The sequence below is a fragment of the Esox lucius genome, chromosome 5 (genome assembly GCF_011004845.1).
Source record: "Esox lucius isolate fEsoLuc1 chromosome 5, fEsoLuc1.pri, whole genome shotgun sequence".
Classification (NCBI taxonomy): Eukaryota; Metazoa; Chordata; class Actinopteri; order Esociformes; family Esocidae; genus Esox; species Esox lucius.
In genome coordinates, this window is record NC_047573.1 from 8,105,630 (window position 1) to 8,227,525 (window position 121,896).

A 121,896-nucleotide genomic window follows, 5' to 3' on the forward strand; every position below is an offset into this window, starting at 1 on the left:
CAGTCAGTATTTATCACAGTTGATTGGGGTGTGGTAAGATGCTGCCCAGCTGTCCTGTGTCAATAAAACACATTCCCTTTGTTCTATCACTACCTATGTTTTAACCAAAGGGCAGGCTGTCTTTCCCCACATGGGTAGCCTCTTCAACTCTGAAGAGGTCTTACATCATTTGAACAAACAATTTCCATAACAACTTCAAACAACAAGTATGTACGTTTAGGCTTCAAACTTTGAACAATCTAATTTATTCCTCTAGGGGAGGTAATTCCACAATAATGGGATTTGTACTGGAGAAAAGGTAAAGTATTTGATTTTTCAGAGTCAGATTCACCTCATACAGTGGGGAGAACAAATATTTGATACCCTGCCGATTTTTCAGATTTTTAAATAATTAATTTGCATTTTATTGCATGACATAAGTACCTACCAACCAGTAAGAATTCCGGCTCTCACAGACCTGTTAGTTTTTCTTTAAGAAGCCCTCCTGTTCTCCACTCATTACCTGTATTAACTGCACCTGTTTGAACTCGTTACCTGTATGAAAGACATCTGTCCACACACTCAATCAAACAGACTCCAACCTCTCCACAATGGCCAATACCAGAGAGCTGTGTAAGCACATCAGGGATACAATTGTAGACCTGCACAAGGCTGGGATGGGCTACAGGACAAGAAGGCAACAACTGTTGGCGCAATTATTAGAAAATGTAAGAAGTTCAAGATGACGGTCAATTTCCCTCGGTCTGGGGCTCCATGCAAGATCTTACCTCGTGGGGCATCAATGATCGGGAGGAAGGTGAGGGATCAGCCCAGAACTATACAGCAGGACCTGGTCAATGACCTGAAGAGAGCTGGGACCACAGTCTCAAAGAAAACCATTAGTAACACACAACGCCGTCATGGATTAAAATCCTGCAGCGCACGCAAGGTCCCCCTGCTCAAGCCAGCGCATGTCCAGGCCCGTCTGAGGAATGGGAGAAGGTCATGTGGTCTGATGAGACAAAAATAGAGCTTTTTGGTCTAAACTCCACTCGATGTGTTTGGAGGAAGAAGAAGGATGAGTACAACCCTAAGAACACCATCCCAACCGTGAAGCATGGAGGTGGAAACATCATTCTTTGGGGATGCTTTTCTGCAATGGGGACAGGACGAATGCACCGTATTGAGGGGAGGATGGTTGGGGCCATGTATCGTGAGATCTTGGCCAACAACCTCCATCCCTCAGTAAGAGCATTGAAGATGGGTCGTGGCTGGGTCTTCCAGCATGACAATAAAATACAAATGAATTATTTAAAAATCATACAATGTGATTTTCTGGATTCCGTCACTCACAGTTGAAGAGTACCTATGATAAAAATTATAGACTTCTACATGCTTTGTAAGTGGGAAAACCTGCAAAATCGGCGGTGTATCAAATACTTGATCTCCCCACTGTAAGTACATTCACTCATACTCAGATAATACTTGGTGTATAGATTCTGCCTGTTTTGGACAGAATACACAAAATGTACAAAAAGTTGATATACATTATTGTATATACAAAGGTGTTGAGCTTAATATGCTCTTCACCCACAATACAATGGATTATGAGCCATGAGTGTAGTTATACACTCATGTACACGTATACAGATTTACAGTTCCTGTATATATACATCTATTTCTCAAACAAAACACTGAGCATTTAACCCATCCCTTTAACTTTAAATGCAGTAATATTACATGAAAACAAGCTTTGCTTTGATTTATACTTCGTCTTGTTTGTGAGTTGTTGGTCTTGTAGTTATCTTCTACCTAAACGCAAGGCAGGTCTGGTCTGGAGCTATGGCTCTAACTCGGTCTTCAGAAGGCAAAATAAATAGACAGAAGAAAGTCATGACATTATATTAGTCTTCAACCAGAGCAACACCAGCCTGGTTTGACACGATACTGTACTAACCCAGGAAAGTATGTAATGTAGCTGAGGATTTAATAAAATTATGTTACCGTAGTTGGTTAACTGTAGGGTAGCTACACTTCATCAGTCAATCTCATTTATTTATAAAGCCCTTTTTACATCAACAGTTGTCACAAACTGCTTTTCCAAAACACCTGGCCTTAAACCCCAAGGAGCAAACAACAGTAGTGTTGAATTTCAGTGGCTAGGAAAAACTCCCTAAGGAGGCCAAAATTTAGGAAGAAACCTAGAGAGGACCCAGGCTCAGAGGGGTGACCAGTCCCCTTCTGGCTGTGCCGGGTGAACATATTAAAAGTACAATTTTAATAATTAATAAATGTATGTGGACTGAGTCCAGAGTCTATTTAAACTTAGTCCAGTTCGGAAGCATGACCAGATGGACAAGGAAAGGGACAACACAGGGGAGGGGGAGGTTGTCAGGTATCGTCTTGATCAGCAACACAACCAGGAGGACTTTGGACAGGGACAGCAACGGGCCCCCCAAACCAGGTACTCCGCAGGTGTGGGCCAGGACCTCATGTCCTCCTAAGTTAAAAATGGGAGGAGACTGGGAATATTCAGAAAATGCATTCATCATATCAACAAATATTTGTAGTGGAGAATAAGAACTTAGTGAAGAAGGAGAACTGACCCTACTCCCCCAGCACAATAATATAGCAGCGTAAGACCTTGGGACTGAGACAAAGGGGGGTCCGGCGACACTTTGGGGGATCTGGGGGAGGTCCCTGACAGGGCCCAACAGGCAGGAAATTAATCCACCCACATGGCCAAGCATCAACCAAAGGGACACACACCAACCGCAACCATCCTGAATGAGGGCCGAGTATTGCCAGCAGCGTACAGCCCAATTGCACCAGTGCACAACAGAGAGACAACAACAAGCCAGTGAGGGAGGGCATCCCAGTGGCGATGAGAGCCCATCTGGCAAGACAGCAAGGGTGTACAGTATCAAGCCTTTATAAGGGATATGTTCGTGTAAATCTGTAAATGTCAGATTAAATTAGTCAAGAAGTGAAAGAAAAAAAATGCTGGCAATTCAAAGTAAAAGGTTGATTTATAGTGGCTAACAGCCTCCCATTACACACCTGCACTCAGGAATATTATGCATCCAAAGGGTAGTTTAATCAAGCAAATGGTTCCTGCTCAATTAGATGTGGTGTATATATACAATTTTGAATTTAGGAATAAGCATCACTATTTAGGATGAATTAGGCAGCAAAGACTGGAAAAATTAACATTGTGATGTGTGTTTGAAAAATAATTGCATACTCAACATAATACCGAAACATTTTAAGAAGGTATAAAAACAGTATATTATAATATCTATGGACATTACTTGTGAGTCACAAAATGAAAAAAAAAAGAATTGGGGAGGGATTCTACATTTTTCCCCTGGAGTGTATATTAAAACAAATATTAATGAGATGTAGTGGTGCTAAAAAGCTGTCAGTTCCTGTTTAATATTTGAGGCAACGAAGAGGAGGTAGTAGGTCGTGACTCATTAGTGAATTGGATTAAAGCTTCATCTTAATTGTCTACCATAAAGTATTCCCTTTCTGCGTGTTTTGTGTGTGTATGTTGGAGGGGACATTTTAGATTTGAAGGCTTGAGAAGGCCAATGTTATTATTGCGAAAATCTTACCTGTCCCTATAAAAAGGGAATTTTGTGGGCGGCATTTCAATGATTGTTTAAAAACCAAAATCACGCTTTTTCTGAAACTACAGACAATGCAGAAATTGCTGGATTTTCACAATTGAAAATAACTCTAGAAGCTGTATTTTAACATTTCAGCTTTACAAAAATGATTTAACTGGAAAGACATTCATCTAGGAGATATACAGTGGCTAGGCCTATAGCTAATCCTTCCCACCACCAATGGGATAAGGGAAGAACTAAGATGGATTGTTCAATCTCTTTTCGCCTGATGCTAAAGCACCTTACTTATAATATTTTGACATCCAACGATGAGTGAATACATTCACATACACGTCCCTGACTGGTAAATAAGATGATCTAGAAGTGTGGACACAATTCCGCAATTGGACCAGAACACAACACATTGAAGTGGCCTCCACAGAGGTAAATGGTTTAATAATGTCAGTCCATAGATCCTAGAAGGAAGCGTGACCTCTGGGCATAACAGCGGCCCACAGACAGTCTTCAGGCCTATTGCCCAGGCGACTATGGCCAGTGTTGTAATGACAGCAGAGTGTGAAACAAGGTCATTGATATGTGGTTACCCTCCTAACGCTCTAGACCTCTTCGTGAACCCCACTGAGTGGGGTCAACAGGGAAAGGGATGTGATCAAATTAATCTCAAAAGACGATACATGGTGATCCTCCCAATGCTCTAGAACACTCCGGAACCCACTGAGCGGGCTCAACTGGAAATAAATGTAATAAAATCAGTCTCAAAAGACGATACATGGTGATCCTCCCAATGCTATAGAACACTCCGGAACCCACTGAGCGGGCTCAACTGGAAAGAAATTTTATAAAATCAGTCTCAAAAGACGATACATGGTGATCCTCCCAATGCTATAGAACCTTCCGGAACCCATTGAAAGGACTCAACTGGAAAGGAATGTGATAAAATGAGCCTCGAAAGACGAGGCTTCAGTGGGAATACTTTTGCCCCAATGGGCCCAAAAACAGGATCAGAAGTGACGTGAACAGGAGACAGAAATGGAGATGGATTGGACACACTTAGAAAATAGACTAAGCTAAACTAATGGACTATAACTCACATGAAGATAAAAAAAAAAAAAAACTACGCTAAATAAATAACAAATACAGAACTCGACACAAAGGCAACTAAGATCCTTACAAGAGGATACACTAAAAGATGGAAGACAAAGCACAATACTGTTGTTACTACATTACTACAGGTGTCCTTTGAAAGGTTATTTCAAGGCCTAAAATCCAAATACTCTTGCCCTAAGTTCCATTCGAGTTCAAGCATGTATGTATAGGATATACAAAGTATTACCCACCAAGGACATACTTACCTGCAACCTCCCTCCGACAATGCTGCAGAAAAGATAGTGATAACATGAAATAAATAAAAGTCTGTGTTCGTGAGCGTTGAGCAGAGTCATCACGTGTGCTTGAAAGCATTTAAGACTCTGAGCTGGCCACCACAGACACAGTCTGCATGTCTGTCTGTGATAGGCTGAGTTCAAGTGGACTGGGGTGTATTCCCAACTTCCTCAAGTCAATAAAACCTTTTTCTGTTGGCCTACCTGGTTCAGCTGACCTTGAGGGAGAGCTTGTTGTCCTGGCACCGCGATGCCTGTTCGATTTTCTCCTCCCCCCGTCGAGCAAACTTGACGCTGTTCATTCTAAGCCAATTTGATAATGGAGTTCAGGCCCACCCAGCTGTGGGTGAACAGAGAGTGCAGGCGGAGGGCCGAGAACGCACCCCTGGGGGGCCCCAGTGTTAAGAACCAGTCAGAAAGTGTTGTTGCCAGTTCCCCCAGCCTTGCGTCTGTCCCTAAGGAAGTCCAGTATCCAGTCCATTGGTGGTGTCCACACGCAGTGTTCTGTGCTTGGCTACATGTTTTGGTGGGAACAATGTGATACTGGAACAAGTGTAAAATGCTGGTGAAATTAACAGCAGTCCCACATACAGTAGACCTCACTCTTCTTTAGGTGTTAGGCCTGGAAATTGTCAATTCCATGGTCCTGTTAGACCGGTAGGCTAACGGAAGTGAGTCCAGTGATACTGGCATACTGGTCTTGACCTGGACCATGACAACCCCAATGATGCATTTCATGAAGACAGGAGTGGCTGTGACGGGTCAATAGTCATCTAGGCGTGTTACCTTGTTTTTTTTGGGGGGGGGCACTGGGATGATTTGTGGTCTCCTAGCAGGAAGACTGGGACTAGGACATATTGAAGATGTCAATGAAAAAGCCTGCCAGCTGGTTGGCACACATTCTGAAGACATGACCAGGCGTGCCATCTGGTCAGGTGGCTTTGTGAGAACTCAATCTGTTGAGATTCTCCCGAACATCCGCCTTGGACAGGGAAAGCACCTGGACACATGGAGCAGCAAAAGCCTCTTGGTTGGCTCAACCTCTCTCTTCCACTCTCTCTTTCACTCTCTCTCCCTCTCTCCCTCCCTCTCTCCCTCCCTCTCTCCATTCTCTTTTTGCCCTAAAGGGTCACTCTCCGGGTTGCAGTGCTTCAATCAGAATGTCTTCGCATGATAATAGTTCTTCTTGCTCTCTCCCTCACTATTCAATTTGCAATTTAAAGGCTTTATTTATTGGCACTGGAAACTTTGGTTTACACTGGAAAAGCAAATGGAAAATAATAATAATAAAAAGCCATGACAACATAAATTACATAAGTATACATAAAACACAAAAGTGAAGTCATTTTAGTAGACACCACTGGCCTTGACAGGAAAAGGGGCATTTCTCTCTCCACGTCTTTTTGTCTTTCCCTTTGGCTCTCTCCGTGTCCCTGCTTCTCTCAGTCTCTTTCGATCTTGCCCTCAACCTATTTCTCTGTCTCTTGCTCGCTCTCCCACTTTCATATTCTCACTCTCTCCCCCCTCTGCTCTCTCTCTCTCTCTCTTTTGCTTTCCCATTTTCTTTCATTAATGAGTGTGGACCTGACGATCAATACAGTGTTGTCTTGTCTCCTGATGGGTTTCACTACAGGTTCACGCGGGGTCAGAGGATGAGGTTCTTAACACTGACAGTCACTCACACACACACAAATTCGAACATACACACCATCCTTCGGCTCAAGGTTAGTAATTGACATTTGTCCATAACCATCTATAGGTGAGCTAAGAGTAAACTTGTAAAGGTGAAGTTGAAAAATCGAGGGTTAAAGTTGTCGTTAGGTATTTATTCCCAGTTGTTAAGGTAAGGGTTAAAGTAGGTGACAGGCTTATAACAAAGACTATATTAAATTTAGAAGTGACAGCACATTCTGTATACAGTGCCTTTGGAAAGCATTGTCTATATAAGGTCCCACATGTCAGAGCAAAAGTTGGTTTAATTCAAAAGTCCAAGGAACTCTCCATAGACCTCTGAGATTTAAGTCGAGGCATAGATCTGGGGATGGTTAGAAAGAATTGCTAAATCATAGAAAGTTCCCAGGAGCTGACAGTGGTCTCCATCATTGTGAATTGGAAGAAGTTTGGAACCAACAATACTCTTCATAGAGCTTCATAAAAATGGGTCAGTGAGGTGACTGAGAACTCAGCGGACACCAACACACCTTCAGCGTTCCTCTACACAGATGAACTTGACAGAAACCTGCCAGAAGGACAACCACAAGGTGTGTGACATGCCACATGAAGGACTGAGAGCACAACAAACAAATGTATCAGGTCGGGTAAAACCAGAATTATACGAGTTCACTGTTGCCCCTAGTGATAGAGCCACGAATCATACAAGTACACAGACAGACAGACAGACAGACACTAACAGAATCTTTGTTCTGATGGATGAACGGTTCCTTTCAACCAGTACATGGGTCATTCACTAGGGCTGAATCCTAAATGCCACCCTAATACCTGTGTAGTGCATTACTTTGGACCAGAGCTGTATAACAAGCAGTACACTCGGACAAAGGGCTCCATTAAGGACGTTCACTGAGTCATACCAACCCTATAGTCAAGAAGGAGCACAGAAAAAGTAGCACTTCCCACATTCCTCTCAAACACATCATGTCAGAGTCAAAGAAGAAAATGTCTGAAAGTCACCTCCAACCACAAACATTGCTAACGGAAGAATTGCTGGCCTTGGCAAAACAAACAGATGCCAATTCTTACATTTTAAATGGCACTAGATGTTGACTCTATGATGTTTCAAGTCACGTCCTCCTACTAGCTCTCTTAAATGGCGTTGGGTGTCTTGGGGTGTCTACGTAGCATCCAGTTCTCTGTCTCGACGGAGCCGACGCTGAAGGAATAATATGTGATGCCATTTCAGAGTCTTTGTGGGCGGATGTGACTTCAGACATCGTACTAAGACTTTAGGTGGTGTTCAGGAAAAACATCTGTGTTCAAAATAAAGAAACGCACACCTGTTTAAGGGGGTAGCTAGAACAAGTAGAAGAACAATTTGAAGAGGAAAGCAATGCTGCTCGCTCTAGGAGTTGTAACAAAGGAACACATTCTTTACCAACGTTTTGACAGACAAGCTCTCAGTGTGGCTTTTGCTTTACTTAAAAAAAGAAATCTAATCAATAAAACTAAAAGTGAACTCAAACAGAATTTGCAGAATTTACCATTAAGGATTGGTTGAGTCTTCCTACATAACAATATTTTTGAACCACATTTGCAAACACGTCCATAAAGATGCAAGGATCACTGTCAAATATGTTCTCGGGGGAAAAAAATCTCTTTCATCTATAAGGTGAATATGGTCAAAATAATTCTCAATATGATCCTCATTTCTTTTGAGTTTTTCAGTTTCACAAGAAACAAAATGTGATTTTATGGTGAAAGATTATAACACATTTATACACAATACACAAGTATTGCAATGAGCTGTGAATGGAATTACATCTTTCTCAGGCTGTTAAAAAGATCACATCATGTCAGGAATATATTGTACTTGGTTGTGGACAGAGAAAATGTCAACAAAGCCTACAAGAAGATAATCTGTTTTTAAATAAGACAAAAGAAAGTATAACTGACTTCCTACATAATATTGGTACAGCTGATTTCATTTTTGTAATGGGATCCTTTCAAATGCGCTTCAGAGGCCATACAACTCAATACTGATTAACTGTAGTTACATCTGAATTTACTTATCTACATAAGGAATAGGGTTGTTTTCTCTAGACTGCTAATTCTTAAAATTACATGAGCATTAACATTTTACTTAATTTGAAACAGTAAACTAAACAAAAGTAAACATCCGTACTTATGTAACATTTATATATTTGGTAATTAATATGAAAGCAGTACATTTCTCCCAAAAAATCTCAGTCGCACACATTTTTACATATCTGGTTACAGTTTTATTTTGTCCTCCTGAAAAAATTAAACAAATACAAATATTATTGTTAAACTCAAACATATTAAACAAAATAACAACAAATCTTATTTTTCTCCCCTCCATAACAGCAGTCTGTCAATTTCTGCTGACCATGTGCAAAACCTTTGCTAGTTGTTTTGTGTTGTTTTTAGACAGACATATCTGTAATCCAAAGGCCACATACTGTCAGCCTGGGGGTAGGGTTAGAACTAACAAACACCAGGCAAGTCTGCACCCATACCCAAGTTAATCTAGGCATGTCACAAGATGCGGGTATTTTAGGACCAAAGTCTACTCCAAACACACACACGCACACGCACGCGCACACTCCACAACAAGCATTCATCAATCGTTATTTAAATCGGCGGTTTGATGCTTCGAGTGTTTTAATTTTTTTGACAGTGATGATTGAATGACTGGTTCACCTCCGACAATTTCTTTTTCTCTCGTCTCCGAGCCCGCAATCTGCGGCCGGGCCCGAAAAAGAACACAGAGCAACCCGTGATGCCCGCACATCACCTCTGAGTTGCCATGGAAACGCCCTGGCTTTAAAAATAGAGGTGGAAGAATACTGCAGCCTAGGATGTTGCCTAATGGGTACGGCTGGCTGAGGGCCGGGAACGTGAAGGATAATCTCTTTATGCTTCCAGGGAGGAGTGGTGTCTGAGGGTGCATGATACTGCTGCAGGATCTGGGAAGGTTAGCACACGGCGACGGACGTTTCAGCATCCATGGCCTCCGTTTGGGAGGTATGACGGCGGGCTCAGTGGACGGCGTACCCCGTGACACACCGGAAACACGCTATACGGCAAAAGAAGGGAGAGCGCAGTTCCGCCTAACGTGAACCCGTCTGTGCTTGTCTGTTGCGTTCTTAGGCGTTTGGGTGCGTCTCACTTCAATATCCCACAGGATCTGTATTATTTGTTTTAGAAAACATTTGGCCATGTTTTGCTGCTCATCCAGTGTCAGGAGCAGAGCGTCGGGCTCAAGTAGGAAGGATGCCCAGAGGTTGTTTACCAGGTTCAGCGTATGAAATGAAGCTAAACACAGCGAGAAAGAGAGAGAGAGAGAGAGAGGGAGGGAGGGAGGGAGATGGGGAGATGGGGAGATGGGGAGATGGGGAGATGGGGAGATGGGGGTGCGGTAAGTTCCCTGTTAAGGGAGAGAGTGTGTACGGAAGTTGGATAGCAGACAACAGCCTGTAGTCATTTACATTTTACATGTAAGACATTTAGCCGATACTCTAAGCCAGAGCTTCATAAAGAACCTTTTTCTGACTTTTTCACACTGATTGGAGACAAGCCCACAACCGTGGCACTGCCAGCCAAGTGTGGTGACTGAATACATGCGTATACAACATGGATTATGTGATCCCATTGCACAGATACTGAAAGATAAAGTGCAATCAGGATCACAGTTCTGTTCTTAACAACAGCTGACTGCATGCAGGGTGACTATCCAGAGGAAAATGTTAAAAGCTGGTGGCATTCCTAACAAGCACGTCGTCACGGCCTTTCAGACACTCTCAGAGATTCTCTTGGCCTGGTTGACACCTTTGGCACCCAGGTTTTATTTCATTTTGAAACTGTTTTATGAATAGGCCTAGGTAGGCCGACTGGCCAAACATCTGGACTCTTATCAAGTCCTTTCCTGCTTCTTTGTAACTGGGTGATGCTTATTGATTTCTCAAAAATGCAATCACAGGAAATAGTTTTGAATATATTGAATGTTTTTAAATTGGTGGGACTGGAAGGAAACAAGATAATCCCTTTCATCCTAATGCATGTACTGCAGGCCTATCTATAGCCCAATCACATTTCTGGCAGGCAGAGAGATGTTAGAATTTCCACAGATGTGGAAAACACTTAGCAGGGTCCTACAATCACAGCAAACACACTGTCTTGAAAGTATCCACTGGGCACAGCCCCAAAACACCCCCACATAAATTCAATTACAAAAGCAATTCTACATCATTCGGTATTATTAGAATAGCTTTGACTACTTCACAAATGACCCAAAAAAAAAAACGGGAGCTTTTAAAAGCTTGAATGCAAACAACAGCCCGCACCAATCAAGAGACTCATAACTATACAACGTTGAGCAACAGCAGATTTCTACACCTTTCAGGGGCACGGAAAGTTGCCGTTTCGTCACTGAGCTCTAGCAACTCCTTGCGGTATCCGGCGCACCGGCGAGCTCGGTCACGGTTGTTGGCCGGAAATTGTCTTCCTCTAGCACGGGGGAGCTCACAGGAACTGTTCGCGGCAGTTCTTGGTTAAGCCAGCAGCGGCACCAAACGCAGAGCAGTATCGGATGTGTCCCAGCTTCGACTCTCTCTCCTCTGCTAGGCATTGCCGCCATGAAATGATTGTGTTTAGAAGTTTGGAAAATTCACAGCAGGCAACAATAGAAATATAATGCATAAGTATATAATCCATAGACTTCACGTCCCATTCAGATCGGGACTACCAGCCATTGCCAGTTTACCCATTAGGTCAACAGTGAAATTGTGAAACAGTGGAAGAGTTGTTTCCAAAATCCTTCTTTGGATTATGGCCACAATGCAACAAGCTGTTCTATATTTGGCATGTGCGACCCGATTGGCCCTTCCTGACTGTGTGAATGTGATAATGCATAATCCACAGATTATTTTTTTTTGTAGCTATTGATCTGTGTAGAAATTTTGCTCTCTGGTGTAACATTTTGAGTGATTATTTGTCTGTTCCGACAAGAGAAAATATTTCTGGGTTCTGGAAGTTAAAAAAAATTGCCATGGATTATGTTCTTATGCTATCTGAGTGACTGAAATATTATAACAACATTAATGGGGCCAATCCCATGACATTTTGAGAAGGTCTAGTTTTTATTTTGTAATAGAATGTGCTAAAAATGAAACAGGCAAACCACAGTGATCTATTAAATAAGAGATTCAGTGATGAGTAATGCATGGAAGGATCAATCTATGTAAACCCCCCCCCCCCCCAAAAAATGTAATCCAATTAATATTAAAAATAATAATAATAATAGTCCTAGTTCTATTTCAATATCTCAAATTAGATAATATACAATAATATGTACTGGTGCTCCCTTCTAAATAAATATATTCTTCATTGACCTGATCAATGACCAGACCAATTCAATTTAGAAAAACCAATCCTACCAAATCCTAACCCATCCTAATCCCTACTGCTATAAGGAGTATACCATCCCACAGTTCACATTGGCATGCAATTTAAAAAAAAATTCTCTCCTGAAAGTAAGCCAAAAATCCTAGTGCCTGCATCCTCAACCTGTAGGCTATACAACAGCTCTGCACCACTGCATTGTGGGAAGGAGACAGGAGGGGCGGAGGGCAAGCAAACAATGCTAGGAGCTTGTTAGACTCCCCTTCCTGCCCTGTGACATGTTGCGATTGTCCCTTTGATCTTGAAAGCGCATGAAAGGGTGAAAACTATGAAAGGGTAATGACGTTTTCTTGGACGAGCAACAATTTGTCAGTGGCAAGCCACTGCTACTGAGTGAACAAAGGGGAAACACTGAGGAGTGAGACAGGCAGCCTGGAAACCAAATGGGAGTCAGAGAACAAACCTGGATGTCAGGACCTCTCTGTGGTATTACTGCCCCAGGCCCAAACTGCCGTTCCCCAGGAGAGCTTAGAGGGAATCTAGTCTTGCTTGGTAACCACATTAGCAGACTGTGAAATATGGCTTGATATGGTCTGAGCTCGGCTGGCTACAGTAATTTTCCTCTGTACTGTAGAGTATAGTGCTTCTGTTTCCTTGGAGCATAATAAGATAATGTGTAATATTCTTAACATTGCTTAAAGGTGCGATCTGAGTCCCTTTGTTGTTGTTTGAATTCTTAACTGACCCTTTTAACAGTTTCTGTATTCTTGGTCCCAACCAGGACCATAGGGTTCTGCTCCACCCCGGCTGACAACACCACAGCCCTGCCAGAGCCACGGTCATCTCTGTAGCACTGAGAACACCACAGCCCTGCCAGAGCCACGGTCATCTCTGTAGCACTGAGAACACCACAGCCCTGCCAGAGCCACGGTCATCTCTGTAGCACTGAGAACACCACAGCTCTGCCAGAGCCACGGTCATCTCTGTAGCACTGAGAACACCACAGCCCTGCCAGAGCCACGGTCATCTCTGTAGCACTGAGAACACCACAGCCCTGCCAGAGCCACGGTCATCTCTGTAGCACTGAGAACACCACAGCCCTGCCAGAGCCACGGTCATCTCTGTAGCACTGAGAACACCACAGCCCTGCCAGAGCCACGGTCATCTCTGTAGCACTGAGAACACCACAGCCCTGCCAGAGCCACGGTCATCTCTGTAGCACTGAGAACACTGACCCAAACAGACATTTCCCCCATTCAAGCCTTGTCTCCCTAAACCAATACAATGGGATCTGACGAGTATACACGAGTTTCCCCGAATTCTGTGAATTCCTCACAAGCTATAGAAACAGTGAGTGTTGTGAATATGGTAAAACATTTACATTTTTCATTCATCTCTTTGCTTATAGCCTACAACCCAATTGATGCTGTGCTGGCGTGTGTGGTAAAGGTGTCCGACAGACACTGTAGTCATAGAAACGCTTTTGCGAAGAGATCCTTAGATGACATCTCTAGTAATGTAATGTTTTAAGTAGGCATGTGCGCTATAATACATGCCAGCTTGCATACCCATAGAGACTTACATTACAGTGAGTGAATACTGTATTAGTATGTGTGTGTGTATGTGTATGATCCCTGAGGGAACTGACCAGCGATTTTGGCGTAGCTCAACCATAACTGACTGACAGAGGATTTTGTGGTTAACCCAGAGTCACGGGTGGTAATCCGTGAAGGTCATCCATGGTGCTGTTAACGTAAACCACCATCGCATCATCTAGTTAGCATATACAGTAAATAAACGACTGACACACTGTAATGAAGCCATACTGTACAGGAGCAGGAAATTAGGATGCATGGCATATGATAATGTGAGTGCGTGTGTGTGTGTGTGTTTGTGTGTGTGTGTGTGTTTGTGTGTATGTTTGAGGGCGTGTGTGTGTGTGTTTTTGAGGGTGTGTGTGTATGTTTGACGGTGTGTGTGTGTTTGAGGGTGCGTGTGTGTGTGTATATGTTTGAGGGTGTGTGTTTGTGTGTGTGTGCGTGTGTGTGTGTGTGTGCATGTGTTTGTATGTTTGAGGGTGTTTGTGTGTGTATGTTTGAGGGTGTGTGTGTGCGTGTGTGTGTGTGTTTGTGTGTGTGCATGTGTATGTTTGAGTGTGTGTGTGTGTGCGTGTGTGTGTGTCTGTTTGAATGTTTGAGGGTGTGTGTGTGTGTGTGTGTTTGTGTGTGTGTGTGTTTGAGGGTGTGTGTGTGTGTGTGTGTGTTTGAGGGTGCGTGTGATTGATGCGAAGGAGATCAATGTAATGGTTGCTCAGGTAAATGATGTGGTCCCTCCGTCTCTGCCTCTGGTACTGTCATGATGAGCCTCCAGGAACACTCAGCGCACAGACTGAATAATTCTGTGGGGAACTGCTTGGTTTTTTATTCAGACGTCAAATTAATATGATGGACCAGTATGATGAGGACTGAGGTGGGTGATGTTTATTCTGGCAATGCAGCAGGGAGAACGTGTTTAAGAATATGTTAGCGAATGTGAAATAAAGCAGGAAAGGCTAATTGAACTGATAAGGATGTTTTCGTTTCATCAATACGCATTGATTCATTTGGTTGCCGTTCAACAGAAAGGTTGACAGTTAGTGTGTAATCACATAGAGTGACTGAAGCGCGCTGGCCTAAGTGAGGAGTCCCCAAATGAGAAGTCTGTAAACAAATGGAAAAAAAATAAGCAGGTAATTCTAATTGCACTGATAAAGAATGCATTTTGTTTAATCAATACGCATTAAGGCTAGCAATTACCATTATGTAGTTTCATAGTGCAGTGTTTGTTAGCACACAAGCAGGCAAAACTAAGTCGGAATATGTATGGCTGGTATTACATCTGATTGCATGTTGTAAAGCATGCTGCGTTCACAATCCTTATCAGATTGGTACACAGAGGTATGCGTTCCGCAATATTACCTATAACTCTGATTTGTCAGCGGTCCAGCTCTGTGACAGAATCCAAGTGAACAACAGGATATAATTGTTAACATGTTGTGGCCACCTGGCCTGGAAAACACGAAATAAAAGGAAGAAACAGAGTGCTAGATAGAGAGAGAATGAGAGAGAATGACAGAAAGAGAAATCAAGAGAGAGAAAGAGGGAAACTGCACAAGAGAACCAAGCACAGACAGACTGAGCGGCCTCCTTGTAATGTTGTTGATAAAGCTGGGAGGTGTAAATATCGACCGGAACGTTAGGCTCCTTCACAGTCCAGTGAGTTGGCCCTTCTGCTCCCCTCCGCTGCTCCCCTCCACTGCTCCCCTTCGTTCTGTCCCAGGGTCCCAGCCCGCCCTGACACCACCATCAAATCTATCAGCTTGGCTAATTAAGCGCATCCAAATGAGGCGTCCTCCTCGTCCCACTCTTCTCCTCCATTCTCTTTTTCCATGCCACCGTCTTCTCTCCTGTCCACTCACCTCCCCTCCTCTATCTGTCTACCCTTCCTTATCTTCCAGGCTATAGGGTTAGTCTTTTAGGCCGACCTGACCTCACTCAACCACATGAAATAATGGATGGCTGAAGGAGGCATAAGGTAAGAACCGCTACAGGTTATCTGGTCATGGTATGCACTGGCTTACTGCAGTTCCAGTGGACTACCCCTAACCCTAACCCCTAACCCTAACCCCTAACCTCTAACCCTAACCCTAACCCCTAACCCTAACCCCTAACCCCTAACCCCTAACCCCTAACCCTAACCCCTGCAAGACTAACCAACAACAGACAACAGGCGGACGACTCAGGCCCGTCAGTTCGATTGACCCATGTGGATGACAGAAGGCAGATAGATGACACACCCTGATGTGGTCACGTGACACCATAACTCCTCGTAGGCCACCAAAATGTGTGTTGGCTGTGGTGGACTCCGGTACGTCTGTGACTGGATGTACAATGTGGTGGATGGGGTTGTTTTATTCAGGACTATGATGATGTTGCATTATGATACACCAGTCTCTCCAGATAGGGTTCCAGGCCTCTCTCTCTCTCTCTCTCTACCTCGCTCTCTCACCACAGTGTCAACATCAGGCAATACTGTAGCTGACACATGTGTGTCTGTCTCCATAAGCAATTGTGCATGAAACATTTCTCTCTCTTTGAGAGCTGATAAAGCAGGGAGGCTCAGTAGTGTACAGCTGCTTATCCGTGCAAACGCCTCAACCACCCACCTCCCCCACTTTCTAGCCTCATCCCCCTTTTTCCTCCACTCCTCACTCTCAATATCCTCTAGTACTATCTCTGTTCGTCTGCTTCACACCTTTCTCTCCTTTTCTTCTTATTTTCTCTCTGTATCCTCCTCTCGGTAGGTTTCCCTCACCCAGTATTTTTTCTCTGTTCGTGTTCCTGCCCTCTCTGTATCTATTCCCTCTGTAACCTTTCTTTCTGTACACTTCTCTCTGCATCTTCCTCTCCGCGTATCTTTTCTCCCTCCGCATCTTTTGTGCTTTCCGTCCGTGGTTGGGGTTGAGGCGGCGAGGCGACAGCAGCTACACAGTTCTGCCCTCAGGGCACACGGAGAGGCACCAGATGTGCTTCTCTAGCTCTGACAGCCTCAGCCGGAGGAAGATAACACATCATCCGGCATTCATCCGCAGACGGGCCTGAGCTACACCTCTTCTTCACTTCTCTTTACTCCTCCTTCAGTCAGTTTTATCTGGGTGCAATCACATCCCATTGAGTACGGATGAGCGGTCGAATGGCCCGGGAAGACAGTGTCGTCGCTTAGCGTTCCGTCACAAACATGGCAGCCCAGTCACTCCCGTTCACACATTCACACGGAACTCCAGCCTTGTGCGAATACTTCAAGGATCTCAAATCACTGTGTCTATCGGGGGTGGTGGGGGCGGGTGGAGTGTTTGATCAGATATTAATTGAATGCAGATGAAAAGTGAAGCAGTGGAGATATGCTTGATGGCTCATATTAGCTTCTGGATCCCACTGAAAGTGGTAGATTGTGAGAGTTGAGATTCCGAAGAGGAGGGGTGCAGAACAGGATTGGGGGATTAAAGCAAAAAACGCTGAGATAGAGATAACAAACCTGATGAAGTATAGTACGCTGTGACAAAGGTCTCTTTGGACCGACATTGGAGGGTCCTTAGGTGTCTGTCGCTGGCAGCCGTGGTCTCATTTATAAATTATCACATCTTCAAGGAATATTCCGATGCATCTCCAGAGAAAATGCAGGTTATTCATTAGCAGTGTTGTGGTCTCTCTCACTGCCTCGACACGCACTTGTTAGGTTCCACTGTTCTGCCGGGGCCCCAAGCCATTACTCCAGTACCAAATTCTTGTTTCTTTAACACATAACCCCTTACCACTTTCCTCTGACCCCTAAACTGAGTTGTAACCATTACCCTAAATCTAACCCATAAGCTGGAAATAACTGTTTCCTAACACTCTGTGTTACTATCCTTGTGGGGATTTTTGATCCTCGCAGCTGTAGGAAAGGGACCCACACAGCATCTGGCTAAAAATATTCAGGACCATGCTGCCAGGCTTTTAACCCACAGCTCTCAGCTCCTACTGCGGGTTTCAGGAATCGGATGTCTACCAACATGTCTTTGTCCTTCTGGAAAATGATAATCCAGTTCAGGTCTAATAGCTACCTCTACTCAGTTGGCAACGGTCTCTTAGCTGATCAGTAAAGGCGCCTAAACACCATTTTACCTCTGCTTGGTCTGGCAACTATTTGCTTGAAGATGCATTGAAAGATCACATGTTGCTTTACTCACCAAAAACAACAATCATTGTTGTTTACCCACCGTTTTTCTTTAACACCACGTAGTTGGTACCTTGCTATTAAATGGAACACTGCTTTAATGCTGGAAAGAGGCCCTTTGGGTCATTCCAACTTTGTGGTGCCATTTCTGTCCACGGAAAATATCTTGTTGATTTAGTGGAAAATTGTGGAAATAAAAACTCTAAATTCCTTAAAAACTACTATCAGAAACTTAAGGCATAAAATTATAAAATATGAAAAATCTTTCTTCAATATTTTATGGTTCTAGTTAAAATCTCTACTGTTATTATCATATATTTAATACTCTGTCCTTGAAATTACTTTCTACACTGTTAAGTAGTAACAGGTTAATTTAAAAGCTCATTTCACAATACAAGTTTAACAGTCACACTTGATCTGATACCATAAGAAACACCATTGCAAAGACCCCACCACAGTTACAACGCCTAAAAATGGAAAAGACTCCACCACAGTTACAAGCCTAAAAATGGCAAAGACCCCACCACAGTTAAAACCGCTCAAAATGGCTGATTTGTTATTGACATTTTGTTTTATGTACAGTATGTGCCGCTTTAATTGGTTGGAAATGCGTGATGGTTCTGTATATTACCTTTTAGAGTCAACTGGGGGAGAACAGGAGCAAGTCCTGTACACACACACACACACACAGTGTGGCTAAGGGACATATCGACTGCATCCACCAGATGGTTAGGGCCGAAGAACAACCCAGTGGGAATGCGAAGGCGCTGGAAACACATGGACCACTCGACACGTATGCAGGGACTGCGGCGCCCACACTCCCACTGACAGGATCAGATCCATCTTGGGGTGACAGGTGCATCCCAAGATGCCCGGATCCTGAATTGAGGGTGATGACATCATTTACATGGCATGACCCAACATGTCCCTTCTCCACTGCCTGGGTGCTGTCTGGGAAGTCGAAGCTGTAAGGCATTAGGTTTTTCGACGAAAACTAGTGAGAGAAACATCATTTGATTCTGTGCTTGTGGTGACTTTAAACACACCAACACACACACACACGTGCATGCATGCCACAAGGTGTTCATTTTAGAAAATCGTAACTATCCTCAAGCAAAACAAAAAGTATTTCAAAACAAGGAATGTTTCAATGTGAAGGGACTTTTTATGGTCCCATGAAGAAAAGGCAATTTTAGGCTTGGGGTTATGTTATGGTTGGGGTTATGTTATGGTTGGGGTTATGTTATGGTTGGGTTTAGGGTTAGGGTTAGGAATACGGTTACGGTTAGGGTTTCTGGGGTTAGGATTAGGGTTAGGTTTAGGGTTTTACTGAAAATACGAAGAAACCAAATCAAATTATACACAGTTAGATGGATTTTTATATATTACTAGGCTATATCATTTAAAATGTTGACAGCTGATTACATCGTCTGAGATTCTTCTCCCGGAGCAACTGTGTCAGCCTGAAAGGTAAATGATTAACACTTTAACAAACTACAGCGCTCATGGATAAAGAACATCCGAGTAAACAATGACATGCATGAAAACTATGAATAACCAATGCACCCAGCAAATTCCCGCCTTGAAATCACAGATGGAGATGGTAAATGATGAGAGAGAAACACTCGCTGTTTCTGGAAAATGAAAGCGACATTTCACATTTTTATTTTCACATCAGCTGAAGTCTACAACATCAGCTGAAGTCTTTGTGCTGCATACGCCTCCTGATGAAACAGTGTGGCGAATGACTCCCAATGTACCTCTAACAACCCCTGTCTATGCTAGGTTGAACGCGGTGCGGTGGAAAGTCTCCAAGGTTTTCACTGCATGCATGTGAGTCACTCTCGTCCCTGTGATGTGACGCGCTGTAGCGTATCGGTACCACAAAACCTCTGCTTGCGAAAGACGAAGCTCTGCTATCCACCGACTCGGCTGTATCAAACAACCCTGTGCCCTAAACAACTCTTAACACGCCGTTGAATATTACAACAGGGAGATTTGTTCAATCTGCCCCGTAATACCTTGACACGTGTGTGCGGAGGACCGTGGGCCTCGCTCTCCACGGAATTAGATGCATTAGACTCAGCACCTATAACAAGGAATTGGTAACCTCTGCTGCCTTGATGAAACTCTCCCCACAGCGCTGCGTTCCTGAGTTGAATTCAGAAAGTGAGAGAAATTGGAAGGAGATTGAAAAGTGAGAGAGAAATAAAAGCAGAGTATAAAGCAGATGTTTTTTTTCTCCACGCGAGAGTGGCCATGTCCACACACCTCAAGGGAGACTCTTCAGGGAAATGGTTGGACGAGCATTTCATTGTATTGTGTATATGTTCCTGTATCATGTGGCATATAAACTTGGATGTGAATTGTGATTCACAGCCATTCAGGCATATTGTAAACAACATTTCTGTCATTTCTGAGCCCTCACCCACCAGATAAGAATGTTGCAGTGAATCTCTGACCTGTTACAAAGTCCCACCAGTAAATTGAATGTCCACTGGACACAAACTAATTAAATCAACTTCGTTTTTACATAATTTGACAAAGCACATATACATTAATTCTATGTCTGAAACATACACTGCTTCAAAAAATGTAATCAACCAGCGCGAACACTGACATTTCGATTTAAATTTGGACCAATGGAGGGGGGGAATGAGAATCAGAGGGGGAGGAAGTGTGAGAGGTAGAGGTAGAGCTGGTAGAGGAGTTCATGGCCAAAGAAGACAACAACTTTCAAATGAAATTAGAGCAACCTTAGTTGATCATGTCATCAACCATGGGCTGACATTGCGAGAGGCTGGACAGAGAGTGCAGCCCAACTTGAGCCGTTTTACTGTCGCCTGTGTCATCCGGACATTTAGACTGGAGTACAGGTATGTAACCAACATGTCTTTCACACTATGTAGTACACCCCATGTCATAGTGTATCAGTTGGGTGACACCTGTTTACTTCATGAATGGCTGATGTCATACACTAACTGTATACGTTTCCTGTACAATTTACTCTACTGTTGGGGAAATCTCTTTAGGCTGCATTGTCCAAGCCCTATATGTTTGTGTTTTTTGTTTTTCTAAAGGACTGAGAGATGCAACCATGGTGGAGGAAGGAGCCAAATGTTCACCGGGTACAGGAAGCTGCCATTGTAAACTTGGTTTTGGAATATAATGAAATCAGATTGAGAAATTCAAAGCCACATCATCCAAGACAACATCATATTCAACAACATTCAATGAGTCAGTCTGTCCACATTGGCTCGCATTCTCAAGCAAAACCTAATCAGAATGAAACAACTTCATAAGGTGCCGTATGAGAGAAACTCTCAAAGAAAAAAAGAGGTCAGATGAGCACATGTGGATGTAAGTACCATATTGACTGCAGTACATTACAAGCAACATTGTTTCCCAGTGTACCCCAGTGTATCTTTATAGATGAGGTTGGGTTCAACCTAGCAAAGACCAGAAGAAGGGAGAAACGTCATTGGCCACAGAGTCATTATAGATGTTCCTGGCCAACGTGGTGGGAACATCACAATGTGCGCTGCCTTCTCCAATACGTATGGTGTCCTCCACCGTCATGCCAACCTTGGACCCAGCCCATATTCACCATACAACACAGCCCATATTCCACAACATTCTCATACCACCAGAGCGTATGAATGATGCAGACCATCAAAGAAACTGGTACGTTGTAGTATGGGACAATGTGAGCTTTCATCGTGCAGCCCCAGTCCAAAACTGGTTTGCTGACCACCCACCATTTCTCATGCAATACCTTCCACCATATTCACCATTTCTGAACCCCATAGAAGAGTTATTTTCGGCATGGCGTGGAAGGTTTACGACCGGCAGTCCTTTGTGCACATGCTTCTTGGGCAGGCTATGGAATAGGCATGTGATGAGATTGATGTGGGTGCGATTCAGGGATGGATAAAGCACTCTAGGTGCTTCTTCCCTCGATGTCTGGCAAGGGAAGATATTGCCTGTGATGTGGACGAGGTGTTGTGGCCAGACCCAGCTGTGCGGCAAAATGCTGCCTAATTATTTTTCTCGCCTCTTTTTTTCTATATTTATTATTATGTTTCACAATTTCATTTTTCAGTTTACTGTCTTTTTAGCATATTTTTGTTCAGTCCAATGTAAATATATCTGCTGTGCATATGTTGCACTGACTTGTTTGGTGAAAAATAAAATGTTTCAACAGCATGTGTGTGTATCTGCAAATATTTCTGTGCAAGTGAACAATCTGACGAATTTTCTAAAATTTGAACTATTTTAGTATTATGGCAAAACATACTAAAGTCAGAGTGCTTTTCATGCCCAACAGTGTGTAGTTGGTTAGACAAAAATCTGGTAATATGAATGAAGTTTGATTTTGATAATGCTATATGTAGTTTTGGTTGCAGTGTTTCCTTTTGCAGGATATATGAGGTATTTTGCAGTTTGGGTGTGTGGTTTTGTGAATTGTGATTTAGCAATTGGAAAAAACTGTAATATGCCATCATTTTACAAACACTGCATGAAATGTGTTTAACTTGAAACTTTGACACACCTTCTATGTGGGACGCCAGCATGTCGGAGTCATTGTGGGGCGCCCAGTTCCCCTGGTGCTGTCTCATGCTTTAATGCTAATAAATCAGACTGTTGTAGCAATGATGGAATCCCTGAGTGATGAGGAGCTTGCTACAATAGTACATAAACTGGCCTTCTAGGCAGAGTGGCAAAGAAAAAGACATCTCAGACTGGCCAATAAAAAGGAAAGATTAAGATGGGCAAGAGAACACATACACTGGACTGAGGAAGATTGGGAAAAAGGGCCAGTATCCCAGAGTCAACCCCTTCACCGTTGATGTTGAGACTGGTGATAATGGGCCTAGACATTCCATTAAAAATAGTATAAATAGTCATTTACAACATTGACAATGTCTACACTGTATTTCTGATCAATCTGATGTCATTTTAATGGACAAAATGTGATTTTCTTCCAAGAACAAGGACTTCTCTAAGTGTCCATAAACTTTTGAATGGTAGTGTGTATACAGCACAATGGTGGCCTGTGTGAGGGGAGCTTTACAATGAATCAAGTGCACTGTGTGCATTTAATAGAAACCCAATAGCATTCCAGGTTATTTCATTGTGCTACCAGATAAAGCACAGTTATGAAAGTTGTTGCATTGTATTCCCACTGTAACTGTTTTTGTGCTCTTAAGTGCAGTGATGACAGATTTAATGACAACACACACACACACACATACACACAGGTGTATAATTGTTCTGATTGGCCGGCTCACACCTGTGCCTCTGCAACATCACCATCATCATCATCATCATTATCACACTGGATAATTAATCTATTAGGCCTCCCTGCAGGTGCAATTAGGCCAATAAGACTGAATCTGCTCTGCGGGAGAAATGGCACCTTCATCTCAGGGCTTCTGTTTGGCATCTGTCTGTCGAAGTGAAAACGGGGGGCGGGGCTATTTCATGAAACAGAATATACAGTGCCCATATTAGGACATCTGTGTGTGTGTGTAATATTGTGTGTACATATTGGGACATCTTCAGGCTCAAGGAGTGTGTGCGTTGCCTCAGAGGCTACATTGACGTAGACCGACCAATTCAGATATTGTTCAGTAATTGGCCGTTTGACCAATCAGATTGGCTCTGAAAAGATATCTTGTCGTAAGATCTGATGTGATTCTTCAAACACCAATTAGTATGAAATTTTGCAGAACTGGTCTGCCTTGGTGGAGACAGCCATGCAACTCTGAGGCTTTCCAAAATGGACACATGCGGGCAGTAGTTTTACTTGCACAAACATACTAGAGGAAGATCTGCCCTTAAGGCAGATATTAATGTGATTGCTTGTCTCTCTGGTGAAGGCAGACCTTGCATTTTAAATGGCCTGACTGCGTAGAGAGGACATTTAACCAAGGTTATTGATTGTACCCAACCTGAATCCTAATGTTAACCCCAACCCTAACCCTTTTCCTGACTAATCTAACCCGCCATCTACATTGTTTTAATGTGTGATATTTTTACTTTTACTAAAGTGATGTACATATTCAAAACTTAAGTCACTTTAGATTTGGGACTTAAGTTCCATCTTTTCTGCCAATCCGATCAATTTCTTCCTTCTGGGCAGAAGGAACATTTCTGGGTGGACTCTAAAATGCATATGGTGTATTGAAGAAGGAGCTGTGTGTGGTATGGAGAAGGAGCTGTGTGTGGTGTGGAGAAGGAGCTGTGTGGTGTGGATAAGCAGCTGTGTGTGGTGTGGAGAAGGAGCTGTGTGTGGTGTGGAGAAGGAGCTATGTGGTGTGGAGAAGGAGCTGTGTGTGGTGTGGATAAGGAGCTGTGTGTGGTGTGGATAAGGAGCTATGTGGTGTGGAGAAGGAGCTGTGTGTGGTGTGGAGAAGGAGCTGTGTGTGGTGTGGATAAGGAGCTGTGTGGATAAGGAGCTGTGTGTGGTGTGGATAAGGAGCTGTGTGGTGTGGAGAAGGAGCTATGTGGTGTGGAGAAGGAGCTGTGTGTGGTGTGGATAAGGAGCTGTGTGTGGTGTGGATAAGAAGCTGTGTGTGGTGTGAAGAAGGAGCTGTGTGTGGTGTGGAGAAGGAGCTGTGTGGTGTGGAGAAGGAGCTGTGTGTGGTGTGGAGAAGGAGCTGTGTGTGGTGTGGAGAAGGAGCTGTGTGTGGTGTGGATAAGGAGCTGTGTGTGGTGTGGAGGGTGGCTACAGACACAGTCGGTGGAGCAAGGAGAAAGGGAACACAATAAGGGAACACAATAAGGAAACACAATAAGGGAACACAATAAGGAAACCACCAGATTCGTTGACGAGTCAAGATAAATGACCTGGGTCACTTATTTGGCCAGTCAATTATATCAGACATTTCCATCTCACTCCAGCCTCCTCTGACATTCTCTCAATCCCTATTTCAACTTAAAGATCAGATCATTTGGAATTGCATTTATATGCCTTCATGAGTCAGCTATTGTATCCTGAAATAACTGTATATGGCTTCATTACATCAGTCTCTCCCCTTCTCTGTCTCATGAAATATAAAACAGCCTTTATCATGACCAGCTGCCAATGCCCTTGATGTCTTTTCAAATATGTATCAGCACTTATTGGTAAGACAACGCTTTAATTCTCTTTTCAGGAAACATGAATGGGAGCTGAGATCTCTCCAGCATGCCTGTGTCACAAATATAAACCTACTCTCAAGTGCACTACTTTCGAGCAGAGCAGATTGTGTAATTTAGAACACATCCATTGACATTTAGAACGCATCCATCGACACAAGGGGAGACAATGTATATTTCACGTTTGCCATAAATACAACAGGGAAAAAGCTGTGTGTGTATAATGAATAGCCCATTTAAACTTGAAAGTAGTCAGAAAACCCAGTGTTTAGCTAGCCCTTTTTGTAACGGCTGTAGTGCAAAATGGTAGTGGGGTGACCGTCGTGACAGTATAGTTAAGAAATTGTGTGAACATCCTGTTCATTTAAGTTTGCCTGGTACGAAAAGTCATGACAAAAGAAAAAAGTTAGATACCAGCAGGCTGTGGAATATGGCAGTTGTATTCTTTCAGTGTAACAGTATTATCCGAATATGTCTTTCTTTCAAGTTTGTTCATACATAAAATTATAGATTGAGCATCTTTGGTACAGTCACCTGGTCTTCTAAGTAACGTCTCATTTGCATTTTATCTCTGTGAGGGGTTTCTAGAAGAAGTTCCATCTGCATTCTGTCTCTGTGGGGGGTTTCTAGAAGAAGTTCCATCTGCATTCTGTCTCTGTGAGGGGTTTCTAGAAGAAGTTCCATCTTCATTCTATCTCTGTTAAGGGTTTCTAGAAGAAGTTCCATCTGCATTCTATCTCTGTGAGGGGTTTCTAGAAGACGATCCATCGGCATTCTGTCTGTCATGAGTTTCTAGAAGAAGTTCCATCGGCATTCTATCTCTGTGAGGGGTTTTCTGGAAGGGTTCCATCTGCATTCTGTCTCTGTGAGGGGTTTCTAGTAGAAGTTCCATCTGCATTCTGTCTCTGTGAGGGGTTTCTAGTAGAAGTTCCATCTGCATTCTGTCTCTGTGAGGGGTTTCTAGTAGAAATTCCATCTGAATTCTATTTCTGTGAGGGGTTTTTACGAAGAAGTTCCAACGGCATCCTGTCTCTGTCATGAGTGTCTAGAAGAAGTTCCATCTGCATTCAATCTCTGTGAGGGGATTCTATGGTTGACAGTAGATTTTTGTTAGTCCATTGCTTATCTGGACTAACGCTGTTAATATTGAAAATCTAATGCCACCCTAAAAGTAGAGTGTGTTCCAGTCATTCTGAACAGTGGTTAATGTCTGTGTAGTCTAAATGACTCTACAGCTCTAATATACCATGCATTAAGTTTCAATTTACATTGCATCCAATTAGTAGTATCTTCAGTTGGAAATCCAACTTCAATTTCTGGAATCTTTCATGTCACATGAAATGTAATGTATTTCTCTCAACTTTTGCGCACACATTTCTTTACATTCTGTTTTTGCCTAGATAATCCATCCACAAGACAGGTCTGTCATTTCAAGAAGCCGACAAAATAACATTACACAGGTGCACATTGTGCTGGGGACAATAAAAGGCAATAAAATGTGTGGTTTTGTCACAACACAATGCCACAGATGTGTTGAGAGAACACACAATTGTCATCCTGGCTGCAGGAATGTCCAAGAGAGCTGTTGCCAGGTAATTGAATGTTCACTTCTGTACTTTGTTCTGAAAATGTAGCAGCACCCAACCATGCTATGTTGAACCATATCAGTATAAGAATCTGGCTCCGCATCTGGCTCCTTAGTCTGTGGAACTGTCTGAGGTCACCAGCCACCCCAACAGCTGAAAGCAGAACAAAAGACTGACATGGTACCTCTTCTGGTTGCTCTTCATTTTCACCAGGGTCTTAACCAGACACCAGTTTGTTGTCGTAACCAACTTGGTAGTATACTCTTCACGTTGTCAAATGTACTGTACTGGGAATATGTCAGACAGCTTGTATGGCATCAGGAGGCCTAGAATATGTCCCTCCCAATGCTCGTAAATTTGTTTAGAGTAATAAAACTTTAACAAAGTTGACATTAAACACATTAAATGTATTTAAATAATTTCCAATTAAGCCCATTTTAGGACATGAATATTAAAATGCCTCTGCTTAGGAGCTTAGCCAGACATTATAATGTTTTGGCCGAAGGATAATGGAGTTGGCTGTATCAGTGTAGAGACTGTGAAGGCGATCCCTTGTGATGCATCATCTTCTGCAGATTAGCGACAGATGCTAGGTGGGTTTTAGGCTTCACAGCATCAGAGCTGTCAATTAGCACTACTGAACACAGCTCCATGCATTGGGCTTGATACAATAAAGGCGTAAACAGGAAAGAAGGAAGGAAGTTCTATGTGTATATGCTGTCGAACACAGGAATACAGAGGGTGAACCCTCTTCATACCGCCGAGACAGAGCGAACCGAATAATTAATGGGCAACACAAGTGAACAGGAGTAGGTGAAGCGCGGCAGGGGGGACAGCGATATGGGGGGGAGAAATGCGTTCTGCGCGACCCATGCGGTTCCGGTCGCACGCTGTATGCAGTACATCCCTCTCATCATGTCGTCACCATTCCACTGTTGAATGCTACAATGCGGCCTTCTCAGTGGGTGATTGAATGGCTTCTAATGGTCCGTGTTCGTGGCCAAAAACGCGCAGACACATTGGCGCTCCAGTGCCGGTGCGCTGCAACACCCATGCGACATACTTTCACGCGCAGCATGATGCTTATTCCGCACGTTCATACCTGCATCCCATTTGCCCTAAACGAGCCTCTGATGAAGAAAGAGAGCATGGCAGATTCAAGGCACAGCTAATTAAAACCCGGGCTGCACCTATTGGTTTAAAGCTAAATTGTAATTACTCAATTCAGGTCAGTTAATGTCCGAGGCCCAGGCACACTAAAGTTAATTTGTCTGGGCTGTTAATGTCTCGTTTGGGTGTAGGGGTACTGGTGTGCGCATGGGTGTGTGTGGGTGTGCATCTGAGCACAATAAATCTAGGTTTGTGCACATGTAATTTAGCATGTATCTGTATGTGTGTGTGTGTGTGTATGTCCGTGTGTGCTGGCGAGCGCTAGCTGGTGATTCTGTGACAATCAAGCAAGTAATTACTCGTGAGGAGCCAGCCAAGCGCAGACAGAGAGACCCAACATCATTAACACCCACGATCCACCTCAGCGAATATGGAGGTTGTCATTATTTTCTATTATTATGGGGGAAGAGCGGCGCATTTTGGGACACACCACACGCGCGCACGTGTCTACGGTCTGATGTCCAAACCGCCCACGGACACGGTTGCCGGAGCATGTAGAAGACAGCTAAACCTTGGTGTGGTAGAACCGGGCCAGGCCAAGAGGCTAATATGGCCTGAAGAATCACAGCTAAACCTTGTTGTGGTAGAAACGGCCCAGGCCATGAGGCAAAAATGGCCTAAAGAATCACAGTTAAACCTTGGTGAGGTAGAACTGGGCCAGGCCAAAAGGCTAATATGGCCTGAAGAATCACAGCTAAACCTAATATGGCCTGAAGAATCACACTAAATTCATTATAGCTGCTAATGCCTCCATGACATTAATGATAAATCCCCATTGGTTTGCTAAAGGGAAGGGGAGGCATTGAGGAGAGGAGTGCGTAAGAGGATTAAATGGCTGTGAATGGTTGACTGTAAAATGGGGTCAGTTGGTAGAAAATCACAACCGCAGTTTGATACGCCTGGAGTCGACAGACCAGCGTTTTACATGTCGTCGTCTTATTCCATAGCTTAATATTCAAAATGTTGTCTTTCGGGATTCTGGACGCTGACCTCGAACTATGATTATTTTCTAAGAAACAGTTCAGTGATTTCAGTCGTCCGTTGTTCGCTGACTGATCTCATGACAGATAAGTGTTCATTTAAAATGCTGGAGTGAGCACCCTCGGGGCATTGTGCTAAACAGCCCTGCTCCCTGTTTTGTTTCTGGTGCTTCACACAGGTGTCTGGTTCAGTGCCAGCAGGGGGGGCTTGGGCTGAAAACAATGTATTGTGGTAGGACATGGACCTGCTCTGAGTGTTGGCAATCCAAGCATACCTACATCAAGGAGAATCATATATTTGTACAGCAGTACTGAGAAATGGAGAAAGAAACAGATATAGAAACAGACCAGAGAGAGGAAGGGAAGAAGGGAGACAGAGGGAAAGAGAGAAAGGGAGAGAGATATGGGGTGTTACCAAACCAATAACTAGCCTACTTTCTGTTGCACTTGTTGTGTCTAGAGGTCAATGGCCCATCTAGATGCTCTGCAACGTGACTGAGTGTATCTATGTGAGAGATTGATTGCATTTTTTGCATTGATGGATTGCATTTTCCTCGGCAAGCAGGAACTTAGCGAATTCAGGGACAACTATGTCTGGAACTCTTGGTCGGCAATTTCAGACGGTGATAAAAACTGTTCAGATGGTGATAAAGACTGTTCAGATGGCAATAAAGACTGATCAATGGCGATAAAGACTGATCAGATGGGGACAAAGACTGATCAGATGGGGACAAAGACTGTTCAGATGGTGATAAAGACTGATCAGATGGGGACAAAGACTGTTCATATGGTGATAGAGACTGTTCAGATGGTGATAAAGACTGTTCAGATGGTGATAAGGACTGTTCACATGGTGATAAAGGCTGTTCAGATGGTGATAAAGACTGTTCAGATGGTAATAAAGACTGTTCAGATGGTGATAAAGGCTGTTCAGATGGTAATAAAGACTGTTCAGATGGTGATAAAGGCTGTTCAGATGGTGGTAAAGGCTGTTCAGATGGTAATAAAGATAAAGACTGTTTTCAATTGTGACAAAACATGAATATGTGAAACTACAGAGTGTTGCAATAAAGATTAGCTTGTAGACTAATGCCAGTGGAACTCTTTAAAACCCACCTGCACAGCTGATCGTCATTGGTCATTATGTTTAGTTCTGATGGCAACCAATACTTTTTAAGCTTGGTGGGTATTATGATCAAAACATTTTAGAATGAAAAATTGTATATATTTGAAAATAAGTATTATTTTTAAAAAGGGGGAGGGACATATTCTTAACTGTAGGGTATACTTTTGAAACTGAGTTGTTTTTGTGTTGTATTTCGAATGAAAGATGTAGCAATATTATAATGGTAATTACGTTATGCTTTGTAATACTTAGTAATTAAATATTTTGAACGTACAGTTCTGCAGCAATAAGGCCAGTAAACCTATTGTGGCATATTACTTTAGTTAAGAAATGTGGTGGGGTGAGAATCCTTGTATAATTTGGAAGTTGTTATCAAAGGAAACATTCACACTTCTTGGTTTGATGATTGTATTTAAATTGTGTATCACATGTGTTGTTGTAAAACTTTAATTGAATTCCTAAAAAGCTGAAATAATTGTATTTGCTTAGAAGAGTGTGCTTCAGTGTGAGCTTAATATGGCTCAGTATTTGCAATTAAAAGGTATCTAAATAATTGTATTCTTCAGACACCATCTCTTGTGGAATAATTTTGTATAATTTGTATCTTGTAATATTCATCCATTAATCTTTTTCGTACTTTGGTTTTCTTGTTGTTTCTGCTGAGATGTGTTTTCATTGAGGTGAGACTCTGTGACCTTTTCTTGTGTCATCTCAAAGAGGGGGTGCAGCTGGTCCACACAGTTATAACAGTTATTTGTTGTCGCAATTAAGATTATTTGATCTTTTAAGCTTTGTGTTCCGAAATCCACACTAACCTCCATATAATATTTCATATCTTTGATGCATTCCCCTAAAATAAACTACCCCCCCAAAAATACAAAGCCATTAAAACTGAAAAAGGGAGTCATGGACACCAACAGGACCCCAGCAACCCCACTGCTCTCCAACAGGCACTGGGGCGATCCATCCCCCTAATTGGCTTCTCCTAATGTGCTTTTCAAGTCATAACTGGACCCTGCTGCTGCCCCCTGGAGGATGGAGTGTGAAAGTATTTCTTAGATAACGTGTCCAGCTAGCCCTTACCTTCCTTGCCCAGCAGGAGAAAGACAGAGGGAAAGCTAAATGGCTTGCCAATGTAGTTTGAAAGGAAAAGTGTGGAGGATAATAGAGAGGAGGATGGAAAGAGTATGATAGGAAGACAGAGACAAAAATAGAGAAGAATGGGGAAAGGATAAAGAGAGCTGAAGAGAGAACGACAGAAGGAAAATAGAGAGGGAATTATATAGAGAAAAGAACGGAGAGGAAAAAGGAGGGAGTGAAAAGGGGAGAGACAAGGAGAGAAAGGCAAAGGTTTTATTAACAGTAAGAAACAACACCTACAATGATTCACTGACCAGGTTTCTCGCCAGGCCCAAATCTTCCCTCAAAGACCACCAGATTCTCCTTAACTTGATCAAATGTGGTGCACCGGATGGAGAATAGGGACTTATTTGAGTATGTGTCTGCACATGCACATGTGTGTGCGTGTTCAAGACCATTACACGGAGCAGAAATTAGCATATGCCAGTCTGGTCTTATCTACAGAACATTCTGCCTCCTTGTGACCAGACTGCTCCTGGGACTAACTTACCTCTGTGTTCCGGAGCCCAGCTTGTTGTCATGGTAACTGAGGACTGAGAAGGTGGGCATTGTTTCTAGCTTTAAAAAACATGGTATCCACTCAATGGTAGCAGAGCAGACATACACACACACACACACACACACACCCAGACAGACACACACACACACACACACAGAGACAAACTCAAAGCTTTTACCCTGTATGATTGTCCAACTGCCTAGCAGTAAGGCTGACTGCTTGGCTGGCTGAATGTTTATCTTTTTCCGCTACCTCTATGATGTCTGCGTCTTTCACAATTTAGTGGTTTACACATATTTTCTAAATTTATTTACAGTCTTTAGTTAATGTAGGCACAATTTAGCTAAACTCGTCACAAAAACCTGTCATCGCAATTTCAAGGTCATAAACCTTTGGTGAATTCTGCGTTTCACTCAAATGTTCTAAAAGTATTGTATTCACGTGTCAAGACATCTGGGTTGGTAAGGCAGCTAACTTAAATTATGTTACAAGAAGCACTTACAATACATTACTGAAAAACACCTACAAAAACTATCAATGAGCACATACCCAGAGTAGCGAGGGAGTGTTTATTTATATTTTTGGGTGAGGAGATCCTTCTGAATTTTCTTTGGTATTCAAGCCCCCCCAAAGCTAGTGAGTGGTTGGATACATCTTGACCAGTTTTAGCAGAGCATGGCTGACCCCTGCTGGTGGTTTTGGACACATTTGCTGGGGTTGCCTCAGAGAAGCCAAAATCTCCGTAATTGCGGGTAGCCAAGCAATGAAGCCTCAGTCCAGCGGTGTCAAACTCAATTCCTGGTGGTTTGCGTTTCTGCTGGTTCGCTTTATGTGTTTTTTCTATTCAATTCTAATTACCCAGGTAAAGGGAAATCCTAACTAATTAACTTTAAATCATTAATCAAGTCCAAGTGAGTGGACTTGCAAGAGCGCGCCAGAACAGGCTCAGAGGAGCAGGAGCCCACGTCCTGAGGCAGCTTGATGCAGCTTACAAATGCCCCCCTGGACAACACAATCTATTATCACCCCAGTCTCCTTAATACTGAGTGCTAAGCAGAGACTTGTCAGGTTCCATTATTACAGTGTTTGATATGACTCAGGGGGAGTTAACTTCCAGTCAGGCCAGACACCCCAATCACGGGGATACTGTGTAAAACCCTGTAGAGCCCTGCCGTAACTCAGCCAAACGCCACTGCGCATACAAAGCTGGAGAATCCTGTACGCCTCATGGTTGAAGCCACTTGGCCTCCGGCCTTGTGTCTCCTCACGCCCCTCAGGTGTGTGGTTATTCCCTGGCAACGCACGGACTGTCGTGTGTTAACGCCTACGTGATTGTGGACATTGTGATAAGCTTACAATGGTCTCCCGACACGAGGCACAAAGGATTGTAAAAATGTGAAGACGCTGGCAAAAGCATGAATATAAGCGCAAAGAAACAGTGAATGTCTTGTGTGGGTATTGGCAGGACTATGTGTGAAGTGAAAAACATGCCATCTAACATAAGAAAAAATAAAACTGCTGATACAATGCATTCCAGGGAGTAGAGAAATGTAATATCTGCTAGGCAAATTGGAGAAAATAAATATTGTATTCAACTGCTCTTGGAGTGCTACTTATAAATGTTTCACTTAATCATCTTTTTATATATACTTTGTTGATCAGCTTGCGCAACTTTTGCTGTCGTCTCTTGGTTTTCTCACTGTCTCTTTCTCCTTTTTCTTTTTCTATTATCCATCCATCGCTCCCTTATTTCTCTCTCACACACACTCAGCCAAACAAGCACAGGCTCAATCCTCTTAGTGAACTTAATCAGATCCATTGATAATTTGCACTTTAATTCGTTGAGGGAGGCCCAGAGTGATTAACTTGCAGAATGCACAGCACAGCCTATGCACGCACACGCATCCACGCAAACACACACACACACAACCGCACGCATGCACGCACCCACACGCCCACACCACCACCACCACCACACACCCACTTGTGCTCACTGCAAATATAGATCATTGCACACACACACACACAAAAGGAAAATCTTTTGACATCATTGGGATGTTGTCAGATTTACCTTAGGTGTAGCTTTAACATTAGCTAGGTAAAAGTGTGGGCAACATAGCAATTTCTTCCCAGGTTATGTTGCCATCTCTAGGTATTGTGTCACGTATGTTTCCATGGACAAGCTAAGGGCAACATTGCCATGTGTCTGAAGAAAACACGCCAACACAATAATGATGACAATTGCATGGGAATGTGAACGAGGTGGGACCCAAACTGGGAGAAGCTGAACTTTGGCAACATCGAGCTTTCAGAGTCACTACCACTAGTTATTCCACCTCATGTTTATTTAATCAGTAAAGGGTCAGCCTGAGCTGCCTCAATTAAAATATTGATCAGACTGATTATCAGAATGCATACAGCAGACCTGATAATGAATACATGTTTTTAAATACTTAATTCTCTGTATTATAGCTTTATTATTAATAATATTAAGTATTTCAATGTTTGGATGTTTAGGAAAGAGGTTGGATGGGACAAGAAATATAGACAAGGAACCTGGTCAGTTTGGTGTTACCTGTACAGGCGTATGCAAAATTTACCAATTAAGTGAGGAGATCTCAGAGGACATCAGGAAAAGAGTAGTGAAAACACATGAGTCTGGGAAAGGCTATACAACCATTTCAAAAAGATTCGATCTCCATCAGACTACTGTGAGGCAAATAGTTTACAAATGGAGAGTATTTTACATGACAGCAACTCCCCCTAGAAGTTGAAGAAAAATAACAAATCAGGTAAATGCCAACCCAAACATAAAATCCAGAGATTCCCCCACCTCCTTGTCTGCATCTCAGGTTATTGTGCACGCTACGACAAGAAGAACACTGAATCAAACTGGCATTCATGGGAAGGTTGCTAGGAAAAAGCCTCTGCTGTCACAAAAGAACCAAACTGCCTGTTTCAACTTTGTCAGAGAACACCTATGTTTACATATGCTTGGCGAAAACCCAACACTCCCAATCACATAAAAGAACATTAGTAACCGTCTAAGCGTGGTGGTGCGGGAATGTCAAGATCTGAAGCATATATTACTTATAAAGCACATCTAAATAGATTTCCAAATGTCTTGTAATTCACATGAATTTATGGGTGTTCCCATTTACTTATGTGTAGGTCTGGGCTCACCATCCAGAGGTTTATATATAATTATATACGTATATCATTGTGTCATCATGTTTATCACTAGTCTCAACTGGCGTGATTAAAAGGGAGCACTGTCTCCGGATAATCCATGATGAGTCTCCAGAGACCCAATTTGTTGTTTACGTATGAGACGTACCGTAGATGAGAAGGGAGGTGAGAACTAAGAATGAACAGAGGGAGACGCGCGCGTACACAAACACACCAAAGAAGGAGAAGACGGAGAGAAGAAACACCCGGGCCGAGTGGGAGAGCTGTGTCTCTCCCCTGCACATTTGGATAATCACATTGCACATCACGAAGAGTGGGCTGGATGACACGCAGCTGGGAGCTGGGTTCCCACCGACATCTCGATTCTGTGCTCAAACCGCAGACACAAAACGCGCACGCACGCGCGCGCTAAGGCTGTTGAATGGCACTCTAACTTGCAAGACTTTGACAAACTAGCCCAGAGACGCACGCGGTATTTCCAACTGTCTTCTCCTAACGTCCACAGATCAGACTCCGACTCGTAGTAGGAGCATGGACAACAAGCTTAACAAGACAGCACGGAGAAGCTGAGTTGACAGAGGAAAAGGGTACGTCAGCGAAGCTACAAACCATGAAAGGCCTGTATCAGAGAAGCTCAATTAAACCAACCCAAGAATTAAGTCGCACAAAAAGAGTGCAGATAGGCACTGTACGTGTGTATGTTGTCCGAGTGCCGAATTCATAATTAATTCACGCCAAGTCTATCTAATTCATGCATGGGTAGCATTCAAATGGTGGACAGGAAGGCTGTCCACCATTTGATTGTCCAGCCGACTGATCCAATCAATCACATTTCATTTAAGTGCATTTTTTACTCCAGCAGTCATTTTGAAGACTCATTAAGAGAGTCAGGGCATTTAGGTTTATGAGCGTTATAATGGCTTTTTCACTGCATCCCAGGTTTGCGGGGGAACTGCCCTTTAACTCGAAGCATCTCCCTTTCCCCGCCGCCCGGGTTGCCTCTCAAGCTAAACAGGTCCTGGTCCGTCCCTGGATGGCAAACCAGATGTAGACTGAATGTGCATTTAAGATAATGCTCTAATAACCGAGTTCCATGAGAGGCAATATCTCAAAACCGCTGGGGTAAAAGTAAAGTAGAGCAGGCACAACAAAGCGTTGGATATGCACGATAGCCTACAAATATACCTTCAATTGAAGAAAGCGCTAATCTAGACCTGTCGGAGAGCCGAGACGTTATTGACCCGGGCAGTAAAGGTGAAAGCTGGAGAGGGATGGAACCGCAAACGTGTTCTCAAAACATGCCCTGAAATGTGCCACTCCCCTGTGGAGTGTGCTCCAGATCAACATAGCCACGACGGAGACCGTGCTCTCCAGACCCGTCGGAGCTGATAATTAAAGACAACTAACTAATGACAGTGTCTGCCACTGGGTTGCTAGCAGTGCAATCGATCCTCGCCGGACGATATACGTGGGGAGGAGTGTGTGTGTGTGAGAGAGAGAGAGAGAGAGAGCGAGTGTGTTAGTGTGTATTCGGCACTCCGGATATTTAAAGGGGTCATAGGAACATTGATTGCCGGATGCTGTGGAGACGCTGCAACCAGCGGATCATTTATGAGATGGATTCAGACCTTATTTATGCAAGTCAGGAGACATGTTCCTCTTCGTCTTTCATAGTTATCTGATCAAATCCTGTCTCTTTCCACCTTCGGTCAAATCCACTGGCAGGTCTCTCTCCATCTTTGTAGCTAACAGTGCTTTGCTATATTGTACAATATAGTATTAGTATCATCAACTTCAACCCAGCAGTGTCAGATCATTACACAACATATATCTACTGATGGTACTAAATGTTTTATCCAGTGAGGGAGAGTGGGAACAACAAGGCCTTTAATAATTAATCGTGAAGAGAGTGTATGTGGAAATGTTTTGGTATAATTACCCTGACAGAGATTCTCAACAAAGACATTTCGTTTCCTAGAATCACATCAAAGTTAATTACATTATTTAAGATGTGTGTTTATATGTGTGCGCGTGTGTGTGTGTGTGTTTGCATGCATGTGTGCAATTGTTTGTGTGCGTTTTAATCCCGCAACATCTGGCCTGGAGAGAGAATCTGGTTTCTTTAGGATTTTTCCCCTGCATACAATACAAGCAATAAACAAACAAACAAACAAACAAACAAACAATCTCAACCACAGTTGTGTTGCTCAAAGTGACAAGCGTTGACTTGAAGGTGTAAGGGTGTGTTGTATGTCTTGTGGTAAAGGGTTAAGGGGTGAAACGTGTTATGAGAGTGAAGAGGAAAGGGGGGTGGGGGGGGGGGTAAATCAGTGAGACAGCTTGGGGAAGAGGGATGATTGACAGACATGAGATAAAGTTAATTGGATATGTGAGTTATGAGTTATGGAGAAATGTTTGGGCCATGGTTTAGTCGGAGTGGTGCATCAAGATTTAATCCTGCAAAGAAAAGGAGTAGTTTCTGAGCAATCTTATTATAGTTAGTATGTAATCTTATGGACAGCAACAGATTAGGCAGCATCAGATTTGGTTGCCCTATTTTCGGATTTTTTTATTTTTTATTGTTACAATAGGATTTTTCTAAAAATAGTTGCACACTTTCAGGCAAATCATCATTCAGTTAATTTCTGCTTTTGTTATATTAATATCTTAAGACCTTCTCGCTACACAGAAATCTACTACCTGTTCCCACTACACAAAAGTAGGAATCCTTGAATCATTCACTATATTCACAGTCCATTACAGCCTGCTTGATGGTAACACAAAGTGAGAGAACAGTATTGTATTGCACTTAATATAGGTAATGATGAGACAGAAATCAATATCCAGCGGGCCAACTATTCATTCTCCTATAGAGACCCCACTTAGCCTAAGTCCAAATAGATCTGTTTGTGTTGCCATGATGACCTCAGAGTTAGAGACACAGAACAAACAGATAAATGTCCACCAGCCCTCCATTTTTACACCTCACATCTTTGTATTTTCACTTTTACTACACGAAAAGGGCTGTGTTAAAATGCTGCCTCTCCGGTCGTTTCCCAATGGCTCTGTGACATCTGTGCACGTGATGCTAACTGAGCTAGATGAACAGTGCTGGCGAAACACAGGCACATGTCTCCCACCCTCCCTTCATTCCCTACAGCGCAATCAGCAGCAGAATTATGTTCCGCGTCGCGAAATTATTACTAAATACACTGTTTTAAAAAGGACTCCTATAGCAGCCGTCAGGGAATTTGGAGTTAACCCAGCAGCCTGCCCCCCCCCCCATATATTTTCTCTAGTCGGATTGTTGTTGAAGTAGCCCAGTTTTGGAGCAATGAAGCAACATAATAACGCTGTATCTCGGCCCTGTGCAACTGGACTGACAGCTCACATTTGAATTGCAAGTGTGCAATCGTGTGAAACTGCAGTCAAAACAGCTCTGTCAACATATGTTTACATGGAAAACAAGGACATTTCTAAGTGACCCCAAACTTTTGAAGGATAGTGTGTAAATACACTTATATATATATATATATATACACAGTATCTCATAAAAGTGAGTACAAACCTCACATCTTTTCAGCTAATGTACACTGTTATACAATCTGTACATTACATTGTAGCAAAGTGTCATTTCTTCAGTGTTGTCACGTGAAAAGATATACTCAAATATTTACAAAAATGTGAGGGGGGTACTCACTTTTGTGAGATACTGTATTATTAATATCACACATAGATGTGTAATTTTGTGGAGCTATTTTGTTTTCAAAGGCCCTGGGAACCTGGTGAGAACACAAAGCATCATGGAGTCTGTCAAGTGCAATGAGATTTTCTCTCTGCCAGAAGGATAAAACGGGCTTGTTGTTCAATTTTGAAGCAGGTCAATCAAATCAATCAATCAAATCTATTTATAATAATTTCACATTAGCAGTTGTCACAAAGTGCTTTTACAAAAAACCCAGCCTGAAACACCAAGGAACAAGCAACAAAACCAAAAAGATTCCTCCAGGTCCAAATAAAAATGTCTTTCTGACAACAGAAAGAAGATTTGCAAAGGCCATCCCAGTCCCCTTACCTCAACTCTACTGAAAACTGGTGCAGGAAGCTGGATAGGAGATTCCACAAGGGAGGACCAGTGACTCTGGAGGATCTATAGAGATTCTGCATGGATGAATAGTTGTAGATCCCTTGCCATGTACTACATCCATGGGTGCTGGCATGATTAACTAACGGGCAGAGCCTGGGACTAAAGTGATCTCCTCCAGCATGATGGTTGCAATGAGCTCCAATCCAATTTGTGACAGTGTCATTATTGAGGGGACAACCCTCCACTGCTGATCCTTGTGTGATGTCAATTTTGTCATTGGCTAGCAAATGTCAGCAAGAATAGATTGCAATGCAAATGTTGGCTAGTTAAAATTCAGTGGACTCGTCAAAATGACAATAAAAGGTTATCAAAAAGAAAGTGAGGACGTGTACTAAACCGCAGGAAAGCATGAGTCTTTACAGACGTCTTTGACCTCTCCCTGACCAAGTCCCTAACACCATATTAGCTTCAAGCGGACCACCAACGTCTCTGGGCACCAGAATGCAAAGGCAATCTGCCTAAATGACTAACCAAAGTAGCACTCATATCTCTGGATGTGAAATGCTTTGAAAGACTGTCCTGGCTCACATCAATAGCCTCATCTTGCACATTCTGGCCCCAGTCAAATTCACATAGCGCCCCACCCGATCCACACACAACTTCATCTTGATTGAACTCCACACTGCACTTGAAACTCCATTAATGGGATCTCTACGAGGAAGTTGGGCACTGAGTGTATGAATACAGTTTAATGTCCTGGTGGGGACCATAAACAGCAAGGAGAGTAAAAAAAAAGGAACACTTTTCGCCAGTCCCTTTGATGACAAGAAGCGATTTGGGGTTAAGATTAGGGTGAAAGTTAGGATTTAGGGATAGGGATGCATTTTTGGGGTTAACGTTTTGGGACAGGCACCCTAGGATAGTGAACATTTTAAAGTGACCAAGAAACTAGACATATGTTTTGAATGAGATGAGGTCAGCATTGGCATCCATCAATAGATGGAGGGATTGTACTGCCAGCAAGTTAGTAATGATCAAAATGTGATTGGTCTTTGTGTATGTGGATGGTTAGACAGATGTGATTGGTCTTTGTGTATGTGGATGGTTAGACAGATGTGATTGGTCTTTGTGTATGTGGATGTATAGACACATGTGATTGGTCTTTGTGTATGTGGATGGTTAGACACGTGATTGGTCTTTGTGGATGTGGATGTATAGACACATGTGATTGGTCTTTGTGTATGTGGATGGTTAGACACATGTGATTGGTCTTTGTGTATGTGGATGGTTAGACACGTGATTGGTCTTTGTGGATGTGGATGTATAGACACATGTGATTGGTCTTTGTGTATGTGGATGGTTAGACACATGTGATTGGTCTTTGTGTATGTGGATGGTTAGACACATGTGATTGGTCTTTGTGTATGTGGATGGTTAGACACATGTGATTGGTCTTTGTGTATGTGGCTGGTTAGACAATTTTGGGCAATTATTTGCCCTGATGAGAGGAATATTTTGGCATCCAAATAAATAAGTGGCTTAATGTCCCCTTCCTCCAAGTACTCCCCCTTTTTAGCTACATTAGGAGAGGAAAATGTTTCCTGATTGAATAAGCCTACAGTGGCTGGTCCAAGATCAGTTTGGGCTGTCTTGGCAAGTAAGCAAGAACCTGGGATCAGGCAAACCTACGGCACACATAATCTGAATCCGGTCATACCTCTACTCTGAGGACTGCAATCACACCTAGTTACCAAATAATATTTTTTCTTTCTTTCAAATATTTGCCTGGGTTCAGGGGAAGAGTGGGATTTGAGCATATGGGACAGTTGACGTCTCAGTTTAGAGTAGTGTGTGTGTGTGTGTGTGTGTGCGCGTGTGTGTTTTTGTCTGTGTTTGGAATACAAATTTCCCCAGACTGCATTTAAACCAGGAACATCTGATGAATGGAGACATTTTCTCTGTCCCCAATTTTTGGAGGACAGAGCTTGGTAGGGAAGATATCCAGCGTCAGTTGATGTCTATCGCAGACTTTATTATTGGATGCAAAGAATACATGACCAAGTATTACATATGACTTACATAATTACTCTCATCTAGACAAGACATGTCACCACAGAACCCAGGGGGAAACCCATGGGTTGTCTTCCAAGCAGGTTCATCACAGCTTCAGCTGACTTAAATCAGGCTTGTAGCCATTTTATTTTTAGATGTATCTATAGCCATTGACATGTGTATGAAGGTCAACAACCTTTGGTCTTATCTTTTATATTTATACCCCCAGTGAAAACATGGTCTTGGATGACCATCAGGGTTCATATTGTATATACAGCACATATCAAGGGGAAGATACAACTATTACTGTAGATTTTGTTCATGACTATTGGGGTGCCAGTAGTCATGACCTGTTTTTGAGTAGAAAAAACATTATTAATTAAGAACTGTGAATTAAATATTATATTTTTTCATTATATTTTTTCCTCATATTCACTAATAAAACTCTATAATTTGTATTACAATAATTTTCTTTCTCTTTTATGTTATTTATTTTGGTTTGGAAATAACCTTTTATTTTTTGTGTCAAGTTAGTCACTGAATATCTTTTAAAAATGTTTCATCCTCTTAGAATGTTTAAATATCACTTCTTTGACACCGACATTAAAGAAGGCATGTGGAACAAAATGGTGGAGGACGGTTGTTCAAACATTGACTCAGTTGTCATGTCTGTCAGTGCATCGGTAAGTGCGTCTGCAACCAAAGAGACATGCTAAACAGGAGATGTATAAAAAAAACAACTTTTTAAGCACACTCAATTTTATGTGCCTTGCTTTGTCTGTCAGCCAAGTTATTGATGATTTAACCACAATAATGCTCATTGAGTTCAAGTTGCTTGACAAAGGCATTTTGAAGAGATGTCAGTCAAGGAGAGCTTAAGTGTATACATATATATATATATATATATATATATATATATATATATATATTATATATGCTTGCCGTTCAATCAGCCTGACTTTTCAGAATTCCTGGAGGTTAACCATAACATATATTTCTAAATCTTTAAGTATTTGTATAAGAACAGCCTTTAGAAGTGTCATCGCTTAAGGACTAACTATAGTTAGCTAGCTAAGTAACCTAACTCTCTCCACTTTTGCAAATGGACAGGATCTACTGGATGTAACTATCTGCTTCGTGTCATAGCCTCGCCCAATGTTGTTCTAAGCAGCACAGCAAGACATATATAAAAAATAGATCAAACTACTGGATAATGGCTTGTGTCACTTTCAGTAGATAAAGAACTGTAGCCAGCTAGCTAGTTAATATTAGCTAGATTAGTTTAGACAACTTGTAATAATATTACATGAATTTGCTAACAAGAAAGATAGCCACTTACAAGACTGTGTACCCACCCAAAAGCTGTTGAACATATTCATCCTCTTCACTGTAGCTGCAGGAAGATGTTAAAATTATAATGCACCTGAAGCCCAATAAACTATCAATGTCCACAGGAGCAGATACTTTATCAGTTACAGAATCAGAATCAATAATCTTAATCTACAGTGACTTTTTCTGGCCACCCTAGGCACCCAGGACATCGAATTGAGTGCAGATGAACAAAATAATTTTTTTCCCTCACACAAGAGATACAGTGTCGTCCAGAATTATTGGACCACTTGGAAAGAATAAGCTAAGAAAGGCTATGAAAAATTTTCAGCTTGAACTTACATTCATAATGAGATCAATTTAACCTTTAAATGAGGTAAAATTGGTTAAAGAAAAACATTAATAAATGGGATAGAACTGTGATAGCATTTGCAACTCTCTTGGCCAGACGCATTGTTTTATTAAAATGGAAGGATAAGACTCCACCTGTATTTAAACACTGGATCAACAATGTTATGCACTATTTAACTCTTGAACAAATTAATTTTTGTTTACAAGGTAATACTATTAAATTCAATAATATCTGGCAACCTGTTCTTATATTGGTCGAACAGATGGACTCTAATGACATTGTATGATGTGAATGTTGTTGTCCGCCTTTTTTTTTTTTTCTTTTTTTCTTTATATTTTTTAACAGTCCTCTTTTCTTTGTAGCAGTGGTGCAATGTGGGTGGGTGGGATATGGGTTGTTATGTATCTGTTGTTTGTTGTATATGAAAATAAAATAAAAATACTTTGATAAAAAATATAAATATTATTATAGAATAAATACATATTATTCTAAAAGCGTGACACGCTTATTTTCAAACAGGATTTTTTATGAACCAAATTAAATAAAAGCATTTTCCCATTCATACACTGTGTATATACAGTTAGGCCCGGAAATATTTGGACACTCACATAGTTTTCATAATCTTGGCTCTGTATGCCACCACAATGGATTTGAAATTAAACAACCAAGACACAATTAAAGTGCAGACTTTCAGCTTAAATTCAAGGGGTTGAACAAAAATATCATATGAAACGTTGAGGAATTGCAACTATTTTCATACACAGTCCCCTTATTTTAGGGGCTCAAATGTAATTGGACAAATTAACACAATCATTTGTGCAGGCAATGACTTTGCAGGAAATTACTGCTTGAAGTCTGGAACACATGGACATCTCCAAACGCTGGGTTTCTTCCTTTGTGGTGCCTTTACTGCAGCTGCCTTCAGCTGTCGCATGGTGTTGAGATCAGTTGATTGACTCGGCCATTGCAGAATATTTCACTTCTTTGCCTTAAAAAACACATGGGTTGCTTTCGCAGTACGTTTTGGGGCATTTTGTGGTCCATCTGTAAAGTGAAGCGTCGCCCAATCGACTTTGCTGAATTCGGCTGAATCTGAGCAGACAATACAGCTGTGCTCATAAGTTTGCGTACTAGTGGCGTCGTTAGGCCTGGGCATATGGGGCTATAGCTGCGGTCTTTTATGAATAGCCCCGATTTCAAATTGACCAAAATGTATAAATAAAAATAGCCCCTGATCTATTCATCTATAATTCCAATCACGCATTATGACAGTGTAGAAGTGTCGGCCGCTAGCTTGTACATCGACAGTTTCCTTATGCACATTAAAAACCGGAAAAGTATCGTGATGCTAGCGACACCTCTGTTGCATACCCTGGCTGGATTTCTTAGAATTTGGCATTGTTTTTGAAAATATGATGGATTGTGCAAAAAAAAATATGTTTTACTTAAGGATAGTGATCATATGAAGCCATTTATTATCACATAGTTGTTTGTCTCCTTTTTTAATAAGAATGATCACAGAAAATACCCAAATGGCCCTGTTCAAAAGTTGACATACCCTTGTATGTTTGGCCTTGTTACAGACACACAGGTGAAAATAGCAATTAAAGGTGAATTTCCCACACCTGTGGCTTTTTAAATTGCAATTAGTATCTGTGTATAAATAGTCAATGAGTTTGTTAAGCACAAGGCCAAGTTGACCCTCCAGTGGTTACAGCAGAAAAAGGTGAAGGCTCTGGAGTGGCCATCACAGTCTCCTGACCTTAATATCATCGAGCCACTCTGGGGAGATCTCAAACATGTGGTTCATACAAGACGACCAAAGACTTTGCATGACCCGGAGGCATCTGGCCAAGACAAATGGACAGCTATACCACCTGCAAGAATTCAGGGCCTCATAGACAACTACTACAAATTTCTGCATGCTGTCATTGGTGCTAAAGAGGGCAATACACAGTATTAAGAACTAAGGGTATGCAGACTTTTGAACAGGGGTCAGTCCTTTTTTTTTCTTGACATGTTTTTTTTATGACTGTGCCATTCTGTTATGATCTACATTTGAATGTGAATTCCATAAGAAATAAAAGACGTGTTTTGCCTGCTCACTAATGTTTTCTTTACAAATGCCACATATATTACCAATTCTCCAAGGGTATGCAAGCTTTCGAGCACAACTGTATATCCCTATACACTTCAGAATTCATCTGGCTGCTGTCTTCTGTCACATCATCAATAAACACTAGTGACCCAGTGCCACTGGAAGCCATGCAAGACTATGGCATGGCACCATGTTTTACAGATGATGTGGTGTGCTTCAGATCATGAGCCTTTCCAAGCTTACTCCATACTTTTTTTCTTCCCATCATTTTGGTACCATTGATGAAGAAATAAAAAAGGAATAGCCCACAATTGTCCATGAACAAGCATTTGACTCAACTGACCAATTACTTTAGGTCCCTTGAAAAAGCGGGGCCTGCATATTAAAGAGCTGTTCTTCCTAAATCCTTCCTCCAATTTGGATATGAGAGGCTGCAATTTAAGCCCATATTCATTATTTAACTCTAACTTGAATATATTTTGGCTTAATTACCAAACTTGTGTCGGTGTCCATTAATTTCCAGACCTAACTGTATATTTCATTAGTAACTCTTAAGTTGTCATCATCACTGGGGTAAAAATATGAGGTGGCACAGTGCCAAACTCCCATCTATCAACATCGGGAAGCTCAGAGAAAACACAAATAAAATGAGAAAAATGTTATTAGGCAATGGCTATCAATAAAAAAAAAAAATTTTAGTTAGTTAGTTAGCTGTCTTTATTATCCCCAATGGGCAAATTGTTGCACAGACAGCAGTACATTCAATTATCAACACAATTAACACATTTCATTCCCCAAACACCACACAATTCACACACAAAAAAACAACAAGAACATAGAATTACTTTATGTAATTCAGAAGGCCAATAGCAGTGGGGACAAAATTATTCTTAAATCTGTTGGTCCTACATCTTGGTAGGATGTATCTGCTACCAGATGGAAGCAACCTGAACTCTCTGAACAAGGGGTGACTAAGGTGAGTATGGATTGACTGGGTCTTCTCGGTCACTCTGTCTTTATACAATCGGGAGAGGTCATTTAGATTTATGCCTGCAATTTTACTGCACAATCTAACAATTCCCTCCAACTTATTTATATTTTTCACAGACAATGACCCAAACCAGCAAGGAAAGGAGAAGGTTAAAATACACTCAAAAAAATATAAATAAAATAGCTACATGCTTAAATATAAATTAACTGAAGCTGCATTGAACCTGGAAGACAACCCAAAGTGTATTTTTCCGCTTGGCAGAGTGAGTAGGATGGTTAGAGACATAAAACATTATCCAGGAATCACAGTTGGAGAATTAAAGAATTTGGTTGAGTCTTAGGGTCACCAAGTCTTCCAAACTACAATTGGAGATCACCTTGATATCAACAAAGCCTTGACTCTCATCAAGACGTTGGCATCTGGAGTTGACTAAACGACATTGGAACGCTGATTGGAACTGGATTATATGGTCAAATAATACAAATATAGGCGAGACGTCTGGGATTCGGTTTAAAAAGAAGAATGGTCACGCAGAAAATACTGTGAAGTATGGCAGCCGATATGTGATGTTACTGGGCAATTTTGCTACCAAACGCTTAGTCTGGATTATGTAGGTGTTTGTTGTAGGCTAGACTGTGCTCACATCACCCACTGAAATTCCCACATGGGGCCGATGCTGTTATGTTTGCTGGAACAATGTCTGTTGACACCATCATTCTCCATCTGGGGGGTTTAGTAGAGTGGCATCCAGCTAGCAAAGAAAAACGTTAAACGAACCATACAATATGTTCCCTGGAGCTTGGTTATAATGTGCTTTCCATGTGTTTTCCTCCCACAACTTGGCAAAACTTTCCAGTCAGGAAAGACTTAAACCCCGAAAAATACTCCATTCTCGTAACTTCCAAGGAAGCAGATGTGATAGCTGGGCATGATGCAAGCTAAAACATCCACTGCTGTAATGGTGATGGAGTCCTGTGATGATGCTATTGATTGTAGGATAACAGGTAGTCAGTCTGCCTGAATACCCACTCAGGGAAAATCCACTTTGACACACGCACAAACAAACAAACAAACACACACACACACACACAATGATTCCCAGCACCGTCCATATCCACTTCGACAGATTGCTTTAAAGAGTCAATGGACCGTCCACTGAATTCCTCACTGTCAGAAGCACTTCAGTGAAAGAGCCTGTGTGAGTCCCAAATGGAACTATTCCCTATATAGAGTATTAGTTGGAGCTGAGCTCTAGGCGCAATTCAGGACAGTTACTGTCAATTGGCACCTCATTGACTGGGCCTGAAAGAGAGTGGCTGTATCAGACAAGCACAGACAATGTGAGGCGGGAGAAGAGAGTGACATTGGCTTTTGGAAGTCACTGTGTTTGGAAACTCCCACTCAATCTCCTGAAACATCCTCTTCAAGACTTAGTGTTTAGAAAATAGGGGAAACTCCATAATTCTGTCTTGGAGAGAAGTTAGATGTTCTGGGTCCCTGAACCAGATTTTTTTTCAAATCCAAAGCATACATTTGTATAACTTCTTCATACTGTTTGTGTATTTGTTCAGCTTTAGTCAAGAATTCACCTGACATGGGGACTTTTTGTAACATGGACGACTCATGCAAGGACATGTTACTTGTCTAGATTGCCTAGAAGAGGAATTTTTCTTGGGTAGTTTATCAGTTGATGCTTACCACACGGTAGACGTTCCACACCATGTTAACTGCTGTGTCAAACATAGCTCACTCTTCAATGTGTCCATCCAAATGATTCACGGCATAACATTCATTGAGTCAATGGAAATGATTCACAATGAGTCTTAGACACACCAGCTCAACAGCAAAGTGTGGCAAGGTGGCCTAGTGGTTCTGGGCGTCCGAAAGGTCCCTGGTTGTAATTCCCCTACAGCCAAGTTGAAAACTACGCCGTTCTGTGCCTCAGCAAGACAAGGAATTGATGCTTCTCCCCTTGTAACATTCCCCCTATTTTGTTGCAGTAAATACAAATTGGTTCTTAATAAACTTGCCTTGTTAAATATCAGTGAAAATGAAAACGTACAGTGAATCAATATGAATGATTCACAGCTCAATGTTCAGTCAGTCCATATGAATTACTCACAGTTCAACAATCAACAAATCTATACGTATGATTCACTTTCAAATTTCAGTGATTCTATACAGACACAGTTCAGTGTCTTGATTAGCGAAGGGGTGGGGAACAGAGTGGAGACGGGAATCTCCTCACATCATTCTGTAATTAGTCCGCTAGTGTCCTCAGACAGGGAGCAGTAAACAAGCTTGTGTCCCATTTCCACACCATTTATTATTCTCATAGCACAGGATTCACAATAATTAATAAGTTATCAAAAGACAGACCATCTGTTAGGCTGCTCTCTCCATGGGAATCCAACACCAGGACCCATATTTATAAAGTCTCTCACGGTGAGTGTTAATCTAGGATCAGTGTTGACATTCGGATCATGATGGCTAGTACTTAACGGACAGGGAGGACCTGAGCACTCCAGCAGTACACCAGAAGCTGGTGTGACCGTCACATTACAGAGTGTATACTGCCCTCTGTTGTCCAGATAGTGAAACTACAACACAGAAGAAACAAATAAGGCGTGTTTTCACATGAAGTCCAGTTGTGAAATACACCTCAGAAAGCTTGGATGAGGCCATCGTTGCAAACTCCATTCCAGTTCTAATGAATGACAAGGGACGTTTGCATTGCTACGTTCTCCATACTCACTTTTACTATACCTTTCAGAGAGTCGACTTGGTTGTACACTTGTCAAGCTGAAGCTGACCAAGTCCACCAGCTTCAGAGCTTTTGCCATGGCAACAATTCCTTGACAATATAAACGGGAAGAATTACAACATTTTAGTCTAGTTAGTAAACAGGGTTTTCATTAGACAGCCTCAATATGTCTGTAGTAATTTTAGTGATTTACTCATTAACTTTATAATACAACCCTGTTTGTATTAGGGACACTGTGATGCGGTGTAAAATGTAAAGGAAAAGCTGTGACATGGGCAACAAAAGACTGGAAAAGTTGTGTAATGCTAAAAACAAAACCTGGCGGAGCATCTCACAATCTCTAATTAGGTTAATTGGCCACAGGTCAGTAACATGATTCGGTATAAAAAGAGCATCCCAGAGAGGATGAGTCTTTCAGAAGTAAAGATGGGGAGGGGTTCACCACTCTGTGAAAGACTGCGCAGGCAAATATTGCAACAATATTAGAATGAAAGAATAAAGTTTCTCAAATTGCAAAACATTTGGGGGTCTCATCATCTAGAGTAGATAATATAATTAAAAGATTTGGAGAATCCAGAGGAATTTCTGTACACAAGGGACAAGGCCGAAAACCAATGTTGGATGGCTGTGATCTTTGGTTCCCTCAGGTGGAACTGCATTAAAAACAAACACGATTCTGTCGTGGAAATCACTGCATGGGCTCAGGAACACTTCCCGAAAACCATTGTCTGTGAACACACACAGTACGTCGCTGCATCCACAAATATAAGTTAAAACTCTACCTGCAAAGAAGAAACCAGATATAAAGAGGATCCAGAAATGACACTGCCTTCTCGGGGCCAAAGCATATTTAAGATGGACTGAGGCCAAGTGGAAAACTGTCCTGTGATTTGACAAATCAATATTTGAAATACTTTTTGTGAATCATGGATGCCGCGTCCTCCAGGCTAAAGAGGAGAGGGACCATCCGGCTTCTTATCAGCAAATACACAGTTCAAAAGCCAGCATCCATAATGGTATGGGGGTGCATTAGTGCACATGGCATGGGTGGCTTGCAATTCTGTGAAAGCACCAATAATGATGAACAATACATATTTTGGGTTTTGGAACAACAGATTTTGGACCAACATATGCTGCCATCCAGACAACATGTTTTTCAGGGAAGACCTTGCTTATTTCAGCAAGACAATGCCAAGCCACATTCTGCATGTATTACAGCATGGCTCCATAGTAAAAGAGTCTGAGTGCAAAACTGGCCTGCCTGTAATCCAGACCTGTCACCCATTGAAAACATTTGGCGCATTATGAAACAAAAAATATGACAAAAGAGACCACGAACGGCTGCGCAACTGAAATCATTTACAAATCAAGAATGGGGAAAAATTACACTTTCAAAACTACCGCAATTGGTTTCAACTTTGTTGAAATGCTTTGCTGGCAGCACATTGAAAATTTCTCAGTTTCAACATTTGATATGTTGTCTTTGTACTATTTTCAAATAAATATAGGGATGATTGATTCGCACATCATTGCATTCTGTTTTTATTTGCATTTGAAGAAACGTTTTTGGAAACAGGGTTGTATCTTAATTGAGAATTAATTAGTACGTTTTCAGTCAAATTAATATGTTCACATTGTACAGACTCTACCTTCTGTGTTTGATATTAAATGGGATAGTTCACACATAATATTACAAATTGGTGTATTGGTTTTGTTACATGTAATCAAATGCTTCTTTTTATGTGTGGCATTATTTTGTTGCATTATGGGTGGGAGATCCAAGGACTATTCTTGCGTTCCTAACGCGATAAGTTGTCGGCAGCTTTTCTCCCAACCTCTGAGCAGAGCACTGGAGCAAACATACAGTCATCCACTCACCAATCCATATACACACACACTCATTCACTCACCAATCTACCCACACACTCATCCCCTCACTGAAACACACACAATTAACCACTCACTAATTCACACACATACAATCATCCACTCTCCAATCCACACACACATTCAAACACACACACATAGTATGGAGATCTGAGACTTAATCCTAACCCAGAAAATCCATGTTTAAACCTAAACCTTACCCTTACCTTAACCCAACCACAAACCAAACCGACAATGTCGGAAGACAGATGAAGGGTGACAGAGAGGGAGACAGAAGACAAAGAGACAGAGAGAGGGAGACAGAAGACAGAGAGACAGAGAGAGGGAGACAGAAGACAAAGAGACAAAGAGAGGGAGACAGAAGACAAAGAGAGGGAGACAATATACAGACGAAGGGAGGCAGAAAGGGAGACAGAAGAGAGAGAGGGGGTGAAAGGGAATTATTAGAAGGCATATGTAGATGATGACAAACTGTCTGAATATGTTTGACAAGAGGGAGACTAAGAGTAAAAAGAGTAAAAATGTCTGTGTGTACATGCATTTGTTGACTGTGTGTGTGTGTGTGTGTGTGTGTGTGTACCATGTCTTTCCTATCTCGCCCATCTCTTGCCTTGAAACTTCCTTCCTTCCTGCATGGTCCTTGGAAGAGCACAGGCAGGATGCATCCAGCAATAGACAAACACATAGAAGTGGATAGAAGCCTTGAGTGGCTTCATCACCACTGAGGGCTTCCACCAACCAGGTGGGAATGCCACCGCCATTTTCAGTAGTATCGTGTGTCTGGGTTCTCGGGAACGAACGGCCGACGAATAAATTATAATTGTTTCCATACATAATAAATACTTTTCCTGATTTGCTCAAATCTTACCATCCATAAATGTTTTTTTTCTAAAATCAGGACATTGAGTTACAGAACTTCTAGGTTTTAATTGTAAGGTACTTTTTCCAAAACAACACAATTTCACTGAACAGATTTCAGTGTTTAAGTGGGACTACTTCTTTTATCAATGTTCTTAAAGTTGAGGTACACACACACACACTCAAGTAGACAGCCATTGTTAAAGCTTTAGGCGCTCTAAAACAAGTGGTCTCCCAACATCTAATTAAACGGGTTGACCATCATAGGCTCAATTTCCAATTCCACTGAAAAGGGGAAAATCCTTTCTCTGGGGACAGGTGGTTAAGAAAAGCCAACATCCTCCTCTACAGTTCTTGTGCCAGTGCCGAGCCTACAATGCTCCAAGGTCTGGGATATCCAAGACTATATTAATCTCCGCACTGATGAAAGTACGGATAACAATTGGCCACTGTCTCTATGTCCTCGGTCTTCAGATTACTGGCAGTATATTATACAGTGTGTTTTAGCATGCCCTGCTTATGTAACTCCCCTGTTCAGCTGTCCGTTTCCTGTGTTGGAGGGCTGCAAAATCCAATTATCACTGACATCTTGTTGGATTCACTGTTTCATTTTAAACCGTGGACTCATTCCCACTGAGAGAGTATATTATCAGGTGTGGCCCTTTGGTCGTGCTTGTTTTTCCCTGGGTGAAAGTTGATTGCATTCAGTTTGGATGTAAGCTTGCTTCCAGACGTGAGCCAGGGGCTCGTTTCAAATTGCCATATTTAAAACAACTCAGAACTAGAAACCGTCCAGCTTTTTATCTGGTAAATTGACATCTTTGCTCTTAAAACAATTGGAAACACAGGATAGTAAATAACTCCAACTGGGGAAAATATTTTCAGTGCTGACCCAAAACAAAAAAACACTGACAATGTTATTTGACCTCTTGTGATAATTTGATCAATGCATGATTGAGGCTTCTAGCTTGATAATCTACGCAAACAGAGCTGACGGAGCTGGTTGCAGTGTCGCTTTTCATCGTGAAATGGGTGGCTCCTGACGTGGTTGGTTCCAGACTGTTAGCTAATCAGCTTGAACATACTGCAGCCAAAACCTTATCTCCCTGCATCTAGACAGATGCATATAGTGAAGCTGCACATCTGTAAATATGTACATCAACTGTAGATGATTGTGTAAGATACAATGTGCGTTATTGGGTGGTTGAATTCAAACGAATGTCAACTCTAGGTCGATTTTGTGTTTTCTGCCCATATTCATGGATTAACTTCGTTACCATGGTCACTAACATTTTATAGATGCTGCAGTCATATTGATGACCAAAAGTTGAAAGGAAGCCAATAAACAGGGGATAATTACTGTTTCATCTAAGTTACTCTGTAGGGGCTTGGAAATATGACTGTGCTAAAGTAGGCTTATATTTAGTAGAAACCATCATTTCCATTATTATCATATTATTATAATCCTCTACTGTACTTTGACAGGTTGCAAAATTGTCATTAGCAAAGTGAACTAAGAAAAGCTAGTGATGCTAAAGTTAGCTAGCTAAAATTCAGCGGAACTCCCCTCAATATTAACTAGCAAGTTAATGTTAGGCCACATCTAAAATCTTAGATTCTGATAGGTGGACAAACCTTACTTACTGAAGACAGGTAATTTGCAGCTACTTATCCCTGGTATTGAGCGGTAGGCGATTGGGGTCAACTGCCCTGTGTCAATACACAACTTGAGCACACCCTCTCCAGCCTCCTCCAGCCTCCTTCACCTCCTTCACCTCCTTCCAAGTATTACCAACCACTTTTTTCTGGGTGCTTGTGACCTAGCGTTAACAAGTGAGCCACACAGGACCATGGAGTACTAAACACTAAAGGGGGCCTCCCTGGTCTCCAAGTGAGCAGGTCTCCTCAGCCTCCTTCACCCCACACACATATTTCTTTAACCCCACCGGTGTCATACTGACATGTCAACAGCCATCTAATCAGAGCCATGTCATGAGCTCTATAAAAAAGCATCCTGCATCGTCATGTTTCTTACGTGTAGTCCAGAAATAATAACAATAAAGTGATATACAGTACCAGTTAAATGTTTGGACCCACTCACTCATTCACTTAAGCTGGACATACATAGCATGTACAATGGGGAGAACAAGTATTTGATACACTGCTGATTTTGCAGGTTTTCCTACTTACAAAGCATGTAGAGTTCTGTCATTTTTATCATAGGTACTCTTCAACTGTGAGAGACGGAATCTAAAACAAAAATCCAGAAAATCTCATTGTATGATTTTTAAATAATTAATTTGCATTTTATTTCATGACATAAGTATTTGATCACCTACCAACCAGTAAGAATTCCGGCTCTCACAGACCTGTTAGTTTTTCTTTAAGAAGCCCTCCTGTTCTCCACTCATTACCTGTATTAACTGCACCTGTTCACACATTCAATCAAACAGACTCCAACCTCTCCACAATGGTCAAGACCAGAGAGCTGTGTAAGGACATCAGGGATACAATTGTAGACTTGCACAAGGCTCGGATGGGCTACAGGACAATAGGCAAGCAGCTTGGTGAGAAGGCAACAACTGTTGGCGCAATTATTAGAAAATGGAAGAAGTTCAAGATGACGGTCAATCTCCCTCGGTCATGGGCTCCATGCAAGATCTCACCTCGTGGGCCATCAATGATCATGAGGAAGATGAGGGATCAGCCCAGAAATACACGGCAGGACCTGCTCAATGACCTGAAGAGAGCTGGGACCACAGTCTCAAGGAAAACCATTAGTAACACACAACGCCGTCATGAATTAAAATCCTGCAGCGCACGCAAGGTCCCCCTGCTCAAGCCAGTGCATGTCCAGGCCCATCTGAAGTTTGCCAATGACCATCTGGATGATCCAGAGGAGGATTGGGAGAAAGTCATGTGGGTCATGTGAGCCTTTTGGTCTAAACTCCACTCGCCGTGTTTGGAGGAAGAAGTACAACCCCAAGATCACCATCCCAACCATGAAGCATGGAGGTGGAAACATCATTCTTTGGGGATGCTATTCTGCAAAGGGGACAGGATGACTGCACTGTATTGAGGGGAGGATGGACGGGGCAATGTATAGCGAGATCTCTTCCCTCAGTAAGAGCATTTAAGATGGGTCGTGGCTGGGTTTTCCAGGATGACAACAACCCGAAACACACAGCCAGGGCCACTAAGGAGTGACTCCGTAAGAAGCATCTCAAGGTCCTGGAGTGGCCTAGCCAGTCTCCAGACCTGAACCCAATAGAAAATCTTTGGAGGGAGCTGAAAGTCTGTATTGCCCAGCGACAGCCCCTAAACCTGAAGGATCTGGAGAAGGTCTGTATGGAGTGGGCCACAATCCCTACTGCAGTGTGTGCAAACCTGGTCAAGAACTACAGGAAATGTATGATCTCTGTAATTGCAAACAAAGGTTTCTGTACAAAATATTAGGTTCTGCTTTTCTGATGTATCAAATACTTATGTCATGCAATAAAATGCAAATTAATTACTTAAAGATCATACAATGTGATTTTCTGGGTTTTTGTTTTAGATTCAGTCACTCACAGTTGAAGAGTACCTATGATAAAAATTACAGACTTCTACACACTTTGTAAGTGGGGAAACCTGAAAAATCTGCAGTATATCAAATACTTGTTCTCCCCACTGTACATATTCTTTTTACTTTTTTGTTTTTACAAAAAGTTAACAGTATTAGCCATAATATTACATTACTTTGTTGCCTTGAAGGATATAGAATAATATTTGAGCTGGGGCTGCTCTGACGTCTTGCTGCCCTTTTGAGCCAGCTACTCACAAAGGCACTGAATTACACACTCAATAGCACATCACACGGAAAGGGAAGAGCAGTTGGATCCACAGCAGAAGACGGAGGAAATGCAGTCCAGACAACCAGCACAATGGCAACAGGAGGGCTACTCCTAAGTCTTTTTCTCTTCATTCCTTGTTTTCTCTCGGGCTCTCTTTGTCCGGCACAAAGTTGACTGTATACTCTCTGAACTAGACATAAGTCTGGGAACCATGGGGATCTTGAAAAAACCCACAGAGTCCCAAAAAGCAAACCATTGCTAGTCAGTAGTTCATATCCACCCCTTCTGCAAGTTGAGGGGGTTCTAGAAGGAACCATTCATGGTTAAACATAGCAAAAGCTCCCTGGAAGAACACTGGTGTATATGTGGGGTTAGGAGAGGCTATGCATGAAGATATACAAAAGTAAGTACACTACGTATTTGGACACAAACACTACATTAATTGATAAAGGTAAACCAATTTATTAAATCCCATGAAATGCAATTTCCTATTGAGGAAAAGGTTAGCACACCCCTACATTTACAATCACATAAAATGAACATGACATTACCTTTGAGCAGAAGATCCACATACCAACCAGAAAGCACTGAAGCAGTGGCATCATGGTTTTGGGCTAATTTACTCCCTCATTACTGAGTCAGACATGAGTTTCATATTGTATAAGAAAATTCCTGAGGAGAATGTGAGGCCACCTGTCAAAAAGCTGACATGAATTATGGTGGGTGCGTATCTGTGTGTGTGTGTGTGTGTCTGTGTGCGTGTCTGTGTGTGTGTGTGCGAAAGGGGGGGGGGGGGGTCCGAGTCATCATTAAGGAATCATTTCGCAGCAATTGCTAAAGACAAAATACCCTAAATTGTTTTTTTAACCCCAACCATGTAAGCTACAAAAAAGTGTTACACAGAATATGAAAGCAGGAACTAAACCTAGTTACTATCAGTGGATTGTTAGGAACATGGAGGTGTTGGGATATGCACAAGCTTCAGAAAAGCCATTTGAACATAGGCCTCTTTTTTCAAATAGAGGATTAAATTAATGGAAATAGAAATATTGTAAACATTTAAGTGCAGTGGATTATTACCTCACATAAACACTGTGATCAGTTTTTATAGATATTTCAATATTTGCCATTAATAAATGATATATAAAACCTGGTTTTATAGGAATGATCATTAATTTCCCATATCTATTTTCAATTGTTTGAGGGGATACTTACAGGTTTTTTTACAATTCCAAAGTAAGTTACATATATTAGGTTTGTACAAATTGGAAATTAACAGAATTGAGGGTTGTTGGTCAGTAATTTTGAATTCCAAAATACAGGTTTGGACTTCACATGAAAACACAATACAAGGTGTCAGGTTTATTGAGGTTAGGGTTTTAATAGTCCTTAAAATCTTTTAATAAACCTTGTGGTGGGGTTAATAATAAAAAGGGTAGTTCAGAAATAAAAAACACATTCAACATCTTCTTAGAGATAGAAAAGGTGTTATTAGACCTCAAAGGCCCTAAAGGGATTCCCTTTCCATTTTGAAGAAATAACTCCATGAACCTTTTCTGTGAGTGGCACTGTTTGTCAGAAATGAAGGCTAAATCAATTCAGCACTAAGGGTGATATAGCTACACAGCTGCCTCTCCAAGGTTTTCAAAAGCCCTCATAAAATGAAACTTCACATTTCTTAATTTAATGGACAAAACATTGAAACAGTGCCATGCTGAAAATCAAAGTACCTTTGGTGGAGAAATTAAGTAACTTGATTTGTATTAAGACAAGCCAAAACTCCACAAAGCAGTAACTCCACTGGAACTACTAAATTACGTTTGCCCATTGCATATTGTAGTTTTGTTTGGATTGAAGTCCATCTAGTCGTGGAGACTCAAAGGATTAGAGCGGTTGTTGTGACCCTGTCAGGCGTAGACGCCAAACTAGCACTTGGGGAAAGCTGAGTGAATGAGTGACGCACGGAAGGAAGATGCATGAGTACAGGGTAGGTGGAAATATAACCAACTAGCCCTCTCTTCAACTTCACTTCAGTTGGCTTTGTCAAGTAGGCTACACAGATTAATCTACCCGAGGATGATTTAATTGTTTTATCTCTTGAGAAACTGACAGTCCGGGAAAAGTATTCAACGAAGTAACGAGGAACACTGATGGCACCCGCGCTGCAGAAGGTGTCTTTTTTTCTCGGACTGTGTTGTGTCCTAAATGCGCGCTTCTCGTGGACTTTCACATGTCCGTCGATTTGCGAATGTTCTATGAAAATGGATACATGTTCCACAGAAACAGAACAGAAATTCAGCTGCACGAGGGAAACACAATTGAGGTCCCAAGAAACGAAAGTCTCAAAGCAGGTTCCAAGAAATTCCCAAGCCTTGATGTAAGCCGAATATTTCATTCCATTTTTAAAGGGAGACTTTGCAGATATTGTTAAATAATTGCCTAAATATCTATACATTGTTTATGATGGATTTTGGGGAGCTGATTATGTTTTATGTGTTTATTTAAATTTCTTTATCTTCATTTATTTCTAATTATTTCCTTTATTTCAAATTGTCAATGAACAATCATTGTTTACAATGACAGGTCGGTGTGTAGTAAAGTAAACCTACATGTAGTGTTGAATGAAACGCGCTGTTTCCTTGTATTCTTTTTTAGAAGACTGTTACATCTGCCGTTGAAAGACGTTCCAAGAAATGCTTTCAAAGGTCTGATCAACGTGTCCAGAATGTGAGTGTCAGTCCGTCGCTGTTGTATAATTAAGATAGCGCTAGACCAACATTGTCGTACCGGCAGCTCGGGTTCACCGATGTTCCTTTGCATGGCCGCGGGAAGATATTTTCAGTGGGGGGTGCTTTGGAACTGGACGGATATCGAACGCACAAAGTCGCGTGCCCGTCGGCCATAACGATACCGCGAAATGACGAGCGTCTATCCGAACGACTACCGGACCACCGGAAAAGCTGTGACATTTTGGAATAGTGACTTTAGAAGAGATCCCTAAGTATAGCGTTAATAGCCTAAATATTTCTGAAAGAATTTAATCAAACTGTTTGTTCAAATATTGTTGGTTAATATTAGGAAAATAACGATAAGCAAGGCAGATGTTGTCCCCTAGTCTTTTTCTAAATGCAAACAAAAAAAGCTTTGTGCTTAAACAGATCCTGATAATGGCAGTTGCTGCCTACAGAGTTAACGACAATAAGGTGCCACACTCACCATATCAAATTACTGTACTTTATCTAGTTAGAGGTATAAACCATTGTTATGTCACATTCAGCCATGACCCTCATTAGGTGTTAGTCCAGAATAAGGAACCATTTGGGATGATGCCATTGACGTCCATGAGCTACAGTTGAAAAGATATGTTACAAAATGTATTGCATACCTATTCACTGTACATGTGAACACAAAAACTGAGCGGTTTGTAGAGCAGAATGTTGGTATGGATATGAGTCGTAATGTGCACAAAAAAGAATCGGACAGCTATTTAGCATTTAGAATTAGACATTTTTCTTATGCAATTGAAGTTCTTAACCACTATGTTTGTAAATGATTAGGTACCAAACTGTCAATGAACAAGGCTGTGTTCCACACAAGGCTGTTTCTAAATCCCAAATGAAACCATTTCCCTTCCTCTCTGCCCTTGGCCCTCCATCTATGAGTTAACCCACGCCTCTGCATTTGCACAGCTGTCCCAAAGCTAAAACAGTGAAAATTATCACGGACGTACAGGCTAATTAGACTCACCAGTGGAGTCCTATAAAGGTACCAGGTTTTTGAGTTTTGCAGAATTTCACACAAGGGAATGGATAGGCGTGTCTGATTACAAGACACATGCATTTGTTCATGTGTGATTTCCAGACATCAGGTGCGTAAAATATGAAATGCCTGTTAAAATAAATGTTTAACAGTCACTCAGGATCATTTCTTCTAAAACAAAAGGATGGATTTGAACATAAATTGCAACATTCTGTCACATGTGTCCCGAAGTTGATGAGTTTATTGATCTCCTTGCAAGTCGCCCCTCTCTGGAAGTCAGCCTAGGAGTTTCGTCAACAAGTGACAATTCAGGGCCCTCAGATCTAGTGCAGATAGGGTTGAGGGTCTGGTTTGGGATTCATAGTGTGTTAGCACACGGGAACCAAACAATTCGCTGAACCACCTTTCTTACTTTAGCTAGGTGGAACCATGGAGGAAAGCAATGCTTATGGAATAGTAGTCATTGGGAGATACCAAAAAGATGCAAAGAGAACATTACTTTTACAGCAGCTAAGTCAGGACAGGGTAACCAGAGGGTAAACCTGTGAGTCAGACGTACTCACTGATCAGCGGCATGACGTTTTACTGCTGCTGTGACCTGGATTGGCGGTTTCGCTCAGGCAACAGTCTGTCAAGATACATTGATGGTTTGAGGAACAAGCCTGTTCTGTTTTGCATGTTGGAGGCATTCTCACATGCTTAAATCAGCAGCCTTTCAAGGATAAATACACTAATGTGGTGGCTGTTGAGAAACACTCTTAAAAAACATGGCCCTAATTTGTATGTTTCTGTTATAATGTGATGTGACTAATCTACTAATAATCTCGAGTGACAGTGACCCTCACTGACATGGTTCATAGGTAACCTATCAACCGATCAATAGCAAACCTCAAGTTTGTGATGAACCAGTAAGTGTTTCTTCCCTTTCACTAACTTATGCAATATATGTACAGTATACAGCACGCACCAGAATTAGTTGCCCTTTTGGTAAAGACGAGCAAAAAAGGCTAAAAAAACATAATATTGTTATTCGGCTTGATCTTTCATGAAATAAAAATGAAAGAAATATAACATTTAATTTCAGCTAAATTTTCAAACCCTTAATGACATTTTATTTTCTAATTGTTAAACTTAGTTTTACAAGTGTTACAATTAGTAGCACCCATAGAAATCCTTATTCTTCCCGAATGATCAATGAGTTTATCGGATCAACTCGTTAAAATGGACATTTGTTTGCAAAGGAAAGACTGGGATAAACCTCCTGCGCGTAGGCATGGTTCATTCGACTTGATCTACCAACCAATCGCCTCCCACAGCACGGCTACCGGACCACCTAACCCTCCCTTACACATTTTCCATGTGTGTCCTGCCTCTGAGTCACACCTCGCAGTTTGTTGAAACAAAATCATGAAATACTTTATCTCAAGCAACACAGCATGTGCCACGCTCAATAGACAGGGGTTGTTGTCTATGAGGTTGTGTCATGGATGACACACATTTCATGGAAATCATGGCTAAGTCTCTCCTCTGCGGAGGATGATGCTTCAAAATGAAATTGCTTTTTAATCGTTTCTCAAAAGTAATTAAGATGTCGTACAACAAATTAAGTGGACAGGTGCCAGACTCAAAACAAACACAATCGCGAAAAAAAACTATAAGCAGAGTCGGTCGCTAAGTTTAATTATTCTTCGGTTCAATTTGGAATCCAAATGTCTATCTAAAGAAAAGTGTTGGGTAATTACATACCAGGAGGAGCTACAGTAAAGAGTGAAATAGAGGGAGTCTAGAATGAAAGCATAATCACTAAAAAGAAGGGGGGTGAATGATTGGAGGATGGGACATTGGATCGGGATGGTTTGGAGGGTGGCAGGGCCATCATAAGGAAGACAGGAAATAGTCAAGGGTATGTCACTAGTGCTTCCCACACTGCGTCTGTTTGTTGTATAATGTTTTTCTTCCTCTCTTAGTCTACTCACATTGGTCTTATGTGAATTCTTCTCATTTAACTTTAGCAATACATTTTCAGTCTTCTCTGCACATATTATCTACATTCTACATGATTAAGAAGTTATTTGAAAAATGTTTTAGAATATGTATTGACATTGTGCCTTGTTTTTCTGTCACAGTGAGATCTCTCAGAGTGACTGCATCAAGAACATAAAAAGTTATGCATTCTTCTCCCTTCACAGCGTCGCCGAAATGTAAGTGTCCCACACACCCCCTATTACAGAACTGTCATCTCCAAGTTCTCAAGGTTTCTGTTGGTTGGAGAGATAACGCTGTGTCCCATTGGAGGCCATGGTTTTGACTATTTACATTTTCGTAGTGTTTGTCTCCTTCTGCCCAGATAGGTTCCGATAAGGAAGTGTACAGACAGGTTAATGTCAACATCTTGTTTTGGGTCACTGCAGTGTAAAAGATAGATGATCCAGAAGCATATATAGTTCCTGTGGGGCCCCCACAGTTAAGACTGACTTGAAAGGTTTCTGCCACAAATGAAGTTTAATATATTCAGTAGTTCAATAATTAAGTAGTTGAGTTTTCATAAAAAGTGTTCAAGAATGATGGAAATTGAGGAAAATATTTCAACAGACGAAATACATTCTTATTTCGTCTGTTGAACCATTAATTAAAATCATTAGCAATAAAAACATTTATACAGTGGATATAAAAAGTCTACACACCCCTTTTAAAATGCCAGGTTTTTGTGATGTGAAACAATGAGACAAAGATAAATCATGTCAGAACCTTTTCCACTTTTAATGTGACCTATAATGTGAACAATTCAATTGAAAAACAAACTGAAATCTTTGAGGGGGAAAAATGAAAAATAAAAACCTTACAATAACCTGGTTGCATAAGTTTGCACACCCTCTTATAACTGGGAATGTGGCTGTGTTCAGAATTAACCAATCACATTTAAACTCATGTTAAATTACAAGTAATTACACACCAGCCATCATATAAAGTGTCTCTGATTAATCACAAATAAAGTTCAGCTGTTCTTGTAGGATTTTCATGACATTGTCTTAGTTGCATCTCAAAGCAAAAGCCAGAGAGCTTCCAAAGCATCAGAGGGATCTCATTGTTGAAAGATATCAGTCAGGAGAAGGGTACAAAATCATTTACAAAGAATTAGATATACCATGGAACACAGTGAAGACAGTCATCATCAAGAGGAGAAAATATGGCACAACAGAGACATTACCAAGAACTGGACAATCTCTCCAAAAGTGATGAAAAGATGAGAAGAAAACTGGTCAGGGAGGCATCCAAGAGGCCTACAGCAACATTAAAGGATCTGCAGGAATTTCTGGCAAGTACTGGCTGTGTGCTACATGTGACAACAATCTCCCGTATTCTTCATGTGAATGGGGTAGGATGGCAAGACGGAATCCTTTTCCTAAAAAGAAAAACATCCAAGCCCAGCTGAAGTTTGCAAAAACAAACATCTCCCAAAAGCACATGGGAAAATGTGTTATGGTCTGATGAAACCAAGGTTTAACCTTTTGGCCATAATTCCAAAAGGTATGTTTGGCGCAAAAACTGCACTGCACATCACCCAAAGAACACCATACCCACAGTGAAGCATGGTGGTGGCAGCATCATGCTTTGGGGGTGTTTTTCTTCAGCTGGAATCAGGGCCTTAGTCAGGGTGAAGGGAATTATGAACAGTTCTAAATACCAGGCAATTTTGGCACAAAACCTTCAGGCGTCCGTTAGAAAGCTGAAGATGAAGAGGAACTTCACCTTTCAGCATGGCAACGACCCAAAGCACACATCCAAACCCACAAAAGCATTGCTTCACCAGAAGAAGATTAACGGTTTGGAATGGCCCAGCCAGAGCCCAGACCTGAATCCAATTGAACATCTGTGGGGTGATCTGTAGAGGGCTGTGCACAGGAGATGTCCTCGTAATCTGACAGATTTGGAGTGCTTTTGCAAAGAATGGGCAAATATTGCCATGCCAAGATGTTCCATGCTAATAGACTCCTACCAAAAAAGACTGAGTGCTGTAATAAAATCAAAAGGTGCTTCAACAAAGCATTAGTTTAAGGGTGTGCACACTTATGCAACCAGGTTGGGAGTTTTTATTAAAAAAAAATTCTCAAAATTTCAGTTTGCTTCTCAATTGAATTGTTCATGTTATAGGTTACATTAAAGGAGGACAAAGTTCTGACATTATTTATCTTTGTCAATTTTTTTTACATCACAAACATCTGGCATTTTAACAGGGGTGTGTTGACTTTTTATATCCATTGTATCTAGATAGGAAGCCAAGCCAGATTTAAGTCCTCCTGACTTCAAAGTCTGGAAAGGGTCCTGTAACCTTGTCTATGCTGCATCGAAAATGAAAATTATTTTCTAGGTTTTGACCCATAGTAACGTACAGTAATGACTGCATACAGTTTCATACCATTTTTGTAACAGCCCCATGGGAATCAAAATCACAACCCTGTTGCAAGCAAGCACCAAGCTGTCCAACTGCTCAGCCCCCCAGAAAAAAAACAAAAATGTGACAGAACCAATCCAAAGATCCTTGCCAACTTCAGAGTGGCCTAGTAATGTCTCGTGCATTAAGCACATGGGATGAGATTTGTCCTGTCCTGCTCTCTGTACTGCGTGAGTCACATGCGCTAGGCAGAATTTCCAACAGAAATATGAATGCTGAATGCTGAATTTTTGGATAAGTTGTACGATAACCACAATCTGTGTTCTTTACATGATACAAATCGTAATTTTAGAAGGGATGAATGATCACAGTCAGAGTTTGGTAAGAAATGTTTGTACTAAACAGTGTACTAAACGTTTTACAAATACATATATTTTTTTTATTGTGATGTTCTCTTGTGTTCCTTAGACAGATACAGAACATGAAAAATCTGCTGGTTATAGAAAAGGGGGCCTTTACTGATCTACCCAGGCTGAAGTACTTGTAAGCATTCACTTCACTGATATTGTCAGGTGGCCTACTACAGTAATTCCGTAACGTGCAACACAGTTTGTCAGTGTTCAGTGTTGGCATTTTATTTCATTGATGAAAAGCCTCTACAACCACTTTGTGGTTTACTGTACCTCATTTGTCCATCTCTTCACCTGCTCTTTGTTTTATCCTTCCCTTTACCACCCGTAATCCTCGTTCCAGGAGTATCTCTAACACAGGGATCACATGCTTTCCTGACTTCTCCACCATCTCATCTCTGGCGATACTAGAGTACTTCATTCTGTACGTATTAGTTTTTAATGTTAATGTAGGCCTGCTTTTTTAAAGATAATATACTGTCCAGGGATAAGACAGCTATACTGATGTTAAAAGAATAGCTACATAACCCACTAGACCTGTGTAGAGATAATAATACTACTGCGTAGATGTCGTGTCACAACAATTTAATTTAGAATGACGCTATGTTATTCAGTCCATAAAAGACTATATACTGCACTAGACCAATGTTAAGATTATAGGTATATACCACACTAGACCGATGTTAAGATTATAAGTATATACCACACTAGACCAATGTTAAGATTATAAGTATATACCACACTAGACCGATGTTAAGATTATAAGTATATACCACACTAGACCGATGTTAAGATTATAGGTATATACCACACTAGACCAATGTTGAGATAATAGGTATATACCACACTAGACCGATGTTGAGATAATAGGTATATACCACACTAGACCGATGTTAAGATTATAGGTATATACCACACTAGACCGATGTTAAGATTATAGGTATATACCACACTAGACCGATGTTGAGATAATAGGTACATTCTACACTAGACCGATGTTGAGATAATAGGTATATACCACACTAGATCGATGTTGAGATTATTGGTATATATACCACACTAGACCAATGTTGAGATAATAAGTATATACCACACTAGACCGATGTTGAGATAATAGGTATATACCACACTAGACCGATGTTGAGATTATTGGTATATATACCACACTAGACCAATGTTAAGATTATAAGTATATACCACACTAGACCAATGTTAAGATTATAAGTATATACCACACTAGACCGATGTTAAGATTATAGGTATATACCACACTAGACCAATGTTAAGATTATAAGTATATATACCACACTAGACCAATGTTAAGATTATAAGTATATACCACACTAGACCAATGTTAAGATTATAAGTATATACCACACTAGACCGATGTTGAGATAATAAGTATATACCACACTAGACCGATGTTGAGCCTGGCCTATGACACAACATTCTCAGCATCCAAGTATTGATATTTAGTATCTCTTTCATTCTCTTCACACTTCTTTTTTCCTATCCAATATCCTATATCTGTTCCTTTCATTTCCTAATTCTCTTCTGTCTTCCTCATATCTCTTCTCCTATTTTCTCCCCTCTCCTGGGGGCAGTGAGCTAGGAGACAACATGCAGCTTGACAGCATACCTGCCAACGCCTTCCAAGGCATCACAAAGGAGAATCTGTACATGTAAGTATTAGACCACTATCATTTGTTTTTTGGAGCCATTGTTCCTGCATCCAGAATACAGGATCCCCAGTCTTATCAAGCAAATTGCTCCTTTTGCAGGCTTTCATTTTGTCTCGGCACACTGATTCTAGAGAGTTCTCTCATCATGTAAAAAATAAAAACAACTAATCTCACTGCTGATTACATTAAATCTTATCTAACTGATTGTGAAAACCATTATAATTTTCATCTGATCCAGAGGTTAGATGCAAATGCAATTTGTAGCAAATGCAATTCTTTCATCAATTTCTTTTGTATGTAAAGCAATTGTGAATCAGTCAACCTGACACTGACAACAATTTAAAAACGTGTGCAAAATCTGTTTCTTACAGGAAAATTATAAAAAATGGATTCAAGGAAATCCAGTCGCATGCTTTCAATGGAACTAAGCTGGATAAACTGTATGTATTCCCCTGAAACAATCAACGTATTCCTTCACTGAGTTCACATTCTCAAAACAAAGTCCCTGAATAGTACACACACACACACACACATCAATATGTGCATGAGTTGCTTGTAGATTTTGTAAGAGTTTCTTGCTGTTATTGTGAGAAATGTATCGAAGGTTTGTAGTTAATCCAAAAATCTCAATGTACCATCGAATCAGTGTCTTGTGAGACAAAGCATTGATTGGGTTCCACATTGTTTACTTTACGTTGTTCTGCGTTCAGCCTGGGTGAGGCGGCTTCTTGGTCCCTTAAAAACCGCCCTCAATGAGTCTAAATAAACAAAGCCAACTCCGGCAGCTTCTCTGTCACTCTGTAGACTAAACCTGGGCCTTTTCTCATTCGGGGAAAAAGTCACTCATCCAAATTTCCTCCTCTGTCCCCTCTGTCCTCTATTGCCTGGAAATTGATAAATGATGTAGACCTTAGTGTTTCATCAATTTGTTTAGCTGTCTTCATTCCTCTCTCCTTCATGTTTCATCTGAGACCAAGTCTAAGCAGATCTAATGTCACATTCTTGACTTGTTCCTTTTCTGTAGGATTCTGAAAGACAACAGGTTTCTGAGGAACATCCATGACAATGCCTTTTTGGGAGCCTCAGGGCCAACAGTGCTGTAAGTACAGTAAATAAACATAAACTATAAACATCCTCGCCTGTCACACTGACCTCCACAGAACCCCCATATTTGCTGTTTCACAATCTATAACTAGGAACATCGAAGATACCCAATATGTTCACACATAAATATCACAGTGACAGTAGATCTGACTGGTTGTAACCTTATCAAGTTGACCTTTTGGATTGTGGCAGAGGAACTTCTTAGACACTGATAATTAATCCGTATTCAACAATACAAAATGGATGCATGTTGACACAGACATGATTTAATCTATATTTAATTTTGCGTCCAGGTCTACATCAATATTTGTCATAATTATGATCAAATGTACGGTATGTTGTGTAGTCTAGTTGCATTGTTTGTTTTTTTCATCCAGCTTGACCTTGTTAAAATTATAACAAAAGAAAGTGTTAAAGTTTGTAGGATGAAAAGTTAGTGTCCGAGCTTTATGTAGTTGGACCAGCTTTCACAACAGGCACCAGGTAAATTGTGTATATAAATAAAATAGCACATGCATTTTTACATGAGATATTTATTTTTTTCTATACAGAGCTGCATGAATTAGCAGTGCTATTTAGAAGACACTGTGGTCTCAAAGTGGAGGGCTTGCCAACATGGCACAAGAAGAATATGGAATTGTTGACAATCAGTTCTGACATGGTGTAAAATCTGTTGTTTTGTTTTGACCTTCCGCAACCCGAATGGCTTCTATTAGTATCTCTGGATCGATTGGATAAATGACTAAAATGTAATAATTCCTTTTTTGTGTTGTCCAGTGACGTCTCCTCCACAGCTCTCCGGACCCTCCCCCGTCACGGCTTACGACATTTGAAGGTCTTGATTGCCCGTTCTGCACCCTACCTAAAGACTCTACCCCCTCTGGAAAGCCTAATAGACTTGGAGGTGGCGCAGATCACCTACCCCAGCCTCTGCTGTGCCTTCCACACCTGGCGACGTAAACATAGGTAGGTGGTCATCTGACAAGCGGGTGGACACTTGGGTTGGCACCCAACAGTGGACTCCAACCTTACCGTGTCTTTTCCATTCAAAGGGAAAAGGTTGTCCTTGCCCTCTCCCCCAACCTCAGAAGGCTGTGCGACGGCAACTATGAAATCACGTAAGCGAGTTATTCCTCCACGCATCAAAGGAAAGTTCTGCTCACATCCAGCTTCCCGCACCTCGATTGTCCAGTTCCACCCTCTTGCTGGTCTCAACCGCTCCGCTTAACGCCCACGCGCGCGTCCGTGTCGTGTTCCACCCGTGTTCTACAGGGACACATCGGGAGAGAATCTAACGGACCTGTACGACATCAACCTGCAGTACCCGGACCTGCAGCTCAGCCTTTGTCCCGGACCCTTCCAGTGCAGCCCGGAACCTGACGCCTTCAACCCCTGTGAGGACATGCTTGGGTTCTCCGTGCTCCGCTCGATCACCTGGTTAATCACGGTGTTCTCGGTGGCCGGGAACGTGGCCGTGCTGGCCATACTGATCACCAGGTGAATACAAGTGTGTCATTCAGAACGCTGCTGCTAGAATGTTAACCAGGACCAAGAGAACGGAGCACATCACTCTGGTTCTTAAATCTTTGCATTGGCTTCCAGTCAGTTACAGAATAGATTTCAAAGTGGTGCTTTTAGTTTATAAATCTCTTTATAAACTAAATAAATGTATTCGGGTTTAGGACCCGAATACATTTCTGATATGTTTGAAGAATATTAACTGAGCAGGGCTCTTAGATCCATGAACACAGGTCAGCTAGTAGAGCCCAGATTCCAAACTAAACATGGAGAAGCTGCGTTTAGCACTTATGCTGTACACAACTGGAATAAACTACCAGAAGATCTTAGACGAGCCCCAAAATTATACATTTTGAAATCCAGGATAAAAACACTTCTCTTTTCACGTGCCTATGACTGAGCACTTAAACTTAATCGCCCTGTTTAGCCTTATAGCTTCCTATCTTTTCAGCCCATTTTTAATCTTTATATGTTTTCTTATTGTATTTTTTTATCATTATTATGTTTTCATTTGTTTTGATGTTTTCATTTGAGTATTTGTTTTTATGTTATTGTACTTTCATATATTTTTCTTTGTAAAGCACATTGAATTGCTTCGATGTATGAATTGTGCTATATAAATAAACCTGCTTGTTTGCTTGCTAATAATCGCGGCCCTCATGGCCGGGGGACGAATTCCAAAATACATGCCCTTATCACTCTTATATAAAGTTAAATAAAAAAAACACTTGATGAAAACGATGCTTTAGTGGGACATTGCACATGATACATTTATGTGTATTTTATTGTGTTTCTCCACACCAGACACAAGAAGCTCAGTGTGTCCTGCTTCCTGATGTGTAACCTGGCCTTCGCAGACCTCTGCATGGGCCTCTACTTGCTCCTCATTGCAGCAATGGACTACCACTCACGCAAGGTGTGTAAACCAGAGGCTCACCGTGAGCCTTAGACCAGCCCCACGACGATACGAAGTGGCTGGGAGTGCCCTCCATTGTCCCGAGCGCAGGACGAAACTCAGGTGGAGGCTTCTTGGGAGCGTTAAGGGGATTTAAAACCCGTCGACTTTGGCGCACAGTTTGACTTGTATACTTTTATGTACTGAAACAAGCACGAAATTCAAATCCCACCTGATATTGTAGAAGACATACACCTATTTTGCGCATCTCGCGGTTAGAAACAAACGAATGCAGGTGTCATATAATTACAGGCGCTTATCCGATATTGTGTGAAACTGTGCAAAGCTCCAAATGAACGTGCTGCCCTTAACCCACTCTGGCTTGTTGCGGTGCTGTTGTTGTTGTTAGCGATTGTTAGCTGTTGTTGTTGTTAGCAACAAAACACTGGGCGGAGTCTAGGAGGCCTGAGATGGTTTCAGGAGGGCTTCTTGTTTCCATTCAGCAAATCACTATGTTGGGACATTGCCCTTGGAGGAGGCACAACCAAACCCTCCCTAACTGTCCCTAAATAAGCATCTCACTGCTGAAGGCTAAAAGATGTGCTGGTATTCCAGGAGTACTATAACCACGCCACGGACTGGCAGACGGGGCCTGGCTGTGCCATGGCGGGCTTCCTGACCGTGTTCGCCAGCGAGCTGTCGGTCTACACGTTAACCGTGATAACACTGGAGAGGTGGCACACCATCACCAACGCCATGCATGTCGACCGGCGGCTGCGTCTGAGGCACGTGGTGGCCATGATGGCAGGGGGGTGGGGCTTCGCCCTGTTGGCCGCCCTGCTTCCTGTCCTTGGCATCAGCAGTTACAGTAAGGTCAGAAGAGTATGTTTTGATTCATTTCTGCTGATAAAACATAGTAATCGTATAAGGGACCATTTCCCGGGTGCAGATTAAGTCTAGTCCTGGACTATAAAGCACTTTAAGGACCAAGACTCCCCACAGAGCAATTATTTATTTGTCCTGGACTAGGCTTAATCTGTGTCTGCAAAACCACCACGGTCAATATTTAAACATACTTTTTAGTCCATGACTTTTTTTAAACAGGACATTCATTTTCACACACATCAGGGATGGTTTTTGTTCTACCATAGTACATGAACATTCACATATCTTCTGCTGTAAAGTGGGCTTAATTAGCAGTGTTTCGTCCTCAACTTTTGCCCTCCAGGTGTCAATCTGCCTACCGATGGACATAGAGTCCCTAGCCTCTCAGGTGTACGTCGTAACCATCCTTCTTCTCAACATCACTGCGTTCTTCGTTGTCTGCTATGGCTACGTCGGGATCTACCTGTCCGTCCGCAACCCCAACCTAGCAACACGCCACGGCGACACCAAGATCGCCAAGCGCATGGCCGTCCTCATCTTCACCGACTTCCTCTGCATGGCGCCCATCTCTTTCTTCGCCATCTCGGCGGCGCTCCGCGTGCCCCTCATCACTGTGTCCCACTCGAAGATCCTCCTCGTCCTGTTCTACCCAATCAACTCCCTCTGTAACCCTTTCCTCTACACCATCTTCACGCGGGCTTTTCGCAAAGATGTGTACCTGTTACTGAGTCGCTGCAGCTGTTCTCCAACAGAGTTCCACCGGGCGAAGGACGCGGCAGCGCACGCCGTGCCAACCGAGGGCAGGAAGTCATCCCCCGGAAAGCCTCGCTCCCTCAGGTTCTACGCGTTCCACATTAAGATGCAGGGATGCTTCCTCAGCAAGGGCGCTGGGACCACGTGACCAGTAGTCTCCATGAAGTCCTGATCGAACAAAAACAGTTAGGTCATACAGGAAACACAACATGTCTGGCTTTTGTATTGTGCATCTGAAAGAAGGTTAACAATGATGCACGTATACTTTCAGCGTTTTTTGAGTGTCTTCTCAAAGCCTTGCTTTAGATTAGCGTACTGTTCAGTTGGTTTATTTGTACCGTAAACTGTGTCACACTACAGAGACAGGAGATAGGCTCAAGCTCTCTATGAATCATTGGCAGATTAGCAGCTTGTTTAGCTTCCTCAGGTGCACTGTACGTCCGTGATGTTGACCTGTTGCTCCTTTAGTCTTCATCCCCTTTATATTTTACCGAAACTCTTAATAAAATATATTTTTGTAACTCCAGAGTTTGTGTTGTGTGTTACCTGGCTTTGTACCCGGCTGAAGTTTCCATTGCCTGATGCCCTTTTATTGGTCTTACATAATGGAAATTTCCTTTCCGCTATTAGCTCAATGTCCTGCTGATGTTTGGCTTTCAATGACGAAAGCGGAGCACACACTCAAGCTAATAAATGTTTGATGTCATGAACCGGTTTGCCAACACGTGCTACATTCCAAATGACAACACACTGTATTCCCTATAGGACTTGAAACTAATTCACTACATATACAAAGCAACAGACAAGTCTGGGGTACAGCTTTCTGCAAAGCATTGGTTAACCCAAATTGCACAACTTAACCTTTCCCTTCATTCCTACTAACTGGGAGTAATTGGACTCCCTAATTGGGCCCAATTACAACACCCACAATGCATGTGACCTTAACGCTAACACCACCACTTATTCATGGAGTTTGTCCTTAATGTCATTTTAATTACACTTTCTACAAAACACACAGGAAATTATACAATAATCAAAGGTGCACTTTTGTTTTCTTATATACAGCTTCGGAATTTTTTTTTCACCTTTTTCTTTCCTTTTGAGTGAGGAACAGAAGCGCTCAATTTGCAAAGGTCTCTTAATTTGAACCCTTCTGGACAATAAAGAGATGTCATCAGGACAAAACATTACAGGATGTTTGACTAGAAGTAAAATAACATTGGAGACCCAAACCTCCCTCCAGTTCAGGAGCACAGACAACTTTTTCCCTAGGCAACGTGTTTTATGGTGACCACTACATTAATTGATAACAGTTCAGTGGTTCATCCATAGGAATTCGTTATGAATATATAGGTGCTGGTCATATAATTAGAATATCATCAAAAAGTTGATTCATGTCAGTCCATTCAAAAAGTGAAACTTAGACTGTTATATTTCAAATGTTTATTTCTTTTAATTGTGATGATTATAACTGACAACTAATGAAAATCCCAAATTCAGTATCTCCGAAAATTAGAATATTACTTAAGACCAATACAAAAAAAAAGATTTTTAGAAATGTTGGCCAACTGAAAAGTATGAACATGAAAAGTATGAGCATGTACAGCACTCAATACTTAGTTGGGGCTCCTTTTGCCTGAATTACTGCAGCAATGTGGCGTGGCATGGAGTCGATCAGTCTGTGGCACTGCTCAGGTGTTATGAGAGCCCAGGTTGCTTTGATAGTGGCCTTCAGCTCTTATGCATTGTTGGGTCTGGCGTATCGCATCTTCCTCTTCACAATACCCCATAGATTTTCTATAGGGTTAAGGTCAGGCAAGTTTGTTGGCCAATTAAGTAAACCAGGAACTGGTAGCTTTGGCACTGTGTGCAGGTGGGAAATGAAATCTGCATCTCCATAAAGTTGGTCAGCAGCAGGAAGCATGAAGTGTTCTAAAACTTCCTGGTAGACGGCTGCGTTGACCTTGCACCTCAGAAAACACAGTGGACCAACACCAGCAGATGACATGGCACCCCAAACCATCACTGACTGTGGAAACTTTACACTGGACTTCAAGCAACGTGGATTCTGTGCCTCTCCTCTCTTCCTCCAGACTCTGGGACCTTCATTTCCAAAGGAAATGCAAAATTTACTTTCATCAGAGAACATAACTTTGGACCAATCAGCAGCAGTCCAGTCCTTTTTGTTCTTTAGCCCAGACGAGACGCTTCTGACGCTGTGTCTTGTTCAAGAGTGGCTTGACAAAAGGAATGCGACAGCTGAAACCCATGTCTTGCATACATCTGTTGGTGGTTCTTGAAGCACTGACTCCAGCTGCAGTCCACTCTTTGTGAATCTCCCCCACATTTTTGAATGGGTTTTGTTTCACAATCCTCTCCAGGGGGCAGTTATCCCTATTGCTTGTACACTTTTTCTACCACATCTTTTCCTTCCCTTAGCCTTTATATTAATGTGCTTGGACACAGAGCTCTGTGAACAGCCAGCCTCTTTAGCAATGACCTTTTGTGTCTTGCCCTCCTTGTGCAAGGTGTCAATGGTCGTCTTTTGGACAGCTGTCAAGTCAGCAGTCTTCCCCATGATTGTGTAGCTTACAGAACTAGACTGAGAGACCATTTAAAGGCATTTGTAGGTGTTTTGGGTTAATTAGCTGATTAGAGTGTGGCACCAGGTGTCTTCAAAATTGAACCTTTTCACAATATTCAAATTTTCTGAGATACTGAATTTGGGGTTTTCATTAGTTGTCAGTTATAATCATCAAAATTTAAATAAATAAACACTTGAAATATATCAGTCTGTGTGGAATTAATGTATACAGGTTTCACTTTTTGATTGGAATTACTGAAATAAATCAACTTTTTGATGATATTCTAATTATATGACCGGCACCTGTAGGGATATGCTGGAATAGGCAGATATTTTAAACATCAGTGCAGTTGTGTGTTTCACTAAAACTGTATTATTCTTTACATTTTGCAAAGTACAATTAGTGTCATGTTGCTCTTTGCTCTTCAAAAACAACAACAGCAGAATCTATATTGATGCTTATACAATATTTAATTGACAGTAGAAACTCCACATTTCTAAGGATTCAAACAAGGCCACCAAAAAAAAAAGAAAAACATTCTCTAACAGTCCTGAGACATTGTTAAAAAAATAAAATAAACATAATTAAAAAAGGTATAAGCTCTACTTTGGCCTCCTAAACAAATGCATTCTGGGTGCTTTCATGGAATTACATAAAATAATAGCTAAATAAATAAACTATAAAACATACTGCACATCGATGGTTTAATTGGATATTCTGTAGGTCCCACATGGCAGCTTATCTCCTACATAGTGTGCTACTTTTGACTAGGGCCCTAGGGAATAGGACACATTCTAGGCTTTAGGGAGTCATTTGGAAAGGACACATTGTCATCAATACATTTGTATTCACATTAGAAAGTCTTTATAGATTCTAACTGTCTTTTTCTAGCTCAATGGACACTTCTGTTTTTCCCATTAAATTCAAATGATATCATCCTCTCGATGTGACTGTTTCCCACCCTCCATTGGAGACGTTTATTACCACAAAACCAGGAAGTGTATTTATTATTCCGTCTCTCACTAGGACACTCAGTGTCGTCACGTTACAATATCACGCGCGCTACTTGGGAGGAAGCAATGTCAAATGCGTTTCAAAAACCCACTTATCCTCTCAACTAAACCAGTATGGACACGGGAACACAGGCTTGAACCCAGTCACCACTCTGCCTCTCCGACAGCCTTGGAGAAAACATAGTCCTTTCCCCCGTAACACATCACACCGTCTTTCAGATAGAACTTCCAGCGGTTCTTACTCCGGTGAATCTGCAAACATACACACGTCATTACACACAGTCCTTAGAAAACCCGCTGATCAATAAAACCAATCAATAATGGGAAAAAAAATGAAAAGCCCTGCACACACTGGCTACAAAGCACAACGGCCAATAACAGAATGGCCCGATGCCAATAAACATTGCTCATTGGAAAGGTGGCACCAGTTGAAGAGGCCTTTCTACCGAGGCTCCAGAATCACTGGGAACCGAGACAATGGGAACCGAATCACTGGGAACCGAATCACTGGGAACCGAATCACTGGGAACCGAGTCAATGGGAACGTGCACGACGCCAGGAAGCTGTAACTCACCTTATCATACTGGCACACTATCACATTGTTGGTGTCAAAGAGATCAGGGACGTCTTGCTCGCTCACGTCATCCCCAGAGTTCAAAGGGTCCTAAAGATGGTGGGACAGAGGAAGAGAGAGAGAAAAGGGAGAACGAATAAGAGAACGAGAGAGAACGAGAGCACGTGATGGGACACTTTATGCTCATTATTAGCGGCAAGGTTGTGGGTTCAAGTGCAGAGATCACATACTCAGAATCTAGACTTGTTAAAAATGTTGACACTTTTATCGCTTTTAATAAAAGCGTCAGTTTTGTTTTCTTGACTTATCTAAAAAGTAGAACTAACCTTGCCTTCCATGGCGTCACCCTCAATCCTGGGCCCAGACTAATTTAAAGTGATCTTTTTTTTGTTGTTTATAGCATTCAAATCCGGGCCACCCAAATGGCACAGTGGTCTTATGTGTCTTTTTATATTCTAGAATCTGGCCTTGACAGCGTGACCAGCAGACGAGTGGCTTGAATTCTGTCTTTGTGCTCTAATACTTTGGATTTTAAATTATAAAACGACCAGACTGTGAGCTTTGCGGCATTTTGATCCATATCAGAATAACCATTTAGAATGGTTAGATTTCTCACATATTTAGTGTCAAGCTGCTAAACAATAATTTAAATTTTCCATAGACCCTTTTGCTCATTGCAAATAATTCTGATGAGTCAGACTGGGGAATAAATACCACTATTGACAATGTTACTTTATATACAGAAGATCACACTAAACCTTACTACCTTCTGATTTAGATATTACAAACAAGCCTGTCTTTCATCCTACCCAATAGGACAAATCTAGATATTTTTCATTTAAAACAATATTTTTAAAACAGAAACATCCATATTAAGGGATAAATATGGAACCTTGCCTAGCTTTCTCTTCTCTGAAACCCTGAGGTGTGAACCTCTTTTCTACACCTGCCACATTAAGTTAGGGGGGCTATAATAAAAACAAGACAACAGCACCATCTACTGGTCGTTGTGCAAATTAATCAGTATGGAGACATCAATAGAAATTCTCCATTTAAAGTGGTTGTTCATGCAGAATTAGGCTTTGTGTGTAAGCAAACTCAATATGATTATATTCAAAAGGACAGAATGCACAAAGATGAGCGAATGCTCTTCTTTCCTCGCTATTCTCACCTCTTCCACTGTGACTTCATCCATCCCAACACTGTCATCACCGGAGCTGGACTTTCCATCATCACTGCTCTCCTCCGCCTCCTGTAGAGCCTGTAGAGCCTCCGCTGTCATCATGCCCAGGAAGTCATTCTCTCCTATCGCACCTGTACACACTTATTAATTAATAATCTATCACACCTGTGCACTTATTAATTCCATCTCTCCCATCACACCTGTAACCACACTTGTTAATTCTCTATCACAGCTGTAATAGACAGGCAATGGCTGTTTTATAATATGACTACTTGTGTCCTCTAGAGCAGTGGTTCCCAACCAAGGGTACTAGGACCCCTGGGAGTACTTGGCCTCTCCACAGGGGGTACTTGAAAACACTCATGACACCATAGACTTACTAGTGAAATTAACATGAGGGGGTACTTCAGGGGTACTGAAAGCAGTGCAAAAACATTTTGGGGGTACAGTAACTGAAAAAGGTTGGGAGACAGTGCTCTAGAGCATATAGCAAGTATGGAGGTCCACTGTAATTTTTGTAAGAGCAAACCTATGAATGTGACACCGGCTGCACCCAGATGTGCCGAAGCTTTTCCTGTCCATGCAAAACCGTTTAAAGTGTAACCATCAGAATGTCTGCATGCTTATGCACTCTTGGAAACTCGCCTAGGTACAATCTGAGAACGCTTGTATGCATTTTGAAATATATAGTCCCATTGTTAGAATAAAAGTGGACTTTACATTTTTTGTTGGTGTGACAAAGCTGTAGTGCAAGGCAGACCACTCAGGGTCCACACAGCTACATATTGTTGAAACAATGCTATTCACCACCCATCTCCTCCTCGAATTCCTCCACGTCAGAGCTGCTGTCTGAAGGCCCATCCAGCTGGATGATGTCGGCCAGAGCATCATTGTAGTTGTAGTCTTTCAGCAGGGCCATCTCCAGCTGGGAAAGGAGGAACAGGGAATGTAGTGTACAACACATTTCAACCCACCATACACTTCTTTATACAATCTGAGAAAGGTTGCCGTTTAATAGCTTCAGTGACAGCTTCACCATAGTGCATACCAGTATGAAACCCGCTCATCTCTCCAGAGTACATAAGATCTAATGTAGGATTTTGGACTGAGTCCCGGTTGCCTTCTCCCTTCTTACCTTGGAAGCATCCAAAGGAAGACCCTCCAGGTGTGTCGACATATCAGCTGTTCCACCGTGACCCTCCTGTCTGACCGTCTCCTCAGCCGCTACCTTAGAGGCTCCAAATGCTGACCCATCAGGCAGGACCGTCTCCATCTTCACCTAGGTTAGTTCATATGATTCTCAATCCTGGTGTCACGGCCAAGTTTTCAATCTGTTCTCAATACAGCAGCAGGGCTACCACATCCCCAGCCACTCATTGTAACTACTGTCCAAGCTGTTGCTGTAAATGAGAATCTGTGCCATTGCTATCTTCCCATTGCAATCAAAGCAATGGTAAGATAGTTAAATTCTCCAATTGCACGCCGTTTAGTACACTATGTTTTGAGTCGAGCCATTTGGGATAAAGGCATTAAAAGTATTATGTCACTGATAACACTGAAAACTCATTTTGAATCATTAAGAAAGAGGCAATAAGTCACCACCAGGACAATGCAAAGATCAAGACGTCCCTACCAAAACTGATGACTGGACAAGAACCAAGCTTATCAGGGAGGCACTCAAGTAGCCAATGGCAAAGTTAGAAAAGCTACAAGAATTCACTCCCTGATTTTTGCAACCACTGCAGAATTCCTGAGCAGTGGGGTGGGATGGCAAGACAGAAGACATTTCTCACAAAAAGGAAAACCCCAAGCCTGAATGGATACTGCAAAAAGACAAATTTAATTTCCTCAAACCATGTAGGAAAATGTCCTATAATCTGATGAGACCAAGGTAAAACTTTCTGGCCTTAATTCTAAGCCAACATGGCTAATCATCCAAACTACACATTATATACTATCTAGCATGGGGGTGGCAGCATCATGCTATGGGGCTGCTTTATTGGGGACTGGGGCTCTGGTAAAGATAGAAGGGTCAATGAATAGATCAAATTATCAAGACACTTTGGCACGCAACCTGTTGGCTTTTGCCAAATCACACAGACAAAACAAACCAAGGAATGGCTTGCAAAAAAGGTCCGGTTGGTTTCAATAGCTTTAAAAGGACTGATGATTTGTCTTGATTTACAATAAAGGTGTGGACTTTTTATACCGACTGAAAGTCATTAGAACTACAAATGTAACAACTCACCAATATGAATTGATCCTTGTTACAAACTTCTGAAAACTTACTACATTTTCAACTTTCTGAAAATATGTTGTAGAACAAAGCAAGCGACACTATTAGGAACAAAGGCTACTTCAGAATGGAAAGAAAATTATGCGACAAATACTAGTGCATTGAATCATGCAACATTGTACAAATTGCATTCCTCAAATCAAACCATAGTTTCAAACAACAATGTATCGTTTTTGTATAATATAAGAGTCCAGGCAGTGTTATGGTAAGACTACAAAATCTGTCATATAACAACTGTATTGTTATAAAACATCAAATATTTGGAGAAGGCAATAAAGCTCAGCACTGCAAAAAAAAATATTGAATATGGTATATTAAAGACTTTACCTGAAGGCTCTGCATCTGGGTGGAGGCAGAAGTAAGGCTCATGTCTATGGGCTTTGGACTGTCAAAGTCAATCCCATCCAGTGTAAAATGGCCACTGTCAAAGGGGCTCTCTGACTTGTACAATGGTGGTTGGTATGGAGGCTGGAAGGACATTTGAGTATGCAGAGAAAAGGGAGCCTGAACTGGAGGAGCTTCTGACTGCAGAACATGGTTCCCCTGAACTGTGGGCTGAACAGCAGGTTGGGGTACCACAGGTTTCTCATCGCGTAGCTGAGAAGAAAAAAAATATTATTGTATTAATTTTCTTTTTACACACATCAAACCAAAGGGCTACGGTAAAGAAATATCTCGGTGGTTCACCGGGACCAGAGGAATCAGGGGCTTCTGCTCAGTTGTCTGAGGGACAGCATTGGGACAGGCCACAGGTCGCGGGGTGAAAGGTTCCGTCTTCAGAGGTGCCATGGTCTTCGGGACAGTAGAAGGAACCACCGGGGCTGGCTGCAGGGAAGTGGAACAGAGGTCTCGACGCTCCACGACAGGAACCCTCTGCCTGGGTTGGAGCTGGGATGGGGGCAGAGGGCATTGGCCGGCGGGGGCCTGGGTCACCATCACAGGGACATTGACTTTGTACAGCTGGCCTTAAGGAGACAGAGGAGAGGAGTAGTTAAATAAAAGGCATAGAGTTGTAGCCCAAAATACTCACACACTTGCACTATTTATAAATAATTTCCCCATTAAGTCAATATTAAGTAGAACATTAAGACTTTTTTTGTCTTCTCACATTAATTCTGTAGTTATGCAACTTCAGTGCTAATCTGTATTCTGAAATGTACCGTTAATATTGTGATGAGCAAAGAAACAATTATTGGCACCTGATATTTTGTTGCCCATCTACTGGAGACAACTGCAGTTAAAACATTTTTGTAACCATCATTAAGTTTTAAGGGGTGCCTTCACCAAACTTTTCATTTCAGGTCTCGCCATGTTTTTTGCCATTCTATGGGACTAACATCCAGACCCATCGCTGGCTACTGGATGAATCGCCCAGTTTATCGTCTTTCACCATTCTTTTCTAGTCTCGCCGTTCAGCAGCAGGGTCTTTGTGCTTTCTACCTTTAACCCTTCTGAAAAGTGCTCATCCAGTATTCTTCAGGTGAGCTTTTAGATCTTTGGCAGTTGTGTGCGGTGATTTCTTAACCATTTGAACCAACTGTTGACGACATCTGGCTGAGTACCCTGTATTGAGCCATGTATTGTATTTCTTTGAGTACCCTGTTTGAGCCATGTCCCAGGTAAATGATCACAGTTCCACAGACGGGAAACTTCTTGATATTTCTGCAGACGCTTCCAACAGGAACACCAAGATCCTGGGAGATGGACTTAACCTTGGGAAAGTCCAGATTGGCAGATGACCTTGTCACCTTCAGGTCTTCACCATCTCTACAGGAAGCAAACGGCTCAGTTTTCCGTTTCTCAAACCCCGTGGAGTGCTAATGTATACCCTGTAGGCACTTGCAACATACATCTGGTGAGAGAAACAAACCCGCAAAACAAGGACCTTCTGCCTCTGACCTTATTATTAAGAATTATTTAGGATTTTCTCCAGGCCATTTTTTGTTTTTAATGCAATGTTTTCATGGTTCACTTTTTTCAATGAGGAATTTGGTAAACGCTGTCGATGGTTATAGATGTGGTCGTTCCGGGTCCTTTCTTACCGGAGGCTGTCTGAAGTGTGACCCCTGCAGGGATCTGGACTGGGTAGGTCACTCCTGGAGGAAGGGAGAAGGTGGCCAGAGTTCCTCCGTTGTTCTGCAATAAAAATTACAATTTGATCCACATTTACTTGTCTTAAGAGAAAATATAATTTTCAACTTTTTCACAGCACTAAGGGTCAAAATAATTGACATCCTTTAAAGTTCAGCTGGCAGAGAATGGCGCTCACAAACAGAATTGGGTGTTTGAATGCCACAGAAAACCTGTGTAAAACGTATGCTTGTATTATATATAATTACTGCTGGAGGCTTACTTGTCCCATAAGATGATATAAATATGCCTTTTCTGCATGCTAGGTGTTCAATTATACTCGGCATTGTGCCGTAGGCAGAAACGTATCAAGTAATATTGAAGCCTCGGAAAAGGAAGAGAAACCCTGCCAAGATAGTCCCAATTATCCCAAGATAGTCCCAGTGCTCAACCCATATCTAGAGCAACATTAAGATGAGCCATATCTTCCATCCTTTGTATTTGATGCTGTGTCAACCTGACATGACCAGAGACAACTAAGACCCCCCAACTCGCCCCATCTCTCTCTCTAGACTTGAGTGGTACTTAACCATGAAAAGGGAGCGTTTCAACGCCGGGTTTTTGTCTAGTCAGCTTCAGTTACAGCTCGGTCACATTCCAGCTCTGGCATAATCTGTACCACAACACTGAATATTACTGGGTGACCGGCCGCCGTCTAGCAGGCTGGAAGATGCAGGGGCATGATTCACTGGGCGAATTAAAAGCAGAACATTAACAACAAGGTGGGAAAAAGGACGAGTCAGTCCAACATTCACATTCGCCCAATTCAACCAGAAATGAGTATTTAGCAAATTCAGGTGACTTCGGTGTAAAAGTGAGAAGAAAAGTTTTTGAAACAACACTTAACCAGTCATCAACCTCAAATGAAGAGGATGAGTGATGATTGGCTAATCTTTGCAATGGTCCTAAACCCACACCAGAGTTAGCTGTGAGTCAACCAGCCTGGAGCAGCCTGGAGCAGGTCAGACCTCTGTTCCTGGAGCAGGCGTGACAAATGCATTGTCGTAGTAATCTACCTGACTAAAACAATAGCTGATAACTGGTTCCTTGAAAGATTATCGCCACTTGAACTCAGAGTTGACGAAAGCTCCCCAACTAGCTTCTTTAATTTGCTTTGTAAAATACCATGCTGGTGTTGTCCAAACTGCATTGTTAATCATTGTATTTCTTTAATTAACAGGTTACCACTGCTCTCCGTCAGCAGTAATAGGCTACCGCAGCTAAAGCGGACAAAGGAGTCTTGAGCTCTGAGTCAGGCAGCCTGGTTCAACTGTAGCACAGGTTATTTCTGCACTCTGAGTGAGACCTGAGTTAACAGGCTACCACTGCCGGCACAAGACAAGGTGGTGAGGTCTGATTTACCCCTTTGACCCACATTCATTAAAATGTACCCATCTCTACTTCCTTTTAACAGTGTCACCCTGACCGGTCCTGTTGCCAGACATAAGACACCCCTCTCCTAGACAAATTACCCACCCACCCTGCAGTGTACAGAACCAAGAATCCTCAACAACTCTCTGAAGGGTGTCTCAGTGGGAGCCGGGATGTGAAAAAAGATAAAATAATCCATTTTAAATCCAACAGATCTGTACAACACGCATGCGTAGGCTAACCCAAAACAGTGTTGCTAGCCTTGATCCATGCGGGGGTGACGTGGACCTGATCCTGATCAGATTTTTTAACTCCACTTTTACAACCTCATTTTTACCAAAACAGGCCAACATAACATACATACACTGTATTTGACCTTGCTACCTTGAATTGAATGCACAAACTGTAGGTGGCTGTGTTAGAACGGCTGGGGATGCTACAGTGCTGAACCAAGTGATGTCCTCAGTTGTCAAGTGGCAAACAGCGAGATAATGTACAACAAACAGCGAGATAATGTACAACAAACAGCGAGATAATGTACAACAAACAGCGAGATAATGTACCAAATCTGAGTTTGCAAACAGTTTGCCGCAGTGCACAACCAACGTTAAGTCACCCAAACAAATAAGAGCGTAACCTGCCTTAGTTGTGAAACTCTGGACGTTCTGGCCTGCGGGGTTCACCATAGAGGCTAAGTGCAGAAGGGAGAGGGAATGGAATAATTAGGCTTAGGCACAGCAATTGAGCGAAGATGCATGGCAATCTGCTTTCAATAAGAAATTGGCCTGATTAACTCACACATTGTAGAAAATGCAACCATTACCCTATATAGTAAATCAAAGCAATGACAGATAGGTGCAATCAAGAGTCTGTGAGAGTGTGCCCCAATAATATTTCCTTCCTTCTAATGTTTACAACTGTTCACTCACTCGTCACAAAACACAAATCACTGAATTTTCACTGTATACACTGTATATACTTTCCCCAGTCATTTTCTTTTAATGGAAGTGAACACTTAGGGAGGAAGGGAAGTAATTGGGAAGCAGCCAACTTTCCTCAACAACAAAACTGTAATTCCGGGACTTACCTGTAGGCTTCGTAAAATTCTGTCCATAGTTTGGAGGGAGCTGCAGGACAAAGTTCGATGAGTTGATGGTATTCTTCACGAGGGCCAAACCATCCACTGCATTGGACTGCATAACCTTTGATTCCCAGAGCTACATCACATTTACAAAAACACTTGTGACGCTACTCAGACCAAATCTTCTGAGATAGCTGATTTCAGATATTACGCAGTAAGCTGTAGGAATGCTGTTCTAGTTATAAAGTGCTACTTCAGAATTGATTCAGTAAGGATCTGTAAGGATTATGATTTCAACAAGTATACCTATAGGTCTGGGTCTTTAAAACACCAGAATACACCAATCTGAAATAATCTGCTAAATGTACTGTAAGCCAACATTGCATGATAAAGTGAAGTCAGTTGTGAAGAATGAGGAATATAGGAAACTTAAGTGAGAAAATATTGCCTAGGTTCATTACACTGGTTTCCCCGCCTTACCTGTTTTAGGACTTCAAGGACGCGGTCTTCTAGTCCTTCATCCAAAATCAACTCCCGCATGTTCTCAATCACATCTTCTATAACGGACAGGTAAAGCTTCGACTGCGTGATTGAAAGGAGGGCATATTAGCCAAACTATGTGATACAGACTAGTAGTACTGTATTAGCTGTCTTCGACAGACTGGCAATCAAGAATTCTGTAATGTTAGTGACATCGTTATTTTTTTTCTGTAAACTTCTTACCAGATTATTTGAATTTGATAGCATTTTGAGGGTCCAAGGGGACTTGCTGCCTCGGTAACAAAATAGCTGCTAGGCAACTAAATTCCTCACGCAGGTGACAGCTAGCGAATAGGAAAAAATTTCCGTTGATTAGTTTCAGTTACTGCCTCGTCCAAGAGCAGTGTTGCCAGATTTGATTGACTGTGCACAACCAATCACACGCAGACTAAAAAAAAAACCCGCATGGCCCTATACAACCCTATCTGTAAATCGACCCGCCTAAACCCATTATGCCGGCACACGGTCATAAAAAATTTCAACATTCTTGGGAAAGCGTTCCATCTGGCAACTCTGTCCAAGAGCTAACCACCAGATTAAGGGGCAGTCCAATATAAAACAGGTGACATTTGATTAACCACTATCGCTTTGGCATTGCAATACTATCCCTCCCACTGCACACAAAACCAGTCATAAAATTCGTTTAATTTCGTTTGTTTATAACTACAAATCAATTTCCTGCAAATATAAAATACATTTAATAATATCTACTGTTATATCGTTTTTATTTAGTGTACCATTCCTTGATATCCCACAAATAGCTCTGGTCCGGCGTTTACCTGCGGCCGCCTGTGGTTCGCTGACGCCGGAGATTAAGTAGGGCGCGGGGAAACAACGCCTCGGAATAATTAATTGAAGTGGTGTGAAGCAGAATGTCTTCACTGTACTGAAATTACGGATTCGTAATTAGGGTAATCACACTGTATATACTTTCACCAGTCATTTTCTTTTAAGTCAGCTTTGCCGCTGTTTACTGTAACATTAGCACAGCACTGGACCAGAGCCATCCCATTTCTCAGAATAGTTTAGTAGTACAATGATAGAATTGTTGACCTTTCATTATAAACATAAGTTAATAATGTTGACCTATATAATTAGAGGAGTGCACATGGTTAGCAGTACATAACACCAGCACTAGCAAGACAACAAATTCGGGGAATATACGTTTTCCATCATAAGTCTTTTCTTAATTGAAAATAAATGCGAAAACATTACTGGGAATAGGCCACACTGTATTAAATTCACAAAATATACATTGTGTTTTCTTTTCTATAAAGTGTTCCAAACTTCCTGTCATTTCACAATGAATTATCTTCTAAACGAAATGTAAAGTGCATTGTGATCTGTGTGCTTGGTTGTTCCTGCAATATATTATTTTTTTGTACCCTAAATTTAAGTTCCACCATGTACAATAGGTTCCAACTAGCCTGGGTGCCACTGGGTGACTGTTCCTTTGTCAAGTCCTGATGGTCTTAACTGTCTCCATTGCGCTGGTGTGGTAAAAAAAAAAAAACATTAATCAGCGGGCACTGTGACTTTAGTAAAAAAAGGAAAAAGTTATTAGCCAGGAAGAATTATTGCATAAAATAAAATACCTTTACAATCCACTATACGTTTACAATCCATTATACCACTGATTATATCTGGCACCCAGGCTATGTTACAACATGTTAATTTTACATACACGATGGAAAACACAAAAGGACCAAAAATATTATGGAATAATGGAATGTCAGGATACATGTGAGAAATTGCACACAACACACAGTATACTGTTAAAGCACAGCATTGATCTGACACACGCAGGCTTTGTTCCTTTTAAACTTGTCCTTGTGATGTGACAGGGATGATGTGTTTGATTGGCAAAAAGTCCCGGAACAAGCGAAGGCGAACACAAGGAGTATGCAGACTTCCCCCTGTAGGACTTGATCGTCGTCGTTACTGTGTTGTGCAGCCTGGCCGCAGCTGTGCTTCTGTCTGGACACACTTCTTCTCAATTTCAACCTGCAAAGGACAGGCAGATACGGCTGAGTGTTATTAGGCATGCGATAATCGCACATCTTGGCAGCTATGGAAGACGTTGCAGTGCTACTACGTAACCAGTACTGGACAGGACCATGTCTGGACTGCATGTGTAACTGCTAGTGTTTCAGAAAACATTTTGTGCTAAGAACTTGTAAACCCTGTTATTACCAAACGATAATAGTGTTTTTGTAACACAAGGAAGACCTACATCAGCAGCTTTTTCAAAAACGTTTCAGACATTAACTGGGTTATCCAACAGAACCGTACAGAACAATAACTCGGGCATCACCTGACAAAGACAGTGGGTCCTGTAGGCGACGTTCTTCTGAGGCTGAACGTCACTCTCCGTGCCCAGGGACTTTACCCGGGTTTGTGAAACCACAGCGCCCGCCATCTCATACTCCACCGTGACAAACGGGTACCAGTCAATGGGGATCTCCTGGTCCGAGCCGAGCTCTAACTTACAGGAGAAGGAATGGGGATGGTCCACTGCTGCGACAGGAAGGAAGAATGTGTAGTTAGCGTTCTCTACCACTTGGGGGAGCACCATGAGAAGGATATAGAGGATGCAGTTGTGGCCAAACGTATTAACATCATTGGACTTCAGTCAAATAAGGCACCATTTCATCTACAAAACATAAAAAATATATTCTGCTATCCAGATACTTATTACTTTGGTTTGAGATTGAATGAAACCTAAATTTAAATAATTTACTACATTTTAGCTAATTCTACAACAAAACCAAAAAAATAGACCAGACAATATTATTGGCACCTTCTAGAACATTTCTAGCAGGTTATTCTCTTTTACTTTGGAAATGAGTGAGTTGGAGGTGCCTGCAACATGAAAAGAAACATATTCATCCAGTCTGAACAGAGAAAATGACTTGTGTTTTGTGTCACTGTGTGTATCCCAATGAGCATGGCGAAAAATAATGAAACCAGAGAATTCTCTAAGGATGGTCGGATGCAAGATAACAATCAGACAATCAAGTCTATAAATCCATCTCCAGAGACCATGATTTAGCTTTTTCCACCATACATAATGTTATCAAGACGTTCATGCTACAGGGAGTCAACCTCCCTGGATGTGGGCGCAAGAGAAAACTTAGGGAAGATCGCAGCGAAGGATTGTTCCAATGGTGGAGAAAGCACCTCAATCACCTGACCTTCAGACACCAGGTACAATAGTGTCAACTCGCACCTTTCAGCGTCAACTCAGTAAAGGATGTTGTATGGTAGGATATGCACTGCTGAGAGAAAGACACAACAATCTCTTGTGGACAGAGGAGACCAAATTGTGGCTTTTTGGTGAAGTTCATCATCTCTATGTTTGCTGAGCACAAATTGAAGCCTTCAAAGTAAAGTACTTGGAGTCTCCGTGAGGTTTTGGGGTTGCTTGGCTGCATCTGGCGTTGGGTGCCTTGAACAGGTTCAGGCGTCAGGAAATACCGAGGCATTTTGGAACGCAATGTTGAACCCAGTGCCAGAAGGCTGGGTCTATAGCAACACTCATGGCTCTTCCAGCAGGGACTTTTTAAGAAGTACTCAGGAGGTGTTGTGAGGTGGACAGCAGTGAGTCCAGATCAAAGAGATACTGAAAACCTGTGTGGACAGTTCTGAAAACAGAAGTTGGGAGAACTGATAGGGTTTTCAGAAGAGTGCCTAACTGCCAGTGCAGAGGTCCTGACAGATCATCAATGGCTATAGGACGCACTTTGTTAAAATTATTTTAGCCAAACGCTGAATAAATATTTAGTCTAGAGTGTCAATAACATTCCCAATGCTGTCTGATTTAAAAGGATATGTTAGGTTCTTATAAAAGGATATCTTAGGTTCTTATAAAAGGATATGTTAGGTTCTTAAAAAAGAGGGTTGTCAATAGACATCCAGACTCTCTCTCTCTCTTAGTCCTTACCCATGTTCTTAGCAGGCAGCCTGTCAATCCTCCACACGATGGCCGAGTACACATTCTCATACTTCACCGTCCCCACGGTAACCTGCATGATTGGCTGCGACTCCGCAGCACTGACCGATCCCAGGCACGCATTCCGGTTCATCCTGGCCGTCAGTGACTTCCGTCTGAGCAGTGTGACCGTGCGCGAAACCTTCACCCAGTCGCCCGGCACCGGTACACGGATCAGGATGTTGTCACAGAGCGGCTGAGTCTCCGACATGCCGGTGAAGGACGAGAAGGCAGCTGACATCCTGATGAAGGCTTGGAGTTCCACGTAGGCCCCTTGAACAGTTACCACTGCCTTGACAGTGAACGGTAGGTCAGTGCATCCCAAAGCTACTGTCTTGTAACGCATCAGCTCCACTCTGCAAGCGTCCGGAGGACAGAACTTGAGCAGTCGGGACCTGTAGAATTCCAGATCGTTGACGCACTTGTGGAAGTAGCAGTCACCAATCTCCATCCAACCCTCCAGGATGTCATCCTAAAAGAGCGCAATTGACATAAAAGAGTCACAAAGTATACAAGAGGACTAAAATAGGACTGGAAGGACCATACAGAAAATTAAAAGACCAATGAAAATGTAAGGACTACAATGGAAATGAATGGACTACAATGGTAATTAAACATAGGCCTTGAATTTTGTCATCCTCAAGGCTTTTGCTTTTCATGTCTCTTGACAGGATAATGAAAATGATTTGTTTGCGTGCAATATGTTATGTTTACGTGTTGTTGATGTTATAGAACGTGTTCCATTTTGCAAATACCTAGGAATCTGTTTAGATGACAAGCAGTCATTTATAAAACACGTTCTACAAAAGGTGAAGATGTTAAAGGTTCGAATTGGTTTCTTTTATGAAAGAAAATCATACCTGTCTTCTCAGCACATAAATCTGTGCAAGCCACTTCTATGTTAGATTATGGTGAAGCATGTATGCATGCTTCAGTATTGAAACCTCTGGAAACAGTCTATCATATGGCTCAGCACTTAAGTAATGGTGCAAACCTTCAAACACATCATTGTCCAAAATACACATCAATTGGTTTGGACTTCCTGATGTCTACAAGGGCCAGACATTGGTTGATATTTCTATCCCCACTATCTCATAAAAAAATATGTATTACTTAAAAACAGCAGTTATCAAGACAAAGATTTGCAAATAATTTAAACCCTGTATTCGATAGAAAATAATACAAAGACAACATATTAAATGTTGAAACTGAAAAATGTTATTGTTCCTTGAAAAACAAATATCCACTTTTAATGTTTACGTTTCTCAATGTAAAATTATGCATTATGAAATGAAAAATTACAAAGGAATATTAACATTTCCGAAGGTGAAATCATATATCAAGCAAGAATGGGAAAACATTTCACTTTCAAAACTTCAGTAATTGATCTCCTCAGTTCCCAAACACTTACAGAATGTTGTTAAAAGAAGAAGAGATGCAACACAGTAATAAACCTGCCCATGTTCATCATTTGTTCAAACGTTTTTGGCAATATCTCAATGGGAATATATTTTCCCTAAAACAATAACCTTTCTCTGGTTCAACGTTTGATATGTTGTCTTTGTACTATTTTCAAGTAATTATAGGGATTAAATGATTTGCGCATTCTGTTTTTATTTGTAAACTTCTTTGGAAATGGGATTGTAGTACTAGAGATACCAAGGGCTTCCTCTATGTTAAGAAAAACTGCTTTTGACTACCAAGCCCCATATTTTTGGAATGCCTCGCAGAATGAACTTAAGTTACAAACATTGGTGTCTACTAGCAGTTTAAATGTCTCATACAAATGATTTTTTTCTCTTTTCTGTAACACAGGGCTCAACTATAAAAGATACCTCAGCCTCAGCTTGATTTCCCTGTTAAAATAAAAGTTAAATAAAATAGAATGGTGTGGGTTAAAATTGTATGTTACACGTGGATACTTGGATAAAGGTGTTGTATTGATATGAGTTAAGACAAAAGTTGATGAACCTCCTCAGAGCCAGAGCTGTAGCTGGCATCGAAGCGAAGTAGCCCCAGATCGTTGAGAGCCAGGAAACACTCCCCTGGGCCATTGAGGAACGCCAGGCAGTGGATCTTTGTCACGGCTGCCCGGTCCATCACCACACCGTCCTTGAAAAATTTATTTATAGATCAAATAAAAAATGAAAAATGAAAAGATGAAAGGTCAGGTGTGATGGAATATGTCAATAAAAGCAGTAAGGAATCATATTTATTTAAAAGATATTAGAATAGATGGAAATGTATAACTTTCTGCTAATTCACATTATTGTTTACATTGTAAGAAAGACTGAAAATACAATTTTTTTTAAGGTAGAAGTATATGAAGTAGAGTAAATGCACCTTGTCCAGCTGCACACAAAGGTGGTCTGTAATCTGCAGTGTCATCTCCTGCTCCTCATAGTGCCGTTTCTGCGACAGGGGCGGGGCCAGCCTGAGGAGCTCTTCCTCGATGGTCTCTAACAGGTCCTCCATGTCACCCTGTTCCATGGTTCCAAACTTCAGCAGCTGCTCAACCTCAGCCTCGTGGGACACCTCCAGCTTTAAGTCAAAAATAAAACAATATGTTTGTAAAAAAAATTATATATATATATATATATATATATATATATATATATATATATATGATGACGCAAAGGATGTCTGAAGTAAAATAAATGATTAAAAGGCCCGGCTAAAAATGTGGATTGAAAACCTGAGTAGTGTCTGCCTCTCGTACCTTTGGGTGGTAGCGTTTCTTTTCTGTATAAGACACGTACTCCACCTTCACAGTCTGGATTTTGCGAGACTCTCCACAGTTCTCGAGTTTGAGATCTGACAACCTGCAGTGAGGCTCCAGCTGAAACTCTTTGAAAGGCTTCTCCAGTCCTTTCTCATAGTACATCTGGAGTACCCCTCCAGGTATCAGACGCAGGTAGATGGGGCCCCACTGTCGGGATGACATTCGGTTTTTCTTCTCCGGGATCCTCAACATTAAAGACCAGCCATCTCTCTTCTCGGTACGGAAGAGACCGTGAGAGACAAAAGCCTGTGACGGCCCCTCCCGTGCACACTCTTCGTCTCGTACTCCTCTCCTCTTCGCCCTACCCACCACTATTCCTCCTTCTTCTTCGGTGTCTAGGTTTTCCTCAGCTCGCAGGCCCTCCAGCTTGTGACAGATGTAGGAGTAGGAGCTCTGGAGGTGGTCTGGTCGAGGAGGCTCGTTGCCATCTTTCGTCCGGATGAAGAAGCGAGGCAGACTAGAACCTCCTGATTCCGAGTCAGAAGAGGAGCTCCCGGAGTCCACACCATGCTCACCAGCTCCATCCCAGAAAGGGTTGAAATGCCCTGGGTGCCCCTGGAAGGAGGGGAAGGAACTGGGGCCATCAGAGACAGAGACGTTATCCTTTGGCTGTGGGGTGGTGCTCGTCATGGAAGCCTGGTCCGGGCCAGAAGAAGAGGAACAAAGCAGAGCAGCAGATGAACTGGAGAAGCTGTGAAACAAGCTGTGCTGATCCCAGGGCCTGCAATGGAACGGTAATGCACCAGTCGGAGGAACTTCCCTAACCGGAGTACAAAGAGGAGTATTGCACGGCACAGGGGAAATTTCGTTGAGGTTAAAGTGCATTGGAGGGGAGCTGGATTCAAGGGAACTTCTGAAGCTCCAGGATGTGTCTCCTAATGGGGGGAGTACCAGTTTTAGGCCATTGGGACGAGGAACTGTCTTTAACCCTGTTGTCTTCACACTACCTGGGGGTGTCTTCACAGGGGTACAGGCAAATAAAGGGGGTGACGCTGCCTTTGCCCCTGGTGATTTTAGGGGGGTTGAGGCTAACTTTGTCCCACTGCTTGGGATCTTCAAGGGGGTTGAGGCAAAAGAAGGGGATGTAGATGCACTCCCCTCATCCTCAAAAGTCACCCAGTTTGTTTGATTGTTCATAGAGCACATGGCTGTTGTTGATTGGTTGTTTAGTGTCCAGGTTCAAATCAAAAGGTTACTTCCTGCTTGTTGAACTTTAGCTCAGAGGCCTCTCCTGCTAAAAAGAACATATAGATTAGAACACATCAGCATACAACATTGTGGCATCCAGAGATTTAAATGTTGGTGGGTAAGAACAACCGTAATGACATGAAATGACATGAAACAGTAATATTTGCTGGAGACTACATACAGTGAGGTAAAGAATTATTTGATCCCCTGCTGATTTTGTACATTTGCCCACTGACAAAGAAATTATCAGTCTATAATTTTAATGGTATGTTTATTTGAACAGTGACAGAAATCCAGAAAAACACATGTCAAAAATGTTATAAATTGATTTGAAATAAGTATTTGATCCCCTCTCAATGAGAAAGATTTCTGGGTCCCAGGTGTCTTTTATACAGGTAACAAGCTGAGATTAGGAGCACACTCTTAAAGGGAGTGCTCCTAATCTCAGTTTGTTACATGTATAAAAGACACCTAACCACAGAAGTAATCAATCAATCAGATTCCATACTCTCCACCATGGCCAAGACCAAAGAGTTGTCCAAGGATGTCAGGGACAAGATTGTAGACCAACACAAGGCTGGAATGGGCTCCAAGACCATCGTCAAGCAGCTTGGTGTGAAGGTAACAACAGTTGGTGTGATTATTCGCAAATGGAAGAAACTCCATGCAAGATCTCACCTCATGGAGTTACAATGATCATGAGAACGGTGAGGAATCCGCCCAGAACTACACAGGAGGATCTTGTCCATGATCTCAAGGCAACTGGGATCATAGTCACCAAGAAAACAATTGGTAACACACTACACCGTGAAGGACTAAAATACTGCAGTGCCGGCAATGTCCCCCTGCTCAAGGAAGCACATGTACAGGCCCGTCTGAAGTTTGTCTCAACTTCACTGCATCAAAGGGATGATGGACGGGGCCATGTACCGTCAAATCTTGGGTGAGAACCTCCTTCCCTCAGCCAGGGCATTGAAAATGGGTCATGGATGAGTATTCCAGCATGAAAATGACCCAAAACACACAGCCAAGGCAACAAAGGAGTGGTTCAAGAAGAAGCACATGTAGTGGCCTAACCAGTCTCCAGACCTTAATCCCATAGAAAATCAGTGGAGGGAGCTGAAGGTTAGAGTTGCCAAATGTCAGCTTTGAAAATTTAACTCCTCTGCAAAGTAGAGTGGGACAAAATCCCTCATGAGATGTGTGCAAACCTGGTGGCCAACTACAAGAAACTTCTGACCTCTATGATTGCCAACAAGGGTTTTTCCATCAAGTACTAAGTCATTTTTTCTCATTTCTCATTAAAATGCAAATCAATGTATAAAATTGTTGACATGCGTTTTTCTAGATTTTTTTGTTGTTATTCTGTCTCACACTGTTCAAATAAACCTACCATTAAAATTATAGATTGATCATTTCTTTGTCAGTGGGCAAACGTACAAAATCAGCAGGGGATCAAATACCTTTTTCCCTCACTGTATATCATATTGGTGCATGTCAGGCATCTCTCATTTACAAGTTTATATCTCAAAATGATATTTTAAATAGAGTCTATTTTTTTTTAAGTATCACTTAATATACAGTCAACTTAAGTATTGGCACTTTTTATAAATTAAGAAAAAGTGAACACAAAAGAAAACCACAAACAATTAGTCATGTTTTGGGCTGAAACATATTTCAACACAATAATTTCTGCAAAACAGGTTTTAATATTTCCAATAAAACCAAACAGTGTCATCTTTTATGAATTCCTATGCTTTTTAGTGATTCTCAGTTTCCAGGAATTGTATTGATGCTTTTTGCCTGTTCCTGTTTCCCTGGGGTGTAAATATGAGGTTGCACACATGTAAAATAAATTTGTCATCATCACCATGGGTAAAAGAGCTTTCAACTGAAAGTAGACAGATGGTTGTTAACCTACACAGATCAGGTAAAGGATACAAAAAATACATAAACAGAACTAGTAAGTCTGGAACAGATGCAAATTTGCCAAGAAGAGGGCTCATGTCCATACTGCCCCCACACTCTGTGAGCAGGATGGTGGGGGAGGCAAAGAAGGACAAAAGGATCACAATTTCAGATCTGCATAGTCTAGGTGAATCCTGTGGTTATCCAGGATAAAACATCAACTGTTAGAGGCCAGACCATGTCAACAAACTCTTTGGAAGGGTTGCACGAAAGAGGCCTTTACTGAACTCAACCCACAATGCAATGCCTGAACTTTGCCAAGCGTCATTGGAACTCAGTTGGAATTGTGAGTTGTGAAATGATAAGACAAAAAAATTACCAAAAGGGCACTGCACCCAATTAAAAGCACCAGATACCCACAGTAAAATATGGCGGTGGATCCTTGTTGCTTTGGGGCTGTTTTGCTGCTAGTTGTCATGGGGTTGTTGTTAAGATTGATGGTATAATGAATTCCATTGAGTACTAGGGTATTTTAGCCCAAAATCTGTCTGCCTCCGCCAGGATATTGAGACTTGGCCATATTTAAACAAGACAATCATCCAAGCATATGTCAACATCAACACACAAATAGTTGCATGACCACAAAAATCTATGTTTTACAATGACCATCTCAGTCTCCAGACTTTAATCCAATTGAAAACCTGTGGTCTGAATAGAAAAGAGCAGTCAACAAGACCGAACATAAGACTATCAGGGATCCTGAAATGTGGTGCATAAGACTATCAGGGATCCTGAAATGTGGTGCATGAAGGAGTTGTGCAAGATCCCCCCAAAAGTATTTGCCAACGTCGTAAGACTTTAAAGGAAGAGGATCAGTACTGTTATCCACTCTACGGGAGGCTTCACAAAATATTTATCATAATGGTGCCAATAATTTTGAACCCTGCATAATACTCAATTTTGAAAAATTGCATAATACTAAATGAAATGTTTTGTTTGTGAAATTATTGTGTTTGATATGTTATGTTTGAGGCCAAAATATGACTCATTGTTTGTGTTGTTTATTTTTTGGGTTTACTTTCACTAAATTTTGTGAAGGGTACCATTGAGTTGAATGTATATTTTGTGTTGTCATATTAAGCAGTTTTTATAACCCACATGTTGGCAGTTTTTTTTAAATATGTATTTAGAGATATTTTTGGGGAGTATGTAGAAAAATTATAGAGGGGACACAGTTTGGTGGGATGCAGATTGAAGGGCTGTGGCTGGGAACTGAACCCATGGCACCAGTGGGGAGAGGGGTTGTAGCTGGGAACTGAACCCATAGCTCCAGTGGGGAGAGGGGTTGTAGCTGGGAACTGAACCCATAGCTCCAGTGGGGAGAGGGGTTGTAGCTGGGAACTGAACCCATGGCCCCAGTGGGGAGAGGGGTTGTAGCTGGGAACTGAACCCATAGCTCCAGTGGGGAGAGGGGTTGTAGCTGGGAACTGAACCCATGGCTCCAGTGGAGAGAGGGGTTGTAGCTGGGAACTGAACCCATGGCTCCAGTGGGGAGAGGGGTTGTAGCTGGGAACTGAACCCATGGCTCCAGTGGAGAGAGGGGTTGTAGCTGGGAACTGAACCCATGGCTCCAGTGGGGAGAGGGGTTGTATGTGTCTATAATAAGTGTTACTGCTAGACAACATATTTGGATTACTTTTAAATGATTTAGAAAGATCTGGCCTCAAATTTGACCATAACGTGACACAAAATCTTAGCCTGGCAACATTTCAGCTGAGATGATTTCCCGTCGGTCAGTTGGCAGCATAAATCTTCCACATGGCTGACTGAGGTAAATTATTTAATAGCTGGCATGCTGACTCCTTTTTTTCCTTTTTATTTGTGGCAATACTGCAAAATAGTTCATTGTAGAAATATTTAGCTACGTATGGGAGAACAATTCTGTACTTTATGCAATAAATAAAATACAAGAAAAAGACTTTCGGGGGGAGGTGAAATCTTGCTCTTGTCTTGTCACCAATCCCCAAAATGCAGAAGGCACACACAAAATGGATTCCCCCTACAGGAATTTAAGGACATAGAGACTAAATATCCTAGTGGACACTGAATGATTACAGCTGACTGCTGCTACAGCTGCAATCTATCTGAACGAGCAGGCAGAGAGCGGTTGCTTTGCTACATCATCCTTTAGCCTTCTCATCCTCTGGGGAATTGGGGTCGATTTCATTTAGGTTGAAATTCAGGCTTCGTCTCCCTCTATTTAAATGTGGTACAGAAAGGAATAAACAAGGGTTGTAGTGAAATGTAGAGTTTGGGGGAATTTCAGTTCAATTGTGATGGATGAAAATACCACACACTGATAGGAAATGTGGACGATGGAACTGAATTGTGGGGTTGAGTCGAAGTGAATCAAAGTAGTGGTCATTATGCACCAAATGGAAAAACTTTTTTTAAGGAAGAGTAGGACTCCTTGGATCCAATAAGAAACAATAATTTTCATTTTTTTATTTGCTAATGACTACCACCCTGTTCTGCCGTCCAATTGGGAATTAGATTTTTGCAGGACTCAGGAAGTATGTCACTGGGAGTGGAGCAGAGAACTGCACTTATCTTCATTTGCCAAGCCTGCTGTGGAACACTGCAACAGCTGTTCATTGCTCAACGCTTCAGACCATTTACCAGCCAGTGAGATGTGGGGCACTGACAATTATGTGCTGTGGTGCAATGGGAATTTGATAATGAAGTCCAAGTATAACAATTTTCCTCATTTAACTCAGGACTTTATGAGTTACTAATCTCATTACCAGGCTACATGCTAGAGAAAGAACTGGCTGGAGGTAGATACTGCATAGCCAATAACAGTTTATAGTACTGTAGCATGTGCTTAATTTGAGGATAGATCCGGGACCAGGCTATTGGAAATAGGCTAGTACGTTATCCTGAGTACTGATGTCATCCATTCTCTACATACTAGCCTCCAACCAAGCAGTTGAATCATGGTATCAATAAATTAAATAATAACTAAATCTTTTTATATACAATAATGAAAACATTTTCAATTCAAAACATAGACTACCTTCCCCCAGAAGAACTGAGAGCAGACATGCTGCAGTCATCATAGCATCTAGCAGTTGTATCCCCCAGCAACCACTGAAGCCAAGTTTAAAAATAACATTGTGCTTCGACTGTGACACGCTGGCATCCCGGCTCCAGCCAACACCAGTGATAGTAGTAGCAGACAGTCAGGGGCGGAGCACCCAATTTCCATCTCCACTGGTCACAGCTTCCAACATACAGAGATACAGGCAGCCCCTTCCACTCCCCAACACCAGCACAGAGATACAGACCTAAACACAGTCCCTTCCGCCAACATCAGCACAGAGATACAGGCCTAAACACAGTCCCTTCCACCAAAATCAGCACAGAGATACAGGCCTAAACACAGTCTCTTCACCAACAACAACACTGAGATACAGGCCTAAACACAGTCCCTTCCGCCTAAATCAGCACAGAGATACAGGCCTAAACACAGTCCCTTCACCAACAACAACAACAACACAGGGATACAGGCCTAAACACAGTCCCTTCACCAACAACAACAACACAGGGATACAGGCCTAAACACAGTCCCTTCACCAACAACAACACAGAGATACAGGCCTAAACACAGTCCCTTCACCAACAACAACACAGAGATACAGGCCTAAACACAGTCCCTTCACCAACAACAACACAGAGATACAGGCCTAAGCACAGTGGCAGTCCCTACCCTGCCCCCAACATTAGCACAGTGATTTGGTTATAATATCCTGTTTGAAGAAAATAATAATAATAATAAAGTTCCCCTTAAGCTATAAATATGAATGTGGCTTGGGGGCTTTAGGACACCAAGAGAGCGTCTCAGAGTAGTATTGCTGATGTAGGATTGGTTTGGTTTTAAAGATCATAACGAATAATATAACATAGCCAGAGGGAACATAAAACAATATCAGCCCTCTTACTTTAAGACATTGTAAGCATACTAGGCCTAGAGCTCTTCTACAGCAGGGTAAAAGGGCTGTGAAGGCACCGCTATGGAGTCCAGAGAGCCAGGTTCTACTTAGGACAGTTAACATGTCAGGTAAGCTTCAACTGGGGTGCCTGCTGACATCTGAGAAGGTTGACCACCACATGAGCTGCAATGTTCTGGATACATTTTGCAGGCACAAGCAGGCAGCTCTACCAACAGTGAGCTGCTGTAGGCCTAAATGGCCATAAATCTGTATGGCGACAGGACGGTGGCAGGCCTGACAAACAACAACAGTCTGCCGGGGAGTAACGCAGGTCTGTATCATTCCTGGGACAACAAGCTCTCCGCCAACGTAAGCCAAACCATGGAGATGACTGCTGACAACGCTGGGGGTAACATAACCCGACAGGGCTGCTGTAGAGAAGGTCAGACCGAGTCCTCGTGGTAGAGTTCTCATGGACCTTCGATACTACAGAAGCAGGGTTCAATGCTAACTATTTTACCATAAAAAATTGTAAAAAACATGATACTTGTATTGTACAGAAAGTATTGTATGCAAATATCAAATAATCAGAATATTGATTTATACCACAGTTTGGCATGTAATGTAAGACATGAGCTGATAGAAGCAATTGCTGTTTACATAAATATGATGCAATGCACATCATTACTTTTTAATAAATACACTGCTCAAAAAAGATCAAAATCTTTACTGTACATTGTGTAATATCGTAATTTTTATTACGTAACAACAGCCAAAGGAAACCAAAATCACCAACTGATTGGGGGCTGGATTCAAACTCACACTGAAAATCGAAGTAAACAATTGAAATCACAGGCTGCTCCAATTGGAATCAGGTCTGGGGAACATGAGAGCCAGTCAATGGCATTAATGCCTTCGTCATCCAGGAACTGCCTACACAATTTGGCCACATGAGGCTGGGCATTGTCCTGCACCAGGAGTAACCCAGGGCCCACTGCATCAGCATAAGATCTGACGATGGGTCTGAGGATTTCATCCCGGTACCTAACATCAGTCCGGGTATCGTTGGCTAGCATGTGGAGATCTGTGCAACCCTCCAAGTATATGCCTCCCCAGACCATCACTGACCCTCAGCCAAACCGGTCATGCTGGATGATGTTGCAGGCAGCATAAATGTTCACCACGGCCTCTCCAGACTCTTTCACGTCTGTCACATGTGCTCAGTGTGAACCTGCTCTCATCTGTGAAGGAAACGGGGTGCCTGTTCCTCCTCGCACAAAGGAGCAGATACCGGTTCTGCTGTTGGGTTGATGCCCTGGTCAGCTTTCATTGTGTAACAGCCCGTCTCCTGGTCTCTCCTCCATGCTCTTGAGACTATGTTGGGAGACACAGCAAACCTTCTTTCGATGGCACATATGGATGTGCCATCCTGGAGGAGCTGGACAACCTGTGCAACCAGAATGGGCTGCAGGTACCGCCTCAAGCTACCAGTAGTGACAAGGATACTAGCAAAATGCAAAACTAGAGAAGAATCAGTCAGGAAGGAGAGAGCAATTGAGTCCACCAACTGTAAAACCATTCCTTTTTTGGGGGTTGTCTAACTGTTCCCTCTCCAGTGAATCTACTGTCACTTTCATTTGCACCAATACAGGTGACATTGATTCACAATTGCTTATGCTTCCTATCTGGACAGACTGATATATCTGAAGTTTGACTTGGTGTAATACTGTGATGATTACCTCTTCCCTTAATTTTTTTGAGCAGTTTAGTTATCAAAATATTACTATAAATATCAGGATCATGTTTTCTTGAAGACACTTGCATTTGATGTGACATATAAAAGCTTGATAATAAAATAATTGAGATCATATACTTTTGGTCACCAATATGGAGCAATACACATTCAATCCAACAGGCGAGGTAGTCCCACTAGATGGTTCACAGGCTTCTTTTGTGTCACTGTTAGTAAGCGGATAGGCAGACGTAGTTAACATGACACTTACTGTTGGCAAGCACGATACGTGTCCTATGCGTTCCACCGTTAAACTGCTGTTTAATGGCAATTTCAATTAATCTTATTGATCCATGCCTGTGGAAATGACAGAATGTGGCTTTTAAAGGGACAAACCTTGCTGCAGTCCAATACTGCAGCATCACAGTCCAATACACGTGGGCGAATTATCCTAGAGAGGATTCTTCCACCTCCAGTAGTTTAAACAGGGATAGCCTGGTCCAGAATGTATTGTCATATCCCTACATCAGCGCTTGGCGAGACAGCAAAAAAACTAGCAACCAGGCTAGCAGCAAAGAAAATGAAAGGCACTTAATCTTCAGAGACTGGAGAAAACTGACATTCCAACCATTCCTAATTGGATACACAGGAAATACAAGCCAACAGTGCTACTCACACACACAGACACACTTTCAGAACGTACAACAGGTTGCTTTAAAAATCCCATTAATTACACACATGTAGGTCACTTACAGTGAGTACAGAGTGTCAGTTGGGATGCTCATGTAATCTTATTTATGATTTAAGCCCAAACATTCAGGGGGGGGCTCTGTCCCAAACAGATTTTACATCTGATCCTGGACTCATTCATTGAAAATTCCATATTAAGCTTGCTTCTTAGTCCAGGAACAGTCTAACTGGTCCAGAATGCATCCCTAATCGTACTGAATCTGACCTTAGTCTTACGTTACATAAATAATAATTTTATGATGTCCGAGTCAGAGACAGTGCCAGGTCTGATTAAGGGATCAGTAATAAGACCAAAGCTCCTTCAAGATCACTTGGCCTCTTCAACTCTGGATTGTGTATCTTCCTAAAAGATATGTTCAAAAAGACCGACTGGATCATGTGTGAGTGACGAAGAAACCGCGATTAAAAAATAGGTGTCAATCACGTGACTTCCCATTTTTTTTAAATAACAATCTGGTAGTCTACATTAGAATTACGTCAGGCACTTCCTGTGGAAGCAACTGAGCCGCCAACTGATTTATGTTCTTACTTGACCCACAGCCACGGCCTTCTTGCATCCTTTGCCCTAGTGACGGCCAAATGAGGCTTCATTAGTGTTATTTTAGCTGCAGGATATTATGCTGGCAGCCCTCAGATATTCTTTATCACAATAAAAGCCATCGTTGAAATGTATACAGCAATATAGTTAACAATATTGGGGCAAGATGGTACAGAGAAAACAGAAGAAAAAAAAAGTCCAGAGAAATACCCAATTACCCTCAATTTCACAGCAATGACCGTTAGCACAGCTCATGCACAGAAACAAATCACAAAATCATAACGTTGTCAAAAATTTCAATATGAATCGGATTTGTATGTTTTTGAAGTATTTATGTACAGTCCCAGCTACTTATTATCTATGTGTCAATGAATGAACACGTACACGTCACCCATTGAATTGTATATATCCTAAAAGCCGGTCTAGTCTGTAAAGTCTGCCTCGTACGCTTTCCAGGAAGTCTTGTGAGGTTGCATCTCAGGAGTTTGGCATCTCTGGCTTTTAAAACTCTGAGGTGCGACCGTACCCTCACATTGATTACCCACATGAAGGGGGAATAAAATGCTATGTGTGTGGATATGTGTTTTCTGTGAAGTCGGGCTGTTTTTATGATCTGTCTTTCCCACCCTGATTAAGACCACATGTAAACAGCATTAACGTAAACATAAGATAGCAGCAGTGTGATCTGTAGATCTTGATTGCACCTTCAGAGATGAGAGGGCTGACCCTTTTCTGACCCTGTGTGCTCAAAACATTGCTTTACTGTGGGAATATGAAGTAACCCATAACATTTCTCCAGGGAGGGGCCTGGAGAAATGTTTGTAAAATTATTGTTTTAATCATGTCGCTCTGAGGCTGTAGACTGATTACATTTACTTTATATAGAAATACTTAAGTAAATCACGCTGCTATTTTGGGTTCTAATTGAGTCTTAAAGTTAAACTATGTTCATTAAGCATTTATAAGTTCCATTATTTAACACTTTAGATATGTATACTTAATTTATAGGTCCAAAAATATATGTATAGCCGTCCAGACTGTCCGTTTAATTTATTAATTCATAGTATGAAACCTTTCCTTTTCTTTTCTTCCTTTCCATCTGTCAAATACACTGTATTTTTAGCAAAAAAGGTTGAGGGGTACTTATATACTTTTATTTTGGTCTATCTGTTCTTCCACAAGTTTCCAACGCTTGAGGTCAAGCCCATCAATCATACCCAATTTATTTCAAGAATCTCCATCGCAGCCGCAACTTCCTTGGTTATGCATAAAGTACAGAAGAGACACTTCCTGACAGATGTCATAAAACATTTGGCCACATAACATCACCTATATATTGTTATCTATAATTACGTTTGTATTCTTTAACATAAGACATAGTCACGTTCTGAGCTGGAGACGCCATCTCCACGAAAAGGCATAATTCCAAAGCTTTTCCCAAAACATGCTCCATAAAATGTTTGCTATGATTGTTGTTTACCTTTTACAGTAATTAGCTGTCTGTCCAGAATAGTCTCTAAAATGTGAGACAAGAAAGAGCTTCCCATTTGTTAAAGAGAGGACAGCTACAAATGCTGTTTTATCATGTTTTGCTTCAAAACACACTGCGGCTGTCTCAGTACAATTCAACCTTGCAGTGATCTTCCATGACTAAAGCAGTGGGAAACTATCCACAAAATCAGGACAGGAACAACGCAGTCTTGCAATGGAATGTCTAGAAAGAATTATCCAATCTGCGCTTTTTTGTTTTGTCAGTTAACGATCGTACTATGGTCTGCAGTGCAGGCTATTCGTCTTGGTTTAGGTGACCAGTTAATTCATTGGCAACAATTCCGTTTAAAATAAATGTAAGCAGTGTCACTAAACTTACAATTTACCCACAACGTAGATATATGCTATTATTTAATAAATTCCAACGAAAGCAGAGGAGGGTAATTGTCTTTTCGTGAAAATGAATTGTTTAACAGTTTTTTGTTGTATTATTTGTTCATGATTTTTGTTCTAGATTCGATTTGCCCTATGGAATGGAATTTTGCAGGGCGAGAGGAGAAGTTGTCCCCAAAACAGAAGTTGTCTATTGTTTGTTTCTACGACTTGCTTTGATTGCATATTGTCAGTTGACATTCTGGAGAAAGAAAATCGAAAATACTCACATTGTCCACAAATCCGGGGAAACAACAATCAAAAGTCAGGAGTCTTGTTTGCCTTTAAAACAGCTTACGTCCCAATAAGCGAAGCCAACCGGTTTCTCTCAAAATGGCAGAGGGAGAGCGCATGAAATCTGCGGATTTGTTGAGATCCCCTCTCCCCTCTCTCGACTCAGTTAACGGGACGTCCCTGCCAGTTGTGCGCTGGAGGGTTGATAGAAGTAAACGCAGTTCTCAACATGTCAAAAGTTTACCCACCTTTTTTTTTGGAAACCTACATTAAAAGTCGGCCTGTGGACAGCTAAATATTTGTTTCACCTCGACTGGCGATCAAATTTGAACCAACAGTTTTTTCCACCGCCACTTCCCTGGGTAGTGAGAAATGTACAACAACGCTAGGAATGGACCGGAATGGACGCTTATGCACATATTCTCCTCCCTCATCTCAACTGACCCAATGATGACGAGGTTTTTGGCGTGACCTATGTATATGGAGTATACACTTGCTTCTGGTTTGGCCTGTCTACAATAACAAAGAATGAAAAAAAATCAGTTGCGATATTTCGATCCTCTTTGAATCATGAATCCCATTTGCATTGCGATTATAGGCAAATACCTCAGCGAGTTGTTGCCACTACAATCCGATGTATATTTTGTTGTCAGTATCATGAGGTTTAAGGAATTTTGCCCTCCCATGTAAAAAAAAAAAAAAAAAAAACAGCTATAAAAAAGTAGCCTAATTAAAAATGTTCTCTTATTCATGACAAATTGGATTAGGACAGCACCAAGGAATGTATTTCATTGCAATTTGGTCCTAATTCGGTCTGTAAAACAAAAACACATTTCACAGTTAACTAATATTCCCATACAAAATCCCTTCACCCACACACAGAGAGAGAGAGGGAGAAAGCTGTTTCACACTAGGCAGTTGTTTTTTTTTGGCATCACTGGAGCATGCCAAAGAACTATAAATGTCCAGTCTTGATTCTTGGGTTTGCATTTGGAGTCTTTTGCTTGGACCAAACATGCTGTAATTCCTAAATGGTGTTTATCTGATGTGGATAAAAATACCCTAAAATTAAATCTGACAATCTGTACAATTGCACATCAAATATCCAAATACTTTTGAAGTGTAAGCAAATGAACAGACTGAAATGGTTAGCTTCTGTTTGGTGCCATAACTGATGGAGGGATGGGATGACAGTGAACCAACAAGCCAACATAGCACTTTTCACAACGATGAGGTTGGCTGCAGGGTTTTGGCCAAGCCAAAGTCTAAGTAAACACAATTTTATTGAGCCCTTGACAGCAGACAAAGCAATGTGAAAGAGGGGAGCATTAGGATGAGAACTCATTGTAGTGTGCCAAGAGCATGCTGGGTACTGAAGGCGATCAGAGTTTATTTTGTTCCCTGTTGAAGAAGTACCCGTGCAGCTGGCAACAGAACCCAGGAACCATCATTCTGGCACAGCCAACTGTTATTATGGCTGAGTTAATGGGTGCTTGTGTAAAGAGTGCTGGATCCTGGCTGCTAGTGAACCCTGAATTACTCTGCACCAACACTATTGGACAAAGTTTGCATGCCGGTGAACATGTCTGTCGGCCCATTTACAGGCATTGGAGTGGCAAGTCCTTTAATCTACAGGGGCCTGTCAACAATACTGTGAAGAATTCTGACCTTTCTAGTATAGGCTGTCATCACAATGTATGCAAACATAGGCAATATTGAGAAAGCTCTTTTTATTTATGCATTCATAGGAGAATTATGTTGAACAATCAGATTACATTGTGAAGATATAGGTTTTTAGGGCATGTTGGCAAACCTCTGGCACTGCCATCATCAATTTTAGAGATCTTGTGATTTGGTGACTGAACAGAATTTAACACTATGAGATGGTTCCAACGAATAAACATTGTTCAAAAACGTATCAATACTGTCCACGTGATTTTTTATTTTGTCAAATACATACGTCACAATAAGCAAGAAAGATCCAGGGTTAACTGTATAAAATAGAAGAAAACGTATCTGGACATTCATTTTCCGTAGCTACGTTTTGCTAAGGCGCGCCTAAACGAACATGATCCTGCTCTGGATGAGCCGTAAACTGTTCAATTCAGAAGCGCCACGTACCGCCCGACCGGGGGTACCCAGCTTGCCAACATGCCGCCGACGTAACTCTATAGAATACAACGGCGATAGTCTTTACTGGAGTCCCGAGACAGCAGACTTTTTGGTGTGTAACCTACTGCCTTTCAGTACGTACCCATATTTATCCCTGGGACACACTTATCAAAATATAAATTAAGGCAAGTTGAGTGATTAGCTTTACGAGTTTCTGATTTTCCATTGGTCAACCACGATTGGTCATCGTGTAAAATAGCCATTTGAAACCTTAGAACGAGCGCCTTTTTATTGTTTTTACATAGTACAAGGTACATGAAACGTGATTCAAAGGGAGTGTATTATATGCACATCACTTTTTAGTCCATACATGATAAATGGGTTTCAAGGAGGTGGCGATACATCTGTCCCAATGGCACACCGTACACCAACGACAGGGCGCTCATTTTGTAAAAATGTTATGTGATAAATAGGGGGATATTTATTTCGCAACAAGAGCTCCCCACAGTGCACATTTTAACATAACTTTGGTGATACAACTACAACACAAAGGTCACAGACAAACACACTCGGGCCTATGATTAACAACTGTGCAACGTCACGTACGGTTGTGTGTGGAACAGATCTGTAATATTAGAACTGATTAGCAAACTGTATACAATCTATTCTGCTTCGTTGCATTTCTATCAGCAACATCACATTCTGAATATTTCACATTAAACAGTACACCTGCGGACTACTTTTAAAACTGTGCCGTATTCTCTATTATGCAATACCTTGAACCAGAGTCAGTGCACTAAATCTGGAATTCGGTTACCAATTGGGCACACAGCCCTAATCCATATCAAACCCAGCCCTCGGACTAGCAGGGTCATCAACACTAATCTATAGTTGAACCTTCCATCAGCTCAACAGGAAATATGGGATATTTCAGGCAATGAGAGTTTGTGGATGTGTCCAACCTGTCTCTATCTTTCTGTAAAGAGTGAAGGCTGGGCGTACGTGGTCAGTGTGTGTCCAATTAATTTGTCACTCATTCCTTTATTTAGTCAGGGCTAGCCTTTCTCAATGCCAAAGGACTGTGGAGTGAGTATGATATTCCTCGCACATCACAAATGTTGCACAATTATTCTCTTGTGGAAGTGAAACACTGTCAAAGCATTTAAAATGAAGAGAGTTGTTTTCAGTCCCACTCCAAGCCAGTCACAACAGCTTACCTAATGACATAAAGCCAACCTTCTGCTGATCTGCCTTCTGTCTCGTACATCAGTCTGAGACTCCCATCATTGCATCAAAACGCACATGTGTTTTTTTAGATGGGGTTTTGGCTCTGGCCCAAATTCATCAGGTTCTGGAACCAGTCAAAAGGGTCAGATCGATCTGGACCCATAGTTGAGGAGAACCTAATGTTTGTGGGTGTGGTGTAGCGTTTGTCTGGAGGATGGCGTGTGGGCAGCCACACAAGTCACACTATTAGAATGAATCTTTTGCATAATGGAAAAAAAAACACAGTCAGTCAGATAAACACAACACAATTTCTCACTCACACACATGATCTCATTCTCCCACTTAATAGCAATTTCATATAGTAATGCATATTTACTTAGCACAGAAAAACAACACGAGAAAGAGACAACCAATCAAACCCACGATCTGACTTTAGTGAGCAGGGGGATTTTCCTCTTCCTCCATCAAACCAAAGGTTAGAAGGGCAAGCCGCTACTTCCTTCACACATTAGGAACCATTTCACACCATTGTCATCAATGTCATTTAGAAACACACCTCATAAAATGCTTCCTTTAAGCAGACAGGAAAACCCCCACTACCCGGCCCTTTTGTAGCTACCCCTCTGATAGAGGAGAGGTCCAACAGTGTCCTCCCATCTTGGTCCAGTACGGTACTGTAGAGGTGGCAGGACTTCAGCAGGTGGGTGTTTCTACAGTACAGCTGTTGCCTCAGTCCAGTGCGCTCCATCGATCCAAGATGGAGCGCGTCCTATGTCAGATACTTTCCTATCGACTCTTCTTCAGGAGTTTGGAGTTTCCCTGGAAAAACCATGAGGCAGAACGGGGTCAAGGACACTTTCTAGAACTGTTGTTGGGTTTTAGCAAGGAGTTCTGAAAGGAAAGCTCCAGAGCCAAAACAGGTCCCTGAAAACAAACATTCAATTTCAAACTAGGGATTTTGTGGACAATTAGGGCCATTTTCCTACCCATTGATTATGCATACCTCAACTACACATTCACATGTCCAGATAAAGTATGCAGTCAGAGATGTTCCAGAGAACATTTTGACTGTCATGAAAACACATGACTTACAATACATATCTTTAATTAAAATGACAATAAATGGAAAAGCAGAAGAGCTGGTCAACCTCTGTCCTGGTGCTGTAAGCTGGTTTGATTTGGGGTATACCCTTCTTTGAAGACGCTTGAGTTTTAATTACATGGCCATTAAGAGCCCTAACATTTCTTTGGAACATGTCAGTTCCCCTCACAATCATGTTGACATTGTTCTATTTCATGACGCTACATCATTTCAGTAGATTTATGTTGGAAGTTCCAGGGCTGCTCTGACATTGACAGGTGATAATTAGTCTCTGGGAAACAGACCTCAATCATAACTCTTGCACACCATCCGTCTAGAACTCCTTCATCAAATGTTTTTTTGTTTTTGTTTTTTTACCAGAAGTAATTTACCAGAGGACCTCTTCCCCCACTTCAGAAGTCCAACCAAACAGCTGTGATTTTCACAGAAGGTTTTTCCCATCAGACCCTGCTGTGCCCGCCCAACTCCACCAGGACCTCCCCTCAGAATGGATGGAAGTTCGTTACTCAGATAAGCATAACCTAACCGACTGCCAAGTGACATCTTAACCTCTACGGTCAGATAAATTCATTGAGGTAAAACCCTCCTCTGTGAGATCCAACAGCGACTGTGTAGATACTGGAGAGCTGCGTGAGGGGACTGGTTACCTTGCTGCCCAGTTTGAGTGTGTCAATCTCCTCCCTCTGCTTGCTGAGGGTCTCGTTCATGACACACAGGTGGTCGCTCATCATACTCAGCTGATCCTCGTAACTCCTCTTTGTGGTGGCCAGCTCATCCTGGAAGACGGGGGGACAGGATCCAGTTGCCCAGTGTGAACGCTCAAGTTCATTATCACACGTGTTACAGCGAGAACAATCAGAAATTAACTCAGCAAATTCAGGGACAAAACTTCCGGAACACGCTCACAGAAAAAAAAAAATAAACACGTGCAGCCTGGTGGTCTAAGAGCGGGTGAGTGAAGGGATGTGGGGCACGCTGTCGTTTCTCAGTCAGGAAGTTAAGACTACAGTTACTGTTGTTGTGGTTTACCTGGAGACGTGTGATGTTCTGATTGGCCAGTTTGACCTCCTCAGCGAGAGTCTCCCTTGACTTCTCTGCGATGGCTAAACGTTTGGCCAGGGCTCGGCACTGAGGTAAGACAGCACATACAGTTGTGACAACCACATTGTTACAAACATAAATATACCATTGTTAATAGTGTAGCACAAACAGACCTGTGAAACATAGCAGACAACACACCAAGGAATGACCAACTGAACTGGTGGCGAGTCAGTGGCCTGACCTTCACTGACGTGAGATAAAGGCCTACATGAGGCCCGGGTTTGACTTAATGGACTCAACTACAGTAATGTGAGCATGATGGTTAGGGACTTTCTTCTTAGGCCAGCATCAAAGTCACTGCCTCCAGATGCCCATCAGACAAACAGTTCAAATCTGGAGAAATCATAATCCCATGATGCATAGCACTCAGCACACGTCTTCCCTTACTATATTTACATTCAGCCGACTACGGCATTACACAGAATTTCCAAGCAATGGTTAGACAAGTGGGAAAAAAAACGACAAATGCATTTCCGTGACCAACAATGAAAGTGGAATAATTCCGCTGACAGCACACCTGGGTCCATCCAGCCGGAAGTAAAGGTTCCAATAGAAAGAACAGACAGAGGATGGAGGAAGAGAAAAGACAAATGGAACATTGCCTCCTTAGGGGAAACAAAATATGACCACATCATTGTCAACTGTTGCCACTTCCACTTCCCTCAGAACAAGACATACACGCCCGAAAAATCGGGACCAGAATAGCAGCAGAGGCACATATTGGAGGAAGCCAGACGGTTGAGTGACTGGGCTGCAATTAAGCCGGTCTCCAGTAAAGCAGGAGTTCGGCACGCGTGTGACCTCCGCTCCAACTATGTTTACACAGTATCCACTGAGACAATCAAAACAATACTTTACGCTGAACAGAAAAATACAGCCATCTGGACAGGCCTGCGACGTGTGAACAGGAAGCAAATCCACTGGATGTGTGTGTCACCTCAGCGTGGAAGTTAACGGCCTTGCTGTCGGAGATTTGGAGCTGCGTGGTCAGTTCCCCTACGCGGGCCATGTAGTGAGCCTTTATCAGCTTCTCCCTGAAGTCCCCATCGCCCACCTTAGTCAGGACAGATTAATATATTAATGAATATACGTTTCATAATGCTGAGGGTATTTTATAAGTGTTATGTATGTTAAATTCAGGCAACTTAGAGAATAACCACTTCATATCAAAGCGGTCTGCTGTTCACACTAATTTCCTAGAATGTTTCCACCTGCTGCCTGTTAGAAAAACAGACCATCCTTGGTTGGATCAGAGAAAAACAATACATACTTACTTCTTCGTTGGTGGGGGTTGTGGTCAACATTCCAATCTGATGAGAGATACAAAACACAGAACTCCATCAGATATTCCAAAGGAAAAGTCTACTTAACCCTAGATCTGTTCATGTTGTCTTGCCAACAAGGACGGCCATTGCTGTTTGCACAACACAGACAGACCTGGGTCCAGGCAAATACAATAAATTATTCTAAATCCCACAAACAGTCCCTCATGTTTTCCAAAGAAGATGAACTGCAAGCACATACATTTCTAATGGGAAAAGGCCCTTAAAAACCTGCGAACAGAGAGTGCAGCTGGTTGTTAACAAGAGAAAAGTATGCACATAGGAGCTGGTCAGACAACACATGATCAGACCAGAGGTCTGGCACAGTGGGCTTACACTGAAAACATATGATCAGACCAGAGGTCTGGCACAGTGGGCTTACACTGAAAACATATGATCAGACCAGAGGTCTGGCACAGTGGGCTTACACTGAAAACATATGATCAGACCAGAGGTCTGGCACAGTGAGCTTACACTGAAAACATATGATCAGACCAGAGGTCTGGCACAGTGAGCTTACACTGAAAACATATGATCAGACCAGAGGTCTGGCACAGTGAGCTTACACTGAAAACATATGATCAGACCAGAGGTCTGGCACAGTGGGCTTACACTGAAATCATATGATCAGACCAGAAGTCTGGCACAGTGAGCTTACACTGAAAACATATGATCAGACCAGAGGTCTGGCACAGTGGGCTTACACTGAAAACATATGATCAGACCAGAGGTCTGGCACAGTGAGCTTACACTGAAAACATATGATCAGACCAGAGGTCTGGCACAGTGAGCTTACACTGAAAACATATGATCAGACCAGAGGTCTGGCACAGTGAGCTTACACTGAAAACATATGATCAGACCAGAGGTCTGGCACAGTGGGCTTACACTGAAAACATATGATCAGACCAGAGGTCTGGCACAGTGAGCTTACACTGAAAACATATGATCAGACCAGAGGTCTGGCACAGTGAGCTTACACTGAAAACATATGATCAGACCAGAGGTCTGGCACAGTGGGCTTACTCTGAAAACATATGATCAGACCAGAGGTCTGGCACAGTGAGCTTACACTGAAAACATATGATCAGACCAGAGCTCTGGCACAGTGAGCTTACACTGAAAACATATGAACTAGAGCTAGTGCAGGGAGGGCATCTCCTAAACCTATCAAATTTCCCTGCAGAGTTTTGTTCAGTAGAGGGACGTATTCAGGCTTCAACAAGGGCCCACTGATTTAATACATACATACATATCCTGTTTCGAAACACCAATTCACGCAAGTGGTGCATTTTCCATTACATTTAAAAATGTTCTGTTTTTATCAACGCTTATGAAATAACCGTGCTCAATTATACTCTACTACTACAATTTAGTCAAGTCAGCTGAACGATTAGCAGGTTTTTCCAGGCTGGGGAGACAAAGCAGATGGAGTACGTGTGTATATATATATAGTATATTGCTCCAGAATCCAGCATATCGTTTTCAGACCAACAGACCATATATGTACCCATATTTTCCTTTTTAATAACAGAAAAGAAGTCAGAAAAACCTGGCTGCAATGGAGAGATAACTAGGATGGGAACAGACAGAGTAAAAAACTCCCTTCAATGGAGCCAAAACAATAAAACATATTACTGTTCCCATGAAGACATGCCTGAATAAATGGGTGGGAAAGAGAGGAGTAACTTTGTCATACCATTATATCATTCCAGTCTATGAAGAAAAGACTGGCAAGACTAGTGTTCATAAAAACAAATTAAAACACTATAAAAAAAAGAAAAGGTTGCAAAGTTCTAGATAGTCTTTTTTTTTTTTTTTAAATCTCCATTTGATGACTCAATTGCAAAAACAACAAACAGGTTTTTGCATCTACCAGGCTGGCGCTTAGTGAAGCCTCCTTCCCTGCTCCTTGCTCGTTCACATCTCCGTCCTCCAGGCTGGTCAGGGCAGGGCTGCCTCCTCCCTGGGCGGAGGAAAGCTGCGCCTCCAGTTCCTGGATCCGCTGGCTCTCCTTCTCCAGCCTCACCCCGCCCAGCTGGGCCTCCAGCAGCCAGTGCTCCTTCTCCTGCTCCAGACGAGCGATCTTCTCCTGGCTCGCCACCACCTGGGGGAAGACACAGAGGGGGAAATGGAGAGAGGGAGGATGGGGAGGAGGAGAAGGGAGTAGGGGTGAGAGAGCACAAAGGCTGTTTATAATTCAACTCTGTAATCCCCATTTGGTCAGTAACTAAATGGCTACCTTAAGGACAACATTGTAAAAAGAAAGGATCAAAGGCAATGAGAGAAACTGTAGGGATTGTGTCTAGGCTGATAGGAGACTAAAGGAGTAGACCAAAGGAACACAGTACCTGTTGTGTAAGCCCCTCTCTGCTCTCGGTGGAACTGGTGAGAACGCGCCGGTTCATCAGGGACTCGGTGTATGGGACAGACTCAGGTCGGGTCTGGACCAACAGGACAAAACACACACCGTTATACTGGACCACAACAGAATCAGAACCACCTTTACTCTGCAAGGACATTCACATAACCCCTGAGTTTTACTTGGTTGAATGGGGCTGTCGCAGTAAACAGAATCCATAGAGTATACATTCTCTCTCTTCACATTTCCATCAGGTTGATACTCTATTAAGCATCAACCTGATATTACACTACATTACATTGATACTACATTACATAGATATTACATTACACAGAGACTACATTACTTTAGAAATCCACAAACCGTATTAAAACACACCGGAGAAAAAGAAAAGGGATCGTCCACCATTTGCTTTGGCCTGCTTGGACTTGGGGGCTAGATGGATGGGCTTTATACTTATGGGAGTATTCTATTGGTTTCATTTCACCATGCAGGCTTAGTCAAACAACTGAAGAGCATCATTTTCACACGGTATGTTAGTAAACCCGGGTCTGAGACATGACCTTGGGGCCCCAAAGAACCCTACTGACCTTTCGGATAGCTTGCATGTATTCACAGGCCCTCTTCTTGTTACCCAGCATGCTCTCTGCCTGCAGGGGGTTGATGCCCCCTGCCCCACCTCTTGGTCCGTAGCCTGTCGAAGACGTAAAGAAATCCAGGTTGTTGCTGAAGAACGTTGCAATCTGTAGGAAAAGATGGTGTTCATTGCATCACGCTATAGGAATAAATTCACCATAAGCCTTAAATAAATCTGTGCCAAACTGTTACCTCAAAATAACCATATAAATATATATAAAACGTGAGCATATTATTTATATATCACACCTACACACACAAATACATACATACACACACACAGACACATACATACACACCGATCAGCCATAACATTATGACCACCTGCCTAATATTGTGTTGGTCCCCCTTTTGCCACCAAAACAGCCCTGACCCGTCAAGGCATGGACTCCACTAGACCTCTGAAGGTGTGCTGTGGTATCTGGCACCAAGACATTAGTCTTGTTCTGTGGTCCAGTTCTGATGCTCATGTGCCCAATGCAGGTGCTTTCAGTGGTGGACAGGGGTCAGCATGGGCACCCCGACTGGTCTGTGGCTACATAGCCCCATATGCAACAAACTGCGATGCACTGTGTGTTCTGACAGCTTTCTATCAGTACCAGCAATCAAGTTTTCAGCACGTGCATCAGTGAGCCTTGGCCACCCATGACCCTGTTCACCACTTGTCTTTCCTTGGACCACTTTTTATAGGTACTGACCACTGCAAACCAGGAACATCCCACAAAGCTGCAGTTTTGGAGATGCTCGGACTCCGTCGTCTAGCCATCACAATTTGGCCCTTGTCAAAGTCACATAGATCCTTTCGCTTGCCCATTTGTCCTGCTTCTAACACATCAACTTTTAGGACAGAATGTTCCCTTTCTGCCTAATGTATCCCACCCATTGACAGGTGCCATGATAGCCATTCACTTCACCGGTCAGTGGTCATAATGTTATAGCTGATCGGGGTGTATAGTGAAACCAGTATGTTCAAAAATACTTTTGTGTAAAAGTGGACAAAAATGCATTACTAATATTGACTGTACAAATTGCAGGGCAATGTAAGAATCTATCAGGTTAACAAACGCTAAAAATATATTGTGGCACATAGGCAGTAAGGGGTGTTTATGAAATCACTTTCTATCTCTGTGCCCCTTTTGAAAAACACCGGCCATCATCATCTCATGGGAAACCTCCATCAGCTATCACAGTGGGACTCTGGAATACAGTGGTGTAAAGATGGCGCTCAGCAACATGCTAGCCCAGAGCATTCCATTCCTGTTCCTCCACAACAGCACAAAACAGCAGTTCATCTCAGATACCTCCCACATAAACACTGTCTGTGTCTGGGCCATTACGCAGTCAGGCAACGGTCAAAATCAAAAGCAGGCCTCTTGACTGTTGGAACCATTACACCATAATAAAAGTGGTGCACCTACCTCTTCTACATATCCTCAAACACACTGAACTAGTTATGAAAAGACAATAACAACATCTTTGTTAGACTACTACCCCGTTTTCTTTTCTTTCTTTTTGAGTTGACGAAATGAACACCCGCCTCTGACCTATACATCACACATTAAAATCACCACAAGAAGCATCACCATCCAAGGAGACTTATCCTTTGTGTCACGGGCGGCAGGGTCACGTGTTTATCCCCCACAAGGCTCACGTACACCAACATGTGAAGTGTACTCACGGTAATCTGTATTAGCATAGTGGCTCCCAACCGTTTTCATTAACTGTGCCACAAACAGAATTTTGCTTTGCTCCGAGTACCCCTGAAGTACCCCCTCATGGTAATTTTACGAGTAAACCTATGGCATTCTGAGTGTTCTCAAGTATCCCCCTGTTGACAGGCCAAGCGCCCCCAGGGTTCCCATCACTCCTGGTGGGGAACTACCGTATTAGTGCATCCGCTCTCAGTCAAAATGTACAAGTAACCGATTTGAAAATAAGAAAGTGGCATTTTGTTGGTAAACGGCGCCACCTGGTGGTCCCACCTTGCCGGTGCTGTTGGTGAGGGAGCCAAGAGAAGCCAGCAGACACTCGTTGGTGGTGCGAAGCTTCTGAGTGACTGTGGGCAACTCCTGTTCCAGACTGGCCTTCTGACTGTAGTGTTTAGACATCTCTACAGAGACAGGCAGTAAAGACGGATTTAGACCACTGAGATGTATTAGGTTTAGACAAATCCATAGACCAGACGTAGAGAAGGTACTGGGATTCCTAGAGAAAGGAAGGAGAGAGGCAATAGACAGAAGCAAAAAGGGGTTTAGGCAGCTCTATAGAGACAGAGAGTAAAGAGGTTATAGACATCTCTCTAGAGCACTGTTTCCCAATCCTGGTCCTGGGGACCCAAAGGGGTGCACATTTTTGGTTTTTGCCCCTAGTGCTCAAACACCTGATTCAAATGTTGCCCTACCACTTACACACCTGATTCAAATGTTGCCCTACCACTTACACACCTGATTGACGTAATCAACCTATCATCAAGTCAGGTGAGTGAGTGCTAGGGCAACAACTAAACGTGGAACCCATTGGGTCCCCAGGACCAGGTTTGGGAAACAGTGCTCTAGAGAGTAGAGAGGAAGTAAAGAGGTTCTAGATATCTCCATGAAGACAGAGAGAATAAGGAAAGGGTTTACAGTTTCATTAGTTCCACGTTACTTGAAGTCTCCAGGGGTTCTGCTTAATAACAGTTATGCTTAGACAACAGAGGAAAGAGGGAATGGCTTTAAAAAAAGTTAACCCACAAAGTCACAGAAAAAAAAACGTCTCCAGTAATAAATGTTTTATTGTTTCACCTTTGATGGCATCATGAAGACTGTGTAGACAGGCAGCTAGCTGGGTGAATGCAGCAGAGGCGCTGCTCTGGGGCATGGCGTCCTGTCGAACACCTGGAAAACAAAGTCGCATTCACTACTGTGGTTACACTACCTACTGGACTTGGAGTGAATCTAAACAAATTACCCATGACAAAAATGACCGGACCTAGGACACGCTTAATTAAGATGACTGTATTGTCTTTTTTTTACTCCCCAATGACATAATATCCCATTCATAATCAAGCCCTGCTTCATCGCATCATATCCCAGCGTCCTCAGGGCAGTCGAGGTTGAATTGTGTCCTCTAAAGGACATCCGATGCTGCTCTGGTTCTTATCACGCTGTTCAATTCTGCCTAAGCCAGAATTGTTACAGGCCGGAGGGAAAGCGTTCTCCAGTCTTCTATTAATAAAATTTCTCAAGCAGCCACAAGGATTCACTAGAGCACAACAAGGCAAGACCAATAGGAAAAGCCAGTAGGCTGGTATTACTCACTAGGCAAGGCCAGTAGGCTGATGTAGCTATTTATTTTGTCAAACACAGATGTGATCCTCTTTATGTCACTTTGCAGCTCCTGGTTCTTAGAGGTGAGAGAGGAGGTGCATAGAGAAGCCCCACACTCCTCCTCCAGACTGGGGAGAAGAAAGCAGAGGTGAGGCGCGCACACACACACACACACACACACACAAAAGAAAAAGCACATCTGTTGGTGTTTGTTCAACCCCCTTTTCTATTAGCACTTGGATAAGGACATTAACAGATTTTTAAATGGCTGAAAACATAGTAAAAGAAGTTCACTAACATCCCCACCTGACATTAAACCCACACACTTACAGAGATCAGCACTGACCTTTTCAGTTGGTACGGCAGAATCTTCTTCAGGAAGTGGCTGTACGCAGTGAAGTGACCAGCAAAGTCCTTGAGTTTCCCCACAGTCTCCAACACCGTAACCGTGTCCTCTGTGATGCTCTGGTGTAGTTGCACTAGTCCGTCCTCCAGGGGGCGCACGAAGGCTGCATTTTCGTGGAGATACTGGGAGAACTGGGACGAAAAGAGAACAAGCAAATGTCAGACAAAACAACGTAAAGAAAGTCGAGGACAGGAGGCGTCCGCTGAACGACTAAAACGTTAAACCTGTGATGCGGTGCCAGGGCAGTGAGTGACCCTGAACTTGTTCACCTTCTGGTTGAGCGGTGAGATGGGTTCTATAGAGGAGTCAAGGGGGTAGATGTGCACCCGCTGCTCGGTGTACGAGTGGAAGTTCAGCAGAGCGGCCACCAAGTCCTGGAGAAAGACCAGGGCCTGGCCCGCGACGTCCCGGGCCTTCAGCTGGAGGGGAGAAATTAATCACAAAGCCCAGGGGAAACCTCATATCTCGTGTTCAACCATCCCATAGAGATGTAGGAGCTAGGACATAAACGATCCACATAACTGCCAGTGGGTCAAAACACAGGGCTTCAGCTCACCTGGTGCCTTCGGTTGTGTGGCGGAACGTTCAGACTGTTGAAGTCACTGAATTCTAGAGAAGAAGGAAGGGAACTGTAAAGGAGAGATTTCCAAGTGGCAAAGCAATTTAAAATATTCACTTGCTAACTCGCGAGCAGCAGCTCAACGCGCCCTAACAGAGGCGTGTCATACAGCGATCTCCTTCAAATAAGCACGTTAAGTTTCAGAACGATCCAAGGAAGATGGCAACTACTATCCACAAGGGCCTATACGGAGAAAGACATATTAGGTAGGGCAACAGAGCTCTAGCGTTTTTCAATGAGCCCCCTTTTTACATCAGCACAGAAGGACAAAGGTCTTTTGATTCAGCCACATAAGACATTCATCTACATTAGTAGAGCACACTAATCGATGGAGAGCCTTGTCCTACAATGGAAACTTGACGCCAAAACAACAATTTGTTTAAAAAAAAAAAAAAAAAAAAGGTTGTGTTCATTACAGTTTTCACTGCAATGGAAAAAGTAGGACGAGGGTCTCTTGTTGGACCTCTTCGTTGGTTCCCTAATCCAGAAAGTAATCAATGGATGAAAGGTGGAAAATGTATAACGTTTCTCTGATCTCAATCAGCCTGTTATCTGATGTATGAACACAGCCACTGTACTACTCACTGGTATCATTGAAGGGCACTTTCTCCTGAATAACACTGCTGCTTTGTTTCAACTGCCTGTCGAGCTCTGACTGACACCTCCTCAACTGCTGCTGACTGCAGAGAGAGACAGACAGAGAGACAGACAAAGAGACAGACAGAGAGACAAGCAAGGGAGCGAGAGAGAGAGAGGAGGAGGGAGAGAGACAGGGTAAGGGGAGCATGGAGTGTGGGGGTTATTGAAAGAGCACTGTGTGACCAAACTAAATACTCTAAGTGTGCCCTAGTAACCTCAAGCCAACCACCACAGTAATAAACGGAGGTCTCTTTATCACCGATATCAGTGACTGGACATACTTTTAACTTGAGGTCCACATCAGGATTTCAAAGATGGCTGCACAGATTTCTGACCCGGGACATTGTCTTTGGTCAAAAGCAAGTTGCAGGCAAAAAAGAAAATACAGCAACCGGGAAAATGTATACGTCCATCATCCTTTCTGACATATCTCCTACGTAGAAAAGCCAGTACATATACTACATATAAACGAGGTATTTACCACTCCTCTGTTCGAACACGGCAGTCCCTAGCTTCCCTCTCCAGAGTCTGGGATCTAACCTGTAGAAGGACAGAGCAGAGGTATGTATTAATATTCAGTCATCAGCAATAATAAAAAGCATGAGTTCAATCCCCCTGTTCAATCAAATTTTTACTTAATGCCCCCCCACCCCCCCCACCTCCCACCTCGAGTCTGGCCTTGTCATTCTGCAGTCTCTCGATGGTGTCCATGTATTTGGAGGTGAGACTGCTAACTACAGCCAGGTGTTGTTCACGTTCTCTCTCCAGCTCCTCCAGTCTGGCCTTCAGCAGAGCTTCCTGTTGTCTGTGCTGCTCATCAGCCTCATAGAACTTGCAACACAATTGAATACAATAGAATATTATTGCCCGTCCCCGGATGAAACACAGCTTAGGACAGAAAATATTTCCATTTCAATTCAGTAACTTCAATGCCATAAAAGTGGAAGAGCGCCCCCTACTGGCTCCCCAAAATCACTTCCAGCAGTGTCTTATGAAAACACACCGGACCACAACAGAAAAACTACAGATGAAAATGCATGACGCTGCACACACATGCACACACAGGCATCATACAGACACACTGACCTTGATGTGAAGCTGCTCATTCTCCTGAATCTTCTTCCGGAGGTCCTCATCGAACACATTCTGGGACTGCTGCAGGGCCTGCTGGGAGGGGGAGTCACCTTTGTTCTGGGAGAGATAAAGCACCATCTCAAAAACTGACTGGCAGTCGGACTGCACAGAATCACCAATCGACAGATCATCTGGCACAACCAATCACTGCTCATCGTTAGCGGTGGCAAATAATGTATCCAATAGAGTATCTCTACGGGACCTGAACGATGCAGACAAAATGCTCATTGTTATTCACTGCCTGAATACCTTCCAATGGCAATTATCATAGAGAAACATTTATAACATGGACATGCAGATCAGTTGTTTTTCTAATACGACAAGACTATTAGTTTGAATTAACAATCCCCTAGATTGGCAACAATCTTGGGTCTAGAGAACATAAGCCATTATCCTGCTCCTCAGCCAGTCGGTCTCCCCTCTTACCTTGGTCTTCTTGCCCTTTGCCTCACTAGCAGCCAGTTCCTCCTGTAGCAGCTCCACTCTTTTAGCCAGCTGCTGGTTCCTGAAGGTGAGACTATCCATCTCCTGCTCCACTTTCCTCAGGCTCTGCTCTCGCTGCTTCACCTGTTCCTGTAAGGTCAGGTGTGGGGGGGGGGGGGGGTTCTAGGTGTGAGCTGAATGCAAACACCGGCTCTGGGCGTTCAAGGAGATCATACATATTTTTTCCTGCCTATAACAGGAATCGTCTGACCAGTGATTCCGGAGATACATTTGGGAAAATGTTAAAACCGTATTCCAGACAGTTTTGAGCGGTCATGTACCTTCAGGGACATAGAGCTGGCCTGCTCATCGAACACACCCTTCTTCAACACCTGGTTCTGGGCCCGGAGCTTTGGGATCAGAAGAGGACAGACACTGAGAAACATTCACAAGTACATGCAAAACCTAGACAATAAGCAGACGCTTGAATGAAGTGCAATGTCCAGTACTGAAGGCATAAACGGTTTTGTACTTTTTTCCCTACTGGTTCTCCCATGGGAATTACACCCACACCTCTGAAGTTGCAAGTGCAGTTCTCCACCAGAGTCTCACACAGACACTCTACCTCTAAATTCCAAACCGGCAGTATAGGCCATAAGTTTAGGCAAATAAAACGTAACTTTTTTAATGGATATTATGAGATTTCATTTATATTTGATGACAGAACTCTACTGCATGCTTACAAAGCAACAATACACCATACATATAGGGAAAAACACAACATCAGCTCCTCTTCCAAAGAAACAGGATGTAAATCAGTGGACAGGCTTGTGATTTTACAACCTTCAGACAGGAAACACAGAGCCTAGCATCCCATTGCCTGTCAGCAGAGTGTGGGTCATGAGGGTAGTTTGTATATTAACCAAAGCTTGTCACACTTTCTCTCACATTTATAACGCCTACAAAGAGTATTTGGATTGGTCAAACAATGTTCAACAGGTATAACAACACAAGGTTTCCCATGTTAAACATAAATAACATTGAGTTGTTCGGACAGAAAAAGTTCCTGCAGACACTAAATAACATATTTATTGAGAGTTTCAGATGACAAATTAGTAAGTGATCGTAATCACTGTGGAGAAAGCAACTAAACTAGCTATATGAGGCTGTGTTAATTGATAGACAGTAGGTAACGGTTTGCATAACAATGCATAACAATGTTGCAGTGAAAGAGTCACCGAATCTTCGGCGTCAGTGTTGTCCACTAAGATGTTATTACCAGGTACTGTAACGTTAATCAACGACGCTATGATGCATGTGGTCCTCTTCCAATAGCTACTTTATTTAAATGGATCCCCATTACAGCACTTGCATCTACTCTTCCAAGGAATGGGTCGTAGCAAACAAACGTCAAATAAACCACGACAGAGAAGTGTCCGTAATACCTATGGACACCCTGCCCATGAAAAACAGATCTAAACGTTTTGTACTACAACGTCGTTGGACTGCACCGTTAATTTGTAACTAGCTGGGTAACTACATTAAATTATACTTTAATTGCAGCCAAACTAGCTAAATATGTGCCGGGGTAGCTAGCCTAGAACGGATCAGGAACCGGATTAACATTAAATAGCAAACACATTTGGCTACACAGTAAGAAACCAATTGACATCTTACCTTTGAATACTCCTGGGCTAGTTTTGCGTATTTTGCTTGGAGGTCTGCTGCCATGGCTTTGGATAAATCAAGCTACAACTGTGCTGCTGTGGTTAATGCTATCTAGCTCAGTTGACTAAACAATGTGTAAACGCCTAGCTGCTAATATAGACTACTAAAACGTAACTGCATCTGTACACTGACTAGCTATTTCCCATTTAGCTTGCGGTTTCGCTTCTTTATCTGAATGGCAGTTGGTGCATGTGACTGAATAACTCATCCCATGTAGGAGTGTGGCGAACTAATGAGAGGTACTAAAGCCGGATGTTATTTAGCTAACTAGCTATCCAGCTAGCTACTAGCATGTTAATGTTAGCTACCTCGCGAGCAATACAACTCACAGGTTACTCATTCAAGAGATAGTATTTGCTCGCTAGCTAACAGAAGCTACTGTACTAGCGTAGTTGCCATTATGATGAATGACAGGCTGCCTTTTCTCTCCATGAAATGCAATACAAAATCCTTGCAACAAATGCCTGAATCCTCCACTATCGGTTATCAGACCTATGTGAAGCAAAATACAATAAGGATTAGCCACAATAGGGGAGATTCAGTTTCACCTTCAAAATAAAAGACGCCAACGGGAGGCGATATGAACGCAATAGTTGGAATATATATTGCTAAAATACATAAATGTAACGAAAGATATTAGTTTGCTGATTTGACCTCAATTTTAAACTGTAGTAAAATATCACAGTGGATGTATTTTACTTCCAAATGTCAAACTGCCTTCAGATGGAGATTTAATGTGTAATCTGTAGCTATAGAGCATGTACCAAAAATTATAATATATATATATATATATATATATATATACACTCACCTAAAGGAATATTAGGAACACCTGTTCAATTTCTCATTAATGCAATTATCTAATCAACCGATCACATGGCAGTTGCTTCAATGCATTTAGGGGTGTGGTCCTGGTCAAGACAATCTCTTGAACTCCAAACTGAATGTCAGAATGGGAAAGAAAGATGATTTAAGCAATTTTGAGCGTGGCATGGTTGTTGGTGCCAGACGGGCCGGTCTGAGTATTTCACAATCTGCTCAGTTACTGGGATTTTCACGCACAACCATTTCTAGGGTTTACAAAGAATGGTGTGAAAAGGGAAAAACATCCAGTATGCGGCAGTCCTGTGGGCGAAAATGCCTTGTTGATGCTAGAGGTCAGAGGAGAATAGGCCGACTGATTCAAGCTGATAGAAGAGCAACTTTGACTGAAATAATCACTCGTTACAACCGAGGTATGCAGCAAAGCATTTGTGAAGCCACAGCACGCACAACCTTGATGGGCTACAACAGCAGAAGACCCCACCGGGTACCACTCATCTCCACTACAAATAGGAAAAAGAGGCTACAATTTGCACAAGCTCACCAAAATTGGACAGTTGAAGACTGGAAGAATGTTGCCTGGTCTGATGAGTCTCGATTTCTGTTGAGACATTCAGATGGTAGAGTCAGAATTTGGTGTAAACAGAATGAGAACATGGATCCATCATGCCTTGTTACCACTGTGCAGGCTGGTGGTGGTGGTGTAAAGGTGTGGGGGATGTTTTCTTGTTACACTTTAGGCCCCTTAGTGCATATTGGGCATCGTTTAAATGCCACGGCCTACCTGAGCATTGTTTCTGACCATGTCCATCCCTTTAT

At 42.1% G+C, this 121,896-nt stretch overlaps 3 protein-coding genes across 3 annotated transcripts; 1 reads left to right on the forward strand and 2 right to left on the reverse strand.

Annotated features, from left to right (window-relative positions):
- The first annotated feature begins 56,879 nt into the window (after window positions 1-56,879).
- Window positions 56,880-70,810, forward strand: LOC105028414 (lutropin-choriogonadotropic hormone receptor-like). The gene is made up of 14 exons (XM_010901156.3): window positions 56,880-57,303; window positions 57,582-57,653; window positions 60,812-60,886; window positions 63,547-63,621; window positions 63,832-63,912; window positions 65,093-65,170; window positions 65,542-65,610; window positions 66,195-66,269; window positions 67,052-67,240; window positions 67,327-67,392; window positions 67,547-67,771; window positions 68,597-68,708; window positions 69,303-69,560; window positions 69,916-70,810. Exons 1-14 carry the CDS (start codon window positions 57,077-57,079, stop codon window positions 70,471-70,473), a joined length of 2,160 nt encoding a protein of 719 aa, XP_010899458.2. The 5' UTR covers window positions 56,880-57,076; the 3' UTR covers window positions 70,474-70,810.
- A 2,544-nt stretch (window positions 70,811-73,354) lies between these two features.
- LOC105028413 (stonin-1) lies at window positions 73,355-102,542 on the reverse strand. Its single transcript, XM_010901155.3, has 17 exons — window positions 102,133-102,542; window positions 89,809-91,105; window positions 89,433-89,630; window positions 89,061-89,201; window positions 87,042-87,561; window positions 85,413-85,615; window positions 83,039-83,140; window positions 82,565-82,694; window positions 82,119-82,168; window positions 80,019-80,112; window positions 78,664-78,941; window positions 78,304-78,573; window positions 76,816-76,959; window positions 76,488-76,605; window positions 75,669-75,811; window positions 74,498-74,587; window positions 73,355-74,175 (listed from the first exon to the last, which is right to left on the reverse strand). Exons 2-17 carry the CDS (start codon window positions 91,015-91,017, stop codon window positions 74,068-74,070), a joined length of 3,798 nt encoding a protein of 1,265 aa, XP_010899457.2. The 5' UTR covers window positions 91,018-91,105; window positions 102,133-102,542; the 3' UTR covers window positions 73,355-74,067.
- Window positions 102,543-104,515: 1,973 nt separating this feature from the next.
- Window positions 104,516-120,764, reverse strand: ppp1r21 (protein phosphatase 1, regulatory subunit 21). Its single transcript, XM_013133893.4, has 21 exons — window positions 120,205-120,764; window positions 118,869-118,937; window positions 118,531-118,677; window positions 118,057-118,161; window positions 117,637-117,801; window positions 117,452-117,510; window positions 116,917-117,011; window positions 116,269-116,321; window positions 115,982-116,131; window positions 115,653-115,843; window positions 115,298-115,434; window positions 114,782-114,874; window positions 113,981-114,108; window positions 111,953-112,105; window positions 111,352-111,444; window positions 110,877-111,107; window positions 108,953-108,988; window positions 108,616-108,732; window positions 107,607-107,705; window positions 107,225-107,353; window positions 104,516-106,294 (listed from the first exon to the last, which is right to left on the reverse strand). The coding sequence occupies exons 1-21, from the start codon at window positions 120,256-120,258 to the stop codon at window positions 106,262-106,264; spliced, it is 2,337 nt and encodes a 778-aa protein (XP_012989347.2). The 5' UTR covers window positions 120,259-120,764; the 3' UTR covers window positions 104,516-106,261.
- Window positions 120,765-121,896: the final 1,132 nt, after the last annotated feature.

What these genes read in the sequence shown, in the direction of transcription:
- LOC105028414 (XM_010901156.3), top strand. Translation starts at nt 57,077, where the DNA reads ATGGCACCCGCGCTGCAGAAGGTGTCTTTTTTTCTCGGACTGTGTTGT. An exon ending in CTTCACAGCGTCGCCGAAAT is followed by an intron (nt 60,887 to 63,546) that starts GTAAGTGTCCCA and finishes TGTGTTCCTTAG; the next exon opens with ACAGATACAGAACATGAAAA. An exon ending in TGGACTACCACTCACGCAAG is followed by an intron (nt 68,709 to 69,302) that starts GTGTGTAAACCA and finishes CTGGTATTCCAG; the next exon opens with GAGTACTATAACCACGCCAC.
- ppp1r21 (XM_013133893.4), bottom strand. Translation starts at nt 120,258, where the DNA reads ATGGCAGCAGACCTCCAAGCAAAATACGCAAAACTAGCCCAGGAGTAT. An exon ending in CAAAGGGCAAGAAGACCAAG is followed by an intron (nt 118,162 to 118,530) that starts GTAAGAGGGGAG and finishes TATCTCTCCCAG; the next exon opens with AACAAAGGTGACTCCCCCTC. An exon ending in CTTCACTAAGCGCCAGCCTG is followed by an intron (nt 108,989 to 110,876) that starts GTAGATGCAAAA and finishes ATCTCTCATCAG; the next exon opens with ATTGGAATGTTGACCACAAC.
- LOC105028413 (XM_010901155.3), bottom strand. Translation starts at nt 91,017, where the DNA reads ATGTGCTCTATGAACAATCAAACAAACTGGGTGACTTTTGAGGATGAG. An exon ending in AGAAACGCTACCACCCAAAG is followed by an intron (nt 89,631 to 89,808) that starts GTACGAGAGGCA and finishes TTTGACTTAAAG; the next exon opens with CTGGAGGTGTCCCACGAGGC. An exon ending in GCTGCCTGCTAAGAACATGG is followed by an intron (nt 85,616 to 87,041) that starts GTAAGGACTAAG and finishes TTCCTGTCGCAG; the next exon opens with CAGTGGACCATCCCCATTCC.